Here is a 126,217-nt window from a genome sequence, read left to right as displayed (position 1 = left end):
GTGTGTGTGTTTGTGTGTGAGTGTGTGTGTGAAGATGGGGATGGAAGAGAAAGAGAGAACTAAGCACAGAAGGTGCTAGAGAACATCAGACAATTATCTGACTTTAAATTTATCTGACATATTTCCTAACCCCGTGATAATTTAGGCCACGTAAAGTCACTGCGGAAGTCTTGTTCCTGTTTGGGAAGTGGGTAAAAAATGTTCCCTGCTTTCCTTCCAGCGGGTTATCTGTTCTTAGGACTTGGTTTCATCCTTGGTCACAGCCCCTGACCTTAAAGAGCCCCTTCTGTATCTGCGTTTCACCACCAGGTAGAGGCACCCAGCCTCTTGGGCTCACTGTCACCGTCTGTTTGCCAAGCTGACAGGGAGCACATAGTGGATAAGGACTGTGTCCTCTGGGTAGTTAGGTGTGAGCCCTGGCCAGGTTGACTGACAGTCTGCTTGCACAATTCACTTCTAAGAACACCTCAGGGCTACTCCTGGGGAGTTCTGCTTTCGCCACTTCTCACTGAGGACTTCCGAGAATCACAAACTTTTTTCGAGCTCTGCTGTCAGGGGAAGAGCATCTCCAACTGGAAGCTAGGGGAGTTTGAGCTGCGGATTCAATATTGTAATCATACGCTTAGGCCAGGCGGCCATTGCTGCATCTTAGCAGGGTGTTCCACCTATGTGAATTTAACCACTGTCCATCCATAGCAGCTCCCTAGGGTCGCTCTCTACCCAGGGTTACTACACGCAAGAACCACCTATGGAACTTAAAAACATAAAGAGATCCGAGAGCCCCACCTGAGACCTACAGAATTAGATTGTCCTGGGAGAAGACCTGGGCAGTCGTATTCTTTTAAAAGCTCGTCAGATGAATCTGACTCTCATCTCTGGTTAAAAACACTGTAAGTGCCTGGTATAGGGGCTTACACCTGTAATCCCAGCACTTTGGGAGGCCAAGGCTGGAGGATTGCTTGAGCCCAGGGGTTTGAGACCAACCTGGACAACAAAGTGAGACCCCCGCCTCTACAATTTAAAAAACATTGTTTTAAATTATCCAGGTGTGGTGATACACACCTGTGGTCCCAGCTACATGGGAAGCGGAGGCAGGAGGATTGCTTGAGTCAAGGAGTTGGAGGCTGCAATGAGCCATTTTGGTACCACTGCACTCCAGCCTGGGCAACCCTGTTTCAAAACATAAATAAATAGATAGATAGAAAATAACAACGAAACCATGGTAAAATTTCAAATTAAGAAACTGTTTAATAACATAAAGATTCATGAATCCGTTTACTGCAGGATGAGTAGTTTTGGAGTTAGATACGTCTTCAAATCCCAGTCCTGCCCCTCACAAGCTGTGTGACCTGGGACCAATTGTTAATTTCTCTAAACTGCAAGTTTTTCATCTGTAAAAGTCCCTACCTCAGAGGATTATTGGTATCAAGAATAACAGTATCTACCTTATATGACTGGGTGAGGATTACAGAGTTAATACTGTAAAGAGGCTCAGAACACACTACACGTATAATCAGTGTTAGCGCTTATGAGTATTACTCTTACATACTAAATTACTTTTCAGGCTTAATAAAATAGTCATCAAAGAGGGAAGAGAGAACCCTTCCCAAATATTAAATATCTTGACATCGAAGCACTCCTTATTCTCATGTTTTAAACTGAAAAACGAAGTTACTGGTAAAGGGATACTATGACTTTGTAAAGTTTAAGTAAGATTCTTTGCCAAATTTGGTACTGGCCTTACCTGCCCAGAGCTTTCTGATAAGTTACCATTCGTCCTGCCTTTTAAACGGATGCATTTCAGGGAAAGGGAGACCTCTTGTGGTGTTACGTGCATTACAACAGACTTTCCTCAGAAAAAACAAGTTCTTCAAATCCAATGGAATTTACTAAACTTGAAATATTAGCCGGGCATGGTGGTGCATGCCTGTGGTCCTAGCTACTCAGAAGGCTGAGGCAGAAGGATCGCTTGAGCCTGGGAGGTCGAGGCTGCAGGGAGCCATGATCACACCGCTGCACTTCAGACTGAGTGATGGAGCAAGATCCTCTCTCAAAAATAATAATAATTATTATCATTTAAAAATAAATAGGCTGGGCGCGGTGGCTCACGCCTGTAATCCTAGCACTTTGAGAGGCCAAGGTAGGTGGATTATCTGAGGTCAGGGGTTCGAGACCAGCCTGGCCAACATGGCGAAACCCCTTCTCTACTAAAAATACAAAAATTAGACAGGCAGAGTGGAACCTTCCTGTAACCCCAGCTACTGGGGGCACTGAGGCAGGAGAATCACTTGAACCCCAGAGACAGAGATTGCAGTGAGCCGAGATGATGCCACTGCACTCCAGCCTGGGCGACAGAGTGAGACTCCATCTCAAAAATAAATAAATAAAAATAAAAAATAAAATAAACTTGAAATAATTATAAACTGGTTTTAAAGGCAGCTAGCCTATTCCCTCTCTTCGTCCCAGATCTCTTCCCACTCCCTTGTTCTGTTCCCTGGTCACTTTCTCCCTCTATTTCCTGCTCAACTTCTCAAGCTTGACTGCTTCTCTGGGAGCCTCAAATAGAGAGAACTGAAAATCTAGAACAAAGAGAAGGACTGTGCCCAGAAATCCATTGGGGTTCTTCTCAGCCGTGGAAGGTTCAGCAGAGCGAGCCTCATCACCCTGGAAGCCTTTCCAGGCAGATTTCCTGGCTGGACTAGTGCCCTTCCCACATGCTGGCTCCTCCCCCAAACTATGAGTTGTTAAAGCAAGGATTTTCTTCTTTCCAAAAAATAGTGAATAGTGCTGCAGTGAACATAGGTGTGCATGTATCTTTACAATCGAATGATTTATATTCCTTTGGGAATATAAATCCTTTGGGAATATAAATCAGTAATGAGGCTGCTGGGTCAAATGGTATTTCTGGTTCTAGGTCTTTAAGGAATCGCCACAATGTCTTCCACAAGGGTTGAACTCACTTAGATTCCCACCAAAAGTATAAAAGCATCCTTATTTCTCCAGAGCCGTACCAGCATCTTTTGTTTCTTGTTTGTTGACTTTTTAATAATTGCCATTCTGACTGGTATGAGGTGGTATCTCATTCTGGTTTTGATTTTGCATTTCTCTAGTGATCAGTCAATCAACCCAAATGTCGATCAATGATAGACTGGATAAAGAAAATGTGGTACAGATACACCATGGAATACTATGCAGCCATCATGTCCTTTGCAGGGGCACAGATGGATCTAGAAGCCATTATTCTCAGCAAACTAACACAGGAATAGAACACCAAACATGTTCTCACTTTTAAGTGTGAGCTGAACAATGGAAACACATGGACACAGAGAGAGGAACAATGGGGCCTGTGGGTAGGGTGGGGGAGCAGGAAGAGAGAGAGAGCACCAGGATAAACAGCTAATGCATACAGGGCTTCACAGGCTTAATACCTAGGTGATGGGTTGATAGGTGCAGCAAACCACCATGGCACATGCTTACCTATGTAACAAACCTGCATGTCCTGAACATGTACCCCAGAACTTAAATTATTAAAAAACCTGAGCACCTGTTGTACAGCAGGTATTGCAGCTCATCTGTGTCTACCCAGTGCCTGCACATAGTGGGTGCTCCTGGTCTTCCCAGCATCTAGCAGCTGATGACCCCTTCTGAAATCCTTTTTCAATTGACTTCTAGACTCTCTCTCTCTCTCTCGGTTCTGCTCCTGCCTTACTGGTTCCTCCTCATCCCCCTGAGTTCTGTACCTTGGGAATGTGCCAGACCTTCATTCTCTGGCTTCTTTATCTACATTCATTTCTGAGGAGGTCTCTAGTCACATGGCTTTGCATAAACTCCCTCTACCGATGACTTCGAAGTCTGCGTCCCCAGTCTGCACCACTCTCCTGATCTTCTGTCAGACATCCAGCCACCTACTCAACATTTCTAAATAACTCATGAGCATCTCAGATTTGACAATAACAAACAAAACTCTCAGTCTCCACTTGCAAATTTGTCCCTCCAGCCGACTCCACAAACTTATTAAAACCTTTGGAGTCAACCTTCATTCCTGTCTTTCTCTCACACCTTAAATCTAGTCCATTAGCAAATCCCTGAAGGGATTTGGATTAAAATAATTCTACAACAGGCTGGGCACAGTGGTTCACACCTGTAATCCCAGCACTTTGGGAGGCAGAGGTGGATCATGAGGTCGGGAGTTCGAGACCAGCCTGGCCAACATGGTGAAACCCTATCTCTACTAAAAATACAAAAATTAGCCGGGTGTGGTGGCATGCTCCTGTAGTCCCAATTACTTGGGAGGCTGAGGCAGGAGAATTGCTTGAACCAGGAGGCAGAGATTGCAGTAAGCTGAGATTGCGGCACTGCACTCCAGCCTGAGCAACAGAGCTAGACTCCGTCTAAAACAAAACAAAACAAAACAAAACAAAACAAAAACCTTCCAGAACACATATTATCTCCTGCACTGCCAAGTACCCAGTACCAAACCTATTGCCTGACTCACTGCAGTAGCCTCCTAACTGTCCTCTTTGCCTTCCCTTAGTCTGCACACAGTAGCCAGTGCTCTTTCAAAAGGTTAAGTCTCAGCTGGGCATGGTGGCTCATGCCTGTAATCCCAGTACTTTTGGAGGGCAAGGTGGGCGGATTGCCTGAGGTCAGGAGTTCAAGACCAGACTGGCCAAAATGGCAAAACCCCATCTCTACTAAAAATACAAAAAAAAAAAAAATTAGCCAGACATGGTGGCGCACACCTGTGATCCCAGCTACCTGGGAGGCTGAGACACGAGAATTGCTTGAACCCGGGAGGTGGAGGTTGCAGTGAGCTGAGATCGTGCCATTGCACTCCAGCCTGGGTGACAGAGCAAGACTCTGTCTCCAAAAAACAGCTAAGTCTGGTGATGTCTCTCTCCTCTGCTCCTCCAAATGGCTCTCTATCTCACTCACAGTAAGAGTCAACACCTTTGAAATGGCCTATCAGGCCCTCCATGATCTGGCCCGACCGATCTCTCTCTGACCCCACCTGCTCAAGCTGCATTGACATCCTTGTGGTTCCTTCTGCCAAGAATGCCCCTCCCTCAGATGCCCCCATGGCTCACTCTCTTACTTCCTTCAGGTCTCTGCTCAAATATCACCTTATCACAGCATCTTCTCTGCTCACCCCAAATAGCAACCCTATCCCTAGCCCACCCCTTTCTATCTCCTAATTCTTCTTCTCTCCATACAACTTATATGTTCATCACCTTTCTCTACTGAGGACAAGGATATTATTCTGCTTACTGTTCGATTGCCAGGCTCTAGTACAGTGTCCCTGATGTGTTGTAAGCACTTCATACTCATTGAATGAATGAATGAATGAATGAATGAATGAATGAACATTCAATGAAAACTTGTTCAATAAAGGCATGTAGAAATCAAGATGTTACTTTTTTGGAACATCAGAGTGAGACTTAATCCCTCAATCCACAAACCAAATCCATTTTCCTAGATGTATGAGAGAAAGGAGATTAGTTTGGTAAGTCGCATTCACAAAAGAAAGGGACCCTGATGTTAAAGTTGGCCCAACTGGGTCTGAGCAGAGTAATTTTTAACTTCAAGATTCATGTTTTGAGGAAGATTTTGCTGAGATGTAGATAACTTACAACTTATTCCCACAAATCGGGAATGACTCAACTTTCATCCAAGTTGGATTTTGAGTTAGTAGGTCATTGGAACTTTGCCCTTTTCAATCCTTACACCCCTAACACCTTCGTATGAAAAATATACGTATCATCATTCTCTGGTGACTGCTGCACTAACATACAGCACTAAGCAAATAACCAGACCGCTGGCTTGGAAAGCAAACTAAAAGGGATTTAAAGGCTTAAGAACTCGTCTTAATTCAAAGAACATGTTAAGCCCACTTAAGATGAACTTGAATAGTTCACTACTTAATTACAATAGCTCCACTCCTCTCCAGTTTTTATTTTTGAGACGGAGTCTCGCTCTGTCGCCCAGGCTGGAGTACAGTGGTGCGATCTCAGCTCACTGCAAGCTCCGCCTCCTGGGTTCACACCATTCTCCTGCCTCAACCTTCTGAGTAGCTGGGACTACAGGCACCCGCCACCACGCCCAGGTAATTTTTTGCATTTTTAGTAGAGACAGGTTTCACTGTGTTAGCCAGGATGGTCTCGATCTCCTGACCTTGTGATCGGCCCACCTCGGCCTCCCAAAGTGCTGGGATTACAGGCGTGAGCCACCGCGCCCAGCCCAGTTTTTGTTTTTTTAAAGGTGAGCCAAAACATTAGTTGTGGAGGTGAAAGCAGGGTGGTACCTTTACAACCAGAAGCTTAAATTTTGGTCTGGGAATCCCTGGGAGTCCCTGATGCCCTTTTAGGAAATCTGAGGTCAACATTATTTTCATAGTACTAAAACATTACAGGTTGAGGTTCCCTAATCTGAAATGCTTCAAAATCTAGAACTTTTTGAGCACTGACATGAGGATCAAAGGACCTGCTCATTGGAGCAGTTTGGCTTTTAGGATTAATGCAAATCTTTCAAAATCTAAAAAAATTCTGAGATCCGAAACACTTCTGGTCCCAAGTATTTCATGTAAGCAATATTCAACCTTTAGTTGCCTTTTTCACATTCATACTCACAAGTGTACAAAAGTTTGCCAGAGACCACACAATATGCGATATCCCACAGACTGAATGCAGAAACATGAGAGAATCTGTCTTCTAATTAAGCCAAACATTAAAAAAGATTTGCAAAAAGGTAGAACAATGCCACTCTTCTAATATTTTTTGTTTTGGAAAAGCTATTTTTCATTCAGAAATTGTTAGCTTGTAATGAATTAAATATTTTAAAATTATCTTAAATTTCTAATATGGTAAACATTAACATATATCCTTTTGGAGACTGTAACAAAACCTTTTGGGTCCTGAATTTGTCAGTGTAAAGGAGGTGCTTACAAAAAGTTTGAGAATTTCTGCCTTAGATATACTAACTAGTACACCTTGTGTCACCATTATTAGGAAATATGTCACAGCTTCTAGAGCTGTGATAAGGTATTTTGCTCCCTCCCTTTAACCAAAGCCTTCAGATGTCACTAAATCCACACTAAACCAATGACCAGTAGAGGACTCCCACTACTTAAGCTTAGGGTTTTTCTAGTAAACACCCTTCCCCTCTCCCCCAAGAACAAATCACCTATTTGTTGAAGCCCACATCCCATTATCATCAATCAACCAGACAGCCAGTGCGATGTTTCAGTAAATAGTATAAATGTATTTTGTAATTTAAACAAAAGCTTCTGTTAACATTATTGCTAACATGACTAGACACTGTCACTAAATTTGGTGGCTCTGCTTAGGATGGTCTGAACACATGGAACATTCTTTTTGGAGCCACCTGAAAAACAAGGATTCATCATCCAGCTGAAACCGAAGACAGATTTTTTTACCAAACTGGAGGGAATTTTGAAATGGTTGACCAAATCTGTGGGATACAGAATGTACAAAACTCTCTTTTGGGGTTGCTGGGGTGACAGGGCAGCTCAAAGAAGTAACCATCTAGAACATCTGAAACTGAGGTATGAGACCTGTATTACAACTAATAACAAAAAAACACACCATATACTTAAAATGCTGGAGATGGTGAAGACACACACTAGTTTCAAATATTACACCTCCTCCCTCCAACTGAAACAGCCCATTCCAAGCTGCTTGAGTAACTGCATGTAACATGTCTCAGGATGAATAGCACCAGCAGGGGCTTCTTTAGTGATGGTTAATAACTCTCTCAAACAATAGAGGGCAGGCCAGCTAGTTTATTCAAAATGAATCTAAACCTTAGATCTCTGGCTTAACAATAACATGAGAAATCTTTATAGACACAATCTTGCATTAAATCAGAGATGGTTTAAATCAGTCTTGTAACTTCTAATATTCTGGGCTGGCAACTACAGCATGACAAATGTTTAGTGCAGTTACAAAATCACATTTTACTTTCCTTGGCTACCAAACCTTAAACAAATCTGAAAAATGCACTGTTTTACAAAGGCTTTTACCCACTGCTGCCAGTCTCAAGTAATTATAGTTTCTTCATCCCCCAGGAACATTTCTAAATTTTTCTTTGATCTGCTTGCTTTGAAGTGTACGGAAGAACTCAGAGAGTAAGTTTAAAGAATGAAGATTAACTGAGATGCCAAGTGAAGTTTTTATTGCAAGCACAGTGAGCAGAGAGATGTCTTCTCACACAAAGTGGCCACAAGGTCTGCCATTAACTAAATCTCTTTGACAAGCCTTCATTGGTTTAAAGCATATGAATTAGCTTCTTGCTATCAGGTGTACATCATTTCTGCCATGTGGGACATTTTCTTGGGAATATACAAGTAATACTCCATGTAGCCTGATAGGTCCTCTATGGTCACATCATCCACAAAGACTCGAGCTTGCTCAGAACAGGATCGGGGAGAGCCAGACAGAGTTCTGGCATGCAGCGACTGAGAGTAGTCCTCAAGTGTGGATCTTCGTTCTGGAGCCAAAGGAGGGACACTCTGCAGGCCTGAAAAGGAATACACTTCCATATCATGCCATCTCTTACACTGGCATTCCTTGCCTATGCATGTGCATGGCTTGCCCTGGTTTAGCTTGGAAACAGATTGAAAGTCAGAGAGATCACTGGCTTTGAGACTTGCTTGGGAGACTTGGGTAGCGTCAGAGGAGTCTTCCTTCTTACTCTCTGATGGGAGCCTTGGAACAGAAGTTCTCAAAGGCTCAACGACTGCCCCTGTGTGATTAGCATCGAGAGAAGTAGAGCTTTCTCCTGCACTGAACTCTTTCGGGGTTGAAATTCCCAGCCTACTGCTGCCATCAGGTGAGTCAGTCTGGCTTTTGTGCTTCAGTTGACTGTTGGAAGAAGATGCTATTGTACTGCAATGTATAAACTTTGGAGGATGAAGGACAGGAGACTTAGAACGTCGACGACGCTGAGTTCTCACTGCTCCTCGTGAAGACTTCCTTGTAGACCTAAGAGGAAAAATATACACAAGAAGATGCTGGGATACAGAGCTGTCCTAAACAGATTCTTTATGATAATAGGAAATTTACCTCCCGTCAGATTTACGAGTCTAAGCTCATAAATTTCCCGCAAGAGATGCACCTGCCTCCAATTCCATGCTGCCTAAGTCTTTGTGTCTCAAAAACTTCAAAATCATCTTATTAGCAAGCTATACAACCAGGTGAGATAATGGTATTTTTAAACTGAATCACTTGGGCCAAACATTTGGGATAGAACACCTTGGGAGCCTTTGACCAGTGAGTCTGAGGGAAGCACCTCAGACAGACAACTGAAACCAATCCCATAAAGTCTAAATATTGTGCCCTAAACCTGAATATAGCAGCGTCAGAACCACTGTGAGGCTAACGTTACAAATGACCATTATGCCATTACTATTAAATAGATTTTTGATTCGTTTCTATCATTGGTAACAGCCAATCAATCAAAACCAAAAAACTAACAATATTTACAATCCCTGAGGTTTTCAGATACTGGGAATTACTGGACACACTATGTAAGGTAACTATTTATAAAACATTTAAATAAAGAAGTGAGTGAAAAGAAAAGATACTCAAAACTGCTAAGTGAATTAGAGACAAGAACCAAACAGGACACTAAAAAGAAATGTTTTATTTGGAATTAAAATGAATGAGCTAAACAGAACACAGTAGTCCCATCTTATCCATGGTTTCACTTCTACAGTTTCAGTTACCTGCAGTCAACCATGGTCTGAAAATATTAAATAAAAAATTCCAGAAATAAACAATTCGTAAGTTTTACATTGCGCCCCACTGTGAGTGGCATGACGAAATCTTGCACCATCCTGCTCCATCCCACCTGGGATGTGAATCATCCCTTCGTCCAGGGTATCCACACTGTATATGCTACCTACCCATTAGTCATTTAGTAGCTATCTTGGTTAGTAGATCCACTATCATGGTACTGCAGTGCTTGTGTTCAAGTAACTCTTATTTTACTTAACAATGGCCCCAAGTGCAAGAGTAGTGATGCTAGCAGTTTGGGTATACCAAGGAAAGCCACGAAGTGCTTCTGCTGTGGTTAGAATGTGTCACCCACAAGTTCATGTGTTGTAAACTTGGTCCTGAACGCATCAGTGCTGAGACCTTTGGGGGTGATTGGGTCACAAGGGCTCTGCCTTCAAGAATGGATTAATCCATCCACAGATTAATGAATTAAAAGGTTAGTGAGGGAGAGGGACAGTTATCACAAGAACGGCTCTGTTATAAAAGCCGGTTTGGCTACTTCTCACGAGCCCCCTTGCCACGTGATATCCTTCCCCATGTTATGATGCAGCAATGATACACTCACCAGATGCTGGTGCCATGCTCTTACACTTCCCAGCTTCCAGAAATATAAGAAATAAGTCTCTTTAAAAATTACCCAGTCTCAGGTATTCAGTTACAGCAATAGAAAATGAACTAAAACAGCTTTCTTTAAGAGAAAAGGTGAAAGTTCTTGACTTAATAAGGAAAGGAAAAAAACAAAACACATACTGAGGTTGCTAAGATGTACGGTAAAAACGAATCTCCTGTCTGAAACATGGTGAGGAAGGAAAAACAAATTTGTGATAGACTTACTGTTGCACTTCAAATGCAAAAGTTACAGCCACAGTGCACGTAAGTCCTTAGTTAAGATAGAAAAGGCATTAAATGTGTGGGTGGAAGACATGAACAAAAACGTGTTCTAACTGATGGCAAATGGGTTTGATATTGTCTGCAGTTTCAGGTGTCCACTGGGGTTCCTGGAACATATCCCCTGTGGATAACAGGAGACTTGTACACACAGCTAAAGAAAGAATTACCTGACTGGAAAATAAATCTGAATTATTTGTAACAGGGTCCAGCAAATTACAGCCTGTGGGTCAAATCTGGCTCCCTGCCTGTTTTTGTACAGCTTGTGGACATTGCTCCAGTGGGCTAGCACTGTGAGCCACAGACCAGGCTAGAGGATCCTCCCCTGTCCCTATTCTCCCTGACCACCTTCCTGGCCAGTGGACACGTTGCACCACTGTCCAGCGCCCACACTGGCTAACATCTACATGTTGAGTCTCTACTGTTGGCAACTGCTGATCGTTGAGAGGCAGAATCTCAGTTCAAGACTCCAACCAGTGCTGGGATCTCTGGAGGAGAAAAGAGCATGCTGGGATCTGAGCCTCACTGGAACAGAGAGTAGAAATGACCCTGGCACTACCTGCTACCCACCCATTCCACAAGGTTCTCCTTTCAGGCTAGTCACTCTATCCTGCGACTGTCTCAGCAACTGAAGACAAAATGTGTCCACCAGCCAGGATGGCCAACCCCAGCCAAACAGGGTAGAGTAGGAGTTTTCTCTCTTATTTAAGCACTTATTAATATCCTTGGAATTTTGCTTCTTGGCCTCCAATGCCTAAAAAATTTACCATATGGTGCTTTACAAAAAAAAGTTGCTAACCCCTGACCTAAAAGGCAGTACAGAGACAAGGATTCGGAAAAATGTAAAAGTTAAGAGGGATGACAGAGTAAGTCTGGATTTCTGAAGAAATGAATACAGAGAACAGAGGACAAGTGATTTTTATAGACATAATGACTGAGAAATTTTCTGATTTGATAAGAGAATCTATGAACACAGGAAATACACCAGAGCAGGATAAAAAGAAATCCACATAGAAATACTCTGTAGCAAAACTATAGAATAGCAAAGACAACAGGAAGATCTTAAAAGCAGCCAGAGACTAGAAAGATTATTTCCAAATCAATAACAATTGGATTGAAGATATGCTTTTCAATATCAATGTAATGAAACCAGAAGACAATCAACTATACCTCATTTAAGTGCTAAGAGAAAATAACTGTCAATCTAGAAATATAATGTCAAGTATATCAACTCTATCTTTCAAAAACAAGGATGAAATAAAGACATTTTCAGATAAATGAAAGCAAAGTACAGTCGGTCTTTTGTATCCATGGATTCTACACCTGTGGATTCAACTAGCAGCAGACTGAAAACATCCGTTCCACCAAGTTCCAAAAAGCAAACATTGAATTTGCTGTGCTCTGAGCACTATGCTGAGTCTGTGTGAGTGAAGTGCTGTGTAAGCACTGTGGTAGGTATTGTAAGTACTCTAGAGATGTTTTAAAGTATACAGAAAAATGAGCACAGGTTGTAAGCAAATACTACACCATTCTGTCTAAGAGACATAAGCATCCTCAGATTTTGGTATTGAGAGGGGTGTGTGAGTGGGGAGGACCTGGAATCGATCTCCCACGGATATAGATGATTGTTATTTACCAATAGGACATGACGTTAACATCAGGGGCCCTTTCAAATGTATTTATATGGAATTATACAATGCAGAGGTCCTATTTACTAGCAATAACCCTTCACTGAAAAAACTACTTTAGGAAAAAAGTAAGTGATTGTATATAGGAGGTCTGAGGTGAAAGTATGGTGAGAAAAGAAGTTATAAACAAGTAGAAAAATCTAAATAAACACTGTCTGCTTAAATAATAATAATAAAACCTAGTTTGTGAGATTAAAAAGTAACACAACTAAAATACTGGGCAACTACATCATGGAAGTCAGGAGATCAGAGGAAAGGGGTTCTGAGGAGAAGAGCTAAAATACCATTAATTTGTGTCTTTGTTAAAAGCACGCATGGCAAAATCAAGGCTAACAACTACTGAAAGAATAGAAACAAAGTGTGCCATTTCCAAACCACCAGAGGAAAAGAACAAACAAAATCCTTGCAAACAATTGTTTTGAAACAATTGGAAAGGAAACCAGGAGAAGTAAGGTGGGGAGAAAAAAGGAAAGAAAAACAAAAAAGCAGGACAAATAAAGTAAAATGGCAGAATCACTTCTGAAGATATCAATAATCAAATAAACGTAAATACACTAAACCCAGCAGTTAAAAAAAAACTGATCACATTGAATAAAACAGAAAAAAAAAAACCTAGTCATACGATATTTATATGAAACACAGCTAAAATACAAGAACACAGAATGCTTGAAAGAATAGAAGGCTAGGTGTGGCTCACACCTATAATCCCAGCACTTTGGGGGGCCGAGGTGGGCAGATCACCTGAGGTCACGAGTTTGAGACTAGCCTGGCCAATGAGATGAAACTCTGTCTCTACTAAAAATACAAAAACTAACTGGGCATGGTGGCGGGCACCTGTAACCCCAGCTACCTGGGAGGCCAAGGCAGGAGAACTGCTCAAACCAGGGAGGCGAAGGGTGCAGTGAGCTGAGATTGTGACACTGCACTCCAGTCTGTGTGACAGAGCAAGAACAAGACTCTGTCTCAAAAAAAAAAAAAAAAAAAAAAAAGAAAAGAAAAAGACACACAAGGGAAACATTCACTAGAAGAAAACTTTAAGACAAAAGCCATTATGAGGGATTAAGAATGTCACTACATAATAAAAGTTTCAATTCACCAGGAGGAAGACATTCAAAACCTATGCTATATAAATCCAACAAAATAACCTCAAGATACATAAAGCAAAAACAAAGAATTTAAAGGGAAAATAGACAAATTCACTTCCATGGGGTAGATTTCAACATACATCTTTATTATTTGTAAGTCAACTAAAAAATTGGAAAAAAGTTTCAAATAACACATTTAAAAGCCTGATTTAATGGACATAGAATCCAAGAATAATGAGAGAAGTCCCAATATTCTCAAATACACATAGAATATTTGTAAATATTGAATACGGACCAGGCCAAAAAGAAAGTCTCAGCAAATTCAGCAAAAGAAGGAATAGGTCCTTCTCTAATCATTGGGTCTTAGGTTCCTATATCATAACCTACTCTTTTCTGGACACTCAGGAAGGAAAATCCAATAATATTTTATAATATTGGAATGAAAATTATTACAATAAGAAGCTCTTACCCGTGCCAACTGTCTTTAGATGCACATGTGGTTTTAGGTTTGGTATCATCTGTTGCTGTTCTGACTGGTGCTCTGACACCTGTGCCTTCTCCAACAGACAGAGATGCTATGGACCTGAAGACAAGAACAAAGTTTATGGCTACACAACACTATAAAATGAGGAGAACATATTGTTCTCACTAACTCAAATACAATTTTTATCATACATTTTTTTTTCCAGTTCGGGTTTCTCAAAAATTGCTCAGCTTTTAGTGTACATTTTCCTTCAAAACCAAATTTAGAGGATCCCTAAAAGCCCATGGCTGCAAAATCATAAGCCGAAGAATGATTGGTAAGTGTACCCAGCAGCAGGATATAAATAGACTTTCAGGCTGTTTCCCTGGGGCAGATCAGGCCTTATGGTCAGAGAATGCTAATGACACTGACCATTTATCTTACGCAGGCAAACCAGAGTCATGGAACTAAGTTTAGAAGCAAAAACTTTAGGAGACTCCATCTAACTTAACACTGAATACATTTTCAAATATTATGCAACTTTTAGAAAAATATTCTAACTTTTGCAACTAATAAACTTGAAATATTAATCAGAGTTAAATCCTTGTGGTTTAAAATTATACAGATAATATGGGTTCCCAGTAAAGAACATGAAAAAATCTAAAAGCAAGAAGAACAGAATCATCCATAACCTCACAACCCAGAGACTACCAACATCGAACATTGGTGGAAAACCTTACAGACTTTTTCAACACACATAAACATACACACACACACACACACACCCCTCCTACTATACATGCTATAGTGCTGACAAAATTCTTTAGAAAGAGACATTAATCTACTAAAATGAAAGGATGTTCAATGAAACATAATTGAAAGTAAAAAGTAACTGGGAATAATCTAAAGATGTAATAGGAAAAAAAATACTGTATTTCTAAATTATGGCACATCTATACAGTAAAATGTTGGGAATTTATTAGAAATTAAGTGTACAAAGAACTTTTAATGATATAGGGGAATGCCTGTAAGGAGAAAGCAGCATGGTTAAACACCTATACATATTATTATGATCTCAACTAGGTAAAATAAGTATAGGCTATCATGAACCAGTGATATAGGTGTTAACAGTAGTTATGGTAAACTGTGATTTTTACTTCTGTTTTTATCCTGTTTTGTTTTCGTAAATTTTTCTATTATAAGCATGTATTGTATTACAGTCAGATAAATAAGATATTGTTTTGTTATATATATCGATTTATATCTATATAGAGATTTGTCCTAATAAGACAAATACCATTAAGGAGTCAAAACCTGTTGAACGGGATCATGCTAAATTCCTGGCAAGGCTTGGTTAGTTTATGAGTCAATCCTCAGATGTCCCATTTGTAAACTGGCAACAATATAAAACAACTAGAATGTATGATACACTACTACACAAGTCTTATTCTGCTTAGTCATGCTAATGACTCATCCCTTCTCTTTGTTTTCTCAAATGTTCTCCTTCCCTTATAATTTTACTCAAGGCAGAATATATGCTACAAATATATAATTTTTTTCATTTCAGCTTTTATTTTAGATACAGGTGGTACATGCGTAGGATTGTTCATGGGCATACTGGACCCAAGTAGTGAGCACAGTACTCTATAGGTAGGTTTTCCACCCACATTCTGCTCCTGGCCTCCCCACTCCAGTAGTCAGCAGTATCTGCTGTTCCCATGTCCATGTGTGGTTCAATGCTTAGCTCCCACTTCTAAGTGAGAACATGCAGCATTTGGTTTTACATATACATAATTTTTGACCATATATTTTGAAAATTTTTTAAATAATGTTCCAAGTAATTTTTAGGGATACCAAAATGGCTTAATTTTACTTTTTTTTTTTTTTTTTTTTTTGAGACAGGGTCTCGCTCTGTTGCGCAGGCTGGAGTGCAGTGGCACGATCTCGGCTCACTCCAACCTCCACCTCCTGGGCTCAAGTGATCCTTCCACCTCAGCCTACAGAGCAGCTGGGACTACAGACATGTACCACCACGCCAATTTTTTGGTTTTTTTTGCAGAGACAGGGTTTCGCCACATTGCCGAGGCTGGTGTTAAACTCCTGAGCTCAAGTGATGTGCTCACCTCGGCCTCCCAAAGTGCCGGAATTACAGGCATGAGCCATCATGCCCAGCCTGGCTTTATTTTACATTTCAACTTCTTTTAAAACATCAGGAAAGAAGTCTGTGTATCAAGAGTTACTTATATAACTTTACACACTAGGAGATTTGTATGTATAATTGTGTGTACACATTTCTAGTATTTTCCTGATTTAAAAAAATTATTCCTATATAAGAAATCACAAAGGATACACTGCAACCACAATCTGGAACTATCTGCTTCTCTGCTTTGCTTCTGTTTCCCCAGACGATTTATCAAAGTACTGATATGAACTGGCAAGACGACCACATTAGAAAACCATCAAGACGAAAGATACGTTTTAGAAGTATCATGGAAGCAAATATGAGCACCTATAATATCTACTGTGCAAATCTATCAGCATAAACCTTTTAATTTGATAGGCCAAAAATAGTACTAGCAACAGGCAGGTGGCTATAACAACTAACATCTAGTTTTTACTTTGTGCTAGGTACTGCATGCATTTCTTCATATTGTCTTCAAGGTACCACATAAAGGATGGTTAAGAGCAGAGGTTCTGGAGACAGACTGTCTAGGTTCAGATCCTGGCTCTGCAACTTTTACCAATGTGACTTTTAGTAAGTAATTTAATTTGTGTGAGTCTCATCTGTAAACTGAAATGACAGTAGTATCCATGCACTAAGGTGGTAGTGAGGATTAAATAATGTGCAAAGTACTTAACCCGGTGTTTAGGGCACAGGAAGTAAATAATAAACACTAATGATGATTATTATTACTTGTGGGTGTTCTACTCTGAGCTTCCAGTGTTTAGTTTCCATTCATGAAAAGAAATTCTTATATCCATTAAAAATGTTGATTTCTTTTGGCCTGGGAGAAAGAATTGGGGTGAGAAGAGTCTTACACAGAACATTTTGCAAAGGGTGAAACATTAACATTCAGACAGCAGCTGGTACGCAGGTACACTAATTAGTTTGGCCAAAGGGTCCAAGGTTATTGATCTCAGTGACAGAACCCTACTGAATAGAGGTTTCCATAGTGATAGACTTAGCAATCACAGACCATGAAATCTACAATGTCTTCATAGATTTCTATTGAGCCAATCCACTTTTAGTGAAAAATATTGTGATTCTCTTGAGATGTATGATAAAATCCCTGATGGGACACCACTTGATAATCTTTTATTAAAAAGAGGTGGGGGGAAGCCCTCCTCAAAGTGAACGAAAACCAAAACACCCAACCTAGGAGGGCAAATGAACTGTTACTTTTCAAATTTAACCAAAGGGTTTTTTTTTTTAAACTAAAACAATACTGTGCAGAATCTGGAAGGATGTTGTGTTGCACTATTAGCATTTATATCTTCTTTCAATAATGAGAAATTTTAAAAGAGGAAGAGCTTTTTAGGGAGAAGAGACTATTTTGAATGAGTAAACAAATAATTCCAAATAATGTATTACATATTTAATTACCCTGATGCATCCACTCTTAATTTCTTGAAAGCAGTCTGTAGACTCTCCTCCTCTCCATCCTTGGCTTCGGATTTCATTGTGCAAGTTTTTACACTACTTATCGATGTTCCTGTTAACACTAAAAAAGAAAATAAAGTGAGCAAAGTAAAAACAGATGGGATCAAAAGTATACCTTTTTTTAAGATTTTACATTCCTGTTACCTTTACTGTTAGAAAAAAAAAAAGCAAATTTTTATTTCAAAAAGGAAGTTTCAGTGTAGATAACTGGAGACTATAGGTTTTCTTAAGGGAAAACAAATGAAATGATACCAAAAATGGATATGTACTATGACAGAATATAAACTGTTCACATACTTGATGCCAATATCCTATTACACAATTTTGGAAACTAGATGATCTGAAATCTATGTTTCAGTATACATACTTTTTAACATGGGAATCTCCCCAGTTGGTCTAGAAATCTATGAACAAAATGACATCAGAAATAAAAGGGAATAGCTCAAATTATAGCACTCTGATTCTTTAAAATGACACTGAGTATTTGTCTGGCCTAACCCTAGTTAAGTATAACTTTCATGACACATGATAGCATTTCTCTAGAGCAATCCTGATCCAGACAGCTATGTTCAGGAAGATACGTTTTACAGAACAAGGCGTTACCACTGTGAAAGCAGAATTATAAATACACTCTACCAGTAAGGCTGATACTTCCATTTGTGTTTTTATTCATAGCCTGGAATAATATAATTAATTGTTAAGAAAGAAAATAAATGAACTATATACTTGCAACCCCACAAAAAATTATTGTGCACATGAGTGGAAAAAGAAAAAAAAAAAAACTTTTCTTTAGCCTAAAGGTTGAAAGTAAGGAAAAAAAATAGAAATGACTATTGTGTAGACGCACCATTAAATGATCTCTTAACTAGTTTGATTAACCAAAGTCCTCCATATTTTCCACCTGATTTTTATATTTTAAACAGAGAAAGGGAGATGAAGAACCAACCAAAGCAACAAGAAACACAATGAAGAAGTCTGTTAAAAAAACCCTTGAATCTAGTCTCCAAATTATTTTTTCACTCAGGGTTATTAGTACCAAATCCTGAATAAAAATTAAGCAAACCAGCATCTATGAATATATCAGAGACAATCAGAAAGAAAGAAAGAAAAAAGTACCGAAAAAAACAGAAATAGAGGATATCTGAAGCAAAAGATTCACTTCACCTCTTTATTTCTAAGCTGTTACCCCCCCCCCCCGCCCCCACCCCACTTAGGCATTCTCAGAGGGAGCAGTGCCTCTCCACCAGGCCTTGGGTCCTCTCTGATTCATATCTGCTCGTTTCTCTCAGGGTGGCTCTGAAGTTATTGTGAGACCTCTAATATTCCAAAGGTCAAGGTGTCATCATGTTTCATATAATGTAACCATTACATTATTGTAGTACCAGCGCAAAATAAAAAGGCAAGGAATCAGGATTTTTCACTTTATTTATTTATTTATTTGCAGAAGTTAAGATATTTTAGGCAGAGCTCTCTGGGGAACACTGAAAACAGTCTCAAAAGAATTCAGCTACTTAAAAAAAAAAAAAAAAAAAAAAAAAAAAAAAAAAAATTCAGCCAGCCTGCACTTCAACTTCTTAGGACAAAAAAAAAAAAAAAAAAAAAAAATTAAATACATTCTCCACGTATATTTTGCTGGTATTTAAGTACATAAACATGAAGAAACATTATCCACACAATCCCATGCTTCACTAGTCTCTAATTCTCAATTTAGGGTAGGATCCCCCCAAATACACAATCAATTTCTATATACCTGGGGGGAGAGGTGAGCAATCACTTATTTCAGTATTTTCAAAGCTTCACATCATCTAAAAGAGTACTACTGTAGGTTGTAAACAAATTCTTCCTGCTGGTAGAACTAAATTGAAGTTTGACTTATAGTGTTCCTCAATTACCTTATGATCCGTTAGTCAATGTTCAGCCCTTACCGAGTTAATAAATCATCTGAGCCAGTCTCCCCAACCCGCAGACCCCACACAAGTCCTCTTTCGCCCTCTCTGGAAATTAGTCAGCATTTATGTACATGTCACATTTAAGTATACACTACTGAACCCTACAGGCAGAAATTCATTTCGTTCACAAATATTTACAGAATACCTACCACGTGCATGGCACTAGAATGAATGCTAGGGATAGAAGCCTAAACTCCATTTCTGTAAGGACTAGAAGAATCTCATTCCTGCCCTCCAAGAGCTTACAATATAACACTGTGCTAAGAGGCTCTGAACCCACATATGTAACTTTTAATTATACTATGCTGACTTAATAGCATGGCAGGTGATCACCCTAGATGTTAATACAAACTTTACATTCCTGTTGACACACTAAAAGATCTATCATCTAAAAACCAAAACAGGCCAGAATTAAAATCTGACTACAGATTACAACTTCAGGAATGAAGTTCTGTCTAAATGATTTTCAGACTTCCAGCATTTTTAACTACTCACCTTTTTTCTCAGTTATTTTAGCCAAAAGCAAAGGTGAGCGTTAGGCATGACCTTAAGGGCCAGAGAAGAGCATCTCTGTAATTATAAAAGGCTCATTAAGCTCCTCTGCACCCCCAGATCCCCATTCACTCAAAGAAAGGGCTGTACAACTAACTCCGGACAACAGATACAATTGGCTTGCCCTTCTTCATTAATACCAAATTTGTGGGAGGCGGTCTTGGCGTTTTAACTGCAGTGAACTCTTGAACATCCAAAGAGATGAAACTTTAAAAAGCCTATTCGAAGTTACTTCATGTTAAGTCAAATCAAACCGGGCAATTTAACTTTGCCTCGGATTTTCCACAACCTTACAAAAATTACAGTTATTCTAAGTTCCTCCATCAAAAGGACGAATTCCTGGTTTTCTCTTTCAACGAAATGGATGCGTCACAATCTTACTTCTATCTTGCCGTTTTAACCAAGACCTCATTGAACCTCAAGTCTAGGTCTACATTTCCACGCCCGAGAAGACCTAAGAACGATCAAGAAGGGATGGCGCGGGTAAGCGTTGTTATCACAACGTTAAAGATTTCGAAACTCCCAGACCACCAGGAAGCGTAGAGTATGGGGTAGAAAACCCTGTCCAGCAACCCGAAGAGGCAAACTAGACCGGGAGGAAACAATCGGCCCCCAGGACAAAAAGCACATTCACACCTCTCCGTGCAACCCACTCATCCCTTTACACTCGCAGTGCTGCAGCCAAACCACGAAGTTCTTTCTTTTCACCCAGAGTCTGTGCCTGTCGCAGTTAAACACAAATGGAGAAAATTCCTGGTCAGAACCCAGAGGGGTAGGAAGTGGCTTGAGGTGTGAGGACAACGCCGAGGAGGGAGCTGTCCAGGGGCTCTGCCCGCCCGGGGTCTCCAGCTGGAAAGCTGCGCTCCTCGGGAGATTCCCGGGGTCAGAACGAGAGGCTGGAGTTGGAGCGAGGCACCAGGGATGCGGAAGAAGAAAGGAGTGGGGCCGAAGAGGTAGCCAACGAGAATGGGGCTCCGAGGCGAGAGGGAAAGGGCGGGAAGGGGCAAAGGGCGGCCAAGGAGGACGAAAAGGGGAAGCTGTCGCTGGGCGGGAGACGGCGGAGGAGCGGGACGGGGCGGGGTCCGCGGGAGAACAGGAAGGCGGGAAGGGGAGAGAGCGCGGAGTCGGAGCTCCAGCAGGCACAGGCCGCGGCGGATAAGGGGGCGCGGAGAGGCCCAGGCCCGGCCCAGGCAGGAGGCGTCGGGAGACGACGCGACCCAAGGCGGGCGGGCCCGGGAAAAACCGCCCGCGGCCAGACCGGCTGTGCAGGCCGAGACGCTATGCTGCGGCCCCTCCCCGTCACGTCAGGGCACTTACCGCCTCGCAGCTGGGGCGCTCCGGTGATGCGGTGCAGTCAGTTCAGAGCGTCTCTCCCGAATCTCGGCGCCCGACTGACCCGGATCCAAACCAGCCAAGGGGGCGGCCCGCGCCTCGGGAGTCGCATTGCGCCTGCGCACTCCGGCATGCACCCCGCCCCCTACCCATGCTCCTCCCACCCCGGTGACTCGGCAGCGCGGCAGGGGACGGCTGCGCAGGCGCAGGGCGGGGGCCGCGCCTCTCGAACGCCCCGCACCCGCCCCCCTCGGAAGCACGTGCGCCTTACGTAATTTCCTGTTATTCTTCGGTCTGCCTCCTCCCAGTGGCGTGGATTTCCTCCCGAGCAGCTTTTGGGGCGTGCCTGCTTCCTCCTGTCTGTCAGGTGAGTGAATAGGTGTCATTCTTCGCAGTCGTTCTCTGCCTCCACCGCCCCGGCATCTCCTTGTGCTTGGTCCTCTACCTGGAGTCACCTATGCAGCGGAATTCCGCGGGGCGGGGGCGAGGACGTGCGGGGGTCTTTATGGCAGCCAATCCCCGGCTGAGCGCTTGGCCAGAGTTTCTGTGATGCTAGAATCTGGACTGCCTGCGACCTCTCCAGGACTCGGACACCAACCCTCGCCTCCTGGTGATCTTTCAGGACCTGCAGAGAAGCGAAGAGGTATTGGACGTGGCCAGGGTCAATAGTGTGAAGCCAGAATTAGAATTGAATTGAAATGCCTCGGTTTTGATATCGCTGTGTTTGTCTTGAGGCAACTGCTTTTCGTCCTCTGGGCCTCTCAGTTTTCCATCTAGTAAGTAAAGAAGTTGAACCTTATCGGTGAATCTCGTGTTTTCAGGCGTAGACTCCTTTGAGAATCTGGTAAGAACTGTAGACCCTCTTGCCAAAGAAATGCACCTACACACCAAATTTGGCAAAAAGATTTAGGCAGTTCACCAAAGGAGATGAATTTTAGGGTTCTTTACATTTTTCTGATTCTGAATGTTGCTCAGATGGCAGGCGGGAAAAGGTGATCTGTGCAACAGCTGCCACCTGCTTCATCACCAGGACTGGTTCTGCTAATCTAGCTGTGCCTCTCCTCGCCTGGCAGTCTCCAGCTCCACGTCTTCACTTCTCAAAGCTTCATGAGAACAGATGATTTTGCTCAATAGAGTTGGCTGGTGTTGATTGTGGCCCACCCCTAGAGTGAGGGTTTTTCCCTGAACCAAAACTGGCCCCATCCACCCTCATTCCCCAATACCGTAGTTGTAGTCAACTGACTAGATAGGCTGCCGAAGATGGTTTAACTGTGTCCAGCTTAACTACAGCCAGTCTTTGGAATGCCTGGCCTATATTTGTAAATGAAATCTAACAATTTATTGTATAACGTTGTTAAACATAAAGCATGAAGTTAGCCTTGGGTAAAACATTTTAAATTCTCGTTGTTCATACCAGAGGTTCAGTAACTGACGGGATGAAAGAAAACTGTTCATTGTAACCTAATGATGCTAATTAGATAGCGTTAGAGTATATTAGAGATTAGATAACTTGTTCTAGCTGGCTTTGTCCTTTGTCTCACAGTGCTGGTAAGTCAGGATTTAAACTGCCCTTCTCAACATCTCTTGGAAAAGAAAAAGCGGGAAATATGATGCATTTTTGTTTCTCAGACCTTGCCAAGTGAAATGTATCAAGACCAAATACATCTTTTTAAGCTGCCACTTCAAAATATAACTTCAGATAAAATCTCGTATATCCTTGAGAAGGCCGGGCACGGTGGCTCACACCTGTAATCCCAGCACTTTGGGAGGCCGAGGCGGATGGATCACTTGAGGTCAGGAGTTTGAGACCAGCCTGGCCAACATGGCGAAACCCCGTCTCTACTGAAAATACAAAAAGTTAGCCGGGCGTGGTGGCACATGCACCTGCAATCCCAGCTACTCAGGAGGCTGAAGCAGGAGAATCTCTTGAAGCCGGGAGGCAGAGGTTGCAGTGAGCCGGAGATTGCGCCACTGCACTCCAGCCTGGGCCAACAAAGCAAAACTGTCAAAAAAAAAAAAAAAAAAAAAAAAAAATCTCATATATCCTTGAGGGGAAAGAATTGTCTGAATCCTGATTGAGTTCCCAGAGCTTAGCACAGTTCCTGGGGGTTAGTAGGTACTAAATACAGTTTTGATGAATTCTCATTTTACCTGCTTTCCATCCCTAATTATATTAAATACTAAAAACTAAAAAGTTACAATATTTCATTTTGTGTAAGCACATCTCCATCATAAAGCGTTAGATGCTTTCCAAGAATGTGACTCATTACTCAGGGAGTACTTGGACGATGAGAACCTCTTGTGAATACCGAAGCCTGTTAACTCACACACCTGACGTGGCCGGAGGTTCTAAGTCATTATAGATAGGACTGGCTCACGGTGTGGTACATCATGACTTGGAATGAGATAGAAAAGCAACAAAATGGGGTGGATCTGAGTGAACAAAAAGCCAGATCAGTGTCCTATACCAGCAATTCCGGGTCTTTTTAACCATGGGAAAAAAGCCTGAATTTGTGTGTGGACTTTATATTCAAGAAATCAACTTTGTATTAATGCACATGGTAATGCCATTTAATTAAAAAGCTGTGGTAGATGTAAAATTCCTCTAACAGTGCTTCCTTCTTGTTACAAGTGTCTTGTACATACTTTAGTAGGAGAGACTTAATTCCATGAATTTGTACTGCAAGAACAATTTATATAGGAAGATAATAGTTTCGCTTAAAAAATAACTTTGGAGAAGCCAAGTTCAAAGTAATAAAGAAAATTATTTCCCTAACAATGTGACTGCCATCCTACCAGTTGGTAATCTGGAAAATATTCTGTTCTTATGTTTTAAGACTCAAATTAATTTATTTCTTACCTGGATATACTTTTCTTAATGACTTGGGGTAGGCCAGGTGTGGTGGCTCACGCCTGTAATCTCAGCACTTTGGGAGGCTGAGGCGGGTGGATCACTTGAAGTCAAGAGTTCGAGACCAGCCAGGCTAACATGGTGAAACCCCATCTCTCCTAAAAAAATAAATAAATAAAAATACAAAAATTAGCCGGGAGTGGTAGCGCATGCCTGTAACCCTGGCTACTCTGGAGGCTGAGGCATGAGAAGCACTTGAACCCAGGAGGTAGAGGTTGCAGTGAGCCGAGATCATGCCATGGCCCTCCAGCCTGGGCTACAGAGCAAGACCCTGTCTCAAAAAATAAATAAATTAATTAATTAATTAAAATGAAAATGAAAATGACTTTGGGATAGAAGGTAGTGATAATGATTGTTTGTCTTGATTACAAGTTGTTAGCTCATGTAATCTTCATAACCAATTTGTGAAATGTACTTTTATGATGTCTGTTTTATAGCTGAGGAAACTAGGCTCAGAATAGTTAGATAACTTGTCCAAGGTTACATAGCTTGTAAGTGGCAGAACGGGGATTCCAATCTAGGCAGTCTGGCTATCCACCCTGCTGATAGCTGAGTTACGCTGCTTTTCTTAGCCTCCCCACCTTTACCTCCTGTAGTTGGTACCCAGTTAGACCAGGGATACCTGCTTTCACCTGGAAAATACCACTGGGCTTGAGGAAATTGGCTGCCCAGGGCCTAGGACTGTTCCAGCCACACTTTCTTTGCATGTGTTTGAACCCAGCAGGCATATTTCCCTCTCAGATCTCAGATCTTTTGTATGTGATGTTTCCCCTCCTGGAGCATTGTTTACCCACAGTTCATCTCGTCATTCAAAGTCTCTGCTCATATCAGCTCCGGGGTGGGGGGGTCTTCTTTGGCTTCCCCAGCACCCCCTTCCCTCTGTATCCCTTTACCCTGCTTTATCATAGCACTTATCACTACCTGACAATGTATAGTTATTCTTTGGTCCCGTCACTAGAATAGAAGCTACCTGAGGACAGGGACTTTGTGTCTTTTTTTTTTTAGTCACTATTTCTGTTGAATCAAAGATGCACATTTTCCCACAATTTATTAATAGCAGTTAGAACATCTGGATGTGTCTTATAATCACCAGTGTGTTCTGGTTTAGTTGGTAGTATTTTTTTTTTCTTTCTTGTACCTACAGTAAGTGGTGAGTCTTTAAAATCATGGTGTCTTGGAATTGATGAAAATACCGTGTATCCCCAGGGCCTGAACTCTATGTGGCACATAGTTGGCGCTCAGTAATTACTTGTTAAAGGAAGGCATTGAGTGTTGTGTGCCAGAAACTATTGAAACTTTTTTTTTTTTTTTTTTTTTTTGAGATCTCGCTCTGTCACCCAGACTGGAGTGAAATGGCACGATCTTGGCTCACTGTAACCTCCACCACCCAGGTTCAACTGATTCTCGTGCCTCAGCCTCCTAAGTAGCTGGGATTACAGGTGAGCACCACCATGCTCTGCTAATTTTTTTATTTTTAGTAGCAGTTTATATCATCCTAGTAGACTCTTAGAAAGTAGATGGGGAGGGTGGGGAATGTAAGAGAGACCAGTTAGAAGACACTCGAAATAATCTGAGGGAAGACCAGAATGGGAACCATGGCTGAAGGATGGTGAGACCAGCAGGGCTCGGCGGCCTGCTGAGCAGAGATGTCTGGCCTGAGCCAAGCCAGTAGGTGGCCCCCTTCACTAAAGAAGGGAATCCAAGAAGACTAGGTTTGGGGAGTGGGAGGGTTTGGTTTTGAACATACAAGTTTCAAGTGCAGATGAAAGCAGGAATCAGCTCCCAAAGGCTGCAGCAAGGGATTTATCCTAAGGTTTCTCCTTCTAAGAACTGTAGGAGCTATGGAAAGAAATGTCCGGATTTATTTTATCTGGTTTCAGCATGAGCCGGCATGATGATCCAGGCCCGCGATGATGGTGATCGAAGGGGCAGGTGGCCCTAAGTATGGAGAACAAGTGAGCCGATTGAAAAGTTGTGTAGATCAGGCCTCAAGGAGAGATTGACTACGAACAGGATGGGCAGTCAGAGAAAGCTGACAATGATACTTTGCTTTCCAGCTTGAGCAACTGAATGGATATTGGTGCCCGTCTCAATTAAACTCTGTTGAACCCGGCTGACAGTGAGCAGAGGAAGGACATTTAAGTGGAGAATCATAGTAACGCTAATACTTTCTTTTATTCTTTCTTTCTTTACCTTTTTTTTTTTTTTTTTTTTTTTTTTTTTTTTTTGAGACAGAGTCTTGCTCTGTTGCCCAGGCTGGAGTGCAGTGGTGCAGTCTTGCTCACTACAACCTCCACTTCCCTAATTCAAATGATTCTCCTGCCTCAGTCACCCACGTGTGCCACCATGCCTGGCGAATTTTTTTTTTTTTTTTTTTTTGGTGGAGAAAGGGTTTTGCCATGTTGGCCAGGCTGGTCTTGGACTCCTGGCCTCAAGTGATCTGCCCGCCTCAGCCTCCCACAGTGGTGGGACTGCAGGCTTGAGCTACTGCGCCCAGCATATGAGAACTGATACTTTCATAGCTCTTCCTATGTATCAGAAGACTTATTTTAGTTATCACCACAATCCTATGAGATTACTATTATCACCATCATCTTCCAGATGAGGAAACCGAAGCAAAGAGTAGTAACTCGCCGAGGTCACACAGCTAACAAGTGGTGGAGCTAAAATTTGAACCCAGGCAACCTGGTAGAGTCTGTGTTGTCACTGCCTCTCTGTGCTGATATTTCTCTAAATTAGCTCAGTTTGGACACAGTGAGCCTGAGAGATCCGTGGGGCAGCCACGTGGAGGTGTCCAGCAGGCAGGAAGATATATGGTTCTGAAGCTCACATGGGAAATGGGGACTGGAAATAAAGACTGTGGAGTTTGCATACAGGTGGCCATTGAAGCCACAGGAAAGGACAGGACCCTTAAGGAGAGGGTGGGAAATAATCGGAGGAAAGAAACAAGGGAGCCCTAGAAGGCAAACAAGCATTCCACTTGTGGGAAGGACATAGTCCCTTCTGCAAATGAATATGCTGCACCTGGCTTACAGATCTTCAGTCAACAGACAGTCCATCCCCCTGAATTTGTTTGGCTCTGGGTACCCTGACAAAAATGGGGTTCCTGGACCCACAACCCTAAGGACCTGCCTCAGTGGTGGTGATCCTCCCCACTTTCTTCTACCATGAGAGTCCACTGTGGGCCTGTTGGCTTCTCTGGGCATCTGTTTTTTGCCCCTCCCTACAACGGAAGAGCCTCCAGCTCCTCTGTCTACCGCCCGTCGACTTTGTCAGCTCAGGTCCCCTCCCTGTTTCTAGGACCACAGTAACATTTCACCTGGAGCTTCTTCAGGTCCCTCCTGAACTTATTTTCAGCCCTTTATCCAAACATTTCTTGTATCTCCTGCTAGATTCTAAATTTCTGGAGGGCAAGAAGAACCTATTACGTTGACTTTCCCTCCCTCAACCCCTGCTCCCCTGTGTGGGTTAAATGGCCTGACGCCATTGTCCCACGGGACTTCGCATGCAGTCCACCTGAATAGGAGCTGCATTTTGTATCTCTGTACCTAGCACAGGAGCCAGGGAGTCCATCAGTCAGTCAGTCATCTTAGCAAATAATTCCAGTTGTCTACTAGATTTCTAGAAACATGACTGGGGACTGTCGATGCCTTTGACAGTTGATTTGAGCAGCAGGACCTTTCACAACAGCCTCCTGTTGTTGTGGGTGGGGAATAGGCAAGGTTTGGGAAGCGGGCATTCGCTGCTCTCTCTTGTCATTCTCTTCATAGCCCCCAAGCTACTGTGGTCTATTGTTTTGATAGTTGCTTTCCCGAAATGTTAACAGGATGGAGAGTGAAGGAGGAGTCTGTGATACCTCAGCCATGCGCCAGTGTGCCGATTCCCATTCTGCATGGATTTGATTTCCAAGACTCCAGTCAATCCTCAGAGCTCCAGGTAACTGCTGATCACCAGCAGAGGGAGCCCTAGGACCACAGGGCCTCTTCCCTTACCGGTGGTAAAGCCGTTCACTGTGGCTTCAAAACTGTGGAAGACCCTGGATTTGTGGATCGCTTGCCTTTAGAATAGAATCAAGAAATAACACTGCAGAAGAATCTCCACATGGTAAGGATTGGGAGTGTTGAGAGGGGCTTCTGGGGTGCAGGTAATGTTCCTTCATCTGAGGTTGGTTATAGGAGTGTGTGCTGTAATGTAGTGTATGTACATTTTTTTGTGTGTATAACTAAACTTCAATTAAAGTTTTTAAAACTTAAAATAAACATCTCTATGTATACCACAAAATAGGTGTCAGGTTAGGGTGAGCTGTTCTTTTCCCTACAATTCTTAACCTTATCTGAGTCACAAGACAGCCCTTCCTCCCTTCCTCTGTGAAAGCCACAAACGACTGGTTAAGGACTTCTGCAGCAGCCGCCGAATAGAGAAAGTGAGCACAGGACATGAACAGATGGTTCACAGCAAAAGAAATACAAATAGCCCTTAAACGTATGAAAAGGTGCTCAGTCTCAATCTTCAAAGAGAAGTGCTTATTGAAAGTATGCGGAGATACCATTTTTAACCTGTCAGATTGGCAGAAATCCCAAAGCTTGACAGCATGCCCTGTGGATGGGGCTGGAGGTGGGGGAGTCGGGAGAATAAATAGCAGACCCTTTAGTACATTACCAGTGGGACTGTGAAATTGACAGCCCTGTTGATTTGGGCAATATCTACCGAAATTACAAGTCTAAGAATCTACCCTGTAGATGACATTTGTACATATATGTAATAATTTAATCTCCAAGTTGTCTTCTTGCTCTGTAAAAGGAAGATTTTGGAAGTTAAGAAAACTTTTTCTGCCTCAACGAAGTCACATTTTAACACTCATGTCTCATGCCGTGGACTCAAGAAAATCTAATTTAAAACAGAGCCAGGCAACGGCTTCCATTGACTGACTGGCTGGAGGGAGCTGCAGGCTAACTAGGAATTAGGAATTAGCCACAACAGAAGTGCATTGGTTTTATCTCAAGAAATATCCTCCTTTACACCTGTCTTGGCAGATGTGCCCACTGCTTGGGTGGCAGGACACTTTGATTGTCTCACCAAGACTGTGTGGAGAGGGGTGGGGTACTTCTCCAAAGGGAAAAGTGGGCTGCTGTCACCCATAAAAGGGGTGGAGGGAAAGGGCAGGCAGAAACAGTCAATGTCTTCCATAGCTCCAGGTCACGTCTGCCTGCTGCTGATACCGCATTCATATCTGCAGCCTGTGTGTCTCCTCGACACCATGCCTCTGTGTCCACTGTCCTCCTAGTCAGTCGCCTACGTGGATGTCCCTCTGACACCTGGTGAAACATGATGTGTTTCTAATTGAGCAGGTTATCTTTCCCTCTAAGCCTGGTCTCCTGGCCTTTCCCCAGTGCCTTCCAATTTAATTGAATCAAATCGAATGTAATTCACCTCCTCCCATCCGTCTGGCTTCTGGGTTAATACCCCCCCAAACTTTGGAAATATTTTAATGTGTTAATATATTATTTTTTAAATTAAAAGTAGTTTTAACAAAAGAAAAATATACCTCTGTAGAAAATTTAGAAAATATAAGGACTCAGGCACCTTATCTTTTTTATCCCCTGGTTAGCCCTGGGAGGCAGACAGTATTATTTATCCCCATTTTACAGATGAAGAAACTGAGGCTCAGAGAGGAACGTGGCTTGCTGCTTTCACACAGGTCAGAAGGATCTATGCCGGATTTGAGCCCAGGTCTTTCTGGTTGCAAGCTGGAGGCGGTCTTGTCTTTGGGATACTCAGTTGAGGGGCTTGGCCTTTGCCTCAGAAGGACTCGACTTGGCCCCCTCTTGAGGATGTCCCTTGGCAGCATTTGGTCATGGTGTTGCAGAGTGCCTAGGAGCCACACTTACTCTGAGAAGCCCTGCCTCACACACCCACCCCTCTGTGTGGCCTTGGACACACTGCCCAAGCCTCTGCGCCCAGTTTACTCCTCGGAAAAATGGGGATGATGATAGTAATCATAGGCTTCCCTTAGAGGGCTAGGAGAGAATGGAATGACCAATGTGGTAGAACACTGCCTGGCTCACAGCATCTGATAATGGCTTAGATATTTGTCCCCTCCAAATCTCAGGTCAAAATGTGACCCCCATTGTTGGAGGTGGGGCCTGATGGGAGATGTTTGGGTCTTGGGGGTGGATCCCTCAGGAATGGTGTGGTGCCCTCCCATGGTAATGGGTTCACCCCAGGCCCAGTTGTTAGAAAGAGTCTGGTACCTCCCACCTCCTCTCTCTTGCTTCCCTCTCTGGCTGTGTTATCTGCGCAGGCCAGCTACGCTTCGCGTCCCGCCATGAGTGGAAGCAGCCTGAGAACCTCACTAGAAGCCAAGCAGATGCTGGTGCCATGCAGAACTGTGGTCCAAGCAAACTTCTTTTCTGTCTACATTACCCAGTTTCAGATATTCCTTTATAGCATCACAGAACAGACTAATACAGCATCCAACAACATTAGCCACTGCTACTATTATCATTAGTATTTTAAGTGTGTGCATTTTAACTGCTGGTACACTGTGTGAGCTGGCTTGGATGTCCGTCCCCTCCAAATCTCATGTGGGACTGTAATCTCCAGTGTTGGAGGTGGGGCCTGGTGGGAGGCGTTTGGATCATGGCGGCATATTCCTCATGCTTGGCTGGGCGCCATCCCCGTGGTGATGAGTGAACTAACAGGAGATCTGGTTGTTTAAAGGTGTGCGGCACCTCCCCCCTCTCTTGTTCCTGCTCTTGCCATGTGACACACGGGCTCCCCTTTGCCTTCCACCATGGCTGTAAATTCCCTATGGCCTCACCAGAAGCAGATGCCAGCACCCCACTTCCTGTACAGCTTGCAGAACCAAGAACAAATTAAACCTGTTTTCTTTATAAAGACACAGACTCAGGCATTTATTTATATCAGTGCATGAACAGCCCCATACACTGGGCATACGGGTTATATCCTGCTTTCCTTCCATTTACTATTATGAGCATTTTTATGTCACAATATATTCCTCAAAACATTATTTGAATGACTGTATAATAGTCCATCATTTAAATATATTTATAACTTACTCTGTAGTTAACCATTCACCTGTTTCTAGACAATTAGGGGTGTGTGTGGGTGTTTGTTGTAATAAAAAACTCTAAACCAAAAATCCTTGTCTGATTATTTCTTAGAGTAGAATTTTACACCTGGAACTCCTGGGTGAGAAGGTATAAACGTTTAAAGTCTCCAGCAACACACTGATAATTGCTTCAAAGGAAAGCTCTCAACCGTTTACTCTCAGCAGTGTGTATATTAGGGCTGTCCTCACCACACCCTTTCAGGCAGCCAGGCGAGCTTTTTTTAAAGTTCACCTTTGTTGCTATTTATTTACAAGGCAGGTTTTACTACGTGTCCCTGGGATGGTGGGGGTAGGTCCCATGCCCAAGGTGCTTCCAGCTATGCTGCCTGTTACAATGTTCTTAAATTAGCTAGCAGTCCCATAAGCCCTGGGTGGACATATTTACCTGTTTCCTGCCTGCTCTGTTTTCCTGCGGGTGGAAATATAATTTCAGTGGTGGAAATATAATTTCAGTGCTGGAAATTTTTTTTTTTTTGAGATGGAGTCTTGCTGTGTTGCCCAGGCTGGAGTGCAGTGGCACCATCTTGGCTCACTACAACCTCCATCTCCTGGGTTCAAGCAAGTCTCCTGCCTCAGCCCCCCGAGTAGCTGGGATTACAGGCTCACACAACCATGTCCAGCTAATCTTTTTTGTACTTTTTGTAGAGACAGGGTTTCACCGTGTTGGCCAGGCTGGTATCAAACTCCTGACCTCAAGTGATCCACCCGCCTCGGCCTCCCAAAGTGTTGGGATTACAGGTGTGAGCCACTGTGCTTGGCCAATACGTTGGTTTTTCTGTTTCTCTGTTGCCCCTGCTTTAAGGTGTTTAGCATGTGGCCTCCCTCCCGGGTGACAGCACAGTCCCAAAGCCCAGTAATAGATTTTAAAGAGATCTGACTCAGGTACAAGCTTAGCTGGACTGGCCCATTATCTGAAATCTGTGTGTGACCTTCCCAACTGATACTGCCAATACTTGTGTCTGTTTCAACTTCAGATTCCCGTTCAGTATACTCACCCTTTAAGTTACCCTACTACTAGTATCCTGACCTCCCAGAAAGAGGGCTAGAGTTTTATTTTGTTAAAGTAAAATCAGTATTCCCCAGTGCTCTGTATTTTACAAAATGCATTCACACATGACTACTTTGATCCTCAGAATGATTCTGGGAGTTACATAAGTTTATCTCCATTTTGCAGATGAGGCCCAGAGAGGCGAAGCCATTTGAGCTCGTGAGTGACAGATCTCAAGCCCTGCTCTTTCTAAAGCGTGCTGCCTTCAGAAAAGAGCCAGAAGGATGAAAATTACTTTAGAAAGATGAATACCAGCTTTGAAGGAATAAAAGCTGACGAGGAATTGAAGGAGTTGAGGTGCAAGCTTGAACAGGGTTGCGTGTTTGGCCCTTGATTGTAAAGGCCCATTGTTGCACCTGTTCCTGTTACTTGAGGAGTTGCAGCAGAAGGAACAGCGGCCTGAGACTCTAGAGAGCTGGGGAACATGTTCCTTCTCATCCCTCCAGGGCCACCACTTCTTGTGGGCCCTTGGGCAAGTCACTGTACTTTCTGAGTCTCAGTTTCCCCATTTGCAGAATGGAAATAACTATCCCAGTCTACCAACTTAGAATTGCTTTGAGGATCTGATAAGGTGGGGTAGATGCTGCTGCCTTGGGGGCTTTAAAGTCTGGAGCTCAAGCGACCCCTTGAGTTGGGCTTACTTAGTAACTCCAGGGTTGGGCAGAACAGGACTCCAATGAGGGTTCTTTTCTTTTTCCCTTTTTTTTCTTTCCCTATCTCTTAACTTTTATCTTTATTATTTTACAATGCCCTTGTAAGATGAAACAAGTGTTGCTGAATTTTTTTTTCTTTTTTAACCTTTATTTTAGGATTGGGGTACATGTGCAAGTTTGTTACATAGGTATATTGTGGGCTGCTGAGGTTTGGAGTACGAATGAATTAGTCATCCCAGTGGTGAGCATAGTCCCCAATAAGTAGTATTTTTCAGCCCTTACTTCCGTCCCTCTCCATTCTTGTATTCCCCAGTGTCTGCTGTTCCCGTTTTTATGACCCTGTGTACTCAATGTTTAGCTCCCACTTAGAAGTAACAACATGCCCAGCACTTTGGGGGTCCGAGGTGGGTGGATCACGAGGTCAAGAGATCAAGACCATCCTGACTAAGACAGTGAAACCCTGTCTCTACTAAGAACACAAAAAATTAGCCAGGCGTGGTGGTGGGCACCTGTAGTCCTAGCTACTTGGAAGACTGAGGCAGGAGAATCACTTGAACCAGGGAGGTGGAGGTTGCAGTGAGCTGAGATTGCACTACTGCACTCCAGCCTGGGCAGCAGAGCAAGACTCTGTCTCAAAACAACAACAACAACAACAACAACAACAAAAAAAAAAACGTGATGCATGATTTTGTTTTCTGTTTCTATGTTAATCCACTTAGGATAATGGCCTCCAGCTGCATCCACGTTGCTACAAAAGACAGGATTGCATTCTTTTATATGGCTGCCTAATATTCCATGGTATATATGTACCATATTGTCTTTATCCAATCCACTGTTGATCCACACCTGGGTTGATTCCATGTCTATGCTATTGTGAATAGCACTGCAATGAACATATGGGTGCGTGTGTCTTTGTGGTAGAATGATTTCTTTTCCTTTGAGTATAATATATCCAGTATCGGGATGGTGCTGAAATACTTAAAGTAGAAATGAAAATTGTCACGTGCTCCACCATGCCCTTCCATTCTCCTCTGCAGAGAGACAGCCACTGTTTGTGGTTTAGTACACCTGGTTCCAGGCTTTACATAAACTAAACCCATGCATATTTCTCTGTGTATACTTTTTCAGTACATGTACACGTGCACTTGTTCATACAGTTTGTTCTTTAAATTTTATAAAAATGTCCTCTATACTGCATCTCGACTTATCCCCCTCATAATTTTAAGACCTTGCTATATCAGAGCTACTTTTCTATTCTAGAAAGACATGGCCAGGCACGGTCTCACGCCTGTAATCCCAGCACTCTGGGAGGCTGAGGCGGGTGGATCACCTGAGGTCAGGAGTTCAACACCAGCCTGGCCAACATGGTGAAATCCTGTCTCTACTAAAAATACAAAAATTAGCCGGGCATGGTGGCGCACGCCTGTAATCCTAACTATTCAGGAGGCTGAGGCAGGAGAATCGCTTGAACCCGGGAGGCGGAGTTTGCAGTGAGCCGAGATCTTGCCATTGCACTCCAGCCTGGGCAACAAGAGCGAAACTCCATCTCAGAAGAAAAAAAAAAAAAAAAAGACATAGAAACTCTTCTCACTATCTGGGCATTTTACAGGTATATATATTTAATGTATTGATTTGGGTTATTACCAATTTTTATTATTTTATTTATTTATTTATTTTGAGACAGAGTCTCACTGTCACTCAGGCTGGAATACAGTGGTGCGATCTCGGCTCACTGCAACTTCTACCTCCCGGGTTCAAGTGATTCTCCTGCCTCAGCCTCCCGAGTAGCTGAGATTAAGGCGTGCGCCACCATATCTGGCTAATTTTTGTATTTTTAGTAGAGATGGGTTTTCAACATATTGGCCAGGCTGGTCTCAAACTCCTGACTTCAGGTGATCCACCTGCTTCAGCCTCCCAGAGTGCTGGGATTACAGGCATGAGCCACCACACCTGGCCTGGTTATTACCAATGTTTAAAATACTACCAATTGTGCTGCATTAAAATGCTTGTCAAACAAGTTTGTACTCTTGTAAATGTATTTTAAAGTGAAGTTGCTGGTAACACAGATTGTAATATCTGATGGACAGGCAGAATTCCTGGATTCCACTCCCACCAGTGGTGTTTGGGGCACCCATTGGCCTACGGTGGTTCTCAGCCAGAGATGCTTCTTCCTCTGAGGTTCTGCCCCTGAGGGGACATTTGGCAATGCCTGGAGATATTTTTGGCTGTCACAACTTGGGGGATGGTGACAGAGATGCTACTGATATCTAGTGGACAGAAGCCAGGGATGCTGCTTGACACCTTACAATAAACAGGAGAGTCCCCCACAACAAAGAATTATGTCAGTAGTTCCAAGGATGACAAACCCTGGCCTCCACCAAGATTGCCAATGGTTGACAGTGTCATTCTTTTCAGTCTTGCCAATCTGGTAGTTTGCAAAATGACAATTTATTCTGTACCTCTTCAGGATAATAGAGAAATCTTTTCTTTCTTTCTTTATATATTACTCGAATTTGATATAATGAACATGTATGATTTCTATAATTCTTTTGAAAAGCCATTAAGGATCTTTTATTTATTTATTTATTTTTGAGGTGGCGTATCACTCTGTTGCTCATGCTGGAGTGCAGTGGCGTGATCTCGGTTCACTGCAACCTCCACCTCCCAGGTTCAAGCAACTCTCCTGCCTCAGCCTCCCGAGTAGCTGGGACTACAGGCATCCGCCACAATGCCTGGCTAATTTTTGTATTTTTAGTAGAGACGGGGTTTCACCATGTTGGCCAGGCTGGTCTCGAACCCCTGACCTGGGATTACAGCCATGAGTCACTGCACTTGACGCCATTAAGGTTTTTTTTTGTTTGTTTTTTTGTTTTTTTAAAGATCTATACCTCTTGGACCATTAACTGTTGACTGACTTTGCAGTGTGTTCCTAAGACAATTGTGTATGTGCCTGCTTGTTTTTCCCTGATAAGGTATAGAAAGAAGTCCTCAGTGTGGGCCTTGAGAATCCATCGTGCTTCAGGTTCCAGTCTCCCATCCTCTGGCCTTCAGAATTCCTCTATTGCTCTTCCAAACCATTTTCACCTGGTGGACACCCAGGCCCAGGGTCTGTCTCCAAGAATCATCTTGGCCCAGAGAGACTCCTTACCACTGAGCAGACCTCCAAAACAAAATGTACCTTGCGGCTGACCCTGGGAAACCCAGCACATACTCCATGGACTCATCTGCCCAGGGGCACATTTCATGCTCACGTTCATTTCCCAGCTTTGAAATCTGAGATCTGTTTGCCCAGTGAACTTCCAGGGCTGTCAGAGCTGAGCCAAGCCCCCTGGTGCTGTTGCAGAGCTGGAGCTGCTGGCATAGGCTCTGGTGGGGGTCACATTCCCTCCTCATCTCCACCACATCCCGTCAGAGTGGAAATGGAGTGGAGCCCAGTCTTACCCACTCCCAGTCCCCACCCGCTCCCCGGCAGGGCAAGGACTCCCGGAGCAGTGCCGCGCTCCTTCCACTTGGTGCAGAGCGAGCCAGAGTCAGCCTGGAGGAAGTGTCCTGGGGAACTTGTTGATAACACTTGGATATTCCCAAGAAAATGTCCCTCGTGGTAGAAGTGGCGTAGACTTGCCTGCAGCCCTTGTGAATCATGTGGAGTGGGCTCCTCCAATAGCCGACGTTCAGAGTGGGCAGACAGCTCCTGGTCCTGGTGCTGGGCACAGGACTTCTGCCAGCAGTTCTGTGTGTTTGATCTGCAGCCCAGTGTGGTTTTCCAGTAAAGCAAAGGCTTATATGAAGGCTGCGTGGTCTAAGTCTCCACTCCCTAGAATCCACACCAGTCATGTCGGGCACGGAGTGTCCAAGCTGCGAGGCCATGAATGCCTGAGACACCTAGGCATTGCTGACTTGGAGAGATGGCAGTAAGCGGGAGGGGCGGAGAGGACGTAAGGAGACGGATCTGAGTTCTCAGCCTGCCCTGCCGCCCGCCCTGGGCAGATAAATCACTGGACCTCTTGGGTTTCAGCTTCTTCATTAACTGTTTATTAAAAGCATTCACCCTTTTTCAATCTGAAGTTTTCTTTAAAACACTGCCAATTAGAGAAGGCTGGCTAAAATGAACTAGAGATTTAAAGTAGAGTTTAGAGTAAGTCCAGCTCCTGTCTCTTATTCAAAAGTAAGCAATGCTCAGAACAGGAAGAGAAAAAAAAAGAGATACAGCCAAGCAAAAAGTAACTCCTAAAGAACACCCATGATGCCACCCACTCAGAGGCCATGGCGTCCTGGTGGAAGCCTTCCAGATATGTGGTTCTTTTTCATTTGTTTTAGGGAAACGTAGTCTCACTCTGTCACCTAGGCTGGAGTGCAGTGGTGAAATCTTGGCTCCCTGCAACCTCTGCCTCCCCTGTTCAAGCAATTCTCCTGCCTCAGCCTATTTATTTATTTATATTTACAGTTTTTATTTATTTATGTTTTATTTATTTATATTTATTTTTATAAATTAATTTTTATAAATTTATTTGATAAATAGGCCGGGCACCTATTTATTTTTATTTATGTTTATATTTTTATTTATATTTATATTTTATTTATATTCCATATTATTTATTTATTTATTTATTTTATTACAGGCTCATACCTGTAATCCCAGCACTTTGGGAGGCCAAGACGGGCAGATCACTTGAGGGTCAAGAGTCTGAGACCAGCCTGGCTAACATGGTGAAACCCTATCTCTACTAAAAATACAAAAATTAACCAGTTGTTGTGGCAGGCACCTGTAATCCCAGCTACTCAGGGAGGCTGAGGCAGGAGAACCACTTAAACCCGAGAGGCAGAGGTTGCAGTGAGCTGAGATCATGCCACTGCACTCCAGTCTTGGCAACAGAGTGAGACTCCATCTTAAAAATAAATAATAAATAAATAAATAAATGTGGGTTCCCACGCTGTACTATAAACCAATTAAATCAGAATCTCTAGGGCTGGGTTCCTGGCATTGCTACTTTATAAATAAAGACCTTAGTTAGTTCTAAAGTGCACACAGGGTAAAAAATCACTGACTGACACCCCTCCGCTCCCCGCCACCTTCTCTTTCACTGCTTTAGCTTGAAATCTCTACTGGGTGAGACTGATGCCAGCCCAGTTTGGTTTGGAGCAGAAGCAGTGGTTCTCAGGATCACTTGGGAGCTTTATAAAATGTCCATGTCAGGGCTCCTGCCCCAGACCAACTAAATCAGAATTACTAGGTGTCAGGGCCAAGAGATTATTGTTTCAGAAAGCTACCCAGATGCTGCTGAGGTTCAGCCACCAGTGTAGAGTCTAATATAAGAACGGTCTAGGATTACTACATTCTTCTGCTGAACATTCAGATTCAAAGTCTGGGGTAAGGACCAGGAACCTGTATGTTTAACAAGTGCCATAGGTGATTCTCACGAGATGCAAGGTTGAGAAACACAGATGGAGGAAAGATCCCTGGATTGGAGTCAGTAAGACAGGGCTCCTGGCTGTGTGACTTCTCACAGGTCACTTACCCTCTCTGAGATTCATCTCTTCATCTGTAAAATAGAGATGATGATAGTAACTGCATGAGGCAGAGATCCATCTCTGCCCCCAGACACCTGTGTTCTCAGTCCATAGGACGCAGTAGGTGTTGGAAAGAGGCTGCCACTCACCAGGGACTGCATTTCCCAGCTCCACTTTGCACTGAGGTGGGGCAACCACATGACTGAGTTGTGGCCAATGAACGTGGGCAGAAGTGAGGAATGCTGCTGCCCATAAAACCCCCATGATCCTCCACTCTCTCTTCCCATCTGCCCATCGGATATCAATGCCTGGGGGGAACGTGAAAGCCCCAAGGGAAGGTTGATAGAACTCTTTGTTCCTCCCCACACTGCTGCCAACTGGACTTTATATTAGTGAAAAGTAAACTTCCATGTGTTTAGCTACTGAGACTTGTATCTGTTACAGTAAGGATCGCTATGTTACCAAACATACCGCCTCTGGGAGTGTGGCAAAAATTAAATGCTCTGATGCAGAGGTTGCAAACTGACAATGTATGGACTTGGATCCACCCTGTAGACATGTTCTGTTATGCCTGCCCCAGTGTTCTTTTTTATATAAATTTATCAATAAATTTTTATTTTTATTTTTTTTGAGATGGAGTCTCGCTCTGTCACTCAGGCTGGAGTGCAGTGGCGCCATCTTGGTTCACTGCAACCTCTGCCTCCCAGGTTCAAGCAATTCTCCTGCCTCAGCCTCCCAAGTAGCTGGTATTACAGCTGCACAGCACCATGCCCAGCTAATTTTGTATTTAGAGACGGGGCTTCGCCATATTGGCCAGGCTTGTCTCGAACTCCTGACCTCAGGTGATCCACCGCCTTGGTCTCCCAGAGTGCTGGGATTACAGGCGGGAGCCACTGCACCCAACCGAATTTATCAGTAAATTTTTAAATGAGCAAATTCACACAAACATCTGGATTTCCAGGTTCGTGAAAACCCAGAATCACTGGTACCTGGGTTTGCATTCCAGTGGCTGGATGAGGAGCGACTGTCGTGTTGAGAAGAACTTGTGCTCTCCAGTTTGCCACAGTCTCCACCACACAGCATTGCTTTACGCCTGGCTTGCCTCATTCATGGCACTTCTCCCATGCCTGCAGCTTCTCAAGTCAGTGAACCTATAGAATGAGACCACCACTTCTCCTGTTGTCCTTCCCAGCTTTTCCCCATCTCCCCTTTTCCCTAGTTTATAAGACAGGAGAAGGGGGAGAAAGCAAAAAGTTGGAAAGAAACAGAAGTAAAATAAATAAATAAATAGCTAGATGACCTTGGCACCACCACCTGGCCCTGGTGGTTAAAATAATAATAATAATATTAACCCCTGACCAAAACTACTAGTGTTATCTATAAATTCCAGACATTGTATGAGAAAGCATTGTAAAACTTTTTGTTCTGTTAGCTGATGCATGTAGCCCCTCGTCACGTTTTCCATGCTTGCTTGATTTATCACGACCCTTTTACATGGATCCCTTAAAGTTGTAAGCCTTTAAAAAGGTCATGTATTTCTTCTTCAGGGAGCTCGGCTCTTAAGACGCGAGTCTGCCGTCGCTCCCGGCCGGAAAAAAAAAACCTCTTCCTTCTTTAATCTGGTGTCTGAGAAATTTTGTCTGTGGCTCGTCCTGCTATAAACCCTGATGCAATAGATGTAGAAGTGATGCGTTAGCTGTTAAGATTTGTCACAGCAAAATTCAAGTGACTTCTTACTCTCAGGAAAGCCATTCTTGCCCAGAATTTGGAAGCAAAAATATTCTGGGTGCTCCTTACAGGCTGAAAGATGTTCCCCACCCCAACCCTACCCATATCTGTGGCCATTTCAGCATCCACTATATGGAGGCAGAGGTAAGAGATGGGACAAGCTCAACTGGATTTGGGGGTCAGATAGCCCTGGGTCCCAACGCCAGCTATGCCTGCTTCCTAGCTGGGGATTGGGGGCCAGGCATTTCTTGTTTTCCTTCTTTCTTTCTCTTTCTTTCTTTCTTTCTTTCTTTCTTTTTTTTGAGATGGAGTTTCGTTCTTGTCACCCAGGCTGGAGTGCAATGGCGCAATCTAGGCTCACTGCAACCTCCACCTCCTGGGTTCAAGCAATTCTTCTGCCTCGGCCTCCCAAGTAACTGGGATTACAGGCACCCACAACCATGCCCAGCTAATTTTTGTATTTTCAGTAGAGACAGGGTTTCACCATGTTGGTCAGGCTGGCCTCAACTTCCTGACTTCTGGTGATTCGCCTGCCCCGGCCTCCCAAAGTGCTGGGATTACAGGTGTGAGCCACAGCCCTGGCCAGCATTTATTGTTTACTGAGTCACTGTTTCCATCTGTCAAATGTGGACATTAATGCCCTTTCCATGAGATTTTGGTAACAGGTCTAGCTCAGAAGGACATTCAGACAATGTGAAGTCCCTTCCCTTTTCCTGCAGTGTGAGGACCAGGACTGGCACAGGGAAATCAAGCAGTATCTTTTTTTTTTTTTTTTCTGAACAACTTAGATTTAAAAAATTTTTAAAAACGATGGAATAATGCATGTCTACAATAGGTATATTAGTCAGCTTGGGCTGCCATAACAAAATATCACACCCGAGGTGGCTTACACATCAGAAACTAAATGAAAGAAGTAGACAGAAAAAAAAAAATCAGAAACTCATTTTCTCACAGTTGTGGAAGCTGCAAATCCAAGATTAAGGTACCAGCAGGGTTGGTTTCTGTTGAGGCCCCCCTTGCTGACTTGCAGACAGCAACCTTCTCATTGTGTCCTTACAGGGCCTTTCTTCTGTGAGCACTCCTATGTCTCTTCCTCTTAGAAGGAAAAGAGTCTTGTTGAATTGGGGCTTCGCCCTTATGACCTAATCTAACCTTTATTATGTCCTCAAAGGCTCTATTTTCATATATAACCACATTAGGGGTTACTTCATCATATCAATTTTGGGATGCCCAATTAAGTCCATAACAGAAGGAAAACCAGAAACTCCAATTAAGAAAAATAAATAACAGGCCAGGTGCAGTGGCTCATGCCTGTAATCCCAGCACTTTGGGAGGCCAAAGAGGGTGGGTCATTTGAGGTTAGGAGTTTGAGACCAGCCTGGCCAACATGGTGAAACCCTGTCTCTACTAAAAATACAAAAATTAGCCAGGTGTAGTGACATGTACTTGTAATCCTAGCTACTTGGGAGGCTGAGGCAGGAGAATTGCTTGAACCCAGGAGGTGGAGGTTACAGTGAGCCGAGATTGTGCCACTGTACTCCAGCCTGGGTGACAAGAGTAAGACTCCATCTCAAAAAAGAAAGAAAGAAAGAAAAATAAACAACAAAAAAAAAACCCCACTCATGATCTCTTCTTACCCTTGTCTCTACCCATCTCAATATAACCACATGACTACTATTAAACTTTTATTTATATGTCTTAAAAAATTGAATTGTACATACTTTTTTGGTAACCTGCTTTTTTCCTCTTTACATTTTAAAGGTTATAATAACCTAAGCTAAATAGAATTTTTAAAACACCTTATATAATCAATACCTGTTCTTAAAATTTAAACATATCATGAAATCCTTCCTTATATTTAGTGGATATGAATTATTCCATGGTGCAGTATGATGACTCACACCTATAATCCCAATAATTTGGGAGGCCTAGATGGGCAGATTGCTTGAACTCAGGAGTTCAAGACCAGCCTGGGCAACATGGTGAAACCCCATATCTACAAAAAGTACAAAAGTTAGCTGGGTATCGTGGCACAAGCCTGTTGTCCCAGCTACTCAGGAGGCTGAAGTGGGAGGATCACCTGAGCTTGTGGAAGTGGAGGCTGTAGTGAGCCATGATTGCATCACTGCACTCCAGCCTGGGTAACAGAGTGAGACCCTCTCAATCAATCAATTCATCCAACTGTGTTATAGATATACTCTAATTTTTAAGTCAAATCCCCTATTGTCTGGACACTTCAAAATTCATTTTCTATGGACTTAGTGTTCATTAGCTCTTGACTTTAGGCTACTACCATTCATATCCAGATGAGTCTCAGTTTCCCGATGTATATTATCAGGATAATAACAATATCTTTCTCAAGATAATGTCCATAAAGTGCTTAGCGCACTGTCTGGCACATGGAAAACCCTCGTAGCTGTTATTATGATTATTATAAATTTGTACAACCTTGTATACCTAGCCAATAGTTTCTATAGGATAAATTCCTAAAAGGTAAGTACATTTGACAGATTTTCGTTAAATTTCACCAAATTTTCTTCCTGAAAGGCTAGGCAAATCCACAATCTCTTATCTGAAATGAATTTTTGAATTTGGCTTTTGTGGGATTTTAGAAAGGTAATGTAGTACTATACTAAATATTAATGAAATTCCCAGTGGGGGCCGGGGCAGCACCTCATAATCAAATACATTAATGTTTCTTTAGAGAAAGATAAATAAAAATCATAGTCTCATATCAGTTCAGTGCAGATGTTGCCACTAAATGAGTTTGTCTTAAACTTGTAACTTGCAGTGGGGATAGAGAGAGAAAACTTTTGATTTTATAACTTTGGACTTTAAAATTGCAGTTAGCAAATTATTGGCTTTCATAACTGGCAAGTTTAGTGGGCTGGAGCTGCAGGGTTGCTTAAGACAGCAACTCAGTTATTTCACCCAGAGGTCATTTGCTTCCAGCTCAGTACCCTGTCATTTGGTGTCAGCTTCATTCAAGCCTGGCTCCCCTCAAGAATGGCTGCCAGGAGCAGTGGAGGCTACAGGCTTCCTGGCCAAAGTTTAGCAAAAAGAGCAGCCACATCCCATGACTGGGTGCAGTGGTTCATGCCTGTAGTCCCAGCACATTGGGAGGCCAAGGTGGGCAGATCACCTGAGGTCAGGAGTTCAAAACCAGCCTGGCTAACATGGTATAACCCCGTCTCTACTAAAAATACAAAAGTTAGCCAGGTGTGGTGGCACATGCCTGTAATCCCAGACACTTAGAGACTGAGGCAGGAGTAACTCTTGAACCCAGGAGGTGGAGGTTGCAGTGAGCCAAGATCACACCTCTGCACTCCAGCCTGGGCAACAGAGTGAGACTGTCTCAAAAAATAAAAGAAAGAAAGAAAAAGAAAAAGAAAAAAAAAAGAGCAGACACATCCCACAAGCACTGCACAAAAACCTGAGCTTTGCACTAACAGGACCACCCCTGGACCACCAGCAAAATGCTCTGGGCTGACTGGCTCACGTATTAGAAACAATCACTGGAACAAGGGAGGATGAGATTAACCTGATTGGCTTTGACCACTGGGGCAGAAGTCAAGGTAAGCCCCACCCTAGTCCCTTGGCTGCAACATGAAGGGGTGGGGTGAGGGGAGGTAGATGTGTGTAGAATGGATGTTGGACAGACAACTACAGTGTCCACTGCAGATTTTAGTATGAATTGCTTGTTTCTAATTTTAACTACTACTTATTGATTTGCAGGAACTCTTTATGTATGACGAATATTATGTCTTGATATGGTTTGGCTGTGTCCTCACCCAACTCTCATCTTGAATTATAGCTCCCATAATCCCCACATGTTGTGGGAGGGACCTGGTGGGAGGTAATTGAATCATGGGGGTGGGTTTTCATGTGCTGTTCTCATGATAATGAATAAGGCTCATGAGATCTGATGGTTTTATAAAGGGCAGTTCCCCTGCACACACTCATCTTGCCTGCTGCCAAGAGAGTACATGTAAGACATGTCCTTGCTCCTGTTTCACCTTCACCATGATTGTGAGGCCTCTTCAGTCATTAAATCTCTTTTTCTTTATAAATTATCCAGTCTCAGGTATTTCTTCATAGCAATATGGAAATGGATGAATACATGTTTTTATGTAAATTGTGAATATTTCTCCCAGTCTATTGCTTTTCTTTTAACTTTATTTTATAATTTTCATGGTACAAAATTTGTTAAGCTTTGTGTATCAAATCTGTCAGCCCTTCCCCTACTCTTTAAGTCCAAGCAGGATTTAAAGTGTTTTGGGGTGGAAGGGAAAATGATGGGGAGCAGCAGTGCCCTTCAAGACCTTGGAAATAATGTCACCTCTCGAATTAAAATGATACCCAGTGAATGCGATTAGTGTTCTGAAAAAGAGAATTGAGAGATTGCCTAAAAGTGTGGAACGGAGACTTTAGGGTCACGGCAAACTTCCATCAGGCTGACCAGAGGTCATCTCCGGGGCAGGCCAGGGGTCATTCATTGATTGACTTGTTTATTTAATACTGGGCACCTACTCTGTGTCAGGCTCTGGGCCAGGAGCTGAAGGCAGCAGTGAACATTACCACATCCTTACCCTTATGGAGCTTATATCCCTATCAGAGAGATAGATAATAACTGCACGGCAGGCCAGGTGCAGTGGCTCACATTTGTAATCCCAGCACTTTGCGAGACCGAGGCGGTGGATCACTTGAGGTCAGGAGTTTGCGACCAGCCTGAGCAACACGGAGAAACCCCGTCTCTACTAAAAATACAAAATAAGCCAGGCAAGGTGGCGCACACCTGTAATCCCAGCTACTTGGGAGGCTGAGGCAGGAGAATGGTTTGATCCTGGGAGGCGGAGGTTGCAGTGAGCCGAGATCGAGCCATTGCGCTCCAGCCTGGGTGACAAGAGTGAAACTCCGTCTCAAAACAAAACAAACAAACAAACAAAAAACAAACAGAAAAACCCTGCGTGGCAGACCCCCTGTTGGTAAGTGCTATGGAGAAAAATTAAGTCATGTAAAGGAGTGCTGGGTCAGAGTAGCTACCTCTTTTACATGGGCAGTCAAGAAAGGTTTAGCTAATTCTTGTTTTTTGTTTTTGTTTTTGTTTTTTTTTTTGAGACGGAGTCTGGCTCTGTCGCCCAGGCTGGAGTGCAGTGGCCAGATCTCAGCTCACTGCAAGCTCCGCCTCCTGGGTTCATGCCATTCTCCTGCCTCAGCCTCCCAAGTAGCTGGGACTACAGGCGCCCGCCACCTCGCCCGGCTAGTTTTTTGTATTTTTTAGTAGAGACGGGGTTTCACCGTGTTAGCCAGGATGGTCTCGATCTCCTGACCTCGTGATCCACCTGTCTCAGCCTCCCAAAGTGCTGGGATTATAGGCTTGAGCCACCACACCCGGCCAGGTTTAGCTAATTCTAAGCTGGCATTTACATGAGCAGAGATATGAAGGTGCTGAGGGAGACAGCTTGGGGAAAAAAAAAAAAAAAAAGAGCATGGCAGGCAGTGGGAACAGCAAGTGAAGAGACCCTGGGCAAAGTGTGGAGTGGCACCCACTGCCTCCAGGGAAGAGTCGGGAGGCCGATGGGCTGGGGCAGCGGGCAAGGGAGGGCGAAAGGAGATGGGGAGGTGTGATGGGGACCAGACGGGGCCAGATGGGGTAGCACCTTAAGTCATTAGGACTTTGGCCCTCCTCTGTGTGAGATGAGGCACCACTGGAGGATTGACTGTGAGTCACTAAACACCCCTGAGATCTTTGTATTAAACCTGCCTGGAAAAAGACAGGAGACAGAGAGTCAGTAAAAAAAACTTGGAAAGGCGGCCCCAGAGAGCCAGAAGTCAGCCGTGTGTCCTAGCCATGTTCAAGGAGGAGAGACACTGGCTGGGGAATCCCAGAATGGGCCAACTGAACCATCCATCCTCACATCAAGGTGATAACAGTATCAACCTCAATGAGATAATGGCAGTGGGGTGCTTAGCGAGGTATTGAGCACATGGAACATCCTCCTGGCTGTTATTATGTCATGATAACATATGATCATATGTGTTATCAGACATTTTTATTATACAGTTTGCCAGTATAGGTCTGGGTGAGATGTTCCCCAGGTGTCCCATCTCATTGTGCCCTGAGTTCACATTCAGTGGCAACCACTTGGCTGAGTCCATTTCTAGGTGTCACAGAAGGAGGGGAGGAGTAGTCCCACCCTGTGAGGAATACGTACTTTTCAGATTTCTGACACCCAAACTGGACAATAATTTCACCACTTAAAACTCTCTAGGGGGCCGGCCATGGTGGCTCACACCTGTAATCCCAGCATTTTGGGAGGCCGAGGCAGGCAGATCACCTGAGGTCAGGAGTTCAAGACCAGCCTGGCCAACATGGTGAAACCCCATCTCTACTGAAAATATAAAATTAGCCAGGCATGGTGGAGCACGCCTGTATTCCCAGCTATTCAGGAGGCTAAGGCAGGAGAATTGCTTGAACCCAGGAGGTAGAGGTTGCAGTGAACCGAGATGGCACCATTGCACTCCATTCTGGGCGACAGAGCGAGACTCCATCCCCCACCCAAAAAAAGAAAAAAACTACTCTTCAGGGACTTCCCAGTGCCCTTGGCACAATGTGATGACTCCTACAGGTGGCCTAAGTGGCCTAGCAGTACCACTCAACCTCATGTCTCCACTCTGCCTCCAGCAGATGAGTGAGCATCAGCCTGTCAAGCACTCTGCCCCTGTCCCACCTCTGGGCCTGTGTCTCTACCTGGAGCATGCATCCTTTCCACCTCCTTCTCCCCAGCTGGCTATGCCCCCTCATCCCACAAGCCTCTGCTTCAAGTCCCTGAGCAAACGCTGATGATGCCTGCCTGGACGCCCCACTCTTCCCACTCAGTGCACATCAGCTGACCCCTAGCTCGAAACACTCATGTTTATTGCCGGAGGGCTTTCTGTGGCCACTGGGAACCACTCTGCCAACTGCAGGGCAGGCCTGAAGTGCCAGGGAATTAAAACTTCTCTCAAGAAGCAGCCCTCAAACAACGACTGACAGGACTTTCTGTGTAAATACCCCAGTTCTTTCCCTCCTTGGGCAGGGTAATGCTGAGGGCCTTCGTGTGGCTCTCAGAATTTCCCTTTGGGATTAAGCCCTGGTCACCCACAGTAGTAAATTGCTTGGCAATACACCTTCCTTGGCTGTCTTTCCTGTCTGCCCCACTTGCCTCCCAGGATGTCTTTTTTCTCGAAAGTTAATTATGTGCCCTTGAGTACGTGTCTTAGGGTCTGCTTGGCAGGAACCCATACTGAGAGCCATTGCCTCTGAAAAGCCTTCCCTGGCATCACCAGTGCTCAGACAGGGGATCCAGACGTCCCTTTCTGGCTCTACCACACCCCCTTCCCATCGCAGTCACAGCACTTATCACACAGTCCTATCATTGTCCAGGTCCCCACAAAAACACAGATGATTCACCAGGAAAGAAGTTAAGTTGGCTTTTGTTTGTTTGTTTGTTTGTTTTGAGACAGGGTCTCACTCCAGTTGCCCAAGTTGGAATGCAGCAGCGCAATCTCAGCTCACTGCAATCCTCCCATCTCACTGCAAAGCCTCCCAAGTAGCTGGGACTACAGGTGTGTGGCACAACACCCAGCTAATATTTTGTATTTTTACTAGAGATGGGGTTTTGCCATGTTTCCCAGGCTGGTCTTGAACTCCTGGACTGGAGCAATCCACCCACCTCAGCCTCCAGAAGTGCTGGAATTACAGGTGTGAGCCACCACACCCGGCCTGGTTTTTAAACAGTTGAAGGTATGGTGAATTTCCCTCATAATTAATGAAATTCACATAAAGAATGCCAGCTGACAAATGGCAACAAAAGGACAAAATTAGAAAATCAGCATTTTCTAATGATAGTAACTGATTCAGTCACAGACCATCAATGAATGAGGAACTGGACACCCACAAGGAGCTGGTCAGAAGAGGAGAAGTGGACATTTACCTAGAGAGGTGTGGTCACCGCCTGAAGCCCATGATCAGGCTTGGCATTATTAGCAGTGGGACAGTTAGACATGAAGTGAGGTGAAATGGAGCACATAGCACCACTCGTGAAATATAATTACTTTCTTACCCCAAAATGTTCCATCTAAATCTAATCCATCCATTGGATGTAAATACTAGTTTTTGGGAAATATAGGAGAGAGTACAGGAAGTTAAAGGACACCACAGTGAAGCAACGTGACAGATCCCAGAGAGGAACACTGTCCAAGACAACTGTCCCAGTCTCTTCATGAGTCACTGCCATTGGGGGTCAAAAAAAAAAAAAAAATAGAGTGAGGACCATATTAGATTAAAATAGACTTAAGACTGCAGGAACAAAATCCATTACGTGGTCCTTGATTGGATCCTGGTTGAAACCACCTGTAAAGACATTTCTGGCAAAACTGGAGAGATTTGAATATAAATATATTTTTTGAGACAGGGTCTCACTCTGTGGCCCAGGCTGGAGTGCAGTGGCATAATCTCAGCTCACTGCAATCTCCACCTCCCAGGCTCAAGCGATTCCCCCCGCCTCAACCTCCTAAGTAGCTGGGACAACAGGCACATGACACCATGCCTGGCTAATTTTTGTATTTTTTGTAGAGATGGGGCCTTACCATGTCACCCAGGGTGGCCTTAAACTCCTGGACTCAAGTGATATGCCTGCCTCGGCCTCCCAATGTGCTAGGATTACAGGCGTGAGCCACCATACCTGGCCTTCATATTGTTAATTTCTTAATATGAAAATTGCATTTTATGTAAGAAAATGACCTATGTTAGATACAAATTATTTGATACTTTATAAGTATCGAATACCGATATATTTAGTTGGAGAAATATCATGATGCCTATAATTTATTTCAAAATACTTCACTCCCTAATTAAACAAATATGGCAAATTTTTCCCAATGCTTATACCTAGGTGATAGATATATGGATGTTCATTGAGCTACTTTCACATGTTTGAAATTGTTTTGTAATAATAAGAAAAAAAAAAAGCAAACTAAAGACATACCATTTTCTACCCATAGATTCACAAAGAAACAGTTTTAAAATAGGCTGCGTTGGCAAGGGTGAGGGAAATGGGCACTGTAGTATAACCTCTTTGAAGTGATGTTTGGCAAAGCCATGCCCTTCAATTGCTTCTAGGAATTTAGCAAACAGATTATATAGAAATATGGGCAAATATATATAAATAAGGATATTCACTGCAGCTTTATCTTTATTATAAAAGATTAGAAACAACATATATGTCCATCAGTAGAAGTTAAGTAAATTTTTTGTGATCTATCCATATAGTACAGAGTCCTACAAAGTATAGGGTAGACCTGTTGTGCTGATAGGAAACTCTTTCCAAGATGTCTTGCTAAGTGAACAAGCCAAAGAGCAGGCCAATGTCTGTCTGTCTGTCTGTCTGTCTGTCTTATTGCTATATCTCTGGTGCCTAGCAACACACCTGGCACACAGTGGGTCCACAATTAATATTAGTTGAGGGAATGAACACGTATCTGAGCATGACTGCTGTGAGTCAGGCTCCCTGAATGCCACCAGTTTCAAGACATTGATAGGGGCCAGATTTTCCATACCATCAAATTTCCACCCAACAGGATGGCCGCTCCTGGTCCAACTGCTGGCATGCAAACCCAGGTGCCAGCTATTCTGGGTTTTCATGAACCTGGAAATCCAGATGTTTGCGTGAAATTGCTCATTTTAAAATTTGTCAATAAAATAACACTGGGGTAGGCATAAGAGAACATATCTGCAGGGTGGGTCCAAGCCAACACATTGTCAGTTTGCAACTTCTGCATTAGCGTATTTAACTTTTGCCACACTGCTGGAGGCAGTATGTTCAGTAACACAGCACTTGTTGCTATAACAGATACAAACCTCAGTGACTTCACACAATAGAATTTTATTTTCACTCATATAAAGTCCATTTGGCAGCAGGTGTGGGGAGGAACAAGGAGTTTTATCAACTTTCCCTTGGGGCTTTCAAGTTCCTCCAGGCATTGATATTCAATAGGCAGATGGGAAGAGAGAGTGGAGGATCATGGGGGTTTTATGGGCAGCAGCATTCCTCACTTCTGCCCACATTCATTGGCCACAACTCAGTCATGTGGTTGCCCCACCTCAATGCAAAGTGGAGTAGTCCCTGGTGAGTGGCAGCCACCTTCCAACAACTACTGTGTCCTATGGACTGAGAACACTGGGTGACAGTGATCCATCTCTGCCTCGTGCAGTTATCATCATCTCTACTTCACAGATGACGAGTCGAATCTCAGAGAGGGTAAGTGACCTGTGAGAAGTCACCCAACCAGGAGCCCTATCTTACTGCCTCCAATCCAGGGATCTTTCCTCTATCTCAGTGTTTCCCAACTGTGTTAGACCATTCTCACATTGAGATAAAGAAATACCTGAGACTGGGTAATTTATAAAGAAAAGAGGTGTAATTGGCTCATGGTTCTGCAGGCTATACAGGAAGCATGGCACCAGCACCTGCTTGGCTTCTGGTGAGGCCTCAGAAAGCTTCCAATCATGGCTGAAGGCAAAGGGGAAGTTGGCATATCATATGGTGAGAGAGGAAGCAAGACAGAGTAGGGGAAGATGTGCCACATACTTATTTTTTTATTTTGCTTTCTTAACCTGTTCCCGACCACACACTTTTAGACAATCAGATCTCACAAGAACTCACTGACTATTGCAAGGACAGCACCAAGCCAAGAGGGGTACACCCCCATGATCCAATCACCTCCTACAAGGCCCCACCTCCCGCACTGGGGACTACATTTCAACATGAAATTTGGTGGAGACACAGATGCAAACCATATCACCAACCTTGCATCTCATGAGAATCGCCTATGGCACTTGTTAAACCTGCAAGATTGTGACCCTGGGAGCATACAGGATTGAATTTTCCTTCAAGATATACCATGCCCTTTTTTGCAAAATCGAACAGTGAACAACAACAAAAATTTCACAAAAGAGTGACAAAAAATGTATGCTGAACGAGGGAGGCTAATGTAGCAACTGAGACTTGATAGAAAATGTAGCTATAGGTTTTGTGGCAGCCAAGGCAAAAGGGAAACCCAGGGGCCACAGAACATCTGTTACCTGGTAGGAGGTTCACTGGTTCCTTTTGAGTACGGCTTACAGCCTGGGGGATGAGGTACCCAGGAGTCCTTAGCAGCATGATGGATGGGGGTGGGTGGTCGGGGGTAAGAGGGAGGACTGAGCTTATCTTCCTAGTACATCTATTTCCATCTGTTGTCCCAGGGTCTGCTTCTGTATTTCCTCAATGGTAAATAAATTAAAACACAGTATTTATAGTAATGGAAGTATAGGTGTATTAAGGAACTTTTCTGAAGTTCTTATGAATGTTTAGGGCAGACTTTGTGACAGCAAAGGCATTATGGGCTTTCTTTGGGCTCACCTGGTTATGCCTTGGTAGAAGATGCGACCTGGAACCAATGACTTGACATTTCTGAGCCTCGCCTTTCTCATCTGTGAAAAATGATGATTGTGCAGATGAAATGAGATGATGCATGTAAGGGGCTCAGGTTGATAAATGGTTGCTGTGCCATTGTTTATATTCTTACCATATTATCATGACCTTATGGCTAGGAGCACAGACTCTGGAGCCAGACTGCCTATGTTCACATCAGCCTCAACACCTACCAGCTCGATGACCTTGGGCAAGGTCACTTAGCCTCTCTGTGCCTCAGTTTCCTTCTCTGTAAAATGAAGCTAATAGGACTATTGTGAGAGCTAAATGGGCTGATAGTTGTAAAGCTCTTAGAACAGTGCCTGGGCATACAGTAAGTGCTATGTAAGTGTCTGTTAAATAGATCATAGTCTGTTCCCTCTACCCTTCGAGGCCCTTCAGGGGAAAAGTTAGAAGATAACAGCTTCAACGCGAGACAAGTAATTTCCAGACACTAATTTCTAAAGGAACAGATCTCTAGAATCCCAGTTAAGAGGTATTTGCCCCTTAGAAGACCGAGAAGCAGGAAAGCGTTGATGATGGTGGAATCTTTGGCAGGTGCCTGGCCCCACACGCTGATCTGTTTGGGGGGCACGACCTACTTCCTCGGGTTCCTTCCATCCTTGCAGGGAGACTGACACTGAGGGCTGGCGGCTTTTCTGGCGCGGGCCAAGGGCGGGCCAGGGGGAGGAGAAGGAAGGAGCTCCCGGGATCCCCTTGCCCCCTCCCCCAACTGCCCGGTGAGTAATGACATTCACGGAGCGGGGAGGGAGGGAGGAGAGGGGCAGGCTCTGCGAGGCCATGTGATGCTGGGCGAGAGAGAGCCGCCGCGCCGGAGCCTCCTTCTTTCCTGCCTCTGATTCCGGGCTGTCATGGCGACCCCCAACAATCTGACCCCCACCAACTGCAGCTGGTGGCCCATCTCCGCACTGGAGAGCGATGCGGCCAAACCGGCGGAGGCCCCCGACGCTCCCGAGGCGGCCAGCCCCGCCCATTGGCCCAGGGAGAGCCTGGTTCTGTACCACTGGACCCAGTCCTTCAGCTCACAGAAGGTAGAACCGGGCCGGGAGCCGCCTGCGCCGGTGGCCGGGAGGCTTGGGGAGGGGAGCCCCAGGGCTTGAGGGATCTGACGGCAGCGAAAGACTGGAGGGGGAAACCTGGGGTCTGGGGGTCCCGGAGGTCGGGGGACGCGGGTGTTCCTTCCAGGGCTGCTCACCTGGGAGGCGACAGGCCCTGCCTGGGCCCCAGGAGCACAGTTCTCAATTTTAGGAGCATCCACTCTGCCTCTTTCCCTCCCAGAAACAGCAGGTCTGTCGGGGTGCGGGGCGCGGGCGGGTGGGGGGGGTGCTGAGAAAAGAGACAAAGGCGAGGGGAAGAGAATGGGCACTGCTGGGAAGACGGCCTGGTGGGGTGGGAGGTGCTGCTGCTGCAGGGAGGGAGAAGAAGCGCTTCCTGGGGTCCAGCCCCGGTAGCCCCCTCTCAGTCCCTCCCTGCACGCTGCCTTCCCGGACACTGCAGCCCCCCAGGTCACAGCTCCTCTGCCCCTCTGTCTGCGGGCCTTCTTCTGGCTGGGGTTTGGAGGATCTGTCCCCAGTCGTCGCCCACCCCCCACTCCGTGTCTTGGACTGAGAAGGAAGGAGTTAAACTATCCCCTCACACCAGCTCGGCTCAGCCCATCAGGTCTCTGTTTTGCTCTTAAAGGCACAGAGTGGCTTCAGCCCCTAAAATGCTTCTAGGACCTAGGGGAGCTGAGGGGCAGTTGGAAATCCAATCTTATGCTGGATTCTCAGGGTTCCCGCTTCCTGGGGGTGAGGCAGTGAACTGCACCCCTCAGACAGGGGCGCCTCTAGGGGCGCAATCTCCCATCCTAGGCGGTTGTCCCGTCTCTGGGCCACGGATTCAGCACCATGGCCAGGGCCCAGAGGCAGGTCCTGCCGGGGCCTAAGCGGCACCACTGCCTGACACTCTGACTCCTGTTCTTCCTGGAAGATCCTTTTGTTCCACTCGCTTCTTTTTCCAGATGGAAAAACAGATTCCATGAAGAAAAAGGGCCTTGAAACCCAAAGACTTGGGTTTGAGTCTTGGTCCAGGCTCATTTCATCATCTGGAAAGCGGGATAGTGATAATAACAATAGCTACTTCCAATCCCAACCCCTTCTCAGGGTTGCCGATAGCGTTGTTGAAGAAGGGGTATAACTTAGGAACTTAGTGTTATAAACTGGGACTACTCAAACTTGAGCGTGCATTAGAATCCCTGGATGATCCTGCTTAAAACTCAGACTGCTGGATTCTACCCCAACGATCCTGATTCAGTGGGTCTGGAATGGGGTCCAAGATGCTGCTTTTCCAACGAGTGACCAAGTGATGCTGATGAAGCTGGTCCACCAATCATATTATCCACTGACTCACTGTGGCTGTGGACAGGTCCCTTTGCCTTTCCAAAGCCTCAGATTTATAATCTGTAAAATGGGGTGAATGCAGTAACTTCCTCGGAGGGCTATTGTGAGAGTGAAATGTGATATGATGCACAAAAAGTACTGATGGCAGTGCCTGGCGAGGGGTCAAGACTGTTGATAATGAGTGTTATGATTTTTTTTTTTTTTTTTTTTTTTGAGACAGAGTCTTGCTCTGTTACCCAGGCTGGAGTGTAGTGACACGATCTCGGCTCACTGCAACCTCTGCCTCCTGGGTTTAAGTGATTCTCCTCTCTCAGCCTCCTGAGTAGCTGGGACTACAGGCACACACCACCACACCCAGCTAAATTTTTTGTATTTTTGGTAGAGATGGGGTTTCACCATGTTTGCCAGGCTGGTCTCGAACTGCTGATCTCAAGTGATCCACCCGCTTTGGCCTCCCAAAGTGCTAGGATTACAGGCATGAACCACCACGTGCTGCCATTATGATGTTATTAAAGCACTAGGTAAAGGAGGGGTCAGAGTTAATCAAGGTCATACTGGAGTCACCCACAAATTCTGCACATGCTTGCACATGCCATGTCTCGTGCAAGGAGCCTGGGGATGGGGGCTTTGGAGATGAATCAGACTGCCCTTCAGATTCTAGAACCTCCTTCCACCTAGAACATCAGGAAGTGGGCCCCAGCAGCTGGGACCAGAGGGGGGCAGGGAGGTGGCATCTCCCATAACCATATCATGAGGGAGCCTCCTGTTCTTTGCCCCATGAAATATTTCCTATGTAGCCTGAGCTCAGGGCTGAGGTGGCCCCTGAGTCAGGATGAGACCATCTGCTGCAGCCCCACTTTGGACCAAGTCTCTGGCCAAGCTAACCTGGGCATCTTTCTGTCTCCCATACCAGGGCCTTCCCCCTACCCAGGGGTCCATGGTGGATTCTAGAAGCAGTGTAGCTTGGCAGAAAGGGCATGGGCTCTGCAGTCATATAGTCCTGGGTTCTATTTTCATCTTGGCTACTTACTGGCTGAATGACCTTGGACAAGTCACTTTACCTCTCTGTGCCTCAATGTCCTTATCCGGAAAAGGGGATTTTACATCCTACACTGCAGAATTCCTTTAGAAGACATAGGCATATGTTCTGCCTGGTATGTAGTAGGAGCGGAGCAGGTGAGTTTGCTTCCTTCTCTCCAATCTTGAAGAGCCTTAATTATATAAAGAGGGCAGTCCCCCATTGTCAAGCATCTAAATAGCCTGTCTTTAATGGCACATGAAATGTTAATGGAGAAAAATAGCCCACCTCTAGGAGTGATGGTGGCTCCATTGGGCATCTGGAGATCATTCCAGATGCAGAGGACAAGAGGACAGTGTGTGGGTCCAGGACCCAGACTCTATGACCAGACTGCCCAGCTTCCATCTCAGCTCTACCACTGACCAGCTGGGTAATCCAGTGCAAGCTGCTTAACCTCTCATGCCCCAGTTATCCACACCTGTAAATTGAGAATATTAATGGTGCCTCCCCAACAGGGTCGTTGTAAGGATTCTGCAAATGTATCCATGTCAATCTCCTAGAACAGCACGTGGCACATAGAAAGTGCTCAGTTAAGTGCTGGGTGCTGTTATAAAGGCATGGATTTTGGAATCAGCCAGACATGTGGTCAAACCCCAACTCTGCCATTCCCAGCTATGTGACTTTGTGCAAGTATCTTCTTTATCTCTCTAAGGCAGCTTTCTCATATATTTGGGGGAGAGGGTTGGGGAGATTGAGTGATATCATGCATGTTCACACACTTAGCACAATGCTTTAAATAATAGCCTGTTAATAGTGAGCTTTCAAGCACTATCATAGGTCATGATTTGGGGCCACAGGGTTTGAAGGAGGCTCTAAATGCCTAAGATCAATGTTAGGATGCTTCTGAGGCTATTCCTGCCCCCAGCCTCCTCATCCTTTGTGGGGAAGAGTAAGGTCAGGAGGGCCAGAAATGCAGGGAGTCAGACTAAGGTTCTAGCGCTGCCAGTCCCACTAACTGGCTGTGTGACCTAACCCTCTCTGGTCCTCAGTTTTCTCAGAGGGAAATGAAGCAGATGTTTGATACAGCCTGCCTCCCTCCTCCTTCCCCAGGCAGGAAGAACTGCCCTACCTCTCGGTGCCCCCTGCCTTTGGGGCATCCATCTGTCCTCCTACCTGCCACTTTTCAAAAACCAAGATTGCTACTTCCTAGCTGTGTGACTGGGCAAGTTACTTACAATCTCTATGCCTGTTTCCTCTTCTTAAAAGTGAGGGTACTGGGAGGTACTAGTACCAATCTCATTGGAATTCATAGGGATTAAGATCTAATGCGTGTAAAGCTCTACAATAGTGCCTGGCACAGAGGAGATGCTAATAAGAGTTGGCTGCTGTTACTGCTGTTATTTCCACCAGAGTGAGTCTCTGAGGATTGTCCTTGGCTCCCTTCAGCAAGCCTGGTTCATGGTTCCTTTACTGCCTCCTCTCAGGGTCTGCGCTGTCTTGGATGTACCTCTGGAGGGCCCCCGGCCCAGCCTTCAGCTCCCAGGGGCAAGAGACCCAAGTCTGGGGCCTCCCAGAGGCCAGTTCTGACACCCAGGCATGGCAGGAGAGAAGCCAGGGGTGAAGGATGAAGCAAGGGGTGAAGGATGAAGGGTCTCTCTCCCACCCTGCCCTTGCCTTTCAAACTCTTAGGGCTGGTCCTCCAACTTGTCCATGCTGCACTTGACCATTACCACCTCCCTTCACCTAAGAGGATCCCCACAGAGGAAAGCTGATGGGGACAGTAACAAGACACATCCTCCTGCTTCTCTGCTCAGAAGCCTGCTGTGGCTCCCCAGGTCCCTCCAGGAAAACTCCAGAGTCCTCACAATGGCCTCAGGCCCTCCTGCAGGGTCCTAACCTTACTTGAGTCAAGACCTAAGTTGGGGGAAGCGTATGGGCCCTTCTCAGAATAATGTTTTTAATTGAATAAAATAAAATGCATAGGATTTTTAGAACGAAAACCAATCGTATTGAAGTATGGCATTATATAATAATATTTACGTTTCTGTATTAACCCCTTATATAACACGGTCTGGTGGCTGGTCTCATAACAACTGTCATGTTGGAGTCGTGATGAATGCGCATGATATTTTGAGGCAACTGCAACAACTGTGAAGTGATGAAAATATCTGATTGCTAGTGGTGACAATATTGCAGGCACTGCTAAACGCTACCCTACTTTATCGCCTACATTCATAATTGAAGAAAATGCTAACTGTCAGTTTGAGATTACTGAAAATAAACATGTAATTTTCCCATCCTAGTTCAAGGAGTCTCTGAATTAATTCATGGACCCCTTGGCCTGGGAGTGTGAATTAAAAGATCCTATGTACAACCCGGCCAGGTGTGGTGGCTCACACCTGTAATCCCAGCACTGTGGGAGGCCAAGGCAGGCAGATCATCTGATGTCAGGAGTTCAAGACCAGTCTGGCCAACAGGTGAAACCCTGTCTCTCCTAAAAATATAGGCTGCGTGTGGTGACTCACGCCTGTAATCCCAGCACTTTGGGAAGCCAAGGCGGGCGGATCACCTGAGGTTAGGAGTTTGAGACCAGCCTGACCAACATGGTGAAATCCCGTCTCTACTAAAAATACCAAAATTAGCTGGGCATGGTGGTACGCATCTGTGATCCCAGCTACTCGGGAGGCTGAGACAAGAGAATCGCTTGAACCCGGGAGGCGGAGGTTGCAGTCAGCTGAGATTGCACCACTGCAGTCCAGCCTGGGTAACAAGAGTGAAACTCCAGCTCAAAACAAACAAACAAAAAACAAAAATTAGCCAGGTATGGTGGCACATGCCTGTAGTCCCAGCTGCTTGGGAGGCTGAGGCAGGAAAATTGCTTGAACCCGGGAGGCGGAGGTTGCAGTGAACTAATATTGCACCACTGAACTCCAGCCTGGACAACAGAATAAGACCCTGTCTCAAAAAAAAAAAAAAGATCCTGTGTGCAACCCTTTCTGCTTCTACCCTCCTTGTCTATTCCTGACTGCCCTGCCCCAGACACACTGGCTTCCTTGCTGTCTTTTGAGTATGTCCAACATGCTTAGAGCCTTAACACTGGCTGTTCCCTCTGGCTGAAGCTCTCTTCCCCAGGTCCCGGTGTGGACCACTCCCTCACTTCCTTCAAGCCTTTGCTCAAGTGCCACCTTCTTGAGACGCCTGCCCTAATAGACCACCTTAATTAAAATTGCTACCTTTCTCCCCTGATACCCTGGTACCCAGATTCCCCTTCCCTGCTCTATTTTCTCTTTTTTCGGAAGCACTCACCATCTTTTGACAGACCAAATTGCTTATCATCTGCCTGCCCCCACTAACATGTCAGTTCCCTGAGAGCAGGGATCATCGTTTTGTTCACTGCTGAGTTTCCAACAAGACCTGGCACATAGTAGGCAGGCAAGAAACAAGTGGTGAAAAGTGATGGATTTGCAAGCTGTAAAGTGTTATGTTAAAAAGCCATTTGACCCTGTAAATCTAAAACTGCTCTAAAAATAAGACCTATTAATTTTTTTAAAAAAAGAATTTGAAATAAGCTGAGGTCAGAGATGCTAAGTGTCTTTTACAAAGTCACACCGCAACTACATGACTAGGCAGAGACACCAACCCAGCCCATCACATAAACAAGGGCCTGGGTGAGGAGCAGCAGAGCCTGACCATGACAACGAGGCACTGTGGGTGATTTTCAGGCACCCACAGGGAAGCTCGTTTACCCAGAGATGGTTGATGTCTGATCACACTAAGTGATGACCACCTAGCTCTTGTCCAGCCTTCAGGGGGCAGAGATGGCAGATGGCCTTGGTAGCTGAATGCCCTTCCCTTAGGCTTGGCTTCCTCTCTGGGTCCCCCTCCTCCACAGGGTGACACATGGCTGTGGCCTGTAGCTCTGCTAAAGGTAAAAGTCTCCTTGGCTGCCTGCCAGGGTGACCCCAAAGCAGCGCCAAGCAGGATTATCAGGCCTCTAAAGATAGTCCCCTCCCCAAATAGCAGCCCTATCTGACAGCTTCAAGGGAGACCCAGGGCAGGTCATGGGAGCGGCCCCTGGAGGCAGGTGCCCTGCCAAGATGGAAGGCCAACTGTCTGGCCCTACCAAGGGCAAAGGCCTGGTTTGGGCTGTTTCCACCCATTCGGAGGTCCCACCCTGGCCTGGAGGATGGAGGGCCAGGTAAAGACAAGAGACGGGGGCTCTCTGCTCCAGCCAAACTCCAGTCTCCACTACTCTGGGCTTCTCCAGGGCACAGGTCGCCTATGAGCTCAAATATACACATGCATACATGCTCCCACGCATGCACACTCACACTGACACAGGCACACACATGGCACACACTCATATGTGCACACATGGGCACTCTCACATCCACACTCACACAGTCCTTGAATACTCACACTTACTCATACACTTATCCATGCACACCCACACTCACGCACACGCAGACACGCACACACATTTGCTCACTCATACACACGCACTCACACACTCAGACCCAAACAGATGCTGCCCCCGGGCTGCTCACTCTCTGCAACAGTTTTTCCCCCTCTCTCAGACAGAATCAGAAGCTCTCTCCCACTGCCGAGGAGGGAGGCACAGCCAGCCCTGTCTCCTGCCTCCTGCGAGGTTGTGAATGTAGCAGTGTCGGCTTGCAGCAGGGCTGCGGGGCACTCCGTGAACACTGAATCCAGCCCCCTTGTTTTGTTGATGAGAAAAGGGAGGCTCAGAAAGGGGCAGCGATAGCTCTAAGGTCACACAGCATTGCTATGGCATATCCAAGATGAGGACTTGAGTCCCTGCCTCCTAGCTCAGGGTTTCTACCTGCACCATGCGCCCCACCTATAGGACCTGCTCTTGACTAATGGAGCAAAGAAGTCTGTGAATGAATGTTGGGTGTTTCAGGGTAAGTTACCTTTCCCTTCCCATGATCCACTAAACAGGAAGAGGTGTTTATGTTCACTGTGAGGGTGGGGCATGAAGTACTCTAGGACGCACCAGGGTGTGTGCGTGGTGTGTGTGTGTAATAAGTGATGCTAGAACTCATGTATTAAGCTTCTATGCTGGGGCTGTCTCCACAACACCCCACTTCAACCTCACACTTGCATTCCTCACTTCACAGAAGCTAGAAATCAGAAAGAGCAAGTGACTTGCTCAAGGTCACAGAGCAAATAAGCAGTAGAGCTTATTCCAAGTCAAAGTCTGTCTGCCTCCAAAACCTGCCCTCATACCAGCAGCTAAGACACATTATCGCTACTGTGTTCCAGGCACCATTCCACAGGGACTAATGCACTTAATCCTCACAACAGGCCTCCGAGGCAATTACTATAGGACTTCCACCGGATAAGAGGAGAAACTGAGGCACAAAGAAGTAAAGTTGGCCAGGCATGGTGGCTCACGCCTGTAATCCCAGCACTTTGGGGGGTCAAGGCAGGTAGCTCGCTTGAGGTCAGGAGTTCAAGACCAGCCTGGCCAATATGGTGACACCCCATCTATACTAAAAATACAAAAATTAGCCAGGTGTGGTGGCACTCTCCTGTAATCCCAGCTTCTCGGGAGGCTGAGGCAGGAGAACTGCTTGAACCCAGGAGGCAGAGGTTGCAGTGAGCTAAGATTGCACCATTGCACTCCAGCCAGAGCAACAGAGGGAGACTCTGTCTCAAAAAAAAAAAAAAAAAAAAAAAAAGTGAGGATACTTGTAAAGCCAAGTCATCTAGCAAATAAGTGTAAAGCTGGGATTTGAACCGACGCCATGCAGGTTCTGCCCATGACGCCACTTAACTTGTGTCAAGTTCTGGATGCTTAACTTGTTCCAAGAACCACCATCTCAGCTGTGGGTGGAGACACTGATACTCAAGGGGAATGGGCCTTTCCTCTTTTGGGGATACCCTCCCACTCCCCTGGACCAGAGTGGAAGGTGGGGAGGAAAGCGTAAGAATGGGGCCACTTGCCATCTTGCCAGTGGATCTTGGACAAGTCCATCCTTCCTTCTGAGTCTCAGTCCACAGGCAGGGGGCAATAGGACTAGGTGATCTCTAACCGTCTTCTAGCTCAGAAATATTGGGCTGGGTCAGGAGCATGCCCCAGCCTCAAGGCTCTCGGCAGCTTCTACTAGCTCAAGTGTTTGTCTGGGACCCCCTAGAAACGTAAAGACTCAGGAAGGGGCAGGCCCAGAACTCCCTGGAAGGAGCTCTCAGGGCAGAGAGCACTGGTTTGGGAGTCAAGAACCTTGCTTCCAGTTTTAAGTCTGCTGCTGAATTGCTTTGTGACTTTGGGTAGAATACTTGCCCTCTCTGGGCTTTAGTTTTCTCATCAAAAAAAATCTACCCCGCTGTAGGGGCTATTGTGAGTTTCCAACCAGGCAACCAGATGAGAAGGTGTTTGGGGGAAATAAAGGGCTCGACTAATGTTGGCAAATTACTTTTCCCCTCACTTATTATCCCAAATAATTTGAGGAATTTAGCTATTGATTATGATAATGATAAGAGTTTCTGGCCAGGCACGGTGGCTAACACCTGTAATCCCAGCAGTTTGGGAGGCCGAGGTGGCCAGATCACTTGAGGGCAGGAGTTCAAGACTAGCCTGACCAACATGGGAAAACCCTGTCCCTACTAAAAATACAAAAATTAGCTGGGCGTAGGGGTGGGAGCCTGTAGTCTCAGCTACTCGGGAGGCTGAGGCAGGAGAATCGCTTGAGCCCAGGAGGCAGAGGTTGCCGAGAGCTGAGATTGTGCCACTGCACTCCAGCCTGGGCAATAGAGCGAGACTGTGTCTCAAAAAATGAAAAAAACAAACAAACAAAAAAGAGTTTCTGTGAATTTCCTGGCCAGATCCACTCCTGGGGCCAGGCTGAGTGTTCAACTGTGATAACGATGATCACGAATTGAGTGCCAAGCATTTGTCCCAGACACTGGGTTGGTACTGTCAATACTCTCATTTTTAAAATAAGAAAACTGAGGCTCAGAAAGTTTAAGGACTTTGCCCACATTCACACAGCCAGGAATCCTATCCAGGTGTGTCCAGCTGTCAAATCCAGCCCCTTAGCCACCGGGCCGCACTGCCCTTTGTCCCCCAAGCAGAACTGCGTTCCTCCCTCCACCAGGCACCTGCCCCTGGGAGATATCCCCCCAAACCCAGGTGCCCAAGAACGGGCTGAAAGCAATTGTGTCCCCTCCTGTGTGTGACCTCTGACCTCCCTCCCCGCACACCCCCGCCCCACCTGGGCAGAGTGTCCCCTGTGTCCGCCCGCCTTCCCCGCTCTGACCCTGGCGCCTGCAGGTGCGGCTGGTGATCGCCGAGAAGGGCCTGGTGTGCGAGGAGCGGGACGTGAGCCTGCCGCAGAGCGAGCACAAGGAGCCGTGGTTCATGCGGCTCAACCTGGGCGAGGAGGTGCCCGTCATCATCCACCGCGACAACATCATCAGTGACTATGACCAGATCATTGACTATGTGGAGCGCACCTTCACAGGAGGTACGGCTGCCTCCCCAGCCAGGGGCCCACTCCATACCACAGATCCCCAGGGGCCCCCACAGGCTCAGACAGGGTCCCAGAAATTTGGGAAGCCTGGGAAATTCACTGGAGCCATGGGCAAGTCCCAGTCTCCCCAAAAAGGATCCACAGAGCCACAGGCAGGGTTCAGATGCCCCCAAGAGTCCCAGAGCCACAGGCGTGGCTACTGATCCATAAGGACCCCAGAGACCTCCCCCTCCTCTGGTACTGTAAGGGCACAACCCAGATACCACCCCCACCAGGAGTGGTGGGGCTATAGCCCTTTCCCCCGAGCTCTGGAGTCACAGGCACGGCCCCTTCAGCATGAGTGGCTCCAGACCACCCTCTAGGTCCCCACAGACAGGGTCCAGATCTCCCAGGGGTTCCAGAGCAAGGGCAGGGCCCAGCTCCCTCTGAAATATAGAATCCCTAGAAACCCGTAGGAACCTGAAGACATGGTCCCAAATACCCCAGAACCCTGAAACAGAGGAGGTCCCAGACACCCCAGAACCCTGCAGATAGGGGAGGGCCCAGGTACCCCAGAACCCCGTGGATAGGGGTGGGCCCAGGCACTCCACAACCCCGCAGACAGGGGAGCTCCCAGACACCCCAAAACCCCACAGACAGGGGAGGGTCCTGATACCCCAAAACCCTGCAGACAAGGGAGCGCCCAGATACCCCAGAACCTCACAGAGCCCCCCATCCTCTCCCCACTCAGGCCCTCATCAGGCTCAGGAACTCACTGCCCATTACAGAGGCTCAGACAGACATTGGGAGGGCATCAGGGCCCAGACATGCACTGTTTTAAAAGAATGTGAATTGGTTGCCAACGTTTAAAAGTCAAGGGGACCCAAGCACTGAACACCCAGGTTGCAGCTTCTCTTAAATCCCGCAACACTGGGGCCTAGGCGCTCGCCAGGCAGCAAGTCTGGAGCTGAGAGGCGCTAACCCTCAGGGACGGCTTGGCAGAGCCCAGTGAGGAGAGATGACCGGGCCACCATTAGGACCCCTGTCTGCCAGCAGCCAAGCCCGAGCGTGGGTGGCCCGGGGCCTCTGGGCAGAGACATCTTGGGGCTCAGGGATGCCGGGGGCAGGTGGCCGGGGCAGATGCCCCTCTGGCTGCCCTGCCCAGCCCCTGGCGGTGCCCACAGAGCACGTGGTGGCCCTGATGCCCGAGGTGGGCAGCCCACAGCATGCGCGGGTGCTGCAGTACCGGGAGCTGCTGGACGCGCTGCCCATGGACGCCTACACACACGGCTGCATCCTGCACCCCGAGCTCACCACCGACTCCATGATTCCCAAGTACGCCACGGCGGAGATCCGCAGTGAGTGCAGGGGCGGCGAGACGGCCCCTCCGCTTCCCCCATTCCCTGCCACTCCTTTCTTCCAAAGGAAGTCCTCCCCCTCCCAGGCCTTTCTCTGTCCTCCCCTTCCTCCTCCTTCTCTCCCTCTTGCGTTCTCCATTTGTCCCTGCCTCTCTCTGAGTGCTCGGGGTTGGTTTCTGACTCTGCTGATCTCTCTCTCACACTCTTGCTCTTTCTCTCTGTGCCTCTTGCTTGCCATCCCCTTCACCTCCGACTTCCCAGCCTTCCATTGCATTCACCCAGTTTCTAACAGAATATGTCTCTCTTCCTGTCTGCCAGTCTCACACCCATCCCCCTCCCCTGCCCCCTACTCTTGTCCTGCCCTCCCATACAGAGACTATGCGGCTGTTTGACCCCACAAGGTTTGTTTTCCCCGCACGAGTTTCAGCCTTAGATAGTCAGGGCTGTGCTCGGTGGCCAAGGGCACTGAGTGACCTCAGGGTTAGGATTACCAAGGAAGGCTGCCCAGATGTGACAAGGCCCCCAGTGGGGTCTCGGATTGAAGGTCACCCATGAGCATGTCCTGTACTAATGGCCAGCCTGGACATGCTCACAGCCTGTCCTTTTGTATCTGACACCCAGTGAATGGATGTTGGATTAAATCAGATAATCCCTCAGCAACTGTTTACAGACTACGATCTAGGCTTTGAACAAACACCATGGGGTCCTACAGCCAAAAGACACCTGAAGATTCTCAGTAGATAATAGGTGCTCAGTAAATGGTCATGTCATCCTCCTCAAAGGAACGTGGCTAATGTTCAAAGGCAGGGTTGAGGCGGTGTTAAGTTGTCCCTTGTCCCTGTCCCTTGAGAACCACTGTCATTGAACAAGACTCAGAATATTTTTTTTCTTCTTTTCTTTTTTTTTTTTTTTTTTTTTTTGTGAGACAGGGTCTCCCACTCTCATCCAGGCTGGAGTACAGTGGCACAATCTTGACTCATTGCAACCTCCTCCTCCCAGTCTCAAGTGATTCTCCCACCTCAGCCTCCCAAGTAGCTGGGACCACAGGCACATGCTGCCACGCCTGGCTAATTGTTTTGTATTTTTGGTAGAGATGAGGTTTTGCCATATTGCCCATGCTGGTCTTGAACGCCTGACCTCAGGTGATCTGCCCGCCTTAACCTCCCAAAGTGCTGGAATTACAGGCATGAGCCACTGTATGTGACCAAGACTCAGGATTGACCTATACATCTGGCTCCCAGCGACAGCCCCCTCAACAACATTTATGAGGCCCTGGGCAGGGGACTGGGGACAAACAGAAATAGATACAGCTTCTGCCATCCCAGGGTCAAGTTCCATGGAAGAAAAGACAAGTCACCAGGCAATTACAGTGCAGGACTAAGTGAGTTTGAACAAGCTCTCAGGAGGGCAGCCTGGCGCTCTATGTCAAACATGAAAAAGCCCACATCTTGGAGATTACCCTGCAGTTACACTTGAACACATGCACCAAGAAGTATGAGCAAAGGTATTCACTGCAGCGTAGTTGGCAAGAGCAAGAATATTGCTGGAAATAACCCAGCTGTCACGAATTGGGAACTGGGTAAATAAGTTATGGGTACTTCCATACAATGGAATACTGTGCAGATGTTTTTAAAAATTAATAGGTGTATGGAATGCTCCCTAAGATATATTAGTGAGTGGAAAAAAGTGAAGGGCAAAAAAAGAAAAAAAAAAACATCTAGTGTGCTATCATTAGTACTCAGAAGGGGGTTAAATGGACACACAGGTGCTTGCACTGCAAGGAGTATTTCTGGAAGGATACACAGAAGCTGCCAATAGTTTGTGTCTTTGGGGAGTAGAACTAAGAGACTGCAGCTGCAGAGGACAGAAATTTACTTTTAGAGTGCATTCTTCAATATTGTTTGAATTTCAACAATATACATGTATAACCTGCTCAAAAATAAATTCATTTAAAAATAATTAATCTGGTGCCCATCAGTGTTATGAGCAGGAGATCAGGGAGGTTGTGGACATACACGATGTCCACCCCAGCCTCTGAGCCACAGAAGCCTTCCAAAATGCAGCAGCAACCGAGGATGTGTAGCAGGTAGAAGGGGAGGAAGAGGGAGAATTCTTTCACATTCTGGAGTAGGACAGGGTGTGTTGTGTTTGGGGAATGGAGGAAGTTCAGGGTGGTGCAAGTGTAACCCAAGGTGGGGTGGAAATGGTCGTGGTGCGTGTCTGGGGACAAGGGTCTGGCAGAATTTGAATTTTGTCCAAAGAGCAGTGGAGACACGGTGATGGGAAGTGATGTGGTCAGATCTGCATTTTATGAAGATCTCTCCTCTGAGGGAAGAATGAACGGGGCAGGCCCTGGCTGTTGGTAGGCAGGGGCCTGGCCGAGGGCTGGAGGCAGTCCCCAAGGGCTTCTGGGAGTTGGGGGCACTCCCTCAATCTTGCCCTGAGCCAGAGCAGACCCAGCCCACTCCCTCCCTCCCCCTCATTCTCTGAGGAGGCAGAGAGGATCTCAGGACTCCAGTCCAGCTGGGCGATGAGGGGTGGGAGGTCCCAGAGTGCAGAAGGAGTAGAAGCCAGCCTGCAGCGACCCCTTAATCAGTCTCAGATCTTCTCTTGGGCTGGCCTGCCCTCCTGGAGTCTAAAGCCAGCCACATGGGCAGCACGGGTGACAGGCAAGAAAGAAGATGCTGTCCTTGACCTTCACATTCATAAAACATCAATGAGACTTAATATAGCCCTGAAGCTGAATGATCTGGGAGTGTGTTTACTGGGATTTGTGTCAGGACAGGAGATGGGGCAGTGGGTGGTGAAATCTCAGAGGACAGAAGCTAAACAACCTAAGTCACTAATTCATTTCATTCATTCATTCAACACTCACTGAGCTCCTGCTCTGTGCCGGGCCTGTGCTGGGTTTTAAGGGAACAAAGATGAATCTGACATACTGACGTAGCCACTTCTCTCCAGAAGCTCAAGTGTTAGAGGGAGATATACACATTCAGCGATAACTACGTTAGCACTAAAATCTCCACGTCCAGCAAGCAGGCAGGTGGTGGACTGCACAACTCTGGGAGGGCTCCATAACATACAGCAAGGTTAACGGAGTTGTGACTGGCAGCTCTGATTAGTGTGTTTGCATTCCCTGGCCTAACTCTGTAGGGTGTAAATTGGGGAAGAAAGACATCGAGTGGGCCAACGTCCTAGAGAATCAGGAAGGGCTTCATGGAGGAGGAAATCTTTAGCTGAATCTAGAAGGAGGCTTTCAGGAAAGGAGGATAAGGCTAGTTTAGGAAGAAGTAGTAGTATGAGCAGAAGCCTGGAGGTGTGGAGTGATCTGGCACATTCAGGGAACAGCAAGCATGTAGAGTGGCTGAAATGTACATCTTGGGACAGGAACAGCTGAAGAAACTCAGTGAAAGATGGAGTTGGTGAGAGGGAGGGAAGTGAATCCTGAAGGCTCTTTGAAGGCAAGTTGAGGAACCAGGATGTTATCTGAGGGCAGTGAGGAGCCAGGGATGGGTTTTCAACAGAGAGTGGCATGGTCAAGTGTGTGAAGAAGATATCTCTGGCAGGGGTGGGGAGAAGGGCTCGTAAGGGAGAGAGGAGAGGTGGCAGAGGGTGGGTAAAATCATCCAGGTGAGACATTAATGGGGTCTGAACTAAGAGTCAGTTAAATGGAGGAGGTTAAATGTGAGAAAATATGAGAAAGATGGAGGAGGAAGAATCAACAGGGCCTGGGAATGACTTGATGTGGAGTGAGGTAGTGGGAGGAGCTGAGGGCAAATCCAGGAATCTGGCTGGGCTTTGTGTCGGGGACGAGATGCTGCAATTTGGGAAGAATGCAGGGGGAGAAGCAGTGAGGCAGGGAAGATGACCAGGTCTATGGTCGGGTCTATCGGTTTCTGGCATCTACTACTCGTCCTCAAGGGTAGAGTCTCCTCCTCCGTGAGATTTCTCATCCCCTTGTGCCCTAGGCAGGCAGCCCCTAGGTCCCTCTGCCTTGCGTTCATTCTTCCCTACAGATTAATCATGCTGTACCATAGAGTTTACTTTTATTTTTTTAAATGTGTATTTTATAATATTGCTGAAGTGTATTATTTATTTATCTTGCCTTTTTTTAGAGAAGGGGTCTCACTCTGTCACCTAGGCTGGAGTGCAGTGGTGCAATCATAGCTCACTGCAGCCTTGACCTCCCAGGCTCAAGCGATCCTCCTGCCTCAACCTCCTGAGTAGCTGGGACTATGGTGTGCGCCACTACACCTGGCTAACTTTTTTTTTTTAAAGATGGGTTCTTGCTATGTTGCCCAAGCTGGTCTTGAACCCTGGACTCAAGTGATCCTCTCACCGCAGCCTCCCAAAGTGTTAGGATTACAGGAGTGAGCCATTGGCTGAGATTTATGTGCCTGTCTCTCCCACCAGCCTGAGCTCAGGGCAGGATGGCATCTCATCCGTCACTATAGCGCAGCCTGCAGTGCTCCCTAAGTGTTGGCTGTTGACAGTATTACTCCTCTGACCAGTGTTTGGATGGGGCCTACTTCAAGTTGTGTAAGGGAAGTGATGGGGGAGCAACCCAGGTGTCAGAGGGATGGGACCTTTCCTATTCTCTCCCCAGGACATTTAGCCAATGCCACCACAGACCTCATGAAACTGGACCATGAAGAGGAGCCCCAGCTCTCTGAGCCCTACCTTTCTAAACAGAAGAAGCTCATGGTGAGTACCTCCAGGCCTGCTGAGTCCCCTTCCCTACCAGCTGCTCCATGGAAATGAACAAGAGGAGAAGCTAAGTAGAAGATAAGCAGTTCTAAGTAGAAGATCAGCTGATGATATGAAATGGAAAAGCCCCTGGCTTGCTTTTCCAATCCTGTCCCCTGCCATTTACTAGCTGTTAGACCTTGGGTAAGCCACTGCTGCCCTGGGGCCTCAGTTTCCTCATGTGTTAGGTTGTGTCTTTAAAAGCAGAGCATTGGCCAGGCATGGTGGCTCACTCCTGTAATCCCAGCCCTTTGGGAGGCCGAGGTGAGGGATCACTTGAGGTCAGGAGTCCGAGACCAGCCTGGCCAACATGGTGAAACCCCGTCTCTACTAAAAACACAAAAATTAGCCAGGCATCATGGCAGGCACCTCTAGTCCCAGCTACTCAGGAGGCTGAGGCAGGAGAATTGCCTGAATCTGGGAGGCAGAGGTTGCAGTGAGCTGAGATCGGGCCATTACACTCTAGCCTGGGCAACAGAGTAAGACTCTGCCTCAAATAATAATAATTACAATAAATATATAAATAAATAAAAATAAATGCAGAGCACTGAACAGGGGTTCTTGGGAAAAGGAGGTATTGAAGGATTGCTCTGAGGGGGACCTCAGAGGGATGGGAGGGATAAGGAAGAGGAAGCAGCTAAGCCTCATTTGATTCCACAGGAATCTCTGGAGCACAAATGGCACCACAAAGGTGATCAACCTTGAAGTAAGGGGCCAGTCTTTTATCCCCTCATATCAGTGGGACATTGGCTACAGATTATTGGAGGGAAGGTGAGGGCAGGTAACCTCCTAAGTATTTGTGGGCAATGCAGCTCCTTATTGGCTGAGAGAAGGGGCAACTGTGAGCCACTAGCAACCAGCCCTCCCAGCATCGGGGTATAAGAATGTACCAGGGATCTAGGCAGGACAGTCAAGCTCACAGGACTGTTGTAGGCACCAGATGAGGGTGCTTCAAAACAGGGGGGCATCCTATACACTTGGGGGGTATTTGGAGGCTGGGTTTGCAGAAGTTTAGCAAAGCTCCTTCCATCCCTGAACATCCTGACTCTATTGAGGCCAACTCAGCTTCTCTTGGCCCTGTCCTGCCCCCAGGCCAAGATCTTGGAGCACGATGATGTGAGCTACCTGAAGAAGATCCTTGGGGAGCTGGCCATGGTGCTGGACCAGATCGAGGCCGAGCTGGAGAAGAGGAAGCTGGAGAACGAGGGTGGGTGCCAGCCCTGGGGGAGGTGGGGGCTGCAGCCCACCTAGCCTACTCTGCCCCTGCCCAGTCTCAGCCTCTTTTTTCCCTAAAGGTCTCAGAGGACCTCCCCAGGTGGTTAGGAGGATGGGCTATGGAGTCAGACTAAGGTTCAAGTCATAACTTGGCCACTTCCTAGCTGAGTAACTGTGCTCAGGTTCTCCCTTCTCTGAACTTCAGTTTCCCATCTATAAAATGGGGATAATAGTAGGACCTGCCTCAAAGAGCTGTTGAGACATTGTGTGAAATAATACATGTAGAGTGCTTAGATTAGGGCTTAGCACATAGTAGGTGTTTAATAAAGGTAGGTGAAGATGATGATGAGAGTAGTGATGGCCACTACCCGCCACACCATCCCACTTTCCCTGCCCAAGAATGCATTATGGCTCCTTCGTGCTCCAGCCAGACATCCAAGCTCACCCAGACTCTCCTTGTCCTTGACTCTTCCTGCTCCCAGCTGGGCCTCTAGACTTGGACATGCCAGCTTCATTCTACCTCCACACTTTTGCCCCCACAGCCCCTCCCTCCTGGGGCACCCTTCTTATACCACTCCACTCCATTTTGCCTGTTACACAGCATCTTTGCCACAGCCCTTCTTCAAACCTCATTCTGAGCCTTCCCATCTTGCTCCGTTTAAGACCTGTGAGTCTTGTCTCCTGAACAATGCAAATTTATGGAGCATTTGCAACAGCCTCCTGCATATGCATGACTATGTGTACATACATATCTCTATGTATGTTAGAGTAAGAACAACTTGAATTAGAGTTCCAGCTTTGCTGCCTGAACTATGTAACCTTGGACAAGTTGCTTTCCCTATTGGAGCCTCAGTTTCCTCATCTATAAGATGGGATGGTAATAATACAACTTAACCCTCTCTTGCTGGACTCTTGTGAAAATTCAATGTATTCAACACACTGCCTGTGCCATTACTAGTTTAATACATAAGGCAGCTAAAGGCACGCCCATTCTCCAGATGAGGAAACTGAGGCTCAGAGAGATGAAGCGAGTTGTTCAAGGTTAGGCAGCTCATAGACATCATGGTTAGGGCCAGAACTTGTTCCCTCTTGATGGGTCCAGTGTTGTTTCCAGCATCTCACAACTGATGCCACAAGCACAAGACACACACAGAGACCCCATGTCTCGAACAGAGACATCATCATGCATACTGAAGCCAGCTGCCTTAAATCTTTTCTGGAAACAAAGCCTGGTATGACTAAGTGAGTAAAAAATAATAACACATCTCAAAGGGGAACTTTTGGCTGGGCTCAATGGCTCATGTCTGTAATCCCAACACTTTGGGAGGCCGAGGCAGGTGGATCACTTGAGGTCAGGAGTTCGAAACCAGCCTGACCAACATGGCGAAACCCCGTCGCTACTAAAAATACAAAAATCAGCTGAGTGGGGTGGTGGGTTCCTGTAATCCCAGCTACCTGAGAGGCTGAGGCAGGAGAATCACTTGAACCTGGGAGGCAGAGGCTGCAGTGAGCCCAGATTGTGCTACTGCCCTCCAGCCTGGGGGACAGAGAGAGACTCCGTCCCCCGCCCCCCATCACACACACACACACAAAAAGGAACTTTCCTGTTTCTATCCTAATGGTAGCTAAGGGGAGCTGTTGCAGAGTTAATGGCTCTCAGGGGCCAAAAGGCTTGGTAGTTCAGAGATGGGCCTTTGGGGGACAGAGTCCCAGCTCTGCTATGCTCTTGGTGGGAGACCTTGGACATCAGGTATATGTTACTCACTTATGCATTAGTTTCTTAGGACTTCCATAACAAAATACTACAGACTGAGGGGATTAAAGAGCAGAAACCTATTGTCGCACAGAGCTGGAGGCTAGACATCTCAGATCAAGGTTCCTTGGGGTGGGTTTCTCCTGAGGCCTCTCTCCTTGGCTTGCAAGTGGCCGCCTTCTTGCCGTGTTCTTACATGGCCCTTCCCCTGTGCTGCACAAGCCTGGTGTCTTTGAGTCCAAATTTCCTCCTATAAATACTTTAGTCCGATTGAATGAGGACCCACCTTAAGGTCTCTATTTTAAGGTAATCATCCCTTTAAAAGCTCTGTTTCCAAATACAGTCACATTCTGAGAGTTCAGAGGTGTCCAATCTTTTGGCTTCCTTGGGTCACACTGGAGGAAGAATAATTGTCTTGGGCCGCAAATAAAATATGCTAACACTGACGATAGCTGATAAGCTTTAAAAACATCGCAAAAAAATATCAGAATGTTTTAAGAAAGTTTATGAATGAGTTTTGGGCCACATTCAATGCCATCCTGGGCTGCATGTGGCCCGCGGGCTGCAAGTTGGACAAGCTTATTCTAGGCCTTAGGGCTTCAACATGTGAATTTTGGGAGGGTCACAATCCAGCCCAGAAAAATCTATGTATTCAATAGACCTTACTGTGTGTCAGGCACTGTTCTAAGTGTTTCACAGATTTCAACTCACTCAATCCCCGTTACAATCCCAGGAGGTGGGTAATACCAGCAATCCTGTTTAACAGATGAGGATCCTGTTTAACAGATGAGGAAGCACTAGCTCTGGGCTCTTTCCTGTTCTATAAAAGGGTGATAGGTTGGGCGCGGTGGCTCACGCCTGTAACCCCAACACTTTGGGAGGCTGAGGCAGGTGGATCACTTGAGGTCAGGAGTTCGAGACCAGACTAGCCAATATGGTGAAACCCTATCTCTACTAAAAATACAAAAAATTGCCTAGGCATGGTAGTGGGCACCTGCAAGCCCAGTTATGTGGGAGGCTGAGGCAGGAGAATCACTTGAACCCAGGAGGTGGAGGTTGCAGTGAGCCGAGATCACACCACTGTACTCCAGCCTAGGCACCAGAGCGAGACTCTGTCTCGAAAAGAAAAAAAAAAAAGGTGGGGGGTGATAGCATGAGTGCCTACGTCCCAGGGCTACTGCGAGGACCAATGAGCAAATGCATGTAAGGGGCTTAGCACAGTGTTGGGCACACAGTACAGAAGTGTCCATATATATTGTGATCCAGAGAGACACAGGGTCTGACCTGGATGGAGGCTAGGGTGGACGATTCTGGAGAATAGCCTCAGACATGCATTCCTTGTGAGATTCCTAGACTGGGATCCTGCAGCTGACCCCTGTCCTGAGGCCTTCTGAGAGGAGACAGCACTGCACTGTCCCATGGTGAGATAAGTGGGGTTGTTCAAGATGGAGAGGTGTCCTTGCATCCCTCTGGGGCTGGGGGAGGGAGCAGAAGCCCCAGGGAAGTGGTTATGGATTTTAAAGGTCTGACTGGTTGGGCCCACATGGCCTCTGTTGCTCATCCAGGTTCCCTGAACCTGACTGGGTGAAACACTTGTATGCCTTTCATTTCTTCTCTTGTGGGCACAGCCCAGTTTTGGGAGGGATTTTAATGTCACAGTTGAGACCCCTTGCATGGAGCCAGATGGCTTTGATGCAGATTCCTGATCAACCACTACCTAGCTCTGTGACCTTGTGGAATTCACTTCACCTCTCTGAGCTCATCTATAAAATATTGATAATAATAGAATCAAAGTCATAGCAGGATTGCTGGTGGAGGATTTGTTAAGATAGTAAATGTTGAGTACTTTGCACAGTGCCTGGTTCAAGGTAAAATGTTCTAAAAATAATTATTATTACCATTCTTTTTCATTCATTTAATCAAATATTTACTGAACACCTACTAGATGCTAGGTCCTGGGGATAAATTAATGAGTAAAACTCAGACCTCATTATTGCTTTCATGGAGTTTGCAGTCTTACAGAGGAAAAAGACATTAAGTCAAATAATCCCATAAGTAAACACAGAAGTGCACACAGCAATAAGTGTTAAGATTGAGAGTAAATGAACAGGATTAAGTGGATAAAGTTTCCCTGAGAAGATGATATTCAAAGTGAGACCTGACGGATGAGAAGGAGCCTAGAGAAGAATCAGGGAAGATATGACCCAGACTGAGGGATGCCATGGAGTGGGAGAGAACTGGGAACTCTTCAGAAATGGGCTGCTGCGTGGGGAGTCCTGGGGAGAGTGGTGGGAATGAGGGGAGAGCTGCACTGGGTGAGGTGAGATCACGGGCCTCAGAGCCTACATTTACAAGTTTGGATTTTATACTAAGTACAATGGGAAGTCTCTGGAGGGCTTTGAGGAGGGGATTATATCAGTTAGTTTCTGCTGTATAACAAACCATTCCAAATCTGAGTGACATAAAAGAAGGGCCTTTTATTTGTTCATGATATGTGGCTTGGCAGTGTGGGCTCGGCTTAGCTGGGATGGCTTGCCTCTCATACATGGGGAATGGCTGACCTCATTCCTGCATTTCGGGCCAGCAAATTTAAGACAGTAAATGTTGATTACTTTGCAAAGTGCCCAGCTCAAGGTGAAATGTTCTAAAAATTATTATTATCACCATTCTTTTTCATTCATTTATTCAAATATTTATTGAACATCTCCTAGATGCTAGGTCCTGGGGATAAATTAATGAGCAAAATCCAGACATCATTCTTGCTCTCACGGAGCTTGCAGTCTTTGGGAAAAAAACCATGAGTCTTAGATAGCAGGAGGAGCAAAGCCATCAAGATGCACATATTGCAAAGTGGCATGCGTACAGGAATGGGAGGGACTCATGGCCCTGTTTGCAGTCTCCATGGGGCTGAGTAGTTCTAGTTTTATATTTGAGAGGATTCCAATGGCTGTGTGAAAATGGACTTCAAGGGAGACAGAGGGGAGGCCGGTGCAGCAGCTCAGGTGAGAGATGATGTTGGCGTGGACCGAGATGGTTGCAGTGGAGATGGTGAGGTGTGAATGGACTTGAGAGGTAGTTTGAAGATAAAATGAGCAGGAATTTACATGGGGGTTGGCAGTGAGGTAAAGGGAATCAAAGGTAACTCCTGGGCCAGGCATGGTGGCTCATGCCTGTAATCCCAGCACTCTGGGAGGCCAAGACAGGTGGATCACGAGGGCAAGAGATCAAGAACATCCTGGCTACACGGTGAAACCCCGTCTCTACTAAAAATACAAAGAATTAGCCGGGCATGGTGGCGTGTGCTTGTAGTCCCAGCTACTTGGGAGGTTGAGGCAGGAGAATTGCTTGAACCCGGGAGGCGGAAGTTGCAGTGAGCTGAGATTGTGCCACTGCACTCCAGCCTGGGCGTTTGGGAGACAGTGAGTTTGTGACACCCAAGAGAGGATGTCACAGAAACCATTAGATATTCCAGCCTGACTCTCAAAGGAGAGGTCAGAATTTGGAGATTCAGGAGTCCTTAGCCAATACATGGTGTTTAAAGCTATAGAATTGGACATTTTCATCGAGGAAGAGAGCAGAGTGAGACAAAAAGAGGAATCGGGACTTGCTGTATTAGTTATCTATTGTGGCATAAGAAATTGCTGTCAACCTCGGTGTCTTGAATTTTAAAATCGTTTATTATGTCACACATTTTCTGTGGATATGGAGTTCTGGAGCAGCTGAGCTGGGCAGCTCTGAGTCATGGTTGCATGATGCAGGTTGCCTTCAAGCTGTCAGCTGGGGCTGCAGTGATTTGAAGGCTTGACTGGGGCCGGAGGATCCACTTCCAAATTGCCTTATTCATGTGGTTCTTAGCTAAAGGCCTCTGTTCCCTGCTGGCTGTTGGCAGGAGACTTTAGTTCCTTACTCAACATCCTATTGAGATGGGCCTCTCAATAGGCTGCTTGCGTTTCTTTACAGCATGGCTGCTGGCTTTCCCTGAGCAAGTTATCCCAGAGAAAGAGAAGACACAGAAGCCACATGTCTTTTTTTTTTTTTTTTTTTTTTTTTTTTTTTTTTTTTTTTTTTTTTTGAGATGGAGTCTGGCTCTGTCACCCAGGCTGGAGTGCAGTGGCACGATCTCAGCTCACTGCAACCTCCACCTCTCAGGTTCACGCCATTCTCCTGCCTCAGCCTCCCACATAGCTGGGACTATAGGCACCCACCACCACGCCCGGCTAATTTTTTGTATTTTTAGTAGAGACAGGGTTTCACTGTGTCAGCCAGGATGGTCTCGATCTCCTGACCTCGTGATCCGCCCGCCTCGGCCTCCCAAAGTGCTAGGATTACAGGCGTGAGTCACCGCGCCTGACCAATCACATGTCTTTTATGATCTACTGCTGGAAGTCACTCTGCCCCATCACTCATTAGAAGTCACGAAATACAGCCCCATTCAAGGGGAGGAGACTTGGGCTCCGCAGAAGGGAGGAGCATATCAAGTAATTTGTGGCTGTACTTTGAAACTACCACACCTGGGCCAGGCATGGTCATGTGCACTTGTAATTCCAGCTAGTTGGGAGGCTGAGGCAGGAGGATTACTTGAGCCCAGGTTTCAGACCAGTCTGGGCAACATGGTGAGACTCTGTCTCTACAAGAAAGTACAAAAATGAGCTGGTGTGGTAGTACATGCCTGTAGTCCCAGCTACTCAGGAGGCTGAGGCAGGAGGATTGCTTGAGCTTGGGAGGTTGAGGCTACAATGAGTCGTCTTCTGGGAGACAGAGTGAGACCCTGTCTCAAATAATAATAATAATGATAATAATAAAAAACATAACTACCATATCTATGCAGAGGTTCTCCCACACTGAGCAGGGATCTGGGCAGAGGAATCAGCAAAGTGCACTGAGGCCAGTGAAGTAGGAAGACCCTCATGTTAGGAGGAACCATGGGAGGACTGGGTTTTAAGGAGACAGAATGGTGTTAGTGCTGCTGGGAGCTTGAGCAAGCCAGGATAGGAAAGCGTGCCCTTGGCTTTCTACCATGGATGTCGGCGATGACCTCGCCAAAAGCATTTCACTGCAACCTGGGGCAAAAGCCAGACTCTAATGGACTGAAGACCGCATGGGAGGCGAGGAATGAAGGTGGTGAGTGTAGATACCTCTTTTGAGAAGGGTAGAGGTGAACAAAGAAGGTGGTGGTGGCTGAAGAAGGATGTGGGGTGACAGGAGGAATTGTTTTTGGACAGGAGATGTACAAATATGTTCTCGTGCTGGTGGAAACTGCAGTGGAAAAGAGGAATCGGGGGTTCAGGACGGCGATGCAGACGCCACGAAGACAGGAGGGGTGTGGTTCAGGCAGGGGCCCCATAGAAAACAGAGGACATCTGCAAACGGGGGAAATGGAAGAAGGCTCAATAAAGGAACTGTTTACCCAGGCACAGGCAGGATGCAGGGACATCCCAAGGCAGAGAGGAATACCCCAGGCCTGAAGTCTTGAGATCACAGGGTCATGAGAGCAGATCCAGGAACCTGGACAGAGGTGGTTGCTGACAGCCCATGGTGACTTGCAGAGAGATGCTGAGGGAAATCAGTCTGACGTCACTGTTGCCCTCCCTCCTTTCCCGCCCCTGTTTCCTACTTGCCTAACTTTCTGAAGCCAGAGGGCATGAGCCCCGAGGATTGGAGCCAACAAGTGAGCTTCTTGGAGTGCAGAACAACATGGAGAAGGGGGAGGAGGACTTAGAAAGGCAACCTGAAGAGATGCGGGGATGCGGCGCGGAGCAGGTGCAGAGGGCCCATGGAAGGCTTGGCCGTGGGGTTAGGACACGCCCTGTATTGTGTCCGCATCAGCAGCATGGAGCGGTTTTGCAGCATCGAGGTGGGGAGTGTGGGCTTTCATGTCCGAAAGCTGCTATCTACTGAACGAAGCATGAGGTGATGTCATCGACCGAGAGGAAACTGGGGAAAGGGTGTGAGAAGTGTGAGAGGAGAGGATGAAAAGATGCAATTGTCTCCACAGGGAGCAGGAAGCACTCAAGAAATATAATAGGATTCTGGGCAGCACGGAGTGCCCTCCTGGGCTTTGCGGTCCGACATTAAAGTGTACCAAGTTGGCCTCATTGTGAGATCGCCTCCAGCTGGCAGACCCAGAGAAGTGCAGAAAGGGCTCATCCAGGCCTGGGGTTTGCAAAGGGAACACACAACTGGAGAAGAGAGAACAGGGAAGGGGTCAGATACCAGATCGCTGCCCAGGCGCACACACAAACACGGACGCACAAAGAAGGCCATCAGCATTTGCCTGCAAACATAAACACAGGCATGAACATAATAGTGAACACGTCTAAGGCAAACATCCAATGCACCTGGGCTGATGCTGCACTCACATATGTGGTAATCCCACACCACGTGGACACAGATGCCCATGGGAGCAGATATCCACGTGCATATACACAATTGGCTGCATGGGTTTGTGCAAGCAGGCATGGGGCAAACATGCAGCCTATGCAGGATACAGACGCATGGAGAGATCTGCACACAGACCTGAGTAAAGAACGCACATACTGAAGGGGGCCTGAGTGGTCATGGAGATACCTGCTGTGTCCATGCTCATTTGTATGTGGAAATAAGTAGCTTAATAGAGTGGTTACAACCACAGAATCTGGAACCAGATAGCTTTGACACATATTAGCTGAGGCTTTGACCAAGTTACCTAACCTCTCTGTGCCTCAACTGCCTCATCTGTAAAGTGGGGATAATAACATCACCTACTTTATAGAATTGTTGGAAGGTCCAGGGAATTACACCACACTTTCCTGGTTCATCTCCTATCTCTCGGGCTGCTCCTTCTCACATCCCTTACTGGTTTCTCCATGTTGCCCAGTATCTAAACCTAGTCCCTGGGCCCGTTCTCTGATCTGTCTACCCACACTCCCTCGCGGGTAGCATGCAGTCTGCAGCTGGGGACTTATGTCACTTGATCCTTTCACTGTCCCTCACTCCCATCACGATCGCACCTCCCTCTGTACCTAGTGGTGATTCCCTGGTTCATCATTAGGAGAAATTTCGTGCCTGCACATTCGACTCCCTGGCCCTCCATACTCGCTCTGCAAAACCTCAAACCTTGTTGAACCCAGCCCTCCACCTACTCAGCACCTTCACCTGTGAACCTATATGTGGCTGGAGAAACACGCAGGATGCTGGCGGGACTTACTTTGTATTCATGATTGTAAGCCTTAGGTGACCTCAATGCTGCCCCAGGCCTCCCCGCTTCACTCTCTAGATGACTCCTTTATGCCTTCTCCTTCCTCCTCAGCCCTCCAGCCACCTCCTCCACATCCTCACTCAGAGCTGATCACTTTAGGTTAGCATAAAAATAATTGTGGTTTTGGCCATTAAAAGTAAGGCAATCTGTCACGGAGAAAATCAAAGCATTAGAAAGAGATCTTCACAGCTCTGATCCCCACAATGACCCACGCACTGTATCTATCAATTCTAAGATGCATCTTTGTTAGAGCACATCTTAGCGTCTCTGACACTGGAATGTTTCTTCCAGTGAATAGTTTGATTCTCCTTTCTTACTTTTGGATACTTACATTTAATAGTAACTTAGATTTGATGAAATACGGTAGCACATGTGCTCTCTTGTTACCAGGGATGGACTGTTCTTGTCCTTGTCCCAGGATGGAAGGGGTTGTCCTTTAAAACCAATCCCTGTCCTAGTGCACCAGATCCCATCCACTCTCATCCCTGTAAGAACACCACATCCGTCATTCTATCCACTCTTCCCCATAGAATCTTTCCCTTCTCTGCGGCATCATCCACAAACACATGCTATTTTATTCCTCCCAGCTTATGAAAATGCTCTTGACTTGTATCTCACTACTGGCCCATCCTCCCCATTCTAGCAAAACTCCGTGGCAGAATGATCTTTGTTCCCCGTCTCCAATTCCTCTCCTCCCTTTCTCTTTGAACTCCCTCCAAACCGGCTTTTAAGTCAGCATTCTACTCCAGCTCCTCTTGCCAGGGTCGCCAGTCGGTAAACGCAGTCACCAGTTCTCAGGCCTCCTATTTGACCTCAACACAGCGTTTGAACACAGTTGAGCACTGTCTCCTCCTCAGAACCCTGTCCTAAGTTGGCTTGCTGGACGCCACACTCTCCTGGTTCTTCTCCTACCTCAAAGGCCGCTCCTTCTTGTCATCTTTGCTGGTTTCTCTTGGTGTCAATATCTAAAGTTTGCGGGGGGACCCAGGGTTCAGTCCCTTGCCCTATTTCCAAGTCTGGCTATACTGATACTGTCCACTCTCCTGGCTTTAAATACCACCTCCACATTGACGGTGCTTCTCTGAGCCTGGAACCTGCATCACTAACTCCCAACTCATTATCTCCCCTCGGGGGCCCATCAGGTGTCTTCGTTGTTTGTTTTTGAGACAGGGTCTCACTCTGTCACCCAGACTGGAGTGCAGTGGTGTGAAAAAGGCTCACTGCAACCTCAACCTTCCGGGATCAAGCCAACCTCCTCTTTCAGCCTCCCTAGTAGCTGGTACCACAGGCATGCATGCTACCAATTCGGCTATTTTTAATTTTTTTTTGTAGAGAAGAGGGTCTCGCCATGTTGCCCAGGCTGGTCTCAAACTCCTGTGCTCAAGCAATCCTCCTGCCTTAGCCTCCTAAAGTAAGGGAGAGAGATGTGAGCCACTGCGCCCGGCCTCATCAGGTGCCTTGAAGGTTACCTATTCACGGATAACCTTCTGATGAGAGCCTGCATTACACTTTAGCCCTTCACCGTGACAGTGACCCTCTTGAGGGGAGACATTGTATTGTGTCATGTCTTCACGCCCAGCACATACTGCCAGGTAACCACTTGCTGAATGAATGAATCCGTGACCCAGAAGATGCAGAGCGGAAGGAGGGGGCTCAGGTTTTGATGGTAGGGAGCACTGGATTCATGGAATTCCTGAACTGAAAGGAGCAACCTGTTCAAAGGTGCAGAGGCAAGCCTCCCAGGAAAGCAGCCCTCACAGGAAGGGAAGGGAGAGGCATTCGGGCATGGGGTACAGCAGGGACAAAGGCCCGGAGGCTGAAGCGGGCAGCTTGTTGGGGAAGACAGTGGACCAATGGGCAATTCATGAGAAGTCAAGATTAGAGACGTATATTAAAGCTAAACTCACTCTCGAAAGGGCTTAATAGCTAGGCACAGGAACTTGGACATTAAGGTGCAGTCAGTGGGGAGAATTAAAGATTTTTGAGCAAAGAGGCGATGTAAGAGACCAAAGGGGCTCCAGAATTTCAGGTCAAAACAACTAGGAGAAAATATTGCACAAACAAGTGTTTCCTAAAAATGAGGCTAATTGTTTCTTTCTTAATCCCAAATGCGAGAGTCAGGCTAAATTTAGATGACACAAAAACATGGTGATAAATAATGTAAAACCACGTCGTGAGAGTTATCCTCTTTTGATTACATCAAAGAAAGAGTATTAGTAAGATATTAGTGCTTAACCCCTTTATAACATGTGTTTAATATCTGCTCCTTTCTTAAAAACAAAATGAGGCCAGGTATGGTGGCTCACACCTGTAATCCCAGCACTTAGGGACGCTGAGGCAGGCGGATCATCTAAGGTCAGGAGTTCGAGACCAGCCTGGCCACTGTGGCAAAACCCTGTCTCTAGTAAAAAATACCAAAAAAAAAAAAAAAAATAGCCAGGCATGGTGGTACACACCTGTAGTCCCCGCTACTTGGGAGGCTGAGGCTGAAGAATTGTTTGAACCCTGGAGGTGGAGGTTGCAGTGAGCTGAGATTGCACCACTGCACTCCAGCCTGGGTGACAGAGTGAGACTTTGTCGAAAGAAAGAAAGAGAGAGAGAGAGAAAGAGAGAGAGAGAAAGCAAGCAAGCAGGGAGGGAGGGATGGAGGGAAGAAGGAGAAAGAAAGAAAGAAAGAAAGAAATAAAGAAAGAAAGAAAGAAAGAAAGAAAGAAAGAAAGAAAGAGAAAGAAAGAAAGGAAAGAAAGGAAAGAAAGAGAAAGAAAGAAAGAGAAAGAAAGAAAAAGAGAAAGAAAGAAAGAAAGAGAAAGAAAGAAAGAAAAAGGAAAGGAAGGAAGAAAAGAAAGAAAAAGAGAGAGAAAGTCTTGGGTGCAGAGACCTTGACAGGCAGTAGTATCCAGCTGGAATTTAATTACTTTTGTTTTGTTTTTGTTATGTTTACTTTTACCATTGTAGATAGTTTACAGCGAAGCATTTAATACTACAGTTAATGATACAGTTTTTCATTCATCAATAATTCAGTAAAGATTTATTGAGCACCTATTGTACGCCAGGCACAGTTCTAGATGCAGAGGATACAGCCACAGACAAGACAGACCAAAATCCCTGCCCTCATAGAGTTTCCACTCTAGTAGAGGACAACAGACAATAAACAAAATGAGAATGTCAAGTAGATGGTGAAATGTTGCGCTACGTTCTGCGGAAGAAAACAAAGCAGGGGAGGGGAGACTGACTGCTGGGTAAGGTCTTCCTCCACCTCCTTCACATCTTTGCTCACATGCCAGCTTCTCCTGGGCTTCACAGACCACCAATTTATAATTTCCATTTAAAACTTCCATTTTATTTATTTTTATTTATTTTGAGACGGAGTTTTGCTCTTGTTGCCCAGGCTGGAGTGCAGTGGCACAATCTTGGCTCACTGCAACCCCTGCCTCCTGGGTTGAAGTGATTCTCATGCCTCAGCCTCCCAAGAAGCTGGGATTACAGGCACCTGCCACCATGCCCAGCTAATGTTTGTATTTTTAGTAGAGACATCTCGGCCTCCCAAAGTGTCGGGATTGGGATTACAGGTGTGAGCCATGGCACCCAGCCAAAACTTCCATTTTAAATTGGTGGTCTGGGAAGCCCATGAGAAAATGGCATGTGAGTAAAGATGTGAAGGAGGCAGAGGAATGAGCTCTGAGGCTGTGCAGGAGAAGACTGAGGCAGAGGGAACAGCCAGGGCAAAGGCTCTGTGGTAGGAATGTCCCAGATGTGAGGAGCTACAGGAGTCTGATGTGGCTGGAGAAGAGTGAGGAAGTGGGAGAGAAGCAGACTCTGAGGTCTGAAAGGTACCTGGTGGCCAGATCACACAGGGCCTTACAGGGCTTGGAAGGATTCCCGCTTTTACTCTGGCCCCAACAGGTGCATCATCATTAGAGGGGTTTGAGAAGGGAGAAGTGACGTTATCCGACACTTAAATTTTAACATGACCACTTTGGATGCTGTGCCAAGAATAGATTCTAGGGGACAAGGGCAGAAACGGAGAACTTTTAAAAGGACATTATGATAACTTAGAAGACAATGGTTGTTTGGACAAGGACGGTACAAGTAGAGGCGGTATCAGATTCTGGATGTATTTTGAAGATAACACTGTTAGAAATTGCTGACAAATTGTATGTGGGGGGTGAAAGAGAATTCATGGTGGGGCCGGGCGCAGTGGCTCATGCCTGTAATCCCAGCACTTTGAGAGGCTGAGGTGGGCAGATCACCTGAGGACAGGAGTTCAAAACCAGTCTGGCCAACATGGTGAAACCCTGTCTCTACTAAAAATACAAAAATTAGCCGGGCATGGTGGTGCACGTCTGTAATCCCAGCTACTAGGGAGGCTGAAGCAGGAGAATTGCTTGAACCTGGCAGGTGGAGGTTGCAGTGAGCTGAGATCGTGCCACTGCACTCCAGCCTGGGTGACACAGCAAGACTCTATTTCAAAAAAAAAAAAAAGAAGAAAAAAAGAGAATTCATGGTGGCTCTGAGGATTTTGGGCAGAGCAACCGCAAGGGTGGAGGTTCCATTACTGAGATTGGGATGAGCATAGTGGCTCTGGGGGTGACAATCAGGGATTCCATTTTGAGTTTGAAATGCAGAGCGTACACCAAATGAAGCTGTCAAAGGGGTAGTTGCATATGTGTCTGGAGTTTCATGACACATACTTGCACTTTATTTATTTGAGATAGAGTCTTGCTCTGTCACCCAGGCTAGAGTGCAGTGGCACAGTCTTGACTCACTGCAACTTCCATCTCCCAGGTTGAAGCAATTCTCCTGCCTCAGCCTCCTGAGTAGCTGGGATTACAGGTGTGCACCACCACACCCAGATAATTTTTATATTTTTAGTATAGATGGGGTTTCACCATGGTGGCCAGGCTGGTCTTGAACTCCTGACCTCAAATGATCCGCTCACCTTGCCCTCCCAAAGTGCTGAGATTACAGGTGTGAACCACCACACCTGGCCACATATTTGCACTTTAAAAGTCAGCTGATGTATCAGCTATAAAATGAGGATAAGAAAAGAAAAGAGAAAAAAAAGTCAATTTAAAGAAAAAAATTATAATAGAAGTAGCATAAGGATATGGCAAAAATCACTGAAGTTGTACAGGAATGAGTAACCCTCAGAAAATACTGGGGCAGGGGTGCAGAAGCCAGAGGAGCTTGTAGAGAGAAGTGAGTGTGCGTGTTAGGGGAGGTTGATCCCCTTGCCTCCTCTCTCTTCCACTCTAGGGCAGAAATGCGAGCTGTGGCTCTGTGGCTGTGCCTTCACCCTTGCTGATGTCCTCCTGGGGGCCACCCTGCACCGCCTCAAGTTCCTGGGACTATCCAAGAAATACTGGGAAGATGGCAGCCGGCCCAACCTGCAGTCCTTCTTTGAGAGGGTCCAGAGACGCTTTGCCTTCCGGAAAGTCCTGGGTGACATCCACACCACCCTGCTGTCGGCCGTCATCCCCAATGCTTTCCGGCTGGTCAAGAGGAAACCCCCATCCTTCTTTGGGGCGTCCTTCCTCATGGGCTCCCTGGGCGGGATGGGCTACTTTGCCTACTGGTACCTCAAGAAAAAATACATCTAGGGCCAGGCCTGGGGCTTGGTGTCTGACTGTCGGTGTCTCTGTGCTGTGTGATTCCCCGTGAGCTCTCAGTAACTCACTGTCTCATGAACACTTGGACAGCCCTCCCCGCCCTTTGTTCTGAGTAATAATATCGTCAGTGTGAAAACATTCCATAGTTTAGAAGTAGACATTGCCAATGCTGTGACTTAAGGCCACGGCTCTACTAAAAGAGAGGAAGCAAGAGAGAGAAAGACAAAAACCAGAAACAAAACACGAATGCCTTTTCTTTCGATTCAAGGTCTCAAGATGGAACTGTGGGGACTGGTTAGAATCTGAGATGAGTCCCAGGATGTTTCATCCACCAGGGCCCAGATTCTGGGAGGTGCTGGGGACTCAGAGGGCCTGACTCCTCGCCTCCCCTTCCCTCTTGCCCAGGGAACTCTTCCACAGGACAAAGCCAACATCAAGACTCAACTCCTCTAACCGGTACCTCTGAATGGGGCTGGATAACCGGAGACCCCATGGGAGGTCCCTGAAGATCAGAAGGGGCTTCACGCTTCTCCTGGACATGGACTGGCTTGAGCCAAGGCAGTGGCACTGCAAAACCAGGCCACAGTGGGGACAGACACCATGAGCACACCCTCTCATTGCCCTTCAGATTTGGCCCATGTGTTGGGTTTGGCGTTAATAGAAATCTCTGAAGGCAGCAGCCATCATCCTCTTCCTACCTTGAGTTTTTCTATCCTGTGAGGTGGGACTTTCAGTAAAAGCCATGTTGACCCTCTCTCAGAAGGTCAGTCCAGCCCAAGTGCAGGGGCGGATCTGGAGGTGGACAAACCTAGGTCCCCCTTCCAGCCTCTGCCCAAGCCACCTCCTTCAATACCCCCCCTCCCAGGGTCACCGCCGTGCTACACCGTGCCATGGAGCTGGGGGGAGGGGGGAAGTCTCTGCATCCACGCCACCCACCCCGGTTGGGTCTCACTTTCCTGTGCCTTTTGCATGTTGGGAAAGGGTCTTGGTGTCACTGCCGCTCATGCACAGAAACCACCGAAAGCCCCAATAAAGCATCCAGGAGGAGCAGTTGCTTTTCATTTCTAAACCTGTGTTGTCCATCTAGTTCTCATTGCCAAGCGCTGGAGCCAGAAGGGGAGAGATGTGAGGTTTCAGTCTCAGTTCTTCACAAGAGCAAGCAAGAGTTGACTCCCAGTCTCAAGTTGCTGGGTCTAGGGCTGGCTTCCAGATTGACTTTCCAGGGCTCTGACCTTAACATCAACCCAGCTCATTTAGGCACAGCATTTTACAGGTTACAGGGCATGTTTACAACCCTTTGCTCTCATTAACCTGTGCAAGGGCCAGGTGTAGTGACTCACATCTATAATCCCAGTGCTTTGGGAGACCAAGGTGGGAGAATTGCTCCAGGCCAGGAGTTCAAGACAAGACTGGGCAACATAGCAAGACCCCATCTCTAGAAAATAAAATAAAATAAACCTACATATGGACCTCAGGGGGCACCCAGGACACATGCCCCCCACCCCAATTTCCCAGAGGGAAAAATGTATTTTAAATGCCCAAGTAACATTAAATCAGGAGTATAATGTATAGAATATAAGGCATAGTTTTACTTTATTTTGCAGAAAAAAAAAAAGTATTAAGAATTTGCAAATCTTTTTCATCAAGGTAAAAAGAAAGCTTAGTCATCCAGGGCCAAGACAGGGCAAAGATGGAACTTACAGACCATGAACACTGTCTGGCACCATCCATCCCCTTGGCTAATCAACCATTCACACAGGTCGGGTGTAGTGGCTCACACCTGTAATCCCAGCACTTTGGGAGGCTAAGGCGGGCGGATCACAAGGTCAGCAGTTCGAGGCCAGCCTGGCCAACATGGTGAAACCTCGTCTCTACTAAAAATACAAAAATTAGCTGGGTGTGGTGGCGCGTGCCTGTAATCCCAGCTACTCAGGAGGCTGAGGCACGAGAATCGCTTGAACCCAGGAGGCGGAGGTTGTAGTGAGCCGAGATCGCACCACTGCACTCCAGCCTGGCGACAGAGCGAGCCTCCATCTCAAAAACCAAACAAACAAAAAAATCAAGCATTCACACAGATCCTCCCCATTCTTCATTCAATTTCTGCTCAAGAACAACAACATACTCAATCCTCACAGGATCTACTGCCCTCCTGCAGTGAGGATGTGCTAACCCTCTCTCCAAAAATGAGACTCACAAAGCCCCATCAGTCAGTAACATCGCTCTGGATAATGGTGGATTCTCTTCTCATTCCTCCTCTAGCTCTAGAGATCACACCCATACCTCAATCTACTATAATATACAGATGAAAACATAAATGTGACCATCACTAGCATTCCCTATAGTCAATTACACACACACACACACACACACACCCCAAGCAAAGAAGAAAATACTCAGAACTGCTATAGGTCTCATTTCTGTAATTGATTCCAAGGACACTGTTGATATTTATAATTTCTCTTTTCTCACTAGCTATTCTAGGTTCTCTTTGCCCTCAGCCAGCACCTCAGTTAGTTAGGGTATTTTACCTGGTGACATGACTCAGACTCTGGTGGTCCTTGGATTGCTACAGTCTTCCATTACTATCGGATGTGGAAGTATTATGTGGCACCGCAGACAATCCCCTATTCTTCCATGCTATCGTTGTGCAGGAGTAACCCAGTTTAGCCCTGGTAATCAGCTCAATCATCCCAGCCTGTAGAGAAACACACTACTTTGCTTGCAGTTTCAAGGGTATGAGGAGCTCAAAATGGCCAAGTGGCAGTCTCAACTTCTAACTTAATTGAGCCACTGAATTATTCCTCAATAGATGGACTCCTCCCTTGGGAGCTATAATTTCTAAACTATTAAAATCCAAAGCTTCAGGGATGTGAAGCAACAGTTTTAGGAATGGGTTATTTGTATAATAGTGAGAGTCTCTTCCACCTCAGCATTGCTAGACTCGACTCGTGTTCTCTGGTAGTGGGAGAAACAGCACTGTGGTTGGTTCAAAGTACATACTGTATCCTGTAGGACAGCACTCCACATTGCAGTGTCTCCTGGCTGTCACCGTAACAGTCTTCAAGAGGTCATTTCAGTATTCGATAAAACCAGCTCCTTCTAGATAAGAGAGTACATGGTAAGGCCACAATATCCCATGGGTATAACTACATTGCTGAATTTCTTTTGTGGTAATAGCAACTCTTTGGTCAGAAGCAATGTTATCTGCAATACCAACACTGGAACCAAAGCATTCATAAGTCCAGATATAGTGGTCGGAGAAGTCAAACGCATACAGAGAATAAGTGAGTACAAACTGCTGCTTCCTCTGTGATGGAAGGGGTTCAATGTGACCTATCTGCTCTCAGATAGCTGGTTCCTATGGCGAGTGGTGTCATATTAGGAATTGTGCACACTGGGCACTCTGCAGTGGTATTCACTAAATCAGTCTTAATCAGAGGAAGTCCGTGTTGTTGTATCCATCTATAACCTCTAGCTCAATTACCATGGCCCTTTTGTACATCAGCCTATTGAGCAAGCACTAGAGTGGCTGGGGAAAGAGAATGACAGACAGCTACAGAACAAGGCATCTTGTCCATTGGTTTCTTGAACAATGGTTTCCTCTGCAGTGGGTACTGTTTGGGGGAACATGTGCATAGGACACAAATACCCTCCCATTCTGTGTCCATTGTTAGGGGTCCATCCACATTCCTTCTCCCACAGAGCTCCTTATTATCAATCTTCCAATCTTCTTTCCATGTTCATGAGCATCCACCCAAACCATCCGTCCCACGAATATGTACAGATTTGTATTCCTGGACTTCTGTCTCTAGCTTGATAGAGCAGACAAGCAGACATACTGCTTGAAATTCTGTTCACTGCGAGGATTTGCCTTCTGCAATGTCTTTCGGAGCATTTCTGTAGTGCTGCAACTATCCACTTCCAGGTGGTGCCAGGCCTGAGTTTCTTCTTCCTCCATCAACTGATTATGGGGCATTTGCCATAAGGCCTCTGGTGTTGACTGAGGAAGAGGCAGCAATGTGGTGAAATAGATGCCATCGTCTGAGCTATGTCACTTTCACTTGATGGTAGAATGATGCTACTGTATATGCCTAGCTTTATGGCTTGATGGATCAGATGATACCCAGTTCATGATGGGGAGATCAGGTTGCATAGTCACCTGGTGTCTCCTGGTCAGGTGTGCAGTCTCTACCAGGGCCCAGTAGAAAGCCAGATGTTATTTCTCAAGAGGACCATTATTGTTTGCAGAAGATGACATGACTTTGTTCCAAGTCCTAGGGATGTGCACTGAGATTTTCCTATTAGTGCTTGCTGGAAGCTCCATACCGGATGCCTATGTCACAGGTGATTTAAACACCACTGGATCTGCTAGGTCATAAGGCTGAACTCGCAGAACATCTTACACGGCAGCCTGAATTTGCTTTGGGATCCATTCAAAACTGGCAGTCTTATGGGTTATTCAGTAAATGGTTTGGAGCAGTGTACACAAATGGATGTACTGCCAGGTACAGTGGCACATGCCTGTAATCCCAGCTACTTTAGAGGCTGAGGCAGGAGGATCACTCAAGCTCAGGAGTTCGAGACCAGACTGGTCAATTTAGTAACACTCCCACCAAAAACAAAGACAAAAATAAAAACAAATGGGTGTATGTTGCCTCCCAAATCCAAAGAGGGCCACCAATTGTGCCTTTTTCTTAGTAGGAGGTGCAGCAACTTATCTTTCACTTGGGATATCCTGACATTTCCTAGATCCCTGGGTTGCTAAAAACTTTGCCAAGCTTCCAGGACTCTGAATGTTCATAGGGTTTACATGCCACCCTCTGACGAGCCTGGATCTTAGTGAATCATCTGGTGTACTTGATGCGTCCTGCTCATTAGTTACAGCATGATGTCATCAATGTAGTGGATCAATGTTTTGTTATAGATAATCAAGATGATCAAGGTCTCTACATACTAGATGATAGAAAAAGAAAAGCTGATATAGTCCCGTGGAAGAAAGTGATATGCTACTGCCCTGTTAAGTAAAAGCAAATAAGGTTGGGCACGGTGGCTCACACATGTCATCCCAGCACTTTGGGAGGCCGAGGCAGGTGGATCCACCTGAGGTCAGGAGTTTGAGACCAGCCTGACAAATATGGTAAAACCCCATCTCTACTAAAAATACAAAAACTAGCTGGGCGTGGTGGCATGTGCCTGTAATCCCAGCTACTCGAGAGGCTGAGACAGGAGAATTGCTTGAACTCAGGAGGCAGAGGTTGCAGTGAGCTGAGATTGCGCCACTGCACTCCAACCTCAGTGACAGAGAAAATTTCATCACAAAAAAAAAAAAAAAAAAAAAAAAAAAAAAAAAGACTTTTGGTGATTCTTATTAATTTGATGTATAGAATAAACGTTTTCTAGACCAAGAGCTGGATACAAAGTGCTGAAGACTGTGTTGATTTGCATTAATAAAGAAACCACATCTGAAAAAACTGCAGTTTGAATTACCACCTGAGGGGGTTCACAGTAAAACCTTATCCTTCTTCTGGACCCATCCCTTTTACAGTATTGCTTTTAGTTTACTAGTCTAGTGTGTGAGGTGGTGGTGGTGTGAAGTTCCAGGAGCTTTCTCTTGGCCCTTTTACCCTAAGTAGTCCTCATTCCATGGGTCAAGCAGACCTGTGTAGGCTCTGCTAGTTGTTAAATTTGTTTGTTCCAATAACATATGCAGGACCTGGGGTAAAAAATCACAGCTGGGTTCACAGAGCCACTGGTCCACTCACTATGAGATGGTTTCAAACCAAAACTCCATTTATCACCTAATCCCAATAAGCCTCATTAAAAATTATTTGTTAATTTATTTACTTTTACATTTCTGTGGTATGTATGGGGTACATGAGACACTTTGATACAGGAATACAATGCATAATAATTATAACAGGGCAAATGGGGTATCTATCACCTCAAGAATTTATCCTTTCTTTGTCTTACAAACAATCCAATTATATTCTTTAGTTTTTTGTTTGAGATGGAGTCTCACTTTGTTACCCAGGCTGGAGTGCAGTGATACGATCTCAGCTCACTCTGCCTCCCAGGTTCAAGTGATTCTCCTGCCTCAGCCTCCCGAGTAGCTGGGACTACAGGCATGTACCACCACACCCGGCTAATTTTTTGTATTTTTAGTAGAGACAGGTTTCACCACGTTGGCCAGGCTGGTCTCAAACTTCTGACCTCAAGTGATCTCCCCACCTCGTCCTCCCAAAGTGCTGGGATTACAGGCATAAGCCACTGTGCCTGGCCTCTTTAGTATTTTTATTTTAAAATTTTGTTTGTAGAAACAAGGTCTCACTATGTTGCCCCAGCTGGTCTCAAACTCCTACATTCAAGCAATCCTCCTGCCTTGGCTTCCCCAAATTTTGAGATTACAGGCGTGAGCTACCATGCCCGGCCTTTTAGTGCTGACACCCTTGTTGAAAATTAATTCAGTGTAGATGTACTGATTTAATTCTGGGTTCTCTATTCTTTCCCATTGGTCTATCTGTCTGTTTTTATGCCAGTACCATGCTGTTTTGGTTACAGTATCATTTGAAGTCAGGTAATGTGATTTCTCCAGGTTTATTCTGTTTGCTTAGGATAGCTTTGGCTATTCTGGATCTTTCGTGGTTCCATATAAATTTTAGGATTATTTTTTCTATTTCTGTGAAGAAAGTCATTGGTATTTTGATAGGGATTGCATTGAATCTGTATATTGCTTTGGGCAGTATGGACATTTAAACAGTATTAATTCTTCCAATCTATGAACATGGAATATATTTCCCTTTTTTTGGTATGTCCTCTTCAACTTGTTACATCAATGTTTTGTAGTTTTCATTATAGAGATCTTTCACTTCTTTGGTTAAATTAATTTTCAGGTATTTTATTTTACTTGTAGCTATTGTAAATGAGATTATTTTCTTGATTTCTTTTGCAGATTGTTTGCTGTTGGCATACAGAAATGCCACTGGTTTTTGTATGTTGATTTTGCATCCTGCAACTTATCAGTTCTAAATTTATCAGTTGTGATAGTTTTTTGGTGGAGTCTTTTGTTTTTTCCAAATATAAGCTCATCTTATCTGCCAACAAGGATAATTTGACTTCTTCCTTTCCAATTTGGATGCTCATTATGTCTTTCTTTTGTCTAATTGCTCTAGCTAGGACTTCCAGTACTAGTTGTATAACAGTGGTGAAAGTGGGCACCCTTGTCTTGTTCTAGATCTTAAAGGCTTTCAGTTTTTCCCCATTCAGTATGACACTGGGTGTGCATCTGCCATACGTGGCTTTTATTGTGTTGAGATATGTTCGTTCCTTCTATCCTGTTTTTTGAGGTTTTTTATCATGAAGGGTTGTTGAATTTTTCAAAAGCTTTTTCAGAATGAGTTGAAATTGTCATGTGGTTTTGTCCTTCATTCTATTGATATAATGTATCACACTGGTTGATTTGCATATGCTGAACCATCCTTGCATCCCTGGGATGACTCCCACTTGGTCATGATTAATGATCTTTTTAATGTGTTGTTGAATTCTTTTTGCTAGTATTTTGTTGAGGATTTTTACATCAATGTTCATCAGGGATACTGACCTGTAGTTTTCTTTTCTTTTTTTTTTTTTTTTAATGTGTCTTTGTCTGGTTTTGGTATGAGGGTAATACTGATCTCATAAAATGAGTTTGGAAATAAGCCCTGCTTTTGATTTCAGTAGCATTTTAGGTCCCCAGGGAGTAGCTTCAACTCAGAGCCAGTGTAGAATATACCTTGAAAGCTCTGGGTATTTCTCTCTTTCTTGAAATTTCTTCCTTTTCTCTGGGATACACCCAGGTAAGTGTCAGGCTTCTCCGAAGAGCTTAAAGGAAGATAGTTTATACTTGTGACAGTCACAGGAACTTTTCTCAAGGAGATCTAGCCTTCCCTACATTTCATGGGCCCCAGGACACTCAACTGGGTAAGGGATTACTTCTGCAGGTCACTTCTGCAGGACAGTTCTCTGGGTGTCCTTGGACTGACCCAGTTCTCCCCACTTTCGTGTTTACAATTCTCTAAAATAACAGTAGAATGTGCTGGAATGTAATATCTTCACATAAGAAGGAACTAGCTAGAACTTCCTGGGCTCTGTTCCAATCCCCCCAAAGCCCACCCAGAACAGGATGCCCTTCAGTGCTTTAGCTCAGTGATCACATTGCCCTGGGGCATAAAACCCAAGCCAAGCTACTTCCAGGTTCCCACTGCTGCAGTGCAAGTGAGGCATACACAGTCAAGACATTATCCACCTTGGGCAGCATTCCTGAGGCTTGGGGGACCAGGCTTCTGTTGTCCTTTGCTGCCGATCTGTAACTAATAAATCTGCTTCATGTAACTTGTGAATATGGGTGTTCTGTCCCATCGGATTCAGACAAGTTGGTAGCCAGTGCATGGTGAGCCTGTTTCACCACTTCATTAGTCTGTTTTCACACTATTGATAGAGACATAGCCAAGACTGGGCAATTTACAAAGGAAAGAGGTTTAATTGGACTAACAGTTCCACGTGGCTAGAGAAACCTCACAACCACAGTGGAAAGCAAGGAGAAGCATGGATGGCATGCTTACATGGATGGCAGCAGGCAAAGAGAGAGCTTTGTGCAGGGAGACTCCAGTTTTTCAAAACCATCAAGTCTTGTAAGACTTACTATCACAAGAACAGCACGGGAAGGACCTGCCTCCATGATTCAATTACCTCCCACTGGGTCCCTCCCACAACACGTGGGAATTCAAAATGAGATTTTGGTGGGGACACAGCCAAACTGTATCTCCACTTAAAGTTAGGTCTCTGCTCACTGGACCCAAAGTTTTTCTGACTATACAGAGCAAGTAAGACTTTAGTAAACTGCTCAAATGTTTGATTTCTAGGGACAATATGATGAATTTACCTCCAGTAAAAGTCCCTGTGGGTCAAAATATTCCAGTGGTTGCTATGGCTCTGCTGCCATGGTGGAGTATTTGCACCCAACTCATTTCTGGCAGTAAGTGCTGCCACTTAGACTCTGCCACTCCTCATCAAAACCAGGAAGCCCATTTCAGTGGCAGCACTTCCCACTGTCACACCTGGCTATAGAGGAAAGTACTCCAGGCTTTTGAATGGTACTAGTGCTTTCTTTGCCAGTGCTTGCTCAATGCCTTAGTGAAGGGAGTGTCCTCAGGGCCCTCCTGGTGGACTTAAAGTAGCTGATAGGGTCAGCGTCAAGTCATACATAACGACTGGGTGTGGTGGGGTGCCTGTAATCCTAGCTACTCTGGAAGCTGAGATGAGAGGACCAACTGAGGCCAGGAGTTTCAGACCAGCCTGGGCAACATAGTGAGACCTTGTCTCAAAAAAATTAAAATTAAAATTAAAAAAGAAAGATGTTACCCCATGATATTTTTTAAAACCACACATAGTAAATCCATCCGAACATTTCCATTTCCTTAAAACTTTGAATTCCTCCCCTAACAGTATCTTAGGGAAATTCTGGCATCTCAACTTCAATGAACGTAGACCACCACTAAGTCCAAGTTTCAGTTAATCAATCCAGGAAACCATTAGAATCACTTGCGAATGCTGAGATAACATATTAAATCTAGACTCTCCAGAAAATGCATGAATGTCCATAAATTTAACCCAGCCTAACATGGTTTATTCTTCTTGGTCTGGCATCTTCATATTTCATTGCCACACATACTCCCCCAGGTCTCTGTCAATATACATCAACAAAGCATTTTTATTCTTTGGTGTCATAGACTCTCTTCTGGGTCAGACTCTGAACTTGCTCTCCTGGGGCATGTGTGGGTCTGGAAGCAGTGAAGAGTGCTGGAGTTGGCCTTGAGATGAGGCACCCCCTTGCAAGGAAACTGTCTTGGATGAGGTCATTACAAGTCTTCAAGCAAAAGAATGATCTTCTCAGAAGAGGGGGAGGGCTGCTTCCACTGTTAACGAGGGCCCGGGTTGATTTGGAGGTTCAAGGTTGGCAGATTCATCTGAGTTCACCCACAGGGGTCCAGAATGTATCTGAATAATGGAATGGAGACCATGAGCCTGCCATTGCTACTGCATGACTGGGGGCACTGCTGTCGCTACTGAAGCTCATGGAACTTCACCACTGCTGCTGAAAGAAAACCTGGAAACCCCCACTCCTGTTGATTGCTAAAATGCTTTTCATATTGTTAGAGCCCAGGACCATCTACAGTCACCTTCAGTCACCCACTGCCACTGTCAGAGCCCATTTCTAGAATCAGAGAAAAAATTAAAAATGTCCTTGTTTCCTCCACCTCCCAGTCTCCACCAGTGTCTTCCACTGGCAGAGCCCAAAGGAAAGCAGGATGAGAAATGCACAAGGTAGGCTTCCCATCCTGGGGATACAGAGGAGCATGCGGAGGGGAAGGGTAGAGATCAGAGGCAATGGACATCACCCAGGACACTAACCTTGCTGAACTTCAGGTCCCTCACCTCTTGTTAAATACAAGATATTGTATTTAACCTTTTAAATACAAGGTTAAAAATTCATCCCCTACTTACCTCAGCAGATTAGAGTGAGGAACGAAGATAATGATTCTGACATTACTTTATAAATTAATCAAGTGCTATACATTTGCAATGGAATGTTACTATTCCAGTTATTATTACAGTTGCATGGATTATTAATATTGTTGTTATAATAGGTACTGGGACTGCCACCTTTGTTTCCCCAGTGACTGGGAGGATTGGCTGTTAATGGCTCACAGCTGAGTCCCTCTTGGGACACTGCTTCAGCTGAAGGGAGCTGTCTCATTCAAGGTTACTCCACTTCCCTAAGGGTAGCTCACATCCAACGACTGGTAGGTACAGAGATAGAAAGGTCTGACCCTTCTTACTTCAATTTAGGACATCTCTGAAGGGCCATCCCAGACCCACGACTCTCCACAGGATCGGCTAAGGTTCTGGAACAACTGAGTCATAGTTCAACTTCTCTCTCTGCCCTTCCCTGCGTGTCTCACTCCCTTGCAGGTGACGTTTCCAAGAGCACTTCCCAATAAACCTTCTAAATGTAAATCTCATCTCAGAGTCTGTTTCTGAGGAAACCATCCTAAAGCGATTATCGTGGTGCTTTCAAGCACCGTCACAAACATTTGACCCTGAAGACCACCCTAAGGTGTGGAAAGGGCGCAGAGTGTTACACATACTCCTCGTTCAGATGAAGAAGTTGAGGCTCAGAGAGATTAAACAGCTCACCCAAGGTTGCTCACAAAGTCAGCAAGAGATCTGAGTACAGCTCTCTTGACTCTCTGACAGGTGTTTTGACCATTTCACTTCCAGGGAGAAAGCAGAGATGCCTATTTGGGGGGAGGTCAAGGATTAGAGCTGGGAGGATGCTTCGAGTCAGCCTCTTCTGTCTGCTGGAGCAGAAGCAGATTAGCCTTGCCCTGGACTTGGGATCCCTAGCAGGAGGACGAGGAGGAGAATCCATTCACAAACACTCCTGAAGCACCTACCCTGGGCCAGTCATTAAATAGGACCCAGTCCCCAACCCCAGGGAGCCTCCAGCTTTGGGGCTGAAGAAGAGAACAATATTGCTTGAAGGTAAGAGGAACTCTGGAAGCAGGATGGAAAGCAATTTTGGCCAGAACAATAAGTGAAATACTGATCAGCAGGAAGAGGGGGAGTTTGGTTTGGTCCTGCTGAGATTTGGAGATGACTGTCCACAGCAAAGACAGAGAAACTCCCATCTCGGTTTGGAGACAGGGAGGGTCTTCAGTTGTTAGAAGAGCTGGCAACTCTTCCTAGAACCTGTGGAAAGACTGTTGCCCAACTGAGTTTTTTCCATTAAATAGCCAATACACTGTAGCTTTTCTAAGGATATCTGCATGAAGAGAAAGAGTAACGTATCACTTCTGCTCACATTCCAATGGTAAGAATGGAGGGCCTCACTCAGCTGCAAAGGAGGCTGGGAAACGTATTCTCTGACTGGGTAGTCTATTGCTAAGGAAGAAGAGAACAGATTTTCGTGGACAGCTAGCAGCCTCTAGCATAAGGAATAACTGTGAATGAGAAGAAGATCAGGTAGACTGCTGGAGAAAATGGTAGACTCTGGCTGGGTGTGGTGGCTCATGCCTGTAATCCCAACACTTTTGGAAGCCAAGGTGGGTGGATCATCTGAGGTCAGGAGTTTGAGACCAACCTGGCCAACATAGTAAAACCCTGTCTCTACTAAAAATACAAAAGTTAGCCAGGCATGGTGATGCGTGCCTGTAACCCCAGCTACTAGGGGAAGGCTGAGGCAGGAGAATTGCTTGAACCGGGAGGCAGAGGTTGCAGTGAGCCGACATTGCACCAGTGCACTCCAGCCTGGGCAACAGGAGTGAGATTCCATCTAAAAGAGAGAGAAAGAGAGAAAGAGAGAGAGAGTGAGAAAGAGAGAAAGAGAAAGCAAGAAAGAAAGAAAAAGAAAGAAAGAAAAGAAAGAAAGAAAGAAAGAAAGAGAGAAAGAAAGAAAGAGAGAAAGAGAAAGAAAGAAAGATGAAGGAAGGGAGAAAGGAAGGAACAGAGAGAGACAGAAGGGAGGGAGGAAGGAAGGAAGGAGGGAAGGGGGAGGAAGGAAGGAAGGAAGGAGGGGGGGAGAAAGGAAAGAAGGAGAGAAAGAAAGAGAAAGAGAGAGAGAGAAATAAAAAGAGAGAAAGAAAGAGAAGAAAGAAAGAGAAAGAAAGAAAGAAAGAAAGAAAGAAAGAAAGAAAGAAAGAAAGAAAGAAAGAAAGAAAGAAAAGAAGGGAAAGAAAGAAAGAGAAAGAGAGAAAATGGCAGACTCAGTATGGGCTGGAAGACATTAGAAACCCCTCACCCACCTGTTCTACATATGGGACACCAAGGCCCTGCATGGGGTGATGTCTGGTTTGGTCAGGATCTCACTGTAAGAGGGGTAGAGCTCCAGGAGTCCTTTCCCTGGTCCCATTATTTTTATTTTTATTTTTGAGAGACAGAGTCTGACTCTGTTGTTACCCAGGCTACAGTGCAGTGGTGAGATCATAGCTCACTGCAGCCTCAAACTCATGGGCTCAAGTGATCCTCCCACCTCAGCCTCCTGAGTTGCTGGAACTACAGGCGTGCACCACCATGCCTGGCTCCTGGTCCCATTCCGTCTCTCAGAACATGATGGAGAAAATCGAGTGGGAGACAGGAAATGTCAATACACAGGCATTTACTCAGAAATCCGTCAGCTGCCTAGTCTTCTATGAGTTGCCATCAGGTGCTTCAGAAATGAAGAGGATGGGGGCTATCAGAGTTCAGTAGTCATGAAGATGGACAACACTGCCAGGACTGTGGTAGCAGGTGTCCCCAGAGTTTAGACTGTTAAGAAAGGTCTCTCCGTTATTACAGGATTCCTGCTGGGGAGGGCAGTAGGGGCTTCTAAAGGGCATATTTTCTTTAGCTCGTTGGTTCTTCACTGCCAAAGTCACAGACTCAATTGCCCAGATCACATCAGCCTATCTCCAAAGACCTGTTTGGTTCCTTTCTAGCAACTTACATTACCCAAAGGCCTTAGTTTTCTCATCTCTGAAATGGAGCTGATGATAATAGCTTCCGTTCATTGACTACTAACTATTGCACTCTGAAATTTACATAAAAAAACTCTGTCAAAAAAAAAAAGACAATTAAAGCCTAGTGCAGCAGAAAGTATTGTCCTCACTTCGTAGTTGAGTAACCAGCTCAGAAAAACTAAGTGATTTGCCCAAGATCACACAGCTGAGGAGCTGATTGGCAGAACTGGAAGGTGGTCCGCTTGGCTCCAGGTCGAGTGCTTCTAATAACTCCAGATGAGAGTCCACTTATGTCCCCGTCCATTCACTCCACATCACTCCCAGCAGCACAGCGGGTGCCTGGCAGATGGAGCATGATCAGGAAATGCAAGCAGAAGGCAGGAAGGGTTGAGAGGAGTGGAGGGTGGGAAATTAGCAACAGCAGCTTGTTAGGGCAGGGCCCCAATAACTTTTTCTTTCTTTCTTTTTTTTTTTTTTTTTTTTGTTTTTGAGATGGAGTCTCACTCTGTCGCCCAGGCTACAGTGCAGTGGCGCCATCTCAGGCCACTGCAACCTCCACCTCCAGGATTCAAGCGATTCTCCTGCCTCAGCCTCCTGAGTAGCCGGGATTACAAGCATGTGCCACTTTGCCTGGCTAATTTTTGTATTTTCAGTAGAGACGGGGTTTCACCATGTTGGCCAGGCTGGTCTCGAACTCGTGACCTCAAGTGACCCACCTCGGCCTCCCAAAGTGCTGGGATTACAGGTGTGAGCCACTGCACTCAGCCCCCAATATCTTTAGAAATTAAGAGACTAACTAGAGGTGGCTCCCAGGCTCCCACCCACCTACCTCCTAGGCACTCCCACACCCCAGATGCACATGCCCTGGGCAGCCACACCCTGACAGAGAAGACATGGCAAGTGGCAGGGCTCAGTGAGAAGGTCCCCAGCCTGGTCCCCAAAACTAACCAGCCCAGGAACCAATGCCAGGCAGCTCTTAGCTCACCTTTGGGCAGATAGCACCTCAAACAAGATGGGGACCTACTTAAGCCAAAAGGACACCACAGACACAATGTGCTCTTTCCTTTTACAGCTCTCCTGAAAAACAGTTCTTATTCTTCCTCATCCCCTAGTGAACCCCGAAACCAGACTGCAGAGTCTCAGAAACTCCATTCCCATGCTGGAGCACTGGAACCCGGCCATTCACTGACTACACTTTTTTCTTTTTTTGAGACAGGGTCTCGCTCTGTCACCCAGGCTGGAGTGCAGTGGCGCAGTCTTGGCTCCTTGCAACCTCCACTCCCTGGGCTCAAGCCATCTTCCCACCGCGGTCTCCCAAGTTAACTGGGACTACAGGTGCATACAACCATGTCTGGCTAATTTTTTTTGTATTTTTAGTAGAGACAGGGTTTTGCCATGTTGCTCAGGTTGGTCTCAAACTCCTGAGCTCAAGCGATCCACCCTCCTTGGCCTCCCAAAGTGCTGGGATTACAGGCATGAGCCACTGAGCCGACCCTGACAGTACATTTTGACTACCCATGAGTCTTTAAAATTTAAAAGTCATATGCATGGGTTTTTCCCCCCTGATTTTAAAGTAAGTTACGGTTCTGGTGGCACATCAGAGACTTACTGAGCACTTGAAAGACATTTATCTAGTACCTCCCATGCGTTAGTTCCTGTTCTTTTTATTTATTTATTTTATTTATTTATTGAGACCAAGTCTCACCCTGTTGCCCAGGCTGGAGTGCAGTGGTGCAATCTCGGCTCACTGTAACCTCTGCCTCCTGGGTTCAAGTGATTCTCGTCCCTCAGCCTCCTGAGTAGCTGGGACTAAAGGCAGCCACCACCAGCACCACGCCCAGCTATTTTTTTTTTTTTCATTTTTAGTAAAAATGGGGTTTCCCCATGTTGGCCAGGCTGGTCTCGAACTCCTGACCTCAAATGATCCACCCACCTTGGCCTCCAAAAGTGCTGGGATTACAGGTGTGAGCCACCATGCCTGGCCTCACTAGTTCCTGTTCTGAGTATAAGTGTTAATTCATTTAGTTCTCACAACCTTTAAGTTCTAACACCCATTTTACAGATGAGGAAACTGTGGCCCAGGGAGGTCAAGGAACTTGTTAAGAAATAGCCAGAGTGTGGCAGAGTCAGGATTTAAACGAACGCAGTCCGTGTTAATCTCGCCATTCCTTTGTTTGTCTAAATGCTTTATATAAACCATCTCTGCCTGAGCTGGTAACAGTGTCAGGGTAGATTAGGGAAACACCTGCTTTTGACCCTCAGCACACTTTGGGGTCTCTCCTTTCACTGTCTATGCCCAGTTAGACTGTAGACCTACTGAGGGCAGGTCTGTATTTCTCTGAGTTAATGGTGTATCCCCTGTGCCTAGCACTGAGCCTGGTACACCTGGTGCTCCTCAGCTGTTGGGGCAGTGAAAGCTGAGTAAGTTGAGGCACTATTAACCCCACCACATGCTTCAGAAACTGACGCTCAGAGACACTGACTTGGTCGAGGACACACAGCTGTGAGTTTTAGTCAATATGAGCCCAGGGCTTTCTGCCTCCAGGTTCTACACTAGACATATACCACTTACTCTTTTTTTTTTTTTTTTTTTTATTTTTATTTTTTTTTGAGACAGAGTCTCGCCCTGTCGCCCAGGCTAGAGTGCAGTGGCCGGATCTCAGCTCACTGCAAGCTCCGCCTCCTGGGTTTACACCATTCTCCTGCCTCAGCCTCCCGAGTAGCTGGGACTACAGGTGTCCGCCACCTCGCCTGGCTAGTTTTTTGTATCTTTTAGTAGAGACGGGGTTTCACTGTGTTAGCCAGGATGGTCTCGATCTCCTGACCTCGTGATCCGCCTGTCTTGGCCTCCCAAAGTGCTGGGACTACAGGCTTCAGCCACCGCACCCGGCCACCACTTACTCTTTTTATTCCTCTTCACCTTCTTTGTGATGGTAAGATCACTTATTCTTTGCAGTGACTGCATTTATCACTAAAATGGAGTTGCTATAATTTATCTAACTGATTGGCATTTAGGTTCTTGATAATCTTTCACTCTTACAGCCAGCTGTAATAAAACCTTTGTCCTTAGCTTTGCTCACTTCTTGAAGCATTTCTAAAGCCCACATCCCTAGATTGAAATCACTGGGTCTACATATTTTAAGTGTGTTTTGTTTTATTTTGTTTTTTGAGAAGGAGTCTCACTCTATTGCCCAGGCTGGAGTGCAGTGGCACGATCTCGGCTCATTGCAACCTCTGCCTCCCGGGTTAAAGCAATTGTCCTGCCTCAGCCTCCCAAGCAGCTGGGATTACAGACGCGCACCACCACGCCCGAATATTTTTTGTATTTTTAGTAGAGACGAAGTTTCACCATACTGGCCAGGCTGGTCTCAAACTCCTGTCCTCAAGCGATCCACTGGCCTTGATCTCCCAAAGTGCTGGGATTACAGACGTGAGGCACCGCACCCAGCCTACTACTAGGTCACCATCTAAACAGGTGGGACCAACTTACCTCCCCTTTTAAAGTATGAGAATACTTGTTTTCTGTACTCTGTGTGTGTTCAACTTTAAAATTCCCCAGAGACTGTATTTGAGGTTTCTGGGACAGTTTCTAAAGGTGTTTAAACTGTAAAGAATTTCTCCTAACAGAACCTACCTTCTTGACAGTTATCAAAAGTATTTTTATTTTGGAGACTTTTTAAAAGGCCAGTCACGGTAGCTCACTCCTGTAATCCCAGCACTTTGGGAGGCTGAGGCGGGTGGATCATCTGAGGTCAGGAGTTCGAGACCAGCCTGGCCAATATGGTGAAACCCCGTCTCTACTACAAATACAAAAATTAGCCGGACATGGTGGTGCTTGCCTGTAATCCTGTAATCCCAGCTACTCGGGAGGCTGAGGCATGAGCATTCCTTGAAGCCAGAAGGCGGAGGTTGCAGTGAGCCGAGATGGCACCACTGCACTCCAGCCTGGGTAAGACAAGACTCTGTCTCAAATAAATAAATAAATATTACAAATAAATAAATAAATAAATATTACAAATAAATAAATAAATATTACAAATAAATAAATAAATAAGACCTCTGCAGTTTATTCCTCTGGGAACTAGGTCCAGCTCCCCATGTCCAGTAAACCTATGTGAACACGTGCAACCAGGCCTGAACTACATTTGTATGTTGATGTAGAAAAAAAGGAGGCAGGGCTGCAACAAAGTGCACCCAGAGGTCTGCTCCCCCATCACTCACCAGGAAACCAGCTGCCACATCAGCTGTGAGTGGGAGTTTCTTTTCATGTTGTTTCCAAAAATATAAGCCATAGTCAGCTTGGGAAGAACTTTTCATCAAGCAGGACAGAGAAACAGAGTAGAAAAGATTCGAAGACTTGGTGAGATTATACAGTCCACTCCCATCGTTTATTACAGGAGGAAATTGAAAACCAGAGACACTGAGTGACTAGTTCAAGGTCACACAAATGAGTGGAAAAACCAGCAGCAGAACCCAGTTCAAACCCAGCTCAAAGCCAGGTGCTCTAACTTCCAGCTGAGCATCTTAGTCCATTTTGTGCTGCTATAGCAGAAGACCATAGACTGGGTGACTTATAAAGAATAGTGACTTATTTCTTACAGTTCTGGAGGCTGGGAAGTCCAAGATCAAAGAGCTGGCATCTGGCTAGGGCCTTCTTGCTACATCATCCCATAGTGGAAGGCAAAAGGGTTAAAGATTTTGGGGGTTGGGGGACAAACTCACCCTTTATAAGGATGCTCCTCTCATGGTAACAAACCCACTCTCCAAGTAATGGCATTAATCCATTCATGAGGCCAGAGGCCTCATAACCTGATTACCTCTTAATGGTCCCACCTCTCAATGCTGTTGCATTGGGGATTAAGTTTCCAAGACATGAACTTTGGAAAATACATTCAAACCACAGCACTGAGTGCTCTTTATGTTATAGCAGGGAGTATCTATGATCTCCACTCACAGTCCTTTAAGGCTGCCTTTCTTCCAATCTCAGCTGCTTTTAAAAATGACAGGAAAGTGAGGCTTCTTGAAAATGGATGTCCGCATAAAAATCATGGTAACATATCTATGTGCCTGTGTGTGTGCTGTCCCCACTGCCGTGGATTCCTTTCTCTGCCTAACTGCTAGAACTCCTCCTCATCCATCAAAACCCAAAGAATTGCGGCCTTCTGTGAAAATATTCCCTGACTCTCCAGGGCCTCTGGTTGTTCCCTGCTCTATGTTCTTGGCCCTGACCTTGCCCCGACACTCAGAACACTTTACGGCTGGACTGGTTCTTCTCCACGAGAGGGAAAACTCTTCCAAGGCAGAGATGGACCAAATTCAACTTTGCAACCCCAGCACAGCTTAAGCTACAAAAGGATGGACTTTGAACCATAACCTCCATGAAGAGGGGAGTTTATCATTCCACCCCAGCTCCCAGCTCACGGTGGGAGCCCAAGGAGGGTTTGTTGCTGCCGAAGGAATCTGAACAGGGAAGTTCTGCAATGGGAGGAGATTCTAATCCTGGAGCCACGGAGCTTTCAACAGACACTTCCTGGACGTGCCAAGCAGGTCAGGCTGACAAACGAGTGGGCACTAAAAGGCACAAGAAGCTCTCACATGTGAACAGGCCTCCAGGGCTACAAAGCACTTGCTAAGGTGACCTCATCTGAGTAAACTTTGAAAGTGCTCTTCAGTGTTGCTTCTGTGAGGCCTACTTCACCTTTTACCAAGAGGACTGCTCCCAAGTCTGGCTGATCCTGGCCTCAGGACTGTAAGACACGAAAGTGGAACAGAGGGAAGGAGTAAGTCAAGCTAAGAAATACATGACTGAACACGCTTTTTTTTTTTTTTTTTTTTTTTTTTGAGATGGAGTCTCGCTCAGTTGCCCAGGCTGGAGTACAGTGGTGCGATCTCGGCTCACTGCGAGCTCCGCCTCCCGGGTTCACGCCATTCTCCTGCCTCAGCCTCCCGAGTAGCTGGAACCACAGACGCCCGCCGCCATACCCGGCTAATTTTTTGCATTTTTAGTAGAGACAGGGTTTCACCGTGTTAGCCAGGATGGTCTTGATCTCCTGACCTCATGATCCGCCTGCCTCGGCCTCCCAAAGTGCTGGGATTACAGGCGTGAGCCACCGCGCCCGGCCTGAACACGCATTTATGTTACAAGACCTGGGGGAAAAACAGGAGCAACTCTAGCCATAAAATAACCTGTATATGACAAGTTAAATTGAGAAAGAATTACCTACTTTGACCAAGTGGGCTGAGGTTTACTGGGCTCTGTACTTCCTTAAGAGTATTAGAAAAGAACACACAAAACGCTGAAATGTGGGATTTCATTATCTCAGTTTACTTTCATTTGCTTGTTTACACACACGATCTGTGTGTATATAACAGTGGCAAAAGTCATTCTCTAAATACAGTCTGGTACCCAGACTATGACAGATGCACGTGGAAAATGAAGCATCAGTGAATTAATCTCAACATACAGAGGCAAAATAAGCGTGGCAGTATTCTATGATCACAGATGCCCCCAGAGCCTGGGGGTGACAGGCAGTTTTCAACACAATACAGTTTAAACAAAAGACCCAGACTCCAAATGGCACCCAAAATATATTCGTTTCTCTGCCTTCTCTAAAGGAGTCAGAAAGTTCTAAAGGCTTACTCAAGAAAAAGGAGGCAGGGAGACTATGGCCTGCTAAGCACAGATGCTGAGCACTTTACGTGCCCCATTTCCCTTCATCGTCTCCACTTGACAGACAATGGAAACAAGGTTTGCCATGATCACACAGCTATCAGGAATACTGCCAAGATATGAACCCACATCTCATGTTTGCTTGAGCCCAAATCATTTCACTTATGTCAGGCTGTCTCACATAGGAACAGAAAGCATGCTCCCAAGGAAAAGGCAAGGGGGCTAAGCATGGATAAGTGGCGGAAGCCTCATCGATACAGAAGGCTCTGCAATGGACACTTTCCACATAGAATTAATTTAGTGCTGAGCCTGAATCAGACCCACGTGGGATAAATATCTAGAGATTTAAGTGTCACAAATGAATTTCTGGGGTCACCCTGTGCCTGTTCCCTTTTAGTGCTGAACACAACACTTAGGAGAGGCTTTTTTTTTTTTTTTTTTTTTTTTGAGATGGAGTCTCACTCTGTCACTCAGGCTGGAGTGCAGTGGTGTGATCCTAGCTCACTGCAACCTCTGCCTCCTGGGTTCAAGCAATACTCCTGCCCCAGCCTCCCGAGTAGCTGGGATTACAGGCGTGTACCACCACACCTGACTAATTTTTGTATTTTTAGTCGAGACAGGGTTTCACCATGTTGGCCAGGCTGGCCTGGCCTCAAGTGATCCTCCCATCTCGGCCTCCCAAAGTGCTGGGATGACAGGTGTGAGCCACCGTGCCTGGCCTAGGAGAGCTTTCAATCCCTTCAACGAGCCCCTGCCATCTACTCCACGGCCACTCCCACCACTGGCTTATGGGTGTACGCAACAAGGGTCACATCTTGCCAACGCCTCCAAAGCACCATGGTGCCACCTCCCATAGCTCATCACCTGTGTCTCTGATCCTTTTGGGTGCAACAAATCATGACTCATTGTGACTGATAAAGTTAACCTGCAACTTGATGGGATATGAAATATTTAAAATATATCTTTATAGTAAAAGATTTTACGCCGAAGATTCACCCTCAACCACCTAAGCGTGCGTGAAGCCAGTCAGGTGTAGTGCTTCTCAGTTAATGCTACTACGAGGCTTGACTGGAGAGAGGGGCATCAAGGCGGCTTTAAGGGTGATTACCCCAACAGCAAGGGGCTCAGTTTGAAAGGCTTAAGGAGACAGTCTGGGAGAGAAGAGGGGACATCTTATCACAGGGCGTGGAACTGTGCCTTTGTGGATGGACATGACAGGATTTCTAACCCTTCCCAGCATTGTCACAGCAAAGGCCACAGAATGACAAAGCTGGAAACTGAAAAGTGCTGCAAAGGGGAGAGAAAAAGGAAACTGATTTCAAGACCAGTTCAACAGGCCCAGGCATGGTTTGGTTTAATTCAGTTGGTGATGCAGGTAACAGGAGGGAGGAGCCACAGCCATGCCACCCTTTAATAAGGGTGATTTTGCAAACAGGTTGGCTTTCTGCCATCAGAGGGAGGCATTTTACTTCACTTCTGAATTATCATAATCTTGTCCAAAAGGTACAGATGCCCTAGGCCACAGCAGAGTGATCAATGCACTCAGCACACGACCCTGAGGCACACTGTTCAGCCTATACCACTGATACGTGGTCAGGGAAGTTTCGGTGAAAGAACGCATTCTGCAAAATTACCCTGATTCACCTTACAATTCATCAGGTTGTTACTAAAATGCCTGCTTTCTGGTTTGATTATCTTATTTATTTACAGAAACTGGGTTCTCACTATGTTGCCCAGGCTGGTCTCAAACTCCTGGGCTCCAGTAATCCTCCTACCTCAGCCTCCCAAAGTGCCAGGATTCCAGGTGTAAGCCAGTACACCCGGCCCAGGTTTCATTGCTAACAGAGAAAACAGCCCCATGAGGTGGAATTTAAGATCATAATCCCAGCGTTTAGTTTATAACAAGCACATTAGTGTTCTAAACCAACCAACCAACCAACCAACCAACCAACCAACCAACCCTCAAAACAACCTACACGTGCCAGAGTGTAGCACTGGTGTTGTGAGTTATTTTCAGGAGTTTTATCAACAAAGAACAAATGCCATAGTTCTTATCAAAAACTGTAAAAGATTCGCTCAAAATAAAACAGAAAAAAAGTAATCTTATTGCTCCAAAAAACCAGCATATAGTAATTGAAACATGGACAGAAAATGATCATAACCCACTACGTACAAATCATCCAATACTTGGTCGGAGAGGCACTGCATCTAAAAGGGCCTGTTTTGGTGGCTAATCACAAGTCATAAACATTTCATGGATGAAACAAATATTACAACCAGAGAATGTCCTTCAGGCACCAGGGTGTTGTTATAAAGAACGCTGCCTGAGCTGGGCGCAGTGGCTCACGCCTGTAATCCCAGCACTTTGGGAGGCCGAGGCGGGCGGATCGCCTGAGGTCAGGAGTTTGAGACCAGCCTGACCAACATGGAGAAACCCTGTCTCTACGAAAAATACAAAATTAGCCGGGCATGGTGGCGCATGCCTGTAATCTCAGCTACTCGGGAGGCTGAGGCAGGAGAATCATTTGAACCTGGGATGCAGAGGTTGCGGTGAGCCAAGATCGCGCCATTGCACTCCAGCCTAGGCAACAAGAGCGAAACTCCGTCCCAAAAAAAAAAAAAAAAAGAACCCTGCCTGAAACAGATGCCTATGCAAAATTGACCAGTGGGAAATACTGTTTTGTTTTGTTTTTTCTTTTTTGAGATGGAGTCTTGCTCTGTCACCCAGGCTGGAATGCAGTGGTGCAATCTCGGCTCACTGCAACCTCCATCTTCTAGGTCCAAGCAATTCTCCTATCTCAGCCTCCTGAGTAGCTGGGACTACCAGCGCCTGCCACCACACCCAGCTAATTTTTGTATTTTTAGAAGAGATGAGGTTCGCCATGTTGGCCAGGCTGGTCTCGAACTCCTGATCTCAGGTGATCCACCTGCCTCAGCCTCCCAAAGTGCAGGGATTACAGGTGTGAGCCACCATGCCCGGCCGGAAAATACTGTTAAGTAACAGCAGTAAGAGCCATGAAAATCTAAAGACTACCAGAACCAGGGAGAAGGCAGCAAAGGAGTCCCAAGGCTCTGGGCTCCCCTTGAGCCACACCATAGAGGTTTTCCTGATTCTGCCGTTTTGCTGAGCCTTAGCTCCCCACTCCAAGGACAAAAGGAGTGTTCCAGATAAAGAGTGTTACCAGGGACAAAAAGTGCCTAACTGGGCATGGTGGTGCTTGCAACACTGGTGACGTTGCCAAGAATAGTCTGAGGACTAAACTCACTCCCCAGACTTCAGCACTACCCACCAAAACTGCCTGGGACACTTTCCCTCTGAAGTAGGATCAATAAGTTAGCCAAATAACTAAGCAAAATATATATTTGAAAAATCGATTAGTCATTGTCCTTCTGTCCCCACCCTGTTACTCTTTTATTTCTTGTAACTATCTTGCTTCAAATTCAAACTACAGCTCTGGGGAGGAAGTCCTGGGGAAAAGGCTTTCGGATACCAAAACCCGTATGTCCCGTACCAGCCCAGCAAACCGAACAAGGTGCCAAACACCTTCTGGGACAAGTTGTGGAAATAAACAGCTGTGCACAGAAACATCAACACCCAGATGAAAGTCAGAATGCCCAGGGCCACAACCAGAGTGGTGATGGCGGTGTGGAGGCAGTGGCTTCGGTCCGTCTTCACCTCATGCAGCACGGACATCTCTTCAACAATCATGAGGGCGCAGAAGGTCAGCAGGAAGGAGTGACCTGAGATGTCAAAGCCATGCCAAAAGCCCCCTTCCTGGTGGCACTGCTGCTTGCTCTGGTGTTCCTTTCTGACCCCCTCCAGGGCCGGGGACTGGTAGCAGCTGCCCGTGTAGTGTTCGATGTTGGAGAAGATGGAGGTGCAGATGTACCAGATGGCCGTGCCCACAAGCAGGGTGCTCAGCCGCCGCAGGACCAGGCCAGCCTTGCCGGTCAGATGGTAGTTGGTGAGGGCAATGAAAGGCAGGAGGAGACAGAACGTCCAGGCCCAGGCCATTTTGACAAAATACCTGACAGAGGAGGAAAGTGGAAGTGAAGAGAGGGAACACGGCGGAGAGGACACCATGTCAGGACTCAGGTCTCTAGACTGCCAGGGGAGGGAAGATGAGAAAACCGATCAAAGCTACAGATCATAGCAACTATCATGCTTTAAGTACTTATCATATACTTCACTTACTAAGTACTTCATTTATTTATTTATTTATTTATTTATTTTTTGAGACAGAGTCTCGCTCTGTCACTCAGGCTGGAGTGCAGTGGCGCAATCTCGGCTCACTGCAACCTCTGCCTCCCAGGTTCAAGCAATCCTCCTGCCTCAGCCTCCCGAGTAGCTGGGACTACAGGTGCGTATCACCCCGCCTGGCTAATTTTTGTATTTTTAGTAGAGATGGGGTTTCACCATGTTGGCCAGGCTGGTCTCGAACTCCTGGCCTCAAATGATCCGGCCACCTCGGCCTCCCAAAGTGCTGGGATTACAGGCATGAGCCACCATGCCCAGCCCTCCCCTCCTCCCCTACCCTACCCCTGTGTAAGTACTTTAAATGTATTAACCAGGTAATCCATTCACAACTCTATGAGTTAAGTACTGTTATTATCTGCCTTTAACAGAGAAGAAAACTGAGACAGAGGGAAGTGCTCCACCCAAAGTGGAGGCCGAAAGTGGAGGAGCCGGATTCAAATCCAGGATCTGCGGTGTCAAGCACTATGTTATTTACTTAGGAAAATAATAAAAATATATAATAATAATTGAGCATCTAATGCCAGGAGCTTTCACACACATTCACTTTCCCGTAGAGCACTCACATTTACCCTGGGAGGAAGGTGCCATTGTTCCATTTTATAGACAAGAAATCCAAGGTTCAGGAAAGTTCAGTACCTTGCCAGGGTCACACTCACAGAACCAGCATGCACAGATTAAACCACGGTTTAGACAGCCCCCAAGCTCATGCTGTTTCTCCCATACCATATGTAGTTTTTTATTTTTTATTTTTATTTTTTAGACAGGGTCTCACTCTGTCGCCCAGGCTTGCATGCAGTGGCACAATCACACCTCACTGTAGCCTCAAACTCCTGGGCCCAAGCAATCCTCCTGCCTTGGCCTCACAAATAGCTGGGACTACAGGTGTGTGCCAATGTGCCTGGCTAATTTTTTTTAAATTATTATTTTTGTGGAGCTGGGGCCTTGCTATGCTGTCCATACTGGTCTTGAACTCTAGGCCTCAAGCAATTATCCTGCCTCAACCTCCCAAAGTGCTGGGATTACAGGTATGAGCCACTACACCCAGCCTTGTTCTTTCCTAATGGCAGAAACAGTCTTAAAACAATGAGCTTTACTTTAAGCCAAAGACACGGGTTCAGATTTTGACACTCACTTATTATACCTCCTACCTCTCCAACCCTCAGTTTCTTCAGCTATTAAACAGCTGGGAGGAACAAATGATTTTTAAGATCCCTCCTATATCCCAGGATTCACTAGTTCCCTCTCATTAATCAGCATAGAGGCTTGGAACAAAACTCCAGGATCCATGACTACCTCCAAACAACAGGGGTGTGTTGTCAGCCAGGCCACTTGGCTCCCAGCTCACCTAGGCCAGAGGAAGCAGCAGCTGCCTTGTCCGCCTCCCGGTGCTCACAAAGGGCGGCTGACCTAAACCCAGGACAGAGACTTGCGGCCACTACCACTCTCCTGCTCTATTCTTAGCCCAGCCTCTCAGGGTGGGTGAGGAAGGAAGGTGGGCCAAGGACAGAAGGACTCTTTTCTAGGTTCCAATGGCTTCTCAGGCACCACCCCCGGGCCTGTCACTAAAATCTTCACTGGGACTGATAAGGAAGATCTTGCCAGAGCCAAGACCCGTCAGGCATTTGAGGAAGCTGCCTGTGAAAGGAACCAGGGTTTTAAGCAGATAACCAAAGTTGGGCTGACTTTCAGGACACGCCGGAGACACTTATTCTGGAAAACACTTAGGTTCACATCAAGGGGAGCAGTTTTATCTTTTAGAATTTCCCTTTATGACTGCAACAGAGTTTTTGTGCAATAAACTTTCTAACCGGGAGTTGTGAAAAAAGCAAGCAAGCAAGCAAAGAAGTGGATGGGTGAAGTTAAGGAGATGTCTCAAAGCGCCCAGCTGGGATTGCTTTTCTGGACCACTGCCATGCATTCTGAGTGGCTGAGATGATCCAAGGAGATCCAGGGGAAAGGGCACAGACTAGGGGGTTCCACTCCTCTGTGAGTATCTCGGAGCGGGGGCTCTGCCTGTCACAGGCTGGGGCGAGGCTCTTCCACCGGTCGTAATGGGATTCTGCCACACGCTGGGGGGATCTGATCTGACGCAGGGTGGGGTCTGTGCAGGGTCTGACACAGGCAGGCAGGGCAGAGGTGAGATGGCATCTCCCAGACAGGGCAGGGATCAGCTCCTGACTCCACGGGGAGGCGGGTGAGTGTCGACATGGGCTGGTTCGTCCCCACCCCATTCCACATCCCTACACACAGAGACACACACGACCCCGCTCGTCACCACCTGCCCAGTCAAGCTCAGGCTGCCCAAAGTGGGTCTGCAAACACGAACTGCTAGTGACACCAGCTACCCCGGGGCCTCCCAGGCGTGACACGCGTACAGATGCTGCTGTCACGGCTAGGAGGAGGACCTCCCTCCAATGACTCGTCCACCACGGCAGGTAGCACCGGCTTCTCTGGGCGAGGCGACAGCGGGCCGGCTCTGGCGGGGACAGCAGAGGATCGGGGTGCACTCACACGTTGAGGACGTTGCGCTTGTTGCTGAGGTAGCTCTCGGGCAGCGGGGACAACTCCTTGAGGAGGGAGCCCGCCAGCATGGAGGCCACCAGGGCCCAGGGCAGGTAGCGCCGAACGGCCGCTCGCACCAGCGTCCCCCGCAGCAACCACTCGCAGCGCTCCAGATGCTCCATGCCCGATCTCGTCGGCCACCGTCCTCCGCTCCGTGCCCTCTCGGCCACCGTATCGCCCTTCGCCCGGACCTGCGCCTCCACCTTCCTTCGAGCGCATGCGCACCGCCGCGAGTCCCACCCCTTGAGGCGTGCTTGGGCTCTGGAGCCCACGCGCCCCCCCTGGTGGCCGCTGCTGCCTCAGGCCCGTGCTGGTCCCCGAGCTCCGAGCTCCTGTCCTCTGCGCTCTCCTAGCCGCTCCCAGTCCCCGAGCCTCCGCGTCTTGCTCTTGTCTAGGAAAAAGCGCTTGTGAAAGTATTTGCTGGAGGCTGGAGGAGGATAAATGTAGCCCTGGAGAATTGGAGCAGTAGTCACAGTATCATTGGTCTTTCTTGGAGCCTCGGAGACACCTCTGCCGTCTTAGCCTTAGTTTTCTCATCTGTAAAATGCCGGAGACAAGAGATCAACCTTTCCCAAAAGCTAGTTTATGAACTCAGGGGTTCATTACGTTGGTACAGGTAGAGGCACATGAGATAAAGTTTCCTTAGGAATAATTATTGTATTTAATTAATTTATTTATTTATTGTTTAGTTAATTAGAGAGAGGAGTACCTCTCTGTCACCCAGGCTGGAGTGCAATGGCACCGTCACAGCTCACTGCAACCTCAAATTTCTGGGCTCAAGCAATCCTCCCACCTCAGCCTCCCGAGTAGCTGGGACCACAGGCGGGCACCACCACACCTGGCTAATTTATTTTTATTTTTATTTTTATTTCAGTAGAGACAGGGTTTTGCTTTGTTGTCCAGGCTTGTCTCAAACTCCTGGGCTCAAGCGATCCTCCTGCCTCGGCTTCCTAAAATGCTGCAGTTACAAGTGTGAGCCACCACGCTCTGCAATTATTAAATTTATTGACTTATTTATTGATTTATTTTGAGACATAGTGTCGCTGTGTTGCCCAGGCTGGGATGCAGTGGCGCGATCTCATCTCACTGCAGGTCTCTGCCTCCCGGTTCAAGCGATTCTCCTGCCTCAGCCTCCTGAGTAGCTGGGATTACAGGCATGCGCCACCATGCCCAGCTAAAATTTTTTTATTTTTAGTAGAGATGGAGTTTCACCATGTTGGCCAGGCTGACCAACTCCTGACCTCAAGTGATCTGACCTCTCCAAATCCTGACCTCAAGTGATCTGCCAGCCTTGGCCTCCCAAAGTGCTGAGATTACAGGCGTGAGCCACCTTGCCTGGTGCAATTGTTACATTTAAAGTTTATAGTTCTAAATTTATTTTCACCTGGGCAATACAGTGAGACTCGGTATCTACAAAAAATAATTTTAAAAACTAGCTGACGTGGTGGCTCAGGCCTGTGGTCCCAGCTACTCAGGAGTCTGAGGTGGGAGGATTGCTTGAGCCCAGGAATTTGAGGATGCAGTGAGCTGCGATGGTGCCATTGCACTCCAGCCTAGGCCACACAGCGAGACCCTGTCTCAAAAACCATACAAAGAAACACAAAACAGCTATCTATGCATGTTGAATGAAAATGCTGGATGCTGGGGGTTAAGGGAGGTCACACGAAGGTGTTGGAGACTCAGTCGCTCAATTTATCACAAAGCTAACCCCTCACCCCTGGTTAGGGCTGGGTGTCTATTTCATTTTCCCAACCTTGGACTCATTCCTTTACCCCAATGTTACTTTCCTGTGGCAGCTCTAATAAATTACTGTAAACTCAGTTTATTTTTATTCCTTTTTTTCTTTAGTTTTAAATAGAGATGGGGTCTCACTATGTTGCCCAGGCTGATCTGGAACTCCTGGGCTCCAGTGATCCTCCTGCCTCAGCCTCCCAAAGTGCTAGGATTATAGGCGTAAGCCACCATGCCCAACCCTAAACTCAATTTTAAACAACAGAAATTTATTCCAAAGTCACAAACCCAGCCAATACACACATATAGAGTCATATCAAGAGATGGGCATTTTAGGCCAGGCGTGGTGGCTCACGCCTGTAATCCTAGTACTTTGGGAGGCCGAGATATTTCGATCTTGGTTCACTGCAACCTCTGCCTCCCGGGTTCAAGCAATTCTCCTGCCTCACCCTCCCAAGCAGCTGGGACTACAGGCATGTGCCACCACACCTGGCTAATTTTTTGTATTTTTAGTAGAAACGGGGTTTCCCCATGTTGATCGCGCTGGTCTCGAACTTCTGGCCTCAAGTGATCTTCCTGCCTCTACCTCCCAAAGTGCTGGGATTACAGGTATGAGCCACTACACCTGGCCCAAAGAAAACATTTCTATCAAAATATTCATCTGACTAGCTGCCCAAAATAATTTCATGTCTCTATACCAAGGACAGCTGCCACACTGGGAAATGTTAGCCTGATTTATGCCTACAATGGACTAATGTTTATAGTCTCATGCAGAGAATCAACAAATTAAAGAAAATAATAATTCCTTAAAACTGTCTTAAGATGACCTTCATATCTGTAAATTGCATTTATCTGATTAGAGTTCTTATATAGCAAGATGTTTCCAGGCCTTCAAAATGTTTGGTTTAAAAAATAAAATACAGTGATAATTATACCAATTTGGCATTTCATGATTGGGAATAAAAACTACACAGCCAGAAAGGTGTATTTATGAAGGCAGCTTGTAAATAGTATTTGATACCATCTCTGTCTCCTTAAGTTTGTCAGGTGCTCGATTACTGTGGCTTTCCTTAGCAAACAGCATAAGAATTTAGAGCAGGGAGGCTGGGTTTGAGTGCCGGTTCTCCTCCTTATTAGCTGTGTGGTTACCCCAAAGAAAATCCAGATACATCCCCCAACCCAAGAAGGAGGGAAAGACTGCTCGGTGAATACAAACACTAAATATCACCCTGAGGGACTGTCCAAAGAGTGCCTTCTGAAAGGTTCAGGATTTGTGTTTTTGAGAAAGGAAATGGGTTTGTTTCATTTGAAACTGCAGTTTCATTCCTAGAGGGTCTTTCTTTCTTTATTTCCTCCTTCCTTCCTTCCTTCCTTCCTTCCTTCCTTCCTTCCTTCCTTCCTTCCTTCCTTCCTTCCTCCCTCCCTCCTTCCCTCCCTCCCTCCCTTCCTTCCTTTTTCTTTTTCTTCTTTCTTTCTCTTTCTTTCTTTTTCTTTCCTTCCTTCCTTCCTTCCTTCTTTCTTTCTCCCTTTTTTTTTTTTTTTCTTGTTGTTGGGTTTTTTTGTTTTTTTGAAACAGGATCTTGCTCTGCACTCCCAGGCTGGAGTACAGTGGTGCGATCATAGCTCACTGTAGCCTTGAACTCCTGGCCTCAAGCAATCCTCCTGCCTCAGCATCCCAAGTGCTGGGATTACAGGCATGAGCCACCACGCTTGGCCACCATGGCTGAAGATTTTTGAAGACTGGGTTAAACTCAGCCTGAAAAAATTGTTGCAGGTCTCTAGAGAACTTTTTGTATTAAAAAAAAAATTGAACCAATATTGGGAAATACGTGTTTATGTTGTGAGTACAATGATGGGCTATAGCCAACTCATACCAGCCTGCAAGAGCTGATGATTAAATTTTCAGAACTTTTGCGGGCCGATTGTCAAACACAGCCGTATTAAGAACTGCATTATAGGGCCTGGGCCTGTTGGCTCACCCCTCTAATCCCAGCACTTTGGGAGGCCAAGACGGGTGAATCGCTTGAGCCCAGGAGTTCCAGACCAGCCTAGGTAACATAGGGAGATCCCATCTCTACAAAAAATACAAAAATTAGCCAAGCATGGTGGTCTGTGCCTGCAGTTCCAGCTACTCAGGAGGCTGAGGTAGGAGGATGACTTGAGCCCAGGAGACTGAGGCTACAGTGAGCTGTGATCATGCCACTGTTCTCTAGCCTGGGTAACAGAGCAAAATCCTCTCTCAAAAAAAAAAAAAAAAAAAAAAAGTTATATATATTTAAAAAAAAAACTGAAAATACTCAAAACTCATTAGTTACTAATTATTTTACTATGTTTTATTATTATCTGTGCTCTTGGGGTAACTTACATCTATTGTTCCTGTATAGTAAGCTTCTGCACAACTCTTCCCAACTCTATTCAGTGATGTCACATTGGGAGCTTGAAATCAGCCACTGGGGGGAGTATTTACACTATGGAAATTGGCAAGTGCTACAAATCAGGGATCTATTTGGTTTGTCTACACTGAGAGTCAACTCCATTTGTCAAAATATGGTTGAATTGAAACCATAGGTTGCCTATGGTTACAAGAATCCAACAAAAATCAATAAAAGCATTCTGTGAGAATTAATTAGCTATAGTTATAACAAAGGGTATTTATATATTTCCTCCCTCCCTCCCTTCCCTCCCCTCCCCTCCCCTCCCTCCCTCCCTCCCTCCCTCCCTCCCTCCCTCCCTCCCTTCCTTCCTTCCTTCCTTCCTTCCTTCCTTCCTTCCTTCCTTCCTTCCTTCCTTCCTTCCTTCCTTCTTTCCTTCCTTCCTTCCTTTTTTTTCAAGTTCTCACTCTGTTGCCCAGGCTGGAGTGCAGTGGCATGATTATGGCTCACTGCAACCTTAACCTCACTTGGCTCAAGTGATCCTCCCACCTCAGCATCCCGAGTAGCTTGGACTACAGGCGGACTAAATCAGCCACCACCTCTGGCTAATTTTTGTATATTTTTTTGTACAGATGGGGTTTCACCATGTTGCCCAGGCCGGTCTCAAATTCCTAGGCTCAAGCAATCCACCCATCTCAGCCTCCCAAAGTGCTGGGATTACAGGTATAAGCCACTAAGCCTGGCCATATATTTTATTATTTGTAAATAATGTGCTACACATTATTTTATATTCAGAAACATTTATAATAAACATAGGTAGGTATATGCTTATACATATTTCCCTAGAGAGCCAATAATTCAACTTTTGTTTTTTGGTTGTTTTTTTTTTGAGACCGTCTTGCTTTGTCTCCCAGACTGGAGTACAGTGGCACAATCTCGGCTCACTGCAACCTCCACCTCCTGGGTTCAAGCGATTCTCCTGCCTCAGCCTCTTGAGTAGCTGGGATTACAGACGTGCACCACCATACCCGGCTAATTTTTGTATTTTTAGTACGGATGGGGTTTTACCATGTTGGCAGGTGTGAGCCACCATGCCTGGCCTTAATAGTTAAACTTTTATCAACAAATCACTGGTTGTGGTCTAGTACACACATAAAAATTTATATAGTGTATGAGCAAATATATATGCTAATAGGAATATAGAAATAATTTTATGGCTGGGCAAGGTGGCTCACGCCTGTAATCCCAGCACTTTGAGAGGCGGAGGCGAGCGGATCACCTGAGGTCAGGAGTTTGAGACCAGCCTGGCCAACATGGTAAAACCCTAACTCTACTAAAAATACAAAAATGAGCTGGGTGTGGTGGCACACGCCTGTAGTCCCAGCTATTCAGGAGACTGAGGCAGGAGAATCGCTTGAACCCGGGAGGTGGAGGTTGCAGTGAGCTGAGATTGTGCCACTGCACTCCAGCCTGGGTGACAGGGTGAGATTCCATCTCAAAAAGAAAAGAAAAAAGAAAAAAAGAAATAGTTTTATGACAATTTATGGCAGAATTTGCCTCTACCATGTGTGAAGCACTCTGATGATTTCTACTCAGAAATTTAATTCAATTTTTTAAAATGCTGGTCATGACCCACTGAAATGACTTTATAACTCACTAATGGGTAAGAACCTGTAGTTTGGAAAACACTGCATTAAGAGATTTTGAGGCATTAGAGAACAATGCTGTTACACTTCCCACCAGATGGTAATAGAAGACCATAAGTATCAGGGTTCTGCCCTGCCTGAGACTTCAGTGGGACCAGCTAATTGTTGGTTTTCACCTTTCATTTGTCTATTCTACAAATACTTATTAGAAGTATATGGTATCTGCACAAATAAATGAAAAGATATCCATTGTTCATGGACTGGAAGATTTAATATTGTTAAAGTGCCCATACTGCCCAAAGCGAGCTATAGATTCAATGCAATTCCTACCAAAATTCCAATGTCCTTTTTCATAGAAATAGAAAAATACCTTCCTAAAATTCATATGGAACCACAAAAGACCCAAATAGCCAAGGCAATCATGAGTAAAAAAACAAAGCTGGAGACATCTTACTACTTGATTTAAAACTAAACCACAAAGCAACAGTAATTAAAACAGCATAGTAATGTCATAAAAATAGACGTATCAACCAGTGGAACAGAGTAGAGAGCCCAGAAATGAACCCATGCATATATGGTCAATTGACTTTTGACAAAGATGCCGCGGATATACAACAGGAAAAGGACACTCTCTTCAATAAATGATGTTGGGGAAAACTGGATATCCACATGCAGAAGAATGAAACTAGACCCTTATCTCACACTATGGACAAAAATCAACTGAAAATGGAAATAGAGACTTAATATAATACAAGAAGTTATAAAACTACTAGAAGAAAACATACGGGGAAAGCTACACAACATTGGTTTAGGCAAAGATAATTTGACCCTGAAAGTACAGGCAAGAGAAGCAAAAACAGACAAAGGGGATTGCATAAAAATAAAAAGCAGGTCGGGCGCGGTGGCTCACGCCTGTAATCCCAGCAGTTTGGGAGGCCGAGGAAGGTGGATCACCTGAGGTCAGGAGTTTGAGACCAGCCAGGCCAACATGGTGAAACTCTGTCTCTACTAAAAATACAAAAATTAGCTAGGCATGGTGGCGGGCACCTGTAATCCCAGTTACTCAGGAGGCCTAGGCAGGAAAATCACTTGAACCTGGGAGGTAGAGATTGCAGTGAGCTGAGATTGTGCCACTGCACTCCAGCCTGGGTGACAGAGTGAAACTCTGTATAAATAAATAAATAAATAAATAGATTGTGCACAACAAAGGAAATAATTAACAGAGTAAACAGACAACGTACCTATTGGGAGAAAATATTTGCAAACCATATGTCTTATAAGGGATTAATGTCCAAAATATAGAAAGAACTTAAGCAACTCTATAGAAAGAAAACAAATAATCCTATTTTAAAATGGGCAAATGGCTGGGTGTGGGTAGCTTCCACTATAGTCTCAGCTACTTGGAAGGCTAAGGTGGGGAGATGGCTTGAGCCAAGGAGTTCGAGGCTGCAGTGAGCTGTGATCACTCCACTGCACTCCAGCCTGGGCAATGGAGTGAGACCCTGTCTCTAAAAAAAAAGCAAAAAGAAAAGGCAAAGGATCTGAATAGCTATTGCTCAAAACAAGACAACATAGAAATGGCCAACAGATATATGAAAAAATGCTCATCAATGTAACTAATCATTAGGAAAATGCAAATTAAAACCACAATGCAGTATCACCTTATAGCTGTTAGAATGGCAATTAGGCTATTATAAAAAAGACAAAAGATAAGTGTTGTTGAGGATGTGAAGAAAAGACAGCACTTGTACACTGTTGGTGGGAATATAAATTAGTACCTGCATTATGAAAAACTGTATGGAGGTTACTCAAAAACTAAAAACAGGATTACCATATGATCCAGAAATCCCACTCTGGGTATTCACCCACAAGAGCTGAAATCAGTATGTCAAAGAGATGTTTGCACTCTCAAGTACATTGTAGCACTGTTCACAACAGTTAAGTTACAGAATCAGCCTAAGTGTCCATCACTGAGTGGATGGATGGATAAAGAAAATGTAGTATATATACCCACCAAAATACTATTCAGCCTTTAAAAAAGGAAAGAAATTCTGTCATTTGTGGCAATGTGGGTGGAACTGGAGAATGTTATACATATTGAAATAAGTTAGACACCCAAAGACAAATACCATGTGGACAAAGGTAATACTTATATGTGGAATCTAAAACAATCCAACATGGCCAGGCATGGTGGCTCACACCTGTAATCCCAGCACTTTGGGAGGCCAAGGCAGGTGGATCACTCGAGGTCAGGAGTTCGAGGCCAGCCTGACCAACATGGCAAAACGCTGTCTCTACTAAAAATACAAAAATGAGCCGGGCGTAGTGGCAGGCGCCTGTAATCCCAGCTACTCAGGAGGCTGAGGCAGGAGAATCGCTTGAACCTGGGAGGTGGAGGTTGCAGGGAGCTGAGACTGCGCCACTGCACTCCAACCTGCGGGATAGAGCAAGACTCTGCCTCCAAAAAAAAAAAAAAAAAAAAAAAATGTAAAACAATAGAACACATAGAAACAAAGAACAGAATGATGGTTACCAAAGGCTAGGGGGTGAAGCGGGAATGGGGAGATGATGGTAAACACGTACAAAGCCTTAGACAGAAGGAATAAGTTGGTTTTTTGTTTTTTTTTTTTTTTGAGGGCTATTGCATGGCATGGTGAATATAGTGCATAATAGTGTACTGTACATTTTGAAATCATTAAAAGTAAATAAGGAGATCATTAGGCTGAGGTTGTCGCCTGTGTCTAGAGCTCTTATGTAAACAAACCAAAACTTAACTAGGAGGCATTTCTTGTAAATGACAAAACCAAAATAAAACAAAACAGGCTCAGTCGATCACAGTCAACCAGCTAGGGTCTTCCCATTACACCATACCCACATAAGACAAATGCCTAGTTGTAGCCAATTAGGCGATTTCTGTTATTTGCTTCTGTGGTCAGCCTATAAAAGCTTGCTGCTCACAAAGCTAGTAGAGTGAAGCTTTCTGAACCTCTTCCAGTTTTGAGTGCTGCCCGTTTCATGAAGCGTTCTTTGCTCAAAGAAACTCTGTTAAATTTATTCTGTCTGAAGTGTTTCTTTTAATAGTTGCCATAAGCTCTCTAAGACTGCTAAGGTCAGGAGAACACAGGAATCAATAGAAAACCCTCTCACAGGCCAAAGATGGGCAACTTGAGCATAAATAATAACTGCAATGAATGGAAACATACAAATATGTTTAAATCCATCGGTTCATAATGGTACTTGAAAAACTAATGCCAAGTTTCAGAGGAACCAACTCATTATTTTGAAAACTAGTAAACAAAAGTAAAGAATCAAGCAATTTTTTTTCTGTCTTTCCTATGTGGACTGGACCACTGAGCAGCCAAACAGTAGGTGAGTTTCTTTTTTTTTTTTTTTTTTTGAGACGGAGTCTCGCTCTGTAGCCCAGGCTGGAGTGCAGTGGCCGGATCTCAGCTCACTGCAAGCTCCGCCTCCCGGGTTCACGCCATTCTCCGGCCTCAGCCTCCCGAGTAGCTGGGACTACAGGTGCTGCCACCTCGCCCGGCTATTTTTTGTATTTCTTAGTAGAGACGGGGTTTCACCGTGTTAGCCAGGATGGTCTCGATCTCCTGACCTCGTGATCCGCCCATCTCGGCCTCCCAAAGTGCTGGGATTACAGGAGTTTCTTTTTATAGAAATATTTCAATAAATGGCTGGGTGCGGTGGCTCACTCCTGTAATCCCAGCACTTTGGGAGGCCGAGGTGGGCAGATCACAAGGTCGAGAGTTCAAGATCAGCCTGGCCAACATGGTGAAACCCCTGGCCAACATGGTGAAACCCCATCTCTACTAAGAAAACAAAAATTAACTGGGCGTGGTGGTGCGTGCCTGTAATCCCTGCTACTCGGGAGGCTGAGGCAGGAGAATCGCTTGTACCTAGGAGGTGGAGGTTGGAGTAAGCCAAGATAGCGCCACTGTACTCCAGCCTGGGTGACACAGCAAGTATCCAACGGAAAAAAAAAAAAAAAAGAAAAGAAATATTTCAATAAATGAAGAAGGAATGATAGAATTAGAATATCACCATATGCAACATGCAAGTAAAAATTTAAGTTTGTGATAGTAGTGAGTCACATACATTAAAGAAAAGTGAGTTGCAGATATTCATAAACAGAAAAGTCTTTGTTTATTTGTTTTTGATTTTTTGTTTTTGTTTTTGTTTCAAGACAGGGTCTTGCTCTGTCACCCAGGCTGGAGTCCAGTGGTGAGATCTTGGCTTACTGAAACCCCCACCTCCTGGGCTCAAATGATCCTCCCACCACCGTGTGCCACCATGCTTGGCTAATTTTTAAAGCTTTTTTTTTTTTTTTTTTTTTTTTTGGTAGAGTCTCACTATGTTGTCCAGGCTGGTCTGGAACGCCTAGGCTCAAGAAATCCTCTTGCCCAGCCTCCCAAAATATTGGGATTACAGGCACAAGCCACTGCAACTGGCCGAGAAAAATTTAATAAAATAAGTATCAGCAGCACTTTAAATCTCTAAAAATTTACCTTTTAAGTTTTAAATTTTAAAAATCAGATCATCAGAATTTTGACCTTTGCTCAGAATTTTATATTTTAGGCTTCTTAGAGTCGGATTTTGCAGAAGCACACGGCTTCACGTTTACTGTGGAAATGAACTATAACCAAAAATACGTCTGCCTCAAAAAAGTAACATTTTCTTATTGCCAACTGTAATTTCAAACTCCATATATAGGTCACTGTTTTGGCAAGAGTATTCTCTGAGTCTCTCTTAGGCAAATAAATACTTTTTGAGTTTTTAAAAAATCATCTTTACTTGTCTTTTTATTTCGATGGCAGTTTGAGTTTTTGAAAAACATAAAATCACTAAATTTGTGGAATTGTTACATGAAAATCATCTGAGGTTATGACTGGTTGGACATTTATATATATATAATATTGTGTATTATTAATATATTTATATATTATATATTAATTAGTATGTGTGTGTGTGTGTGTATAGATATATATATATATATATAAATTAAAGTAAAAGGAAAAGTAAAGTAAAAACTACTTGGGAGGCTGAGGCACGAGAATCGCTTGAACCTGGGAAGCAGAGGTTGCAGTGAGCTGAGATTGCACCACTGTACTCCAGCCTGGGTGACAGAGTGAGACTCTTGTCTCAAAAATAAAAAATCAAGTAAATTGGTTACAGGGAGCTATGGTTTCACCACTGCACTCCTGCCTGGGCAACAGGCATTTTGCTCTGTCTCTAAAATACATAAATAAACACATAAATAAATAAATAAATAGGTTTGGGTCACTTGGCTAAACGGCAAAATGTAGGAGGTCTTTATGGGTTAGGAGTATCCATCAAAGATTCTAATATACTTTATAATTTACTTATTTGTGTGTTTCTGTTCTGTCTCTCCTGGAATGTCAGCTCCAGAGGGCAGGGCACTTTATCTGTCTTGCTCATGGATGCATCCCAAGTGTCTAGAACTGTGTCTGGCAACCACTAAGCACTCAAAACAATGTTATTTTGTGGTTGAATAAATTAAAACAATCATTATTAACACAGTGATCTAAAGGAAATCATTTTTAAATTTAAATTGCTTCTTTATGACCAGAAGAGAAATAATGGAAAATAATAAAAATTATGAAATTATTATTTTAGAGTGACGCAAAAAAAAAAAAAAAAAAAGACATTACCATTGTTTTAATCTTAAGGAGTTCCGAAGATTATACATCTCTGTGAAAGGGGTTTTCTGGTCTATCAAGTCTGAAAGATGCTGTGATAAAATGACAATAGTTTAAGTAGAGGGTGCTTGGGGTCAGGGAAGAGTTCTTGGAAGGGATGATTTCTGTCTAAGTCGAGGTCTGAAGGATTGGCGGGAGGAACAGTGGGAAGCAGTCGTTACAGGAAAAGCAACCAGCAGGTGCCCTTTTGTTGGCTGGTGTGCATGAAATAATTCACTCTGGGTTGGGAGTCAGGGGCAGCAGCCCAGTAATTCTCCCAGTGGGAGGCCCTCTTTGTCCACAGCTACTGGCCAGTGAGCAGGAGGATTCATCTCCAGCACCAGCTCCTTCCTTCTGAGCTCTCCTCTGCAATGCCTCCCCCCTTACTAACCTCTAGCCACCTCTCCTTCTGCCAGGAAGGGAAGACTAGCCACTCCCTGGGGTGTGGCAGCTGAGCAAAGCTGGTGTCGGCCAGAGGCCAGGCTGCCTGACTGCCCAACTGGGAAGGCCTTGTCTCCACTGGCTGTTCCCTGAAACACACACAAGTCCAGGCCTACCAATCACCTGGCCCCATCTAGGGCACAGGGTCAGCAGGGCTGGCGGCTTTACTCAGCTGCAGGCTGAGTGGCAGGGGGATTCCTGGGACCCTACACATCCCTGGCAGCCTTGAAGACCCTCCAGATTCCTCCTCTGGTCACTGTCTCCTGCAGACTCCAGGAGTTCATATGGAACCAAAAAAGTTCAAAGTTCATATGGAACCAAAAAAGAGCCTGCATTGCCAAGACAATCCTAAGCCAAAAGAACAAAGCTGGAGGCATCACACTACCTGACTTCAAACTATACTACAAGGCTACAGTAACCAAAACAGCATGGTATTGGTACCAAACAGCATGGTACTAGTACCAAAACAGAGACTTATAGACCAGTGGAACAGAACAGAGCCCTCAGAAATAATACCACACGTCTACAACCACCTGATCTTTGACAAACCTGACAAAAACAAGAAATAGGGAAAGGGCTCCCTATTTAATGAATGGTGCTGGGAAAACTGGCTAGCCATATGTAGAAAGATGAAACTGGATCCATTCCTTACACCTTATACAAAAAATTAATTCAAGGTGGATTAAAGACTTAAACGTTAGACCTAAAACCATAAAAACCCTAGAAGAAAACCTAGGCAATACCATTCAGTACCTCCTATCTTAGGCAGGTCATGGCCTGGGAGGAGAGGGAAGCTTTTGTTGCCTGAAAGACCAATGGTAGGTCAGGCAAGGTGACTTATACTTATAACCCAGCACTTTGGGACGCTGAGGTGGGAGGATCACTTGAGCCCAGGAGTTCCAGACCAGCCTGGGCAACAGAGAGACCCTATCTCTACAAAAACATTTTTTTTTAATTAGCTGGGCTCAGCCGGGTGCAGTGGTTCATACCTGTAATCCCAACGCTTTGGGAGGCTGAGGCGCATGGATGTCTTGAAGTCAGGAGTTTGAGACCAGCCTGGCCAACTTGGCAAAACCCAGTCTCTACTAAAAATACAAAAATTAGCCAGCTGTGGTGGTGTGCGCCTGTAATCCCAGCTACTCGGGAGGCTGAGGCACGAGAATCGCTTGAACCTGGGAGGCCGAGGTTGCAGTGAGCCAAGATCATGCCACTGCACTCCAGTCTGGGCAACAGAGTGAGACTCTGTCTCAAAAATAAAATAAAATAAAATAATAAGCTGGGCGTGGTGGTGCACTCCTGTAATCCCAGCTACTTGGGAAGCTGAGGCAGTAGGATCTCTTGAACCCCAGAGCTTGAGGCTGCAGTGAACCATTATTATGCCATTGCACTCTAGCCTGGGCAACAGAGTGAGGTGGCTCAGGCCTGTAATTCAGCACTTTGGGAGGCAGAGACGGGCAGATTGCTTGAGTCCAGGAGTTGAGACCAGCCTGGGCAACATGCAAAACCTCGTCTCTACCAAAAAATACAAAAATTAGCCAGGCATGGTGGCATGCGCTTGTAGTCCCAGCTACTCAGAAGACTGAGGTGGGAGGATGGCTTGAGGCCAGGGGTTCCAGGCTGCAGTGAGCTGTGATGGAACCACTGCACTCCTGCCTAGGTGACAGAGTAAGACTCTGTCTCAAAAATAAATACGTTTTTGGCTAGGCACAGTGGTTCACACCTATAATCCCAGCACTTTGGGAAGCCAAGGCGGGTGAATCACTTGAGGCCAGGAGTTTGAGACCAGCCTGGCCAACATGGTGAAACCCTGTCTCTACTAAAAATACAAAAATTAGCCGGCGTGGTGGCAGGTACCTGTAATCCCAGCTACTTGGGAGGCTGAGGCAAGAGAATCACTTGAACCTGGGGGTGGCAGAGGCTGAAGTCAGTGGAGATTGCACCTCTGCAATCCAGCCTGTGCAACAGAGCAAGACTCTGTCTCAAAAAAACAAAAAACAAAATAAAATTACAAAAAATATAAATTCTTAAAAATAAAATGAAATTGGCTGGGCTTGGTGGCTCACACCTGTAATCCCAACACTTTGAGAGGCTGAGGCAGGATGACTCGAGGTCAGGAGTTCATACCAGCCTGGGCAACAAAGTGAGACCCCTATCTCAATGAAAAGTAAATTTTTAAAAATTAGCCCGAAGTGGTGGTGTGGTTGTAGTCCCAGATATTGAGGAGGCTGAGTCGGGAGGATGGCTTGAACCCAGGAGTTCCAGGCTGCAGTGAGCAGGGTTGCGCCACTGCACTGCAGCCTGGGTGACGAGGTGAGAGAGACTCTGACTCAAAACAAAACAAAACAAAACAATACAAAACAAATAAAATAAAATAAAAAAGATATCTTTAGCTGCTCCTAGTAGCTTGAGAGATAGGTCAGGCAGTGTCACCATCCCCATTTAAAAAATGGGAAGGCTGACTCAGTTTTGAGGCCACAGAAGAGCAAGGAGGCCCTGAGGGTCTCACAAGTCCCTTCTCGCCCTCGCCCTGTTGAATTCTTAGGGTCTGGCGCCAGGACATGGCCGCGGGGCCCTAACTCCTTGCCCGCTCAGGAATG

General features: G+C 45.8%; 3 protein-coding genes across 13 annotated transcripts; 1 reads left to right on the top strand and 2 right to left on the bottom strand.

Annotated features, from left to right (window-relative positions):
• Nucleotides 1-7,783: 7,783 nt before the first annotated feature.
• LOC105496398 (oxidative stress responsive serine rich 1) lies at nucleotides 7,784-21,706 on the bottom strand. 3 transcript variants are annotated; one of them, XM_071079260.1, is made up of 4 exons: nucleotides 21,684-21,706; nucleotides 17,523-17,640; nucleotides 13,925-14,038; nucleotides 7,784-8,999 (listed from the first exon to the last, which is right to left on the bottom strand). In XM_071079260.1, exons 2-4 carry the CDS (start codon nucleotides 17,597-17,599, stop codon nucleotides 8,312-8,314), a joined length of 879 nt encoding a protein of 292 aa, XP_070935361.1. In that variant the 5' UTR covers nucleotides 17,600-17,640; nucleotides 21,684-21,706; the 3' UTR covers nucleotides 7,784-8,311. The 3 variants fall into 3 exon arrangements, with proteins under 3 accessions (XP_070935361.1, XP_011765086.1, XP_011765087.1); XM_011766784.3 differs by lacking the exon at nucleotides 21,684-21,706 and adding an exon at nucleotides 21,398-21,549; XM_011766785.3 differs by lacking the exon at nucleotides 21,684-21,706 and adding an exon at nucleotides 20,024-21,125.
• LOC105496395 (ganglioside induced differentiation associated protein 1 like 1) lies at nucleotides 20,958-84,715 on the top strand. 9 transcript variants are annotated; one of them, XM_071079256.1, is made up of 10 exons: nucleotides 20,958-21,033; nucleotides 21,721-21,779; nucleotides 22,035-22,188; nucleotides 25,646-25,762; nucleotides 28,150-28,427; nucleotides 62,602-62,794; nucleotides 63,964-64,137; nucleotides 68,744-68,841; nucleotides 69,976-70,090; nucleotides 84,345-84,715. In XM_071079256.1, the coding sequence occupies exons 5-10, from the start codon at nucleotides 28,425-28,427 to the stop codon at nucleotides 84,686-84,688; spliced, it is 927 nt and encodes a 308-aa protein (XP_070935357.1). In that variant the 5' UTR covers nucleotides 20,958-21,033; nucleotides 21,721-21,779; nucleotides 22,035-22,188; nucleotides 25,646-25,762; nucleotides 28,150-28,424; the 3' UTR covers nucleotides 84,689-84,715. The 9 variants fall into 9 exon arrangements, with proteins under 9 accessions (XP_070935357.1, XP_070935355.1, XP_070935358.1 ...); XM_071079254.1 differs by lacking the exon at nucleotides 22,035-22,188 and having other exon boundaries at nucleotides 21,016-21,033; XM_071079257.1 differs by lacking the exons at nucleotides 22,035-22,188; nucleotides 25,646-25,762 and having other exon boundaries at nucleotides 21,016-21,033.
• Nucleotides 84,716-104,533: 19,818 nt separating this feature from the next.
• LOC105496393 (fat storage inducing transmembrane protein 2) lies at nucleotides 104,534-111,924 on the bottom strand. Its single transcript, XM_011766777.3, has 2 exons — nucleotides 111,669-111,924; nucleotides 104,534-108,927 (listed from the first exon to the last, which is right to left on the bottom strand). Exons 1-2 carry the CDS (start codon nucleotides 111,839-111,841, stop codon nucleotides 108,312-108,314), a joined length of 789 nt encoding a protein of 262 aa, XP_011765079.1. The 5' UTR covers nucleotides 111,842-111,924; the 3' UTR covers nucleotides 104,534-108,311.
• Nucleotides 111,925-126,217: the final 14,293 nt, after the last annotated feature.

The sequence above is a fragment of the Macaca nemestrina genome, chromosome 15, assembly GCF_043159975.1.
Source record: "Macaca nemestrina isolate mMacNem1 chromosome 15, mMacNem.hap1, whole genome shotgun sequence".
Lineage (NCBI taxonomy): Eukaryota > Metazoa > Chordata > Mammalia > Primates > Cercopithecidae > Macaca > Macaca nemestrina.
This window is presented reverse-complemented; position numbering and strand designations above follow the sequence as displayed.

Bases quoted from the DNA above. Each gene is read 5' to 3' on its own strand.
- LOC105496398 (XM_071079260.1), bottom strand. From the start codon at position 17,599: ATGAAATCCGAAGCCAAGGATGGAGAGGAGGAGAGTCTACAGACTGCT. The intron at 14,039-17,522 runs GTAATTAAATAT...TCTTGTCTTCAG, and splicing joins TTAAGAGTGGATGCATCAGG to GTCCATAGCATCTCTGTCTG. The intron at 9,000-13,924 runs GTAAGAGCTTCT...TTTTCCTCTTAG, and splicing joins TCTAAAGACAGTTGGCACGG to GTCTACAAGGAAGTCTTCAC.
- LOC105496395 (XM_011766779.2), top strand. From the start codon at position 52,760: ATGGCGACCCCCAACAATCTGACCCCCACCAACTGCAGCTGGTGGCCC. The intron at 62,795-63,963 runs GTACGGCTGCCT...CGGTGCCCACAG, and splicing joins GGAGCGCACCTTCACAGGAG to AGCACGTGGTGGCCCTGATG. The intron at 64,138-68,743 runs GTGAGTGCAGGG...TTCTCTCCCCAG, and splicing joins CGCCACGGCGGAGATCCGCA to GACATTTAGCCAATGCCACC.
- LOC105496393 (XM_011766777.3), bottom strand. From the start codon at position 111,841: ATGGAGCATCTGGAGCGCTGCGAGTGGTTGCTGCGGGGGACGCTGGTG. The intron at 108,928-111,668 runs GTGAGTGCACCC...CTCCTCTGTCAG, and splicing joins AAGCGCAACGTCCTCAACGT to GTATTTTGTCAAAATGGCCT.